General features: G+C 38.8%; 8 protein-coding genes, 1 long non-coding RNA gene and 5 gene segments (V, D, J or C); 6 read left to right on the forward strand and 8 right to left on the reverse strand.

Moving 5' to 3' along the window:
- The window catches only part of katnip (katanin interacting protein), a 27,473-nt gene extending 13,624 nt beyond the window's left edge, over positions 1-13,849 (forward strand). For all 4 annotated transcript variants that reach the window (XM_077219321.1, XM_077219322.1, XM_077219323.1 and 1 more), the window contains 13 exons: positions 1-173; positions 1,172-1,380; positions 2,065-2,146; positions 6,311-6,488; positions 6,590-6,755; positions 7,651-7,844; positions 7,923-7,987; positions 8,245-8,355; positions 9,958-10,097; positions 10,581-10,682; positions 11,024-11,184; positions 13,020-13,105; positions 13,274-13,849. The exon at positions 1-173 is cut by the window's left edge and continues 541 nt beyond it. In XM_077219321.1, the coding sequence (XP_077075436.1) occupies positions 1-173; positions 1,172-1,380; positions 2,065-2,146; positions 6,311-6,488; positions 6,590-6,755; positions 7,651-7,844; positions 7,923-7,987; positions 8,245-8,355; positions 9,958-10,097; positions 10,581-10,682; positions 11,024-11,184; positions 13,020-13,105; positions 13,274-13,332 (1,726 nt within the window). In that variant the 3' untranslated portion in view covers positions 13,333-13,849. The remainder of the gene's footprint in view (positions 174-1,171; positions 1,381-2,064; positions 2,147-6,310; positions 6,489-6,589; positions 6,756-7,650; positions 7,845-7,922; positions 7,988-8,244; positions 8,356-9,957; positions 10,098-10,580; positions 10,683-11,023; positions 11,185-13,019; positions 13,106-13,273) is intronic.
- Positions 13,850-19,894: 6,045 nt separating this feature from the next.
- cox6b1 (cytochrome c oxidase subunit 6B1) lies at positions 19,895-22,592 on the reverse strand. Its single transcript, XM_077219325.1, has 4 exons — positions 22,452-22,592; positions 21,559-21,678; positions 20,241-20,341; positions 19,895-20,145 (listed from the first exon to the last, which is right to left on the reverse strand). Exons 2-4 carry the CDS (start codon positions 21,662-21,664, stop codon positions 20,092-20,094), a joined length of 261 nt encoding a protein of 86 aa, XP_077075440.1. The 5' UTR covers positions 21,665-21,678; positions 22,452-22,592; the 3' UTR covers positions 19,895-20,091.
- Positions 22,593-24,308: 1,716 nt separating this feature from the next.
- On the reverse strand, positions 24,309-33,146 carry fam234a (family with sequence similarity 234 member A). Its single transcript, XM_077219327.1, has 12 exons — positions 33,041-33,146; positions 31,325-31,599; positions 30,262-30,369; positions 29,671-29,853; positions 28,696-28,841; positions 28,444-28,576; positions 28,233-28,359; positions 27,997-28,137; positions 27,833-27,914; positions 27,237-27,383; positions 27,068-27,155; positions 24,309-25,883 (listed from the first exon to the last, which is right to left on the reverse strand). The coding sequence occupies exons 2-12, from the start codon at positions 31,572-31,574 to the stop codon at positions 25,645-25,647; spliced, it is 1,644 nt and encodes a 547-aa protein (XP_077075442.1). The 5' UTR covers positions 31,575-31,599; positions 33,041-33,146; the 3' UTR covers positions 24,309-25,644.
- A 424-nt stretch (positions 33,147-33,570) lies between these two features.
- luc7l (LUC7-like (S. cerevisiae)) lies at positions 33,571-39,454 on the forward strand. Of its 3 annotated transcripts, XM_077219329.1 has the most exons (11): positions 33,579-33,782; positions 34,631-34,697; positions 36,065-36,159; positions 36,239-36,337; positions 36,431-36,541; positions 36,941-37,084; positions 37,239-37,415; positions 37,499-37,587; positions 37,917-37,946; positions 38,380-38,544; positions 38,735-39,454. In XM_077219329.1, exons 1-11 carry the CDS (start codon positions 33,780-33,782, stop codon positions 38,856-38,858), a joined length of 1,104 nt encoding a protein of 367 aa, XP_077075444.1. In that variant the 5' UTR covers positions 33,579-33,779; the 3' UTR covers positions 38,859-39,454. The 3 variants fall into 3 exon arrangements, with proteins under 3 accessions (XP_077075445.1, XP_077075444.1, XP_077075443.1); XM_077219330.1 differs by lacking the exon at positions 34,631-34,697 and having other exon boundaries at positions 33,571-33,782; XM_077219328.1 differs by lacking the exon at positions 33,579-33,782 and having other exon boundaries at positions 34,430-34,697.
- A 631-nt stretch (positions 39,455-40,085) lies between these two features.
- On the forward strand, positions 40,086-46,408 carry stub1 (STIP1 homology and U-Box containing protein 1). Its single transcript, XM_077219331.1, has 8 exons — positions 40,086-40,371; positions 40,826-41,052; positions 42,839-43,037; positions 43,751-43,916; positions 44,005-44,083; positions 44,166-44,222; positions 44,363-44,479; positions 45,388-46,408. Exons 2-8 carry the CDS (start codon positions 40,939-40,941, stop codon positions 45,511-45,513), a joined length of 858 nt encoding a protein of 285 aa, XP_077075446.1. The 5' UTR covers positions 40,086-40,371; positions 40,826-40,938; the 3' UTR covers positions 45,514-46,408.
- Positions 46,409-52,399: 5,991 nt separating this feature from the next.
- LOC143727956 (Ig kappa chain V region K29-213-like) lies at positions 52,400-53,025 on the reverse strand. The segment is given in 2 exon segments: positions 52,400-52,806; positions 52,889-53,025. Coding segments are annotated over 2 exon segments (381 nt in total).
- Positions 53,026-53,198: 173 nt separating this feature from the next.
- Positions 53,199-83,857, forward strand: LOC143727988 (uncharacterized). 2 transcript variants are annotated; one of them, XR_013199837.1, is made up of 3 exons: positions 53,199-53,213; positions 81,486-81,956; positions 83,439-83,857. It is a non-coding gene; the product is annotated as an uncharacterized LOC143727988 (long non-coding RNA). The 2 variants fall into 2 exon arrangements; XR_013199836.1 differs by lacking the exon at positions 53,199-53,213 and having other exon boundaries at positions 80,943-81,956.
- Positions 54,964-55,797, reverse strand: LOC143727923 (immunoglobulin kappa variable 1-39-like). The segment is given in 2 exon segments: positions 54,964-55,528; positions 55,641-55,797. Coding segments are annotated over 2 exon segments (384 nt in total).
- LOC143727972 (Ig kappa chain V region 3547-like) lies at positions 66,277-86,385 on the reverse strand. The segment is given in 4 exon segments: positions 66,277-66,614; positions 84,267-84,269; positions 86,111-86,215; positions 86,316-86,385. Coding segments are annotated over 4 exon segments (375 nt in total).
- LOC143727940 (Ig kappa chain V region BS-5-like) lies at positions 68,116-68,772 on the reverse strand. The segment is given in 2 exon segments: positions 68,116-68,535; positions 68,622-68,772. Coding segments are annotated over 2 exon segments (384 nt in total).
- LOC143727897 (Ig kappa chain V region 4135-like) lies at positions 78,404-81,275 on the reverse strand. The segment is given in 3 exon segments: positions 78,404-78,851; positions 78,938-80,980; positions 81,064-81,275. Coding segments are annotated over 2 exon segments (375 nt in total).
- A 16,082-nt stretch (positions 86,386-102,467) lies between the features above and the next one.
- On the reverse strand, positions 102,468-121,109 carry plekha4 (pleckstrin homology domain containing A4). Of its 6 annotated transcripts, none has more exons than XM_077219333.1 (19): positions 120,962-121,109; positions 113,387-113,459; positions 113,205-113,300; positions 112,093-112,165; positions 111,899-111,999; positions 111,707-111,825; positions 111,408-111,617; positions 110,479-110,707; positions 110,329-110,397; positions 109,774-109,842; positions 109,266-109,346; positions 109,037-109,174; positions 108,273-108,371; positions 107,972-108,080; positions 107,830-107,885; positions 105,949-106,350; positions 105,099-105,205; positions 104,646-104,737; positions 102,468-104,423 (listed from the first exon to the last, which is right to left on the reverse strand). In XM_077219333.1, the coding sequence occupies exons 1-19, from the start codon at positions 121,000-121,002 to the stop codon at positions 103,492-103,494; spliced, it is 3,096 nt and encodes a 1,031-aa protein (XP_077075448.1). In that variant the 5' UTR covers positions 121,003-121,109; the 3' UTR covers positions 102,468-103,491. The 6 variants fall into 6 exon arrangements, with proteins under 6 accessions (XP_077075448.1, XP_077075452.1, XP_077075449.1 ...); XM_077219337.1 differs by having other exon boundaries at positions 104,646-104,732; positions 120,962-121,075; XM_077219334.1 differs by lacking the exon at positions 120,962-121,109 and adding an exon at positions 116,747-116,865.
- Positions 113,404-132,500, forward strand: part of LOC143728070 (C-reactive protein-like) — a 19,372-nt gene continuing 275 nt past the window's right edge. The window contains exons 1-4 of one of the 2 annotated variants that reach the window (XM_077219339.1): positions 113,404-113,514; positions 129,683-129,777; positions 130,990-131,062; positions 131,132-132,500. The exon at positions 131,132-132,500 is cut by the window's right edge and continues 275 nt beyond it. In XM_077219339.1, coding sequence (XP_077075454.1) covers positions 131,002-131,062; positions 131,132-131,748 — 678 coding nt within the window. In that variant the 5' untranslated portion in view covers positions 113,404-113,514; positions 129,683-129,777; positions 130,990-131,001 and the 3' untranslated portion in view covers positions 131,749-132,500. Of the gene's footprint in view, positions 113,515-114,606; positions 114,684-129,682; positions 129,778-130,989; positions 131,063-131,131 lie in introns of those variants that run through there. The other variant, XM_077219340.1, reaches the window with a different exon arrangement.
- On the forward strand, positions 122,393-126,062 carry LOC143728097 (C-reactive protein-like). The gene is made up of 3 exons (XM_077219341.1): positions 122,393-122,515; positions 122,679-122,742; positions 122,832-126,062. Exons 2-3 carry the CDS (start codon positions 122,691-122,693, stop codon positions 123,446-123,448), a joined length of 669 nt encoding a protein of 222 aa, XP_077075456.1. The 5' UTR covers positions 122,393-122,515; positions 122,679-122,690; the 3' UTR covers positions 123,449-126,062.

The following is a 132,500-nucleotide window of genomic DNA, read 5'->3' on the forward strand; positions in this document are numbered from 1 at the left end:
TGTGATCTTCGTGGATCTGGGTGTTAGATGTTGCCTGGCAATGATCCGTGTTTGGAATTACAACAAGTCCAGGATACACTCGTTCAGAGGAGCGAGAGAAATGGAAATGAGTCTTGATGGACGTTGCATCTTCCAAGGGGAGATCGCCAAAGCTTCTGGAACACTCTCAGGAGGTATGGACAAAAAGATAATCGAAAGCAAAATGCTTGCTGATTAATTGCATTCCTGTAGCTCAAACAGTAGATTTGGCACTGGGAACACAAGGCCATGGGTTCGATTCCTAGGGAATCCATGTACTGGTAAAATTAATACCTTAAATGCATTGTAAATCGCTTTAGATAAGAGCATCTGCAAATTTATAAAAGTCAGGTGTTACAATAGATGTCAATGCAAAAATGCGACAATATGTATGGTGTATGGTTCACCCAATATTTAGATTTAGCATCAAATATGGTAAACTGAGGAGTTCAGACATTTGATTTTTTATGATTACTAAAGTCCCCCTGTGGTGAATATCAAGTTTTTAAAGTCGTTTATATGTCTATGTGGTGTTTTTAATATGCTTTAGGACAAATCTTCTGCAAATTCACCTGTCAACACAGTTGCTCAGTATTTTCCCCTTAAAACTGCAGTAAACCAAAGACACGGTTTGAATCTGCCCGTTTCCGTCACAAACATGGAACCGATCGATCCTGTCTACATGCGGGGCAGGGCTTTTCCTTTCATTACTTCCAGGGATGCTGATTTTTAGAAGGCTGTCTGACTCTGAGATGGTGAACGGGAACATGGTTTGTGTAATATTAACAACAAATTATTAGCTGTTTGATAACATGGTCAAGCCAAAGGCTAATTAAATAAATTACTGCTATATATCTGACATTGTAGAGAGCATAACATAAAACATAAAATGCATTACCATTCTGATACCTCGAACTGTAGACGAGCCTGTATAATTCACTCTTCCTCTTCTTCTGAATCAGTTTCTGGTATATCTGGTATAATTAAAGCAATATTTCCACTACCCAGAAGGATATATATAATTACATAAATTACATATAAATCATCGTGAAAGTATCGTATCGTGAGATCAGTATCATATTGTGACATGAGTTTATTGTTGCACCCCTAATAAACGTAAACATGAACTTCATCATGGTTTTGTTTTCTGCAGCCCTGGATCAGTTCGGAGATACTATCCTGTTCACCACTGATGATGACATCCTGGAGGCCATGGCCCGGTTTGATGACACGTTTAGGGGTGAGCTTGAGATGGATGGGCCGAGCGTGGAGGAAGAGGAGCTGCAGCGCCCGCGTACGGCTGACGGGGAAGGAGAGGAGAGACCCTTCACACAGGCCGGCTTCAGGATCGAAGAGACGGCGGTGATGATGCTTAAAAATCAGCTTTGATCACAGGAATAAATTACATTTCAAAATATATTCTTATAGAAAACACTTATTATGAATTGTAATAATGTTTAGTGTATTTTTGATCAAATAAATGCAGCCTCGGTGAGCAGAAGAGACTTCTTTCAAAACATTAAAAATCTTTCCAACCCAAACTTTTGAAAAATGGAGTTTGCAGAAACATATATTGAGAACAAACTGTAAAATGGCTTGTTTATAAAATATGATAATTGAATCACAACCACATGTGCTCATTAAATTATAACCACCCAAATTTACATATCTACACTTACTCGGAAACTCTTTACACTATAATTTTACTGTAAAAAAAAATCAGTAATAATTTTAGATCCTAAGAGGTTAGCGTGCAGTGTCGTATAATTTTTGTGAAAAATCCATCAAAATCACAATGAAGAATAACTGAGGTTATTTACAAATAGAAGTTTGAAAGGTACAGGAGCAAAAACTACCGTATCCTAAGTGTCATGGAAAGGAATGGCTTTGGACATGAAGATGCAATTGTTTGAGTTGCATGAAACCAAATACATGACATTATGAATGGAGGAAAGAAAATGTAGTTTGCAAATAAAATAAATACTATTATAAATGCAGGATAAATATGTAAATGGCACCTTTTAAATTTCAATTGTTTTGCTTCAGATGGATCTGGATGCATCTGGACCGTCAGCTGAACCGTGTGCTGATGCTGCAGAGGAGACAAGTGGACTTTACACTGGCAGCAGTGAGTATCAGTCAATCACAGTACAAAAGCACAAATCTCACACACAATGCCTGAGAAAAAATCTTCAAAAACTTTATTCAGAGGCCATAAAAATACAAAAGTGCTCATTGCAAAAGACAAAACATTTTTGATATCACATCATCATCAGTGTCTACACACACACACACACACACACATATATAAACACACACTAATTTAAAGAAAAAAATACAATATTCATATAAATATATACTTCAAAGTACACATAGAAACATTAAAAGTCCCCTCACACTTATAAAAGTACAACTGCTATATATATATATATATATATATATATATATATACCAAGTACAGAATGGTGACAGCTGGAGAGACAGCGGACAGCCCGGAGAGACGGCATCGGGGCAGTGAGGGGTAGCATCCCAAGCTGCACCTTCTGAGAAGAAGGAACCCACAAAAGCTACGAATCGACCTACAGGAGATATACCCCTAGGGATTCCCGAGAGGGGGGGCGGAAGAGAATCCCACAGGACGGATCAAAGGATGACGACACATGGCAATGAAAATACGACAACGATAATGGAATGCATATGTGGCAAGATATGCAAGAACCGACATGGCCTGCGGATCCACCAGGCCAAGATGAAGTGTTTGCAGAAGGGGTAAAGTCACAGCGCACAGGAACTACGCCTGGTGAGACGCAGGAGGAGCCAGGCCCGGAGTCACCCCACAGTGCCCGGAGCCTCCAGGTGATGCAATCACCTGATGCACACAGGACATCAGAACATCGTCGGCCCCAAGCTAGCAAGGAGAAGGAGTGGCGCCAGTTTGATCTAGATGCAGATACCATCTTGGAGGCAACTGCCAAAGGGAGAGCTGATCGACGCCTCAAAACGATGACTACAATCATTATCAGCTTAGCTGCAGAGAGATTTGGACTTGTGGAGAAGCGAGCAACGAAGCCCCCCTATACCATGAACAACAGAGCAAGTAAGATCAATCAGCTCAGGCAGGAGCTGAAGAACTTGAGGCAGCAGTTCAAGGCTGCAAGCGAAGAGGACAGGGGACCGCTTGCGGAGCTACGCAGCATAATCCGCAAAAAGCTGATGACCCTGAGGAGAGCTGAGTGGCATAGGAGGAGGAGGAAGGAGAGGTCCAGGAGGAGAGCTGCCTTTCTAGTGAACCCATTTGGATTTACGAAACAGCTGCTAGGACAGAAGCGCAGCGGCCAATTCACCTGCTCTAAAGCTGAGGTTGACCTCCACCTCAAGCAATCCTACAGTGATGAGTACAGAGAGCAAGACCTAGGCCCCTGCAGGTTCCTGATTAATCCACCTGCACCGGCTATGGACTTTGACAGGAAAGAGCCAGGCTGGAAGGAGATCCAGGAGGTGGTCAGAAGGGCAAGGGCAAACTCCGCTCCAGGGCCCAGTGGAGTACCGTATAAGGTTTATAAAAACTGTCCAAGACTACTCCACAGACTCTGGAAGATCCTGAAGGTGATTTGGAGGAGGGGAAAGGTAGTAGACCAGTGGAGACAGGCAGAGGGTGTTTGGATCCCGAAGGAGGAGAAGTCTCAGAAGATCGAGCAGTTCCGGACCATCTCACTGCTGAGCGTTGAAGGAAAGATTTTCTTCAGCCTCATTTCCAGGCGACTGACAGACTACCTCCTGAAGAATTCCTACATCGATACAGCAGTCCAGAAGGGAGGAATCCCAGAGGTACCTGGATGTCTGGAGCATACAGGGGTGGTCACTCAGCTTATCAGGGAAGCCAGGGAGAACAAGGGGGACCTGGCTGTGCTGTGGCTGGACCTCGCAAATGCCTATGGATCCATACCCCATAAACTGGTCGAAGAGGCACTGAACCGGCATCATATCCCGAAGAAGTTCAGAGACCTCATCCTGGACTACTATACCAACTTCCATGTGAGAGTCTCCTCCGGAACAACAACTTCAGACTGGCACAAGCTTGAGAAGGGAATCATCACTGGCTGTACAATCTCAGTCATCCTTTTTGCACTCGCCATGAACATGCTGGTGAAATCTGCGGAGATGCAGTGTAGGGGGCCCCTCTCGAAGTCTGGAGTTAGACAGCCACCCATCCGAGCCTTCATGGATGACCTGACAGTGACCACAACATCTGTCCCAGGCTGCGTGAAGAGCCTGGGGAAGGTGTTCAATTGTAGCCTGAGAGACGCAGCTTCCACAAAAGCGACCAACCAAGACCTGGAGACCTGGCTGGCCGCGGTGGACAAGTCTGGCCTTCCTGGCAAGTTCAAGGCCTGGATTTACCAGCACGGCATCCTCCCTAGGATCCTCTGGCCCCTCCTGGTATATGAAGTCCCCATTTCAACGGTGGAAGGCTTTGAGATGAGGATTAGCAGGTTTCTGCGCAGGTGGTTGGGACTGCCTCGAAGCCTGAGCAGCATCGCACTATATGGGCAGAACAACAAGCTGAAGCTTCCCATGAGCAGCCTGAGCGAGGAGTTCATGGTGATACGGTCCAGGGAGGTCCTACAGTATCGGGATTCCAGTGATCCAAAGGTTGCCCAGGCTGGGATTGAGGTCAGGACAGGGCGGAAGTGGAGGGCTGCCGTGGCAGTGGACGACGCAGAGTCAAGGCTACGGCAAAGGGTGTTGGTGGGTGCAGTGGCACATGGGAGAGCTGGCCTGGGAAGCAGAAGAACTCCTCGTTACGACAAGGCAGAAGGGAAAGAGAGGAGGTCCCTGATCCTGGAGGAAGTGCGTGCAGGAGTTGAGGAGAAGCGAGCTTGCCAGATGGCTGGGATGCGTCAACAGGGCGCCTGGACAAGATGGGAGCGAACAGTGGAGCGCAAAGTCACATGGACTGAGCTTTGGAAGGCTGAACCCCACAGGATAAAATTCCTGATCCAGGCGGTCTATGACGTGTTGCCAAGTCCATCCAACCTCTTCTCCTGGGGAAAAGTGGAGACACCAGCATGCCCCCTCTGCCAGAGGAGAGGAACGTTGGAACACATCCTGAGCTGCTGTCCAAAAGCCCTGGGTGAAGGGCGTTACCGCTGGCGGCATGACCAGGTCCTAAAAGCCGTAGCGGATTCTATCTGCAGTGGAATTAGCCACAGCAAGAGCCTTCGCCCAGTGAAGACCACAGCCTTTGTCAGAGCTGGGGAGAAGTCAACACCAGCTGCCCGGGGCACCTCCTCTGGCCTGTTGGCAACAGCGCGCGACTGGGAGCTGGCAGTTGATCTGGGTAAGCAGCTGAAGTTTCCTGAAGCAGTTGCCATAACAACATTAAGGCCTGACATTATACTCACCTCAGAGGCCTCCAAGCAGGTAATCCTCTTAGAGTTAACAGTGCCTTGGGAGGACCGTATGGAGGAGGCCAATGAAAGAAAAAGGGCAAAGTACTCCCAGCTTGTGGAGGGTTGCCGGAGCAATGGGTGGCGGGCAATATGCCAACCTGTCGAAGTGGGATGTCGAGGGTTTGTGGGCCATTCCCTCTGCAGGGCCTACAAAATGCTTGGCATCACAGGGGCGAGTCAGCGAAGGGCCATCAAGTTGGCCACTGATGCTGCAGAAGTAGCATCAAGGTGGCTGTGGATCAGGAGAGGAGAGGCATGGCGTGTAGGGTAGTAGCGCTACCTGGACATAAGCTGGGACTTGATCACCCCGGCTGGGTCGCCTAGGGGAGGGGGTCTGATTGTTGAAAGACCCGAAACCCCCCGTGATCCCAGGTTACATCACCGATGATATGTCCAGGTGCACCAGACGGTGTATCAAAAACCTATATATATATATATATATATATATATATAATATATGGTAATTAGAAAACACAAGATCAGAAACATGATTACAAGTAGCATTATTAGAAGAATTAACATTCAAAAGCTCTCAAATTATAAAAAGTTGCTCAAAATATCACATAATAAACCACAAAAATCCGTAGATGACTAAAGATATGTAGGTTCTTACAGAATTATTCCTGTAGCTTAACTGACCACGGTTTTCATAATTTTTCCAATAATGTTTGAAGTATATTTTTCATTATCCAGCTGGTGATATTAACTGTGCCGTGTTTATTTTCTGCATTTATTTCATTTATTTTTCGTAAAGCTGCTTTGGAATTGTGTGTATTGTGAAAACGCTGTACAAATAAATGTGAATTGAGTAGAATTCTTTAACTCTGATGTGTTTGTAGTTCTGCAGATTAATCTGATGTCGTCGTGGGGTGATCCGCACTATGTGGGATTGACAGGTTTAGAGGTCGTTGGTAAGGGCGGAAAGAGTATCTCTCTTGATGTCTCTAAGGTAACAGCATCACCATGTGACCTCAATGACCTCCCAGAGTACAGCAATGACCTTCGAACTCTGGACAAGTCAGTGAATCCAGACTTTCTCTTTCAGAGACGTTCTGTGTATTATAATTCAAATGGAAAGTGTTTGTGGGTGGTTAAATCCTGTTTTCTTCCTCTCTCAGGTTGTTTGATGGGATGAATATCACGTCAGATGATAAACACATGTGGCTGATTCCCTTCACATCTGGCTCTGATCACACACTCACCGTGAAGTTCGATCAGCCGCAGACGATCACCGGATTCAGAATATGGAACTACAACAAATCTCCTGAAGACTCTTACAGAGGGGTGAGAATAAAATCTGCCCGTTTTTATACAACAAAGTTTTGGTACATTGTGCTGAAATTGATTTTTCAATTCAAGATTGTTTCAACAGCTGTGTTATCTAGTGTTTGTAAAGTATCCCTATTATGCTATTTTAAAGGTTCCTAATTTTGTTTTGGATTCTCCTACAATAGGTTTACATGCATCAAAGGTTAAAAAACCACAAATCTTCGCATAATATACATTGCATAATCAGCTCGTTTCTCCTTTTCTCACAGTATCTGAAACGGTTCTAACAACGATTCAGTTTCTCTAAACTCCTCCTTTCCGAGAGCCTACTTTGCTCTGATTGGTCAGATGGCCCAGTCTGTTGTGATTGGTCTACCGCTTACAGGGTGCATTAGCATATCTGAAGTTCAGTTCTCCCTTAGCACTTCATACAAAGTAAGACGAACCGTAACGATGGTGTCTGTTTTACTGCATCAATTTGAGTCTAAATCTTTGGAAGTGCACCTAAGTGGATTTGCTTTGGCGGCAGAAAACAGCGTGTTCTCGGCATGTCGACAACACGAATCAAACTCTTCCAGTCTCAGATACTACTACAGTGTTTGAGGGCGGGGTAAAGGAGACTTTCACAGGCAGCCAATTAAGACCATTGGCTAGCATTATGCAAATTAGTTACAAATCTATGTTGGTTCGAGCAGGAAGTAAGACTAGAATCACTGACGACTCGTTTCAGGCAGCTCAGAAATGTTTTCTCTTTTGAGACACAATAATCCATTTATTCTGCATTGTGAACTTTGAAACTTTTTAGAACTTCACTGATAGCTAAATTACACTACATAAAAAGTTAATATCTGGAAAAGCATAATAGGGGCACTTTAAGCACACACATCATGTGCTCATGTGTGTCCTGCAGGTGAAGCTTGTCCACGTGTTCTTGGACGGAGCGTGTATTTCTCCTCTCGAGGGGTTTCTCATTCGCAAAGGTCCGGGGAATTGCCACTTCGACTTCGCACAGGAGGTTCTGTTCATAGACTACCTTCAGTCCAACACGAGCACTGCCGCCCTCACTGCCACCAGCAAAAACACTGATGACACGCATGCTCACTGGTACAGCTTCGGATATAATCACACACGTCTTTACTTAAAAAATGTTAGATAATAAGACAAGACAATGTGTGCTTTCAGGGGTGGGACCCGGAGAGATGAGTTGGCCAGTATGGATTATGAGGCTCCATTGAGGCCGTGTGGATGTATCCTCACTTTTGCTCACTTTATGGTTCATTAAAAATATCAGTTCCTCACATTACATTTGTCCTGATGGCACATTCTTTAAAAAGAAGTGTTACAAGCAAAGTTAACACTAGTAACAGTATTAGTCATAAATTATTATACATAAAATATTATTTGTCATTACAAAAGGTATTTTCCATTTTTCCATTGATCCATGCATTTGGATAGTTTGTGTGTGTGTATGTGATGAGTTTTTCCTTGACTGAATGTGTGTCAGTTATCTTCCAGTTGCAGTTGTTGACAACGTGGGGCGACCCGTACTACATCGGCCTTAATGGACTGGAGTTCTATGACCAGAACAACCAGAAGATACCGCTCAGTGACAACAGTATCCTTATTAGCATGTACACGCGCACACACACACACACACACACACACACACACACACACACACACACACACACACACACACACACACACACACACACACACACACACACACACACACACACACACACAATGACACAGAGGACATTATATATGTGTAATGGTTTTTATACTGGACAATCTGTATATTCTATCCCCCTACACTAAATCTACCAATCACAGAAATTTACATTTACATTTATGCATTTGGTAGACGCTTTTATCCAAAGTGACTTACATTGCATTTCAAGGTACACATTTACATTCTTATCAATTCTTGCTTTCCCTGGGAATCGAACCCATAACATTGGCGTTGCAAGCACCAACGCTCTACTGTTTGAGCTACAGGAAAGAAATGTTTCTGCATTTTTACATTTTTAATAAAAAATTGTTTAGTCTGTTCTTTTATGCCATTTTAATTATGTGGACTCAGGAAATGTCCTCGTAAACCACATTTTTGTTGTAATACCAGTCTAATATCCATGTCATTATATAAATTTGTGTCCTCATAAATCATATAAACTTGCACACACACCCACTTTTCTTTTGTAGAGCTTCTTTACTGTTGAGTTGAATGAGTTTGTTTCATAACTGATGAACTTTGCAACATTGTCACTATTATTTAGGGTGACCATACGTCCTCTTTTTAACAGACATGTCCTCTTTTTGGACCTAAAAAAATGCATGCGACCAAAATTCAGCTTTTGCTTTCTACAGTCGCCGTTTTTGCATTGCTTAAGGTCCCACCTTCTCGCACGTCAACATTGGTCAGTCGTTCATGTGCGTAATGCAAACATTGGTCAAACTGCATCTCAGTCATTACCCTTAGCATCACGAGAGCACAAGAGAGACACAGAGCAGCGCTTGCTTATCAACAGTGGCACATGGCTCCTGAACAGCGTAAAAGGAAGATGCCCAAATGCAAATTCACAAATGATTTACAGAGACAATTCCCGTGTTTTAGTTTCGGTCGGGATCCGTGTAAAGCAGAATGCATGACCTGTAAAGCTAGAGAACATCAGGATTTAAATTATTTTTTTACTGAAATAGTGTAGTAGATGTTTTATTTTACTTTAACCTATGGCCATGAAAAGAAACAGCGTCATGTGTCATTGTTAAACAGTGTCAGTGTCTAACCCCAACTTTGTTCTTTTAAAAAAATATATATTATTATATTGTTGCGGGCCAAAACGTTGAATGGAAAGGATGTATTACTTTATGTATTAAAGTACCATGACATAGTTGCAAGGTTGTGAATGCATTTGTCAATTATTTTTTGATGCATTCACCCCACAACCCCCCCCCCCCCCTCTTTTCTGAAAACTAAAATATGGTCACCCTATATTATTGAATTGAATTGAATCCACACTGAAAATGAGCTGTTATGACATTGAACTTGTTTCATAATTGATGAATTTTGCAACATTGACAGTTATTTTCATTTTAAGCTGCTTTGAAACAATGTATTGTGTAAAGCGTTATATGAACGAAACTTGACACTACTTAGGATTTAGACACTTAACAGCTTATGTTACGTAATTTTCTTGAACAGTTTGTCACGCAGACATTGCTGCGTTCCCTGACAGCGTGAATGTGTTAGATAACGTGTGTGGTGACGTCCGCACACCTGATAAACTGATAGATGGGATCAATAACACACATGATGGGCGACACATGTGGCTCACACCAGTGCTGCCTGGACTGGTGAGGACAAACTGTGTGAATCTGAGATCATACACTCTTAGAAAAAAAGGTTTCAATGGGATTCTATATAGAACTCAAGGGTTCTTGACTCAATATAAAGAACCCATTATGCCAAAAGGTTCTATATGAGCAAAAATGTCTTAAACGATTGCATAATACTTTAATGTTTAACAGGTTATTTCAATTTTTTCTAGTGATCAAGTATGTTGACCAGTTGTTCAATTCATAAAAATTAATCAAAATAAATAAATACATAAAACAAAATTAAATAATTATACATAAAATTATCCCATAATTTTAACCCCGAAAAGGTTGTAAAGGCTATATAGAACCTTTTCTTCTAAGAGTGTATCCTTACAAAACATCCCATAATCATCTGAAGGTTTCTGTGAATGCTGTGATTTATGTAAAATGTGCTCATGAAGTTGTCAAAAAGTGTGCCTTCTTGTTACGTGCTACTCTCTCATTTATGCGTCTCTTCAGGTGAACCGTGTTTATGTCATCTTTGACCAGCCAATGACTATTTCTATGATTAAATTATGGAACTATTCCAAAACACCTCAACGAGGAGTCAAGGAATTTGGGGTAAACACACACACACACACACATACACAACTCTAAAATTGTATGTATGTGGCACCTCAAGAAACATTTCTGATTATTATTAATGTTGAAAACAGTTGTGCTGCTTCATAATTTTGTGGAAACAGTGATCTTTTTTTTCAGGATTTTTTAGGAAGTTCTTAAATGTCTTATATCTGTTACTTTCAATCAATTTAATTGGTCCTTGCTGAATCAAAATATAAATGATCTGTGTGAGAACAGACTTTTACACAGAAATATGTGTGTATGCTTATTCATTCTGCTTCTGATATGCTTTGTCTGTTTTGACCTGAGCTCAGTGTTATGTGTGTTTGTTGTTTTAGCTCCTAGTCGATGACCTGTTGGTCTATAATGGGATTTTAGAGTGTGTGAAAAACGTTTCTCGGGGAATTCTGCCGACCCTGGATCCCATCGTTCCTTACCACACCATACTGTTCTCCGACAACACGCTAATCCCACACCGAGAGAAGAGCACAGTCACCAGGTACAAACACAACACTCAATACTTTTGTGATGCTTTTTTGTTTGTAACGATCTGAGGTCACGTTAAAGGGATAGTTCACCCAAAAATGAAAATTCTGTCAGTATTTACTCTCCCTCATGTTGTTCCAACCCCGTAAGACCTTTGTTCATCTTCGGAACACGAATTAAGATATTTTTGATGAAATCTGAGAGCTGGATCACTCCTCCATACTAGTCCATAGGCTTCTTCAGGGATTGAAACTTGTTCCCCGAAAAGTCATTAAAGACATCGTTAAAATAGTCCAAGTGACTACAGTGGCTCAATCTTAAGTTTATCAAACGACGAGAATACTTTTTGTGCGCAAAAACAAACAAAAATAACGACTTTATTTCAACTATTCATGTCCTTCTCTGTGGGCCTCGAGACAGTTCACTAGTGTAATAGCGTAAGCTTCTGTTGTTGTACGTCAGACGAATCACACACATGACCAGCGTCGGCCAATAGTGAGCCTACGTGTGACGTAGCTCTACGCTATTAGACTAAGCTAACTGACTCGAGGCCAACAGAGAAGGAAATGAATAGTTGAAATAAAGTCGTTATTTTTGTTTGTTTTTGCGCACAAAAAGTATTCTCGTCATTTGATAAACTTGAGATTGAGCCACTGTAGTCACTTGGACTATTTTAACGATGTCTTTAATGACTTTTCGGGGAACAAGTTTCAATCCCTTAGAAGCCTATGGAGGAGTGATCCAGCTCTCAGATTTCATAAAAAATATCTTAATTCGTGTTCCGAAGATGAACGAAGGTCTTACGGGCTTGGAACAACATGAGGGAGAGTAATTACTGACAGAATTTTCATTTTTGGGTGAACTATCCCTTTAATAAAGACAAGCTGTTCAGTTATTTTTAGTGAAATTAACACCTGGGGTGTTTGATTCATCAATGTTTAGATGCTTGTGTGTGTATGTGTGTGTGTGTGTAAACTGTATGAGACTCTGTGATCACTCTTATCTTCATTCATCTGGTCAACAGTTCACTTTCAGGCTGCATTTTTGTCCCATGATGCATTTTGTGTTCATGTAAACAAGTGGCTCGCTGCACCCGAAATCACATACTGTAATAATATCTGGTACATATTGTAGGATTTTGTGCTGTCCCAGGCGTGGAGATTTCTGTGGTCGTAACTCCTAAACGCTGGTCCTACATCATACAGCGAGAGAGGTTCAAAGACGGCCGTTGTCACAGTCTTGTGACCAAAGACAGCCTGCGATAATTTACTGACAGGGTCATAAATTCAGCATGATCATCTCACAGTGTGTTTGCTGCTACGACCTAAATCTACTGACTAGCCAATCAAAATGCAACATGAAATGGCGCTTAAACTTAAAACTACTTATACCTCAAGCTTCTGCCTACTCGTTTAATACTATGAACACTCAGCTCTCATACTGTTTTTCACCTACTATAGACCTTATTCACAGCAGCGCCATCTTTGATTTTTAATAGGAATGAAAGCAAGGCTTTGAGAGACAGACATGGATCTATTAAGTGGGCTGTACTGTTATTTAATGTGTTTTTGGATTGTTACGCTCATGAAACACTGAAAAAATATCTTTCCAAGAAATTTCAGGTGACAAAAAACTCCTGACAATATTAACCTGTGGAAAGTTGTAAGTAATCTAGGAGCTTTATACAGCGGATGCCATTGGAAACACGGCAAGTCTATCCCTCACAGCCTCACTCTCATACCTGTCATGGCGCTGCTCTAAATAAGCTCTATATAGTGCAGAAGTAGGCATATTAGGACACAGCGCCCATGTCACTCAAACTCATTGATGGAATGTCATTTATTATAGCAACCCTGTGGAGGACCAGGATGTGAAATTGACCAACGAGAATCAGATCATTCACCAGCACAAGAAGAAACAGACAGCGGACCCAGGTGCACAAACTCATCACCGCACGCATGTTTATTTAGCTTGCCGAGGACATGCATGCACTTCCGGTGTTTTAGATTAAGCAATGATTAACTCTTAAGCCTACCATAAAAAAAACATTCACTAAAATGTGTTTTAGTCTCAGCCTGAATCATGAATGTGTTTAATTTCAGCTCTGCGGCCCAAAACCTGCATGACGGACACACGGAAACACGGAAAGCAGCGATACTGAGAGCAAGACCACACGGCTCATGAAAGCAGGTTTCATTTCTCTTTTTCCCTCTGGGAATATTTGGAAAACTCAGTGACCTCAACACAGAAACACACACTCGAACTGTATGATAAAGCTGTATATTTGTTTTTGCTATGATGTTGTTGTATTATACCTGACAGTCATACATTTGAAGTCTTCTTAAAGTAAGTGTCCTTTCAACCATGTCTTGTGATTTTGGATTGAAGTTAATGCGTAATTTTCACCAGTTCATTTCTTTTCATGTGTCACACTTAGGATAAAATTAATTAATAGACTGTATATCCTACAGCCATATTTGAAATATTTCAACAGTCTAATTGTGTAGAAATTTCGTAATATATCAGCAACATGAAGAACTTACAATATTTCAGATTTACACAATTTTTAAGCCTTTCACAGTTCATTCAAAACACTTTTACAACTATTATGCAAATGCTGCCAGTTTACCTCAAATTAAAGCCACTGTAAATATGATTAAATATCACCTATAACTTTATTGTTCGTCCTGTTTTTGTTTTTGCTATGCAAATGTGAATCAAGACTTGAACTTGAGAGAAAAACTGGAAACGTCAGTATTATTTTTGTAATTCAGTTTGATGCAGAAATGATTTACAGCAGCATAAACTGAGATTGAGGTCTGTAATACTTTCAAAACTAAAGATTGTAATATGGATTAATCCTAATCCTTGAGCAAACTGGACCTTCAATGGTGATTTTTCCATTAGAAATCCAGTTTCCATCAGAAGCCTAATCCATGATGGGAAAATTCATGTTAAATCTAGACCAGTTGTTGCAAGATTTGATGATTTTAATAGGAGTGACATTGTTTTGTCACTCAGTTTGGACAAAACAAAAGGTTTATTGAATGTTACCTAGATGCTAATGACTTGCAGCATAAAGCCTGACCCACTTATTTTGTACAAGAACTGCCAACTTAAACGAGGGGAGACCGTCTGAACATCTAGTTTATTTTCTACTAAGTGCCTTAAAAAACCTCTCAAATCTTTAAAGATTTGATGCTACTAACCTGGTGAGCTTTGGCAAATCCAGCTATTTAGTTATTGCTCATATGTTCTCAGTGTAACATCCTGGCAATTTGCACGATCTTTTCCAGGTTGACAAATGCAGTGTGTTTTCTGTACAATCCTGCCATTGGGATTGTAACTGCTGATGCCCATTGGGTTCTCTTACGAGAGTATCTCTCGTACTGCGTAATATCTTACGCTATGGGGAAAACCTCTTTTCCATGAGATATTGAAGCCAAAAATTATCCTTAATTTTGAATTAATGTAAAACGCTGTGAAGCAGCATGCAGACATAGGCAGGACGGCTCGCGCGCCTATTGGCTGCCCTGCGGCAACAGCAGCAGCCTATCGAGAGAGGCGCTGCGTGACACCATATCCAATGGGGGCATTTCGCGCCCATTTCGTCACGTCCCGCCAGAAAGGGCGTGGTCTCACCCTATAATTATAGCTCGATAAGGCTGGTACACTGATTTTCATCTCTTCAGCGAAGCATCACGCATCGCTGGATCCGGAGTGAGAAGCAACGCCGTCTGAGGACAAGCACACAGCGGGACGAGCCATTGTGTCTGAAGTCGCTGGCATCGCCGCCTTTAGCCGCCGTACCTGCTATGCTTTCCGGCGTTATATCCTTTCATACTGTGTGTGTGTGTTCGCCGCTGCGACACACATTTTTTCACTGTCTCATTCTCTGCTAAAAGAGCTGCGTCTTTTTCAAGATGCAAAGATCCTGCGGCTCGTGCCGAGCCACACTCAGCGACGGGGACCGTCATGTCATCTGCGTTTCCTGCCTGGGTGAGGATCATGCGGCTCTCTCTCTCGTCGACGGCGGATGCCTTCACTGTGAGCTACTGCCGATGGTGACTCTGAGGACTCGCCTGGCATCATTCTCAGAGCCTGCACTTCAGCCCGCTGTAGCGCCGCGCCATAAAAGCGCCGTGCCCAGCGCGGACCCGAGCCTTCTCCTGCCCGCCAAAGATCGCCGGTTCGCCCGCCAGCTTCGCGGGCATCACTCGAGTCCCTCACCCACGGACAGCGGCCGCCGTCTGCCGCCACTTCCGCCATTGAGGTCGACGAAACAGCCCCGAGCCTTCTCCAGTCCGTGATAGCGCGCGGGTTCGCCCGCCAGTTTCACCAGCTTCACTCGAGTCGCTCGCTGACGGACAACGGCCGCCGCTTCCGCCATTAATGATGACGAGATATCTGCATCTGTAGAGAAGGCCAGCTGCTCAATCCTGGCGTCGGACAGTGAGGATTGGGCGAGCTCTGTGGACCTCCCCCCTTCTGCCTGCGAGTCGTCAGGGAAACGGGCCAGCATCAAAACCGCGGCTAGCTTTCTTTACGTTATAAGAAAGCTACCCCGCCCCCCGTGGGCATGCGTCACCGGCGAAATGAGGAAAGAGTGTGTTTTTAGTCCCGCCGAGGCCGGACCAATCGCCATTTCTCAGCTCCTCTTAGTTTGAGCGGCTGAAAATGTCAATATTGCAGCAATGAGCCTGTTGTATAACACGCACGCCTGCAAAAAAACGCCAACACACACAAACTGTGATGACGCTCTATTATCAGCTCGAGCTATTTCAAGTTTTTGTCGTTTTCCCCTGTGGCTCAGTGGCGAAACCCAAAGCCTTCGCACCGGAGACCCGTGTTCGATCCCAGGTCTCGCAGCAGATAAAGATTTAGTCTCGCCGCGGCCAGACTTGCACCGAAACTTTTCGCTCGTTCAGTTCCAAGAAAATGCGACTGTTCCAGTGTATTTTGCAGTAAACAAGCCGGTACCATGGCCCGCTTGCCTGCACAAAAATGCCGTTTCTACGGCGACCCAGAAAAATCATATAAGCAGTGTATTTTCTGGTATTGCGGCCACAGCCGATGGTGTTATGAGTGTAATAAAAATGCCCACAGCCCAGTGTTCATTTCTACACACAAACACAGCCCGCCACAGTGCAGGGCACGCACAAATGAGATTGACTCATATCATTGTGCATTAAATGTAGTGAATGTGCCCACAACCCAGTGCCCATAAACACTACACACTGCATGTGCCACGTTTTCTGTAAAACGAAACCAACACACATACAGTCAGCTAAAACCCACGGTGTTTAAGTCTCGCCGCGGCCAGACTCCACCGAAACTTCTCGCTCGTTCAGTTCCAAACAATGTGACTGTTCCAGTGTATTTCGCAGTAAACAAGGCGGCACCACAGACCGCTTGCCTGCACACAAATGCCATTTTTATGGCGACCCAGATAAATCCCAAAAGAGTGTATTTTCTGGTATTCCGGCCACGGCCGATGGTGTTATGAGTGTTGTAAGAATGCCCACGTCTCAGTGCTCATTCCCACACACAGACACAGCCCGCCACAGTTCAGGGCTAGCACAAATAAAATCGACTCATGTCAATTGTGCAAAAATGTAGTGAATGTCCCCACGACACAGTGCCCACAAACACTACACGATGCGTGTCCCTCATTTTCTGTAAAAACGAAACCGACACACATTCAGTCAGCACAAGCCGACGGTGTTCTCAGTGCAGTGAATGTGCCCGCCGTCCCGCGCCCACATTCCTTCACAGACACGCTCAACGCCACGGGGTTTGTCCCGCTCGCTCTCTCTTCACAACCTGTCATAGAGAATTCGAGCGCGACCAGGCTGCCCGCCGTGATCGGCGCGCCTCCCGCCTCGCACACTATAAACACAGTGTTTATGTCTCAGCACACCAAAGCTCTACAGCCGCCGCTATGCCGCGGCCAGAGCCCGGATTTCATTCTACCCCCAGCTATTCACGCAGATGCGTGGGCAAAGCTTCCCGGGGTATCAGAATGGGTGTTGAACACTATAAAAAGAGACTATTCGCTACAGTTCGCTCGACGTCCCTGCCGTTACATGGCGCGAGTCGAAACCGCGGTGAACAACGAAGTATCTCATCTACTTCGAGCCGAAATAGCGAAACTGCTGAGCAAAGGGGCCATAGAACCTTTATCTCAGGCTCAGAGCGAGGGGGGCTATACAGCAGATATTTTCTGGTACCGGAAAAAGAAGGGGGTCTCAGACCCATTCTAGATCTGCGACAGCTGAACAGAGTGCTTATGAAGCGCCAGTTCAGAATGCTGACAACCAGGAAATTCCTCGCGCAAGTGCGCCAGGGAGACTGGTTTATGTCAATAGATCTGAAAGACTCCTATTTACAAATACAAATAGCGTCACGTCACAGGCGATTCTTGAGATTCGCCTTCGAGGGCCAGGCATATCAATACACAGTCCTACCGTTCGGCCTATCCCTAGCACCCCGTACATTTACGAAGTGCATGGACGCGGCCCTCGCACCCCTGAGACTTCAGGGCATGCGAGTTTTGAACTACTTGGCTGATTCTAGCTCGATCACATTCAGAGCTCATAGAACACAGAACCACATTACTCGAGCATCTCGAGAATCTGGGTCTCACAGTCAATTGGGCGAAGAGTTCGCTGTTCCCCAGCCAGAAAATCTCTTTTCTGGGAACAGTACTGGACTCGCTGTCTATGACAGCACGTCTGTCGCCAGAGTGAGAACTGGACATTCAGCGCACCGCAAAGTCCTTTCGCCGCGGCTCTATAGTCCCGCTCAAAGGTTTCAGAAAATGCTGGGCCTCATGGCCTCAGTATCTTCAGTACTCCAGCTGGGCCTGCTTCGCATACGCCCACTGCAGTTATGGCTGAAAGTGCGAGTTCCACCCCGGGCATGGACCTCTGGTCTGTTTCGCCTCAGGGTCGACATGAAATGCGTTTCGGCTCTGGAACTTTGGAAAATAGCCGACTGGTATCAGGCAGGCATGAGTCTGGGGACTCCCTCGAGTGTGACGGTGGTGTCCACGGACGCCTCCACCTCGGGATGGGGAGCGCTGCTCGAGGGCAGACTGTTCTTCGGCCAGTGGTCAGAACGGGGAAAACTCCTACGCGAATGCTGGCAGTCGACAACGCGCTATGGCGCTTTTGTCCCCAGATAAAAGGCCACCACGTCTTAGTCCGGTCAGACAACATGTCAGTGGTGGCATACATAAATCACCAGGGTGGCGTCAGGTCCCGATACCTTACAGGCTGACGGAACGCCTCCTGGTCTGGGCTCAGCACAACCTGCTTTCACTGCAAGCAGCGCACGTACCTGGTCGCCTGAATCTGGGACCAGACCGTCTGTCCAGAAACAATGTCCCAGCAGGGGAATGGTCGCTGCACCTGCAGACGATCCAACTGCTGTGGGAGACATTCGGCAGAGCGCAGGTGGACCTGTTCGCGTCCCAAGAAAACGCTCACTGTCCGAACTTTTTCTCCAAGAGCAGGGATGCGCTGGCCCACGTAAGGCCCCGCTGCCCCCTCTATGCTTTTCCCCCCGTCTCGCTCCAGCCTCAAGTGCTGGAACGAATCAGGGAAAACGGATTGCCCAGTGCTACAAAACAGAAACTATCCAGATGGATAGTCGAGGCCATAACACTGGCTTACACTTCTAAGGGCCTGCAGTGTCCTTTGGGTGTCAGAGCGCACTCCACGAGAGGCGTGGCCTCGTCGTGGGTGTGGTATAGTGGGGTTACCGATATCTGTACGGCCGCGGAATGGGCCTCGCCGTCTACATTTATAAGGTTTTACAACCTAGAGGTTCCCGCCTTACAAGCCAAGCTTCTGTAGGTATAGAATTCAGTGCTATCTGCCCCGCTGTGCCGGCCCAGATGCTGAGTTTGCTTGTGCATCGCTCGCCGAGCGATAAAACAGCTCCATGGGTGTTGAATAACCCTGTCTGGGTGAAACACTGTTAACATAACTAGCTCCTTTAGGATGCTATTTCATGGGGAATGATGCTTGCAGCCTCTCTTCTCCGACTCTCTGTGAGTCTATGGTGATTATGCACTATATGAGCCCCGGGCTACTGCCCTTGGGACTTTGGTGTTGGATCCCAGTACGCACGGCGTTTTGCATTGTGTTCCCCATAGCGTAAGATATTACGCAGTACGAGAGATACTCTCGTAAGAGAACGTACTCGGTTACTAACGTAACCTCGGTTCTCTCTAGAGAGGGAACGAGTACTGCGTATCTTGCCGTGCATACACAGCTCTGGTTCGCTTTGGCGATGAAAACCAGTGTACCAGCCTTATCGACTATAATTATAGGGTGAGACCACGCCCTTTCTGGCGGGACGTGACGAAATGGGCGCGAAATGCCCCCATTGGATATGTGTCACACAGAGCCTCTCTCGATAGGCTGCTGCTGTTGCCGCAGGGCAGCCAATAGGCGCGCGAGCCGTCCTGCCCATGTCTGCATGCTGCTGCACAACGTTTTATATTAATTCAAAATTAAGGATAATTTTTGGCTTCAATATCTCGTGGAAAAGAGATTTTCCCCATAGCGTAAGATATTACGCAGTACTCGTTCCCTCTCTAGAGAGAACCGAGGTTACGTTAGTAACCGAGTACGTTTTTTGTGCAACATGCATTGGATGTCTAGCAAAAAATTGTTGTTGTTGACTGGGACTCCATGAAGCATGCAACAACAGAATCACGTTTAAATGCCTGAGAATTTAATGGAGAATGTGCAACACTTTTTTATAAGGAATGACATTAACAATCAACCTCATCCTCCAGCCGGACAGGTGCATTTTTGAATAATCTTTGATAAGGCCCTGTTCGGCTGGGGTGAGACGAGACCACAGACAGATGCGTTTCGGTTCCTCTGATCCAGTGTTTTGGAGATCTTCAGATCTTTCCTGGGAACGTGCCGTCGTCCCTCTGAGTGTCCCATTTCTCGATCTGAACGACACAATAAATATTGAGAGTAAATGGTCTTTATGCACAACTCTGTTGCTTACGCTTTGGACAGAAGTTGGGAATGAGGGGATATTTACCCAGGAAAGAGGGCAGAGAGACTTGTAAACCCTCTTGTACCAGTCACATGGGGCTGTGTCCACACCTTTGGCATCCAGAGCTTTTTGGCATCGATAAAAATCTATATAATAAAAAATAATAATAATTAGAAATTTTTGGGGTATGGTATTCCTTGAAGGTGAATCTAAAAAAAAAAGCATACGGGTTCCATTTCAAATGTGCTTGAAAATAATAGAAAAGTGGTTCCAGGCCTCATTATCTTTATGCAAAATTTTATTCTCCTTTTTTTTTCTCCCCTTTTATTTTGGGGTGGGAATGTACATACACTACTGTTAAAATGTTTGGGGTCGGTAAGATTTTTTTAAATGTTTTTGAAAGTCTCTTCTGCACACCAAGGCTATATTAATTTGAGACAAATTAGTTAACCAGAATATTGATAAATATTGGTACAATTTAAAATAACTGTTTTCTATGTGAATATACAGTATTTTAAAATGTAATTTATTCCTGTGATCAAAGCTACATTTTTATCATCATTACTTCAGTCTTCATGCAGTGTCACATGATTCTTCAGAAATCATTCTAATATGCTGTTTTGCTGCGCAAGAAACATTTCTGATTTATTATTCATGTTGAAAACAGTGCTGCTCAATTATTTTGTGGAAACTGTGTGTGTGTGTGTGTCTGTGTGTGTGTGTGTGTGTGTGTGTGTGTGTGTGTGTGTGTGTGTGTGTGTGTGTGTGTAGGCCTATATTTATAGGCTATGTTAGTGTGTAAAATTGTGTAAATGTTTGGTAAATATATTATAAGAATAATATAATGTGTGTGTGTGTGTGTGTGTGTGTGTGTATATATATATTTGGTTAACTTTTGAACAGTCTTGCTGAATCATTTTATTAAAATAAAGTTGACCCCAAACTTTTGACCTGTAGTGTATGTTTCGAACCGTTTTTTATTAATTAATCATAAAAGTTTTTAGAGCGCTAGTTTTTAGTTGAACTAAAGTCGCGTTTGTCTAAGCATGTAAAAGTGGATCCGAATCGAGCTTTTGAACCATTTTAAGTTAAGTTGCAAATTTGCAACCATCAAAATTTGCAACCATCTTAAGTTGCAAATTTTCTATATCATATAACAACAAGTTCTGTTTAAAAGTATTTTCAATAGGCAAAAACAATTACTGACGTAAGCTAAATGTAGACCAAAATCCCTTAAAGACTCAAGTCTCTGATGTAGGCTATATCACCTGAAAGTCATTCATTAATACTGTGCCGCCTCAGTACACACGTTTTGGCACATTATTAGAGACTCTGTATTTAATGTGTCCTGTATATGACTGACCCAGGTAATTCTGCCAGCAGTTTTTCGTCTGGTTCTGGTTCGGGAAACGGGAATCGAACGGTGCCGTGCGATACTTCTCCAGTTTCTGCTGAATGTCCTCGGCCATGATTCGCGCGGTCCCTAAAATGCAGATTCATATATGATACAAACGGCTGAAGATGCAACCTTAAGTTCTCGACAGGACAGTAAACTATATTAAATAAATGCACCTATCACATTAAAAAACAAGATTAATATATGCCAAGCCGTTTTGACTTTTAATCAGGAAATGAATTCTTGATATCAATGACGTCATCAGCCTACTGATTGATATCTATAAACTTCCAACTAGTAGCAAAAAACTATAATTCTTGATATCTGTTATTGTCTTTTCTCTAGTTAAATGTCGCCATAGGCTGCCATTTAAATTGAATTGTTGATATCAAGAAATAATTAATATCCTGCGAATAAATAAAAGTCAAAACGACTTGAGATAGCCTAAAAAAGACATATTTCAGAAAATTCCCATAAAGCTTCCCGGCACTGTGCTTCAATTCACCAAGAAAAAACATCGGTCACAAAAATAATGTAAGCTATTTATATTATATCTATATAACAATATATCTATAGTGTACAGGAAATGCGTTTAGTCAGCCTGCATATGACGAATATAGGCTACATCAATATATTTAATTAAGATTGCAATTGCGCATTAAGGTATTATGTTTCATTTATAATTCAATGTAAATGGATTATTCGTTTTGTATTTTAAATAGACCCGATATAGGCGATACCCGCGTAGTTTCGCTTTTACAATGAAAATCAATATTTTATCTCTCTTTGAATAATGTATTTCAATAGAAGGCGTTAAACGCATGTAATGCAAGCATATATTATCTTATAATGTGTTTTACCTGTCTGAGGCGGCTTGCTGTTGAAAGTGACTTTTGTTCAGTGTCACACAATCCTCATCCACTTGTGTGTGTGTGATGATAGTAAGTGCACTTGAGCGCTCGTGCAGTCCTGTACACACGATATGGCGGACTCAGGTCACATTGAAACGACTGAGATGTGATAGATGAACTGTACTTCTCGAGGAAAACACCAGGCGTCCGTATATGCTTAAATGCAGGCATTGTATAGATACATATTCAAATAAATTAATCATGTATTTATTATATGTGAATTCATGTAACTTTCAGAATAACATGTCATGATGTCATCATATCCGGAAAGTGCATGGTGTTGAGCGTTAATATTTAATCGGTGGATAATCACCTGGAGATATGTTATGTTTGCATGGTTATGGTTTGTATGTCAACATCTTCCCATTTTGTACAGTTACTTGGGGTTTTATTTTAGCATCTTGTTTGCCTAGACATACAGTATATGGTTGAAATATTCATTTTGTACACTGAAACTTATATCTGGGACTGCTGCACTGGGGTGCTATGTTCATTTTAAACAGGATAATGCTGAAAAGATTATGTGGAGCAAAAGGTAAAAATAACATTAAAGAAGTTTCTTGAATCTGTTAATAGATGCAGAATCACAGGGCCGTTTCTGGGAAGTCAGGGGCCCCTGGTTGACTGTATACTCTGGGCCTCTTACCTTTTAAAAATAAAAATGGAAAGATTTTTTGTGGGCAGCTGAACCTGTGGGGCTCTTCAGTCATTCCCATTTTTAACCTCATAGATAAAGCTACTCTGATAAATGGAAAGTATTTTGAATGTGATTGTGAAGTATTTTGGCATGCAGCTCAGGTGGTATCAAATGACCACACCTCAATGATTGCCACGTATAAATGGTGAGCAACTGCAAGTTATTGAAAGGTACAGAATGCGTTGTGACATGTCAACGTCAGTACAATGATAACATGGCAATGTTTTGTGTTTACAGGTGCGTCACTGTTTTTCCGTTCTCGCATTCACCAGGAGATGCATTTAATAGTCTGACGCTTAAGCTAATTAGATTGAATTAAACATCTCGATAAACCAATCAATGGCTCATAAACAAGTACAAGGAAAGCTTGAATAAATCAGTAATTAACTTCCTGCAAAAAAAAAACAAAAAAAACGTCTTGCATTATGCTACTGGTCCAGTAAACCGACATGCACGTGGCAGTGATTGAATGGGCGCGCGCACACACAATAGGCTTGTTCGACTTGAACCAGCGTTGCACAGACCGATCGGTTGATGACATCAAAGTACCGCGAGAGCGATTAGAGAGCAGACGGCTCCTTATGCTTTTGAATCGCTCTCGCGGTACTTTGATGTCATCAACCGATCGGTCTGTGCAGCGCCAGTTCAAGTCGAACAAGCCTATCAGTTGTCCACACTTCCCTTGCGTGGTAAAATTAAGTCATGTGACACGTTTTAAACACGCATGCTATGTAGACTTCAGCTTTACTAACATTTTTATTTATTTATTATAAACATTTATATATAGTAAACGTCTTTTATTGACATTTATTAAATAGTATTAATATAATTATCAATTGTATTCATTAATTTTTAATAGTATATAAAATGCATTGTTGATCGTATTAGATACCATAGCGTATTGAATAATATAGCCTTTTTGAATAACAAAAAAAAGGAAAAGGGAAAAAAAAATACTATGACGAAAGCTTGTCTTATGAATACTAAGTTGGTATGACCTAATACATATCCATGAGCCTAGCTTGGCCATTTTGAAATGAAGGCAATGAGTCTTAAATATCCATGAAATAAGAAATAATCTTGCATTAAGGATTCAAAAACAGAAGCACTGGATGCATTATATTTATTACACAGTGTAACAAGACAATCAAGTAGAATATTCTCAAATAAAGATAGAAAATAGCAGATGCAAAATTCTTGACCTGATCTACAGGTTTACAAAATCAGTGAACCTAAACTAATTAATAATAAATCTCACTCTAATAAATACAAAGCATCAAGTTCACTGATTAATTTTAAACATGTGCATCTACTACAACTATATATAATCCACAGTGTTATTTATTTTTGGCTTCTTTAGATTGAAAGGCATCTGGATTTGGTGCAGCTGATCGTCCAGTTCTTCTGTGAATGTAGATGAAGCACAGAAAACTGAAGACGATTTAAAGCTCTGGTTTTGCTGGATTCTGCTCATTGGTTCAAAGAAATGTCTACATCCCTACTTTAAACTAAACCCACATTTTGTAGATAAGATCCAAATTGGCAGATAGACAGATTCTCATAACTGCACCTGTAGTGATCAGATCCCTATTTGAGGCACTAAAAGTACAGCCAGCATTATGTGAAACATATCACAGTGAGTTAACAAGTATTGCAGAGGTGCATCTTTAACAACAGCAGCAGCATGAAACAGCAGAACACTTACAAACTCTCACAAACTCATGAAACCATTAATAGATCATTTAAACGAGACACAAAGTCAGTCCTAACAAACAGACAGACTGCAAACTAAAACACGCACATCTAAGTTAGGCCTTGTTTTAGTGTTGCTTTGTGTGTATGAATCAATGCTGACTTGTGTAAACTCCTTCTCTATAGTGTTAAGGCAAACATTACTCTAATACGGGACAAAATACTCAAAATACAATGTAAAAAGCACAATGAATCTCATGTCTAGGTCATACTTCATACCTGAATCAAAAGGAGGGAAATGAGAAAATTTGCTTAAGACAATAAAGACTTTTTTAGGACTTTTTTTTAAGTGTGGAATTATTTTTAGGACATTTCCAATTCTTCATGACCTGGACTTTTCTGTATGAGATTCACCTTTATCCCAGATACTCCCGAATATAAACGTACCTCTTGACAGTCATCTGCCTTATGCAGAAATCTGAAATGCTTTACAGTAGTTTATGATTGTCATGCAGCATGAGTCAAAAGTTTGTGTCCCTTCTAAATGAATACATTCACTTGTATAGAATCAGGGGAAAAGCCCTGATGATTTAGTTTAGTGTTTTGGGTTTAATTAACAGATATTCAAAATAAAACGGTCGAGACATAAACTCTGTTTTGGATTTCAAGAGTTGAAGTTCTACATGCAGCAACTGGCTTTTAGCCTGTATGACCTTTGAGTTGAAGATTAGTGTTTAAATATATCATTGTGTTTCAGTAAAGTGCATCACTGAAGCGCAGCATGTGGAAGGCCTCCTTCACGGACTTCTCCATGTCTTCAGAGATTGGTTCATCAGCTGCTACTCCCAGAACGCCGCTCTCCGACACGTCATCCTTTATCTTCCGTTTGGTCAGAATCACAGGCTCCGTCTCGCTTAATTCTGCATGCTGTCGTCCGTCCGGTCCAGTCAGAACCAGGTAACAGGCGTGGCGACCTTGCTCCAACAGCGTTGCTAAACAAACGCAGAGAGATGCTTGTTATTTTAACAAATCTGACTTACAACATATTGCAATTTAAAGGTGCTATTTCGGCTGTTTTGCAGACTTTAACCCAGCACATTTTCACCCATCAAAGAAAAGTCAGCAAATCCAAATGCGTAAAACTTTACATTAAAAGTACAGTAGCAAAAACCATGAACAAATATATCTGCAAGCTGTAATTAAAGGGCCAAGCACCACAGAGGCAGAATGAGGAGCTGAAAACCAACTGCAAATACGAGTAAAGACATTTGGACTTGATTTTAAGCAAAATGGTTGAAAGTCCATAAATACAATCACTTGTAATGTGACATAATTGTTTACTACTTTTGACCAACATGTGGAGCTGACACCAAATTGATCTGATGTGGTCAGTGTTGGGTGACAATTACACACATAAAGTTTGGTGTCAATATGTCAAAAATGATATACAATTCGTCTATCGACACAAAATCCACTTTTTGCCGACATGATCTGAAGATGATCTGACTCGTATTTGGTGAAAATCAGACAAACGGTGTTGGAGTTAGAAAAAGTAGTTCAAAAAGATCAAATGGCCGTCAGTTAGGGTTAGGGTTAGCATGTTCATGTTCATTTTGGCATGCTCTTCGTCAAATTCGTTCATGTGTTATTTTTAATTTATGAAGATGATCTGGTTCATTTTCCTTAGAATGGAAGCAACAGTGTAAGAAGAGTTCAAAAAAGTATTTTTTTTTGGGAAATTGAAAATGGCGGGAAATTTTTCATGATGGAAAATTATGAGGTAATAGGGTAAAATCAAAAATCGAATCATCTTAAGTCTAACAATTAGAGGAAACAAAGAATTTTGTCCAAAAGTTATTAACCCAAATGTAAGTGGAATTTTGAACAGTTGGTGGCGCTAGAGGGAATGAGGTAGAGACTCCAAAATTGCTGTGGTTAATGTTCAGACTATCCTCTATCTGTGTGCCAAATTTCATATCTTTTTACCATACTGTTCTATGGGCTACCAATATCATAGACTTCAATAGCAGAAGAAGACTAACAGATACGATAAGAGCCTGATGTTTGGCCTCTAATAAAGAGATGACCGAAACCTTGACTAACATTACAAGATATAAATGATCAAAAAGAAATATATGGTTAGATAAGCCTTGATGATGTTGTGAATAAGAAATACCCTTAAAAGAGACGATGTTCTGTGCAGAATTTCTTCTTTCAAGCAGCAGTTGTGAGTGTCGAGGATGCAGCAGGAATGATGACTGCATCTGAATATCAACAACAAACACAAACACATCAGTGTCTTATTTCTGCAGTTATGTGTTTGTGTGTGTGTGTTACGCTCTTACTGTCTGGTTGCTGTGACCCTGTCCCCAAAGCATGAACACTGAGAATGTGTTTTGCGTGAGGACAGACGCCGGACGAGGACTCGGGGTCCAGAACGACAGATTGAGCTTCCACAGGACGTCTCCCGAGTGTCCGCTGAGAACCAGCACCTAAAACATATATATAAAAATAATTCTCTGTAACACTTTAGTTTAGGGTCCAATTCTCACTATTAACTAGCTACTTATAAGCATGCATATTACAAGAATATTGGCTGTTTATTAGCACATATTAATGCCTTATTCTGCATGACCATATTCTACATCCCTTAACCGTACCCAATACCTAAACTTAACAACTCCCTTACTAAGTAGTAATTAGGAGTTTATTGAGACAAAAGTTGTAGTTAATAGTGAGAATTGGACCCTAATCGAAAGTTTGACCCAAGTCACTTATGTTCACCAAAGCTGCATTTATTTGATCAAAAATACAACAAAACTGTTACTGTCGCTTTTGAATCATTTAATTTAACGCATCATTGCTGAATAAAAGTAATAATTTCTTTTAAAAAATCTTACTGACCCCAAACATTTGAATGGTACTATATTTGTCCACTCACTCTTTTGGTGTCATTGCCAATGTCTTCCTCTAGCATTATGTCTGGAATTGCATCTTTGTCGAATTGCCCAAATGTGGGCACACTAGAAAAACACACACAGGAATGCATTAGTGTAATGTAATGCCCCTTCCAGTGTTTTGTGTAGTTTGGACTGGTTACCACACCTGAGCAGAGCGCTGGTGTTGGTGGTCCATGCGATCTTCAGTTTGTCCGTGAGCAACAGTGACACGCTGGAGTCCGTTTGGACCAGCAGTGATGGAGAACTACTGCCATGAACAACAGACACGCGCTTCAGGGAATCAGACCTGCAGACAGGAGATCAGAAGAAACCCATTAAACAATGATGAGTGGAAAAACAAAGAAAGAGAGTGAAGAAGTTTGAGCCCACAACGTTTATTACTGATAGAGTGAGATTAATCCAGTTTGACCATCTGATCTTTCCTCCCAGCTTTCCTCTTTCTTCAGCGCAGACTTCAGACCAGCCCGAGCTGCCAGATGCTGCACACACACCGCGTAGAGCCCTGAGCCTGTGCACAGAGAAAGAAATTGTTGAGTTCAAAGGAATATAAAGGAGAAACATTAAAGAAGAGATGCTAAAAGCAGCGACACACCATTAAGTAACAGAAGGTATGAAGCGCCACTGGCCGTTTTGAACGGTAGATGACCAAAAACCCCATTCACATCGACATCCACCCGTGAGCCGATCTGATCACCTGACTTCCCTGAGAAAAACACCAGCTCGGTCTACATGAGGGAAGAGATTACCATCATAATGAACATCATCACAAAATATTCAGAACAGGTGAGCATTAGAATGTTATTGTGTGTGTGTGTGTGTGTGTGTGTGTGTGTGTGTCTTGTACCGGTATGGGTGGGAATGATGATGCTTCAGGATTATATGAAAGCACAGCAAAGTCCTCTGCTCCGTCAGCATTCAGATCTATAACGCTGATCAGCGGGAGGTTTCCATCCATCACAGTAGAGCGCGACTGCTGCCACATTACCTCACCTGAGGGAACCAAAACATCAACATGTTTACATATGCACTTTTGCACAAAAAGTAATGTGGCACCATGGGACTGTCTAGTACTATCTAGTACTATCTGTCAATACTATCTTGTATTGGTGCTACTTGTTGTATGGTGACCTTGAGTGGTTTGAAAGGCACCTTAAATAAAATGCATTATTATTATTACTACTAAAAGATTACCATATTCATGCACTACTACTTTTCAAACGTTTGGGCTCAGAAAGATTTTTTTTTTTTTTTTCTAAAGAAATTAGGCTAATACTTTTATTCAGCAACGATACATTGAACTGATCAAAAGTGACAGTAAAGACATTTATAATGTTACAAAAGATTTCTATGACAAATAAGCATTCTATTCATCAAAAATCCAGGAAAAATGTGTCATGGTTTCCACAAAAATATGAAGCAGCACAACTGTTTTCAACAATAATCATAAATGTTTCTTGAGCAGCAAATCAGCATATAAGAATGATTTCTGAAGGATCATGTGACACTGAAGACTGGAGTAATGAAGCTGAAAATTCAGCCTTGAACACAGGAATAAATTACAATTTAAAATATATTCACGTTAGAAAACAGCTATTTTAAATTGTAATAATATTTCTCAATATTACTGTTTTTACTGTATTTTTAAACAAATAAATGCAGCCTTGGTGAGCAGAAGAGACTTCTTTCAAAACATAAAAAAATCTTACCAACCCCAAACTTTTGAACGGTAGTGTGTGCCATAATATTGGCACTGGTTATATCCATTCAAATACATGGAACCATAGATATGTCCAGATCTCTGTGTAATGAAATCCTGTACCGGACGTTTTGTCGATCGCCGTGAGATTGTCTGCGTGAGCAACCAGACATCCTGATCCTTTACTTCCGAGCCCCTTTACGCCACACTCCACCCAATCAAACTCAGCAGATAAAGGTCTTTTCCAAAGTGTCTTCCCATCAGTACCATCAACAGCCGTTAGAACCATACAGGGGATTGATAAATCTGGAAAAAAAAAAATTATTATTATTAGCATAATACACAATAAAGCAGAAACCTTGAGTCCATTGTTAAGATTTTCAGTGAATAATGACTTAAATTTGGGTCTGTTCCTCACAAAAAACTACAAAAGCTACTACTGAACTGCTTTTGGAGTGTTTTTAACATTTATTTTTGGTAACACTTTATTTTAGTGTCCTTTTTACCTATGTTACATGTACTTACCAAAGTAATAACAGTAAATGATGACTAATTACATGCAACTAACCCTCAACCAAATCCTAACCCAACTCTATAGTAAGTACATGTAGTTGCTTAATATTTTTTACTGAATAATTCTTATTTAACAGACTCGTCTGTATTCCACAGAAGAAACCCAACAGCAAGCGGGTTTGTGCATGTGTTTAAGCTTACTTCGACTCAAACATGTGTTGCGGCGCTCATCAGCATCCTTGTACATGAAGAACACATCCAAGACTTTGTCTCCATTGGCGTCCTCAACAGCCAGGAAATTATATGTGGCTGTAGGAGAGAAACACATTCAGTATCCAATCAGAAATGCATGAAACACTGCTGTGGTCAAATCGAGTTCTTCTCCATTTACGACGTCTTCCGAAAATCAAGTATTTTCTCTGCGCAAACATTTTGAACAGATAATTCATTTATCAGTTTGATCTCATCTAGACTACTGTAACTCTTTATACTATGGTGTAAGTCAATCCTCTGTAATGCGTTCACAGGCTGTTGACACAGACAGACGAAGGGTCGATCACATCACGCCCATTCTCCTCTCGCTAAACTGGCTACCTGTTAAATGTAGAATTATTTTTCAAATTCTAATTTTTGTTTTTAAATCTCTACATAAACAATCACCGTCTTATCTTTCAGATGCAATTTCCATCCATAAACCAAACAAGTCCTTGAGATCCTGTAATCTTGGTCTGCTTTCTATTCCTAGAACAAAGCTCCACAACAACAATGATCGAGCTTTCGCTGTATACGTAATAACGGTTACACTTTATTTTAAGGTGTCATTGCTACAGTGTAATAATATATTTAATTACGGAGTAATATTAAGTAACTACATGTACTTACTATAGGGTTTGGGTAGGATTAGGATTTGGTTGAGGGTTAGTTGCATGCAATTATGCATAATTTACTGTTATTACTATGGTAAGTACATGTAACATATGTAACAAGGACACTGTAAAATAAAGTGTTACCGTAATAACTTACCAACTTCGCTTAAAAATGCTTAATCTCCACCGAGCTTTAATTATTTTCTTAAAAAAACACCTTTTATCAATAGCTTTCAACCAGTATTCGGTTGTGTTGTGTTCTTTTGTATTGTATTTGTAATGTATTGTATCAGATTTTAGTTGTATTGTACAGCTCTTTGTGTCAACCTTGAGTTGCGTTGAAAGTGCTTTATAAATAAAGAAAAGAAAGTTAGTACTGTGATTTTGACGGTGTTCACCTGCGGCAGGGAGCGTGTGGTTCCAGGTGGGCAGGTATTGCGGTCGTACGGGACAGGGAAGGATGAATGAGAAGGCGAAGACCACGACCAGGCACACGAAGAGAGAGAGGAGGAACGCTGCTGTGCGGCAGCCTGTCAGATGGGACAATCCCAGCTTTCCCAAGCAGCTTTTCTCCTTAGACACGCTCCCTTCTGTCTCTCCACCCTTCAGAGGCTCCGCTTCAAAACCACGAGCTGATGCATCTGCCATCTCACACCAGCAGAACTCCTCACCACTGCGGGACAGAAGCAGGAACGGTAACACACAATCATCTGCTGATTACCCAAAAAACATCAGGTATTTCATAGTCTGAGAACAGTACGAGAGAGCGTGGAGTGATACAGCAGATTTACGTAGAAAATCGATCGCCTGGGTCAACAATTATATAATTTATAGTCATACAAAAATATTTGACCCAATATTGTATTCCAGAGTACTGTGAAATACATTTACATAAACCCATTTAATCCATCAAATGTGTATTTTGGCTTTCGTTCTAATCTTCAAATCAAGTTTAATGCTGCAGATGAATGTCTACACGTCTACTTATGCCCAAAATGTTATTTTAAATGATCTGTGAAATCTTAAAATGCAATTTTTGATTGTAAAACTACATCACAATCACATAATTTAGACTGGAAAAATGTGCATTTAATTGAAAATGTATTTATAATTTAATACAAAATTCAGTACATTAAGCTTATTTTTTATGTGACTGCTACAGTCATATTAATTTCATATTTCATACGGCACATTCAATCTTTCTATTCTTTAGCTATACCTAAAACACAAATGTTTTTAATTCACTGAAATTACACTTAATTACATAGGTTTAAAAAATGTGTTTTGCATTGGTTTCAAATCATATTCAGGCCATTAGTTTGAGTCAAAATACATAAAAGAACACAAATCATCAAAGTGATTCAAAGTATTTTAAAACATCAAGGAATCAAAGGAAGGCTAACTAATTCTTCTAGTTCACAGCTACCTCCTACCTGAATTCAAACCTGTAAGTTCACTGATCGGTCAGAACATCACAATCTACTGCATACAAGGGCCTATGTAAACTCATTTTAACTCTATTCAAACACAACAAATCCTGCTTCTCTTCCTATCCAGAGAGTTCTGTGTCAGACAAGCTGTTGTTAAACACAACCCCCTCAGTCATGCTGCCGGTGCAAATAGAAGAGCCAGACACACACACACACACACACACACACACACACACACACCCTTTCCGGAAAACATTTGACCATAGTAGCACCATACACAAACTATAATCTCTTACTGTAATACACAAACACACAATATAACAACGTCATCTTGTGTAATTTACAGATATAAAGGCTTTTATATGTAAATTATGATTTTTTAAGCATAAAACATCCTAAGCCTGTTGCATGACATGAAATGACAACCACACGTTAACATATACACAACAGCTTATATAAGAGACAACTAACTCGTTTCACCTTCATTAACTAAAATACAAGGTGTCTAGCAGAACAAACTGACATCAACTCATGTTTTGTAGAGGTTAGAAGATTTGATACGTTTGTCTTAAATGTAACTTAAAATTACATCAATAACATTTAATTAGCCCGCTTTACTTGTTGACGAAATAGAAAGCCAAGTATGAATTTTGAAAAACACACTTTTGTCTGATCAAAACAAACCTGGTGAATGACAGATATCGCTTCTCTTCTAGGTGAGCTTTGGTTTGACAACGACATATCCGCTACGGCAACTCGACTGGGACAAAAAAAAAGCGATTTTATTCCCATGTTTTTTTTTTCTTGTCTCTCATATTTGCTTGCAAGACAAAGAAACAAATTTCATATGAAATAACCTCCTTTTTATAAAAAGAATTAATATAATTATTAATATAACAGTATTATTAATTTTACACATTTTTCAGACATGTAATAACCTCTATTGTGTTACACGTTTTTTTAAAAATGTATTAATAAAATAAGTTTTAAATAAATTAATTTCAACGTTTAGTTGAAATGGGTCTTTGTAATTGCTGATTCAATATTGATGTTATTACTGTGTTACATGTGTTTTTGTGCATTTAAGTTGATTTAATTATTATTATTATTGTGTAAAACCATTCATAATAAATAATATTAGTAATAATAATATATAGTATAATATACATACACTTCCTCTTTAAGATTGCGTCGCGCGCTCTGATTGGCCGCTCACCCGTTTGAGTTCATTTGCTCGCTCGCCAGTGAAGAGAGCAGCGGAGGCGATAGACGCAGGAGCGAAGGCTTTCGCAGATGATTTAAACTTTAATTTTTAGGGTAAAATTACCATAACCCCTGAGAAGCGAGCGATTTAATCGTGTGAGGATGTCGGCCCAGGCTCAGATGAGAGCTTTGCTGGATCAGCTGATGGGAACGTCGAGGGATGGTGAGTGTTAGCTGAGTGCTAACGGCTCTGAGAGGATTTCTGAAGGCCGCGCGCCCAGATTAGCCCAAACCAGAATATAATAACCCAGTCAAATATTAAAATTAACATCTTAAGATAAACATCACAGAATTAAGTTTAGCTAAATGCAGTAGTATTTCCTCTTGAAACGCTTCAGTTTAATGTTTGTGTCCATAAAGGTGGTGTAATGACGTCAGTGGGACGATTCGGTATGCTAAGCTAATAGAACAGCAGCCCATCTAATGACAAATGACGCTATAATTCATGAACACGGGGTTTTAGCAAAAAACAAAAATTAGTTATAGTGACCTACATTGTTTAAAAAGTTGAGAGAATGTTTTTTTGTTTTAGAAAGAATGGTCTTTTTTGATATCATTATTATTATTGACATTTGTGACGGACCAATATGTCTTCAGGCTCAATTAATTAGCTGATATTTGGCCATTTTGACAGCCTTGTAAATATTTAGTGAATTGAATAATATTGTGCGAACTACATACATTAAATTACATATTTAAAAGAACTGTAGTGTCCCAAAAAATGAATGCAAGCAATAAATCTGAATGAGCATGGTCAAGAGGAAATATGGCTTTTTTTAGACTGTGTGATATTTTTTTGATCAGCTCAAGAGGATTTTAAGATGATTAAACAACAGAAAGGACTTGAGCAGCTAGAATTGATTGAATTGAGTTGTACTGGCTGTAAGAAATCTCACCCTCCGTGTGAATGAAGCGACTGTCTTTGTGAATGCTGAGATGAATTCATATGCTTCCCGTACATTTGTTTCATACAGACTGAACAATTGTGGCCCCTTTATTCTATTCATTAAGGTTCAGTGTATGTTTGCCAGCCTACATCTGCAAGGGAGTTGCAGAAAAGCCTCATGTTCATCGAGCCGTGAGTCACCAATGCTTTTTAAAGCTGTTATGAATATGAAAAAACAATACTGTTTGCTTTCCAGCAGTAACTGTTTTACACATCATCACGCTAGTTGGTAACGTAAGAGTGAGCAGAGAGGATACGAAGCTTCTGCCCAGGCGGGTTGTAGTACACTGATGCTGGGCCTGAGCGTCTTTCCTCAAATCTGACTTTAAAAAAGTAAATAAATAAAGGAAAGGACTCTGATTCCTCCCCCGACGTCTTCACTTTTATTCTTCTGTATCATTCCCAACTTCCTCATTACAGGTTTGGGCAAGAAAAGCTTTTCCCTTTAAACTTTTAGAGGCTGGGACCGCAGGAGGGGTTCTGAATGGGAGAGACCTCGCAGTGTGTATCAATTAACCTTTCACTTTAGTTTTCAATGTTTTTTTCAACTTGGTGAACTTGTTCAACATCTTGTATTGGTTGCTTTTAATATGCACATTAGATTATTCACCATATTTGTATGTACTCATGAGAGATAATGCACTTTAAGTACAAGATGACTCTGAAACATGACATTCCTCTCTGATCTGCTATCCCATACACCTTTGCACTCAATTGGCAGTTATAAAAGCATAGATGCTTCATGCCAATTAGGGAAGAGTGATATATTGAATATTCACAATATATGTAATGTTTAGTTTTTCTGGCTCCATAACATTTAGCAATATCTTGAATAGTAATGCAATGATTTTAATGCTTTTATTTTAACCATTAAACTTCCAAATGATAGTGACTTTGATTTAAGCTTCAATTGAATTATGCAAGTTTGTTTCCTTTCCATATTAATTATTTATTCATTAGTTTCTCAGACTTTGTGTGACATTTTTCATGTATTAAAATGCAATGGATTTCGTTTTATTAATAAATCTTCTTGTATGTCTATTGAATCAACCTTAACTAGATAACTGTAAACTCTTAGAAGGCAAAAAGTATCAAGATTTCATTTTTAAGCCGTCACCCAGCCCTGAACATCAGTCAATCTCTTGGTGACTGAACGGAATGAATAACTGATAATGACAGAGACTGCTAGCTGCTTGGGTTGCTCCATGATCAGAGCCAGTTAAAGAAACAGGCCTTGGGTCAGTGAAAGTTAAACCTCTATTCTACATGATTAAAGAGCCTTTACTTTGTCATGTAACAAAGATATCTGACACTGTCAAACACATGCTCTCCGCACTCAGATCTCATGATTTCACTGCAGGGACAGACAGACCCTTGGCCGAAAAGTTAGCAGTGTGTAGTGCCGCTGTGTGTGTGTGTGTGTGAGAGAGAGAGAAAGAGAGATACACGAGTGCGTGTGTGGTCTCATTCAATGTCAATTATGTGCTGTGTCCTTACAGGAGATGAGTCGAGACAGCGGGTTAAATTCACAGACGAGCGCGTCTGCAAATCGCACCTGCTCAACTGCTGCCCGCATGACATTCTCTCTGGAACGGTGAGGAAAAAACACATTCACACTAAACACTTTCTTAATGCAGCATACTGATACCATTGTTGTCTTCCTGTGTATGTAGCGCATGGACCTTGGCGAATGCTCTAAGATCCATGATCTGGCGCTGAGAGCAGACTATGAGATTGCATCTAAAGAGAGAGACCTGTTCTTTGAACTGGATGTAAGTGACTCGTTAAGTAGAGATCATCTGCTAGTGGTTTCAGTGAATTAGCAGTGAAGGCTTTAGTAAATTCTGTTGATGTGTGTTGTGTAGGCGGTGGATCACCTGGAGTCGTTTATTGCCGACTGTGACCGCAGGACTGAGTTGGCCAAGAAGCGTCTCGCTGAGACGCAGGAAGAGATCAGCGCTGAAGTGGCTGCAAAGGTATGAAGTGTTTATAGCACTGGGTCCAATACCATGCAGTGGTAAAATGTCTAAAGTGATAGTCTAATTGTGTCCAGGTTTTTGGTCATTTTTACATAAGAGCTACGAGTCAGGTTCTGGAAGTAAAAACTCAAATTTGCTGAAGTCGTGAACCTTTACAAATAATTTTTTTTAATAATCATGTTTAAAAGTGGAATTCCCGGTTAAACACTACATTACCCATGATGCTATATAATGCATGTTTTGCAATAAACTTATATAGTTGATATAGGCAACGTGTATAAATGAGTAGTTTTATATTTGTGACAATTTGATTAGGCTGTTTGCAATGCTTCATGGGATTGTAGTTCTTTCCCTCACTGAAGCCATTAGGTTCACAGTCTTGTATCTGTTTGCCAGGCAGAAAAGGTTCACGAGTTGAACGAGGAGATCGGGAAGCTGCTGGCGAAGGCTGAGCAGCTCGGGGCTGAGGGAAATGTAGACGAAGCCCAGAAAGTTCTACAGGAGGTTGAGAAAGTCCGGACTAAGAAGAAAGATGCAGAGGTTAGACAATGTTTTTATTATTTATATTTTGTAAACTTGTTTCCAAGCACAAGCTGTCACATTTCATTTATTCAGCACATTACCTTTATAATATTACTCTATTGTGAGTTTGTAATGCTTTCTGGATTTACGTTTTCTGTTTTGTTTTTGACAGGAAGAGTACAGGAACTCTATGCCCGCCTCCAGTTTCCAGCAGCAGAAGTTGCGTGTCTGTGAGGTTTGCTCCGCCTACCTGGGTCTTCATGACAACGACCGGCGTCTCGCTGACCACTTTGGTGGCAAACTGCACCTGGGCTTCATCCAGATCAGAGAGAAGCTGGAGCAGCTGAAGGTGACCGCTCGGCCTAAATCACGTGCCGGCGGGGGCCATTGGTTTAGAATAGTAAGTGACGTTGCATCATTTCTTCTCTGCAGAAAACCGTGCAGGAAAAACAGGAGAGGCGGAACCAAGAGCGACTGAAGAGGAGGGAAGAGCGTGAGAAAGAGGAGAGAATGAAAAAGCAGTGAGAATATTTTTATGCACCTTTTCATGTGCTTTTTTAAGATGCATTGTTTTTGTGAAATACACTGTAGAATCTAAAGGAATTTTAGTCTGGTTTTCTCATTTATTTTTATATGTTTTTGTATTATTTATTTAAGTGTGTCTTTGGGGTGTGTTTATATATTATTTTATTATCTTTTACCAGTTGAAATTGATTTAAAGTTTAAGTTTTTTTTTTTTTTTTTTTTAGATTCAACAAATGCATGATGTTTCCAAAGTCAATAAGCAGTTGAAATAATTGTGATCTGAATATTGATCAAAATAATCTGTTTTGTCTGTTTTTCTCTGTAGGACCAAGTCGCGCAGCCGAGAACGCAAGAAGTCAGTTGCTCATTCATTTTACTTTTGTTTTCTTGCCAGCTAAATTGTTTTTATAATTAGTACAAAAAGAAAACAAAGTCCTGGGAATTAATACATTTAAAAAAAAATCTATTTGAATTTTTATGCTGTATCGTGTAGTATATTTTTCTATGCTCTGGTCTAAAGTATCATTGGCTAATCATAAAGCACTTTTGGGTTTAAACGTTTATTTAACTGTCTGGCAGGCCATAGTTTTTTTTGGATGTTCTTTCAGATTAATTTGTAAACTAATTTAATTAATGATCCAAAATCAGTTAATCAAAAAAAATCAATATCTATTAAATGCAAATGTCTTAAAAAAATATCAGAGAATATTGAACATTTATTGTAAAATTGAACGCGTATCTAATCTTATGCATGAAGCAGTTGTTAATGTGTCTCGTTCTGCTTGTAGGTCTCGTTCTCGTGACCGCGATCGAGAGCGCAGGCGCCGGCGTTCCCGCTCCGCATCACGAGAGAAGCGCCGTTCCCGTTCTCGCTCCAAAGAGCGCGACAGACGCCGGCGACACCGTTCTCGATCCCGATCCCGCTCGCGGCACAGCCGAGAACACTCACACAAGTAACCATACTCAGTGTTTTTACTCTCTCGCTCGTGGAGCTTTGAAAAGTCAGTTTCCTTTTTTATTACAGTTTTTGTACAAATTTGGTTTTAATAACTCAAGTACTTTTTTTGTCATGGAGTCAAAAAACAAACAAGCAAACAAACATTCCACTGTCTTGTAGTAACAGTTGATTCGTGTGTGTGTTAGATCTTCACGGGACCGTGACCGCGAGAGGGACAGCAAGCACAGTTCATCTGAGCGCAGATCAGACGGGCTGAACGGCAGGACAGAATCTCGCCGTCATGATGACAGAGAGGCTGGAGAGATCTGAATCATCTCACGCTACCATAACAAACACAAACCTCTCATATACATATACCCACTTTTATTTATCATGTTTGCTTCGTCTGTAGTAAACTGCCCATGCCCAGTTTCATTAAAGTCTTTGTAGTCTTTACTATCTCAGTCCAGTAAGAATTGATCCACTGTCCAGTGTTGAAATGACATTTGTTTGTGTGGAATTTTTTTTATTTTTGTTTCTTCTCTCAGAAGTATGTACTGCTGGATTTTTTTTGATTTTTTTGCCCCTCCATAATGTTATTTTTTTTGGGATTGGGTTTTTATTTTGTACCGTTTGTCCTGAACGAATGTGTGCATGTTTTGCACGGAGCTCATTCTACTTTGAAAGCTGTTCTGAGGTCAGTTTAAACGCCCTTTCTTTAAATCTAGCTGCAGTATTTCCCCCTAGAGAGAGACTAAGCTCATTCACTCTTTGTTTCAGTTTCAGAGGTGTAGGAGTTTAATCTAAACAACTGAATCCTTCATGGCATATTGTTTCAGAATTACTATGTACATGATCTTTTATAATGCTGTTTTGATTTCATGTTGCCCTGATCAAAGTGCATTAAATGGTTTTATGAATTTAAATGGTGTTTGTCATTAATGAGGGCTCTTATCCATCTAATAAACTGAAAGTGGCCTTTAATGGTTAGGTCCATTTCTAACTAACAAGTTGAATGCTTGTGTTGGCTATTCTATTTATCTCGTGAATTCAATATGCAATAAAAATGTAGAAAATTAAATATTTTACGAGATATTTTCCGTACAGTAATAGCTTGGCATTTTGATTCAAAATAGGGCCTGAAACTCTTAAGAAAGCATTGTGTTTGTGTGAGCATGAAATTAGATGTTTTAGAAAAATGTTGCTACAATTATTGAATTCAACATTTTAGTTAAGATGATACTGTTATATGATCTGAGATTCCTGAAAACCGAAATTCCTATTTTTAAAGAGGACATTTTATGTTAGATTATAATTCATCAAACATCTAATATGTCTAACAAAAAAAACGGGTTTTCTTTTTTCAGTTTATGTGAGTGATGAATATGAGTACGCTAGTATTCTGAATTATTTTATTTATAGTCAGATTAAAATCATAGAAATTATTATTGACTGAGATTGATATATTACATTCATATTACCTTTATATTTTATATTAAAAATCCCTAATGTTGTTTTTAATTACATTTATTCATGTAACCGACAGGAGGCGTCCTTACGCAAGCAACAAGCTGTGGCTCGTCACCTCCGGTAACGTCACCGTGACGCCACAGTCAAAACAACCGAAACATGATGCTAGCGTCTCACACCCGCGAGTAAAATGTCGTGTTTTTAGCGATCGCCGATGAAAGCTTTGGAGAATTGTCATCTTAATGTCATGATCTTGTCGAACTATGAGTTTGGCAGCGTTTTTTTCGGTACACGGGACCAAAAAGTCATCATAAAAGCACAAGTGTAGCCACCGGTTTGCTAACGACAGGCGTCAGACCAGCAGTCAAACCCGGTACGCCAGAAATAATTCATATATTACATTTAAAATATCAAATTTAAAGTCAACTTGTGTTTATTCTCGCCAATTGGCTCTGTCAAACGGATTACAAGCTTGTGACGTGTGTGTAGACGTACAGATGTGTGTGTCAGCCACATGTCATTCTGTAGAGTTTCTCTTCTAATCACTATTAATGTACTTCTAATAATTAGTTTTACTAAATGTGTGATGATTCATTCTCGGTTTTGGTCAAATTACATGAGTTCTATGTTCACAGTTCTGCTGGAAGAGTCAGGAATCATCTGACAGCTGTCAGGGGCTGATCATAGTCCAAATGTGTGTGTTATGTAGTCTAGAAGCCTGCAGTTTGTGTTATTGCACAATTATTGTCATTGCAGTGTATGTAATGTGTGTTATTGTAGAGTTGTGTGTATTACTGTGTGTAACATGTGTTGATGTGTTCCTGCAGTGTGAGAGGTTTGCAGGTATCTGGATCCCCGGGACAGGCCGGTGCTCACCGAAGAGACGGGGAACAGGATCGGTAAGCAGGGGGGAGCGGCCACCGCTGAGCCCGTGGAGAAGATGGCCAGCAGCCCGGAGAAAAGCTCCTCCGCACAGGAGCTCAAGGAGCAGGGCAATCGCCTGTTCCTCAGCCGAAAATACCAGGAGGCCGTGACCTGCTACAGCAAAGCCATTGTGAGTGAGGCAGGACAGTTCTTAGTTAACACGGAAATTACATGCACGTTTGATAAATGTGCATATAAATGTAAAAAAATTGGGGTCAGTACGATTACTGGTCAAAGTTTTGGAATAATTATAAATTCTGCTCACCAAGGCTGCGTTTATTTGATCAGAAATACAGTATTGCGAAACACACTGCCCAGCCAAAAAAAAGAAGTCACTGTTTGGATTTAAATAGGCAAATGCTCGAGAGTCTATGATTGGATCAGTGTTGCAGTGATTATTATGTTTCTAACATGTTATATGTTTGGCAACAGTTCTTCTAACTCTAACTGATGGAGTGTGTAGCTTTTCATTTCTGAAACAATCATGTAGGAAGAACATCATGTTCATATTCCAGGATGACAATATCCAGATTCATCAGGCTCAGATTGTGAAAGAATGGTTGTGAAAAGCTTGAAGAATCATTTTCACACATGAATCCAGAGCTTAAACTCATTGAAAGTCTTTGGGATGTGCTGGAGGAGACTTTACAGAGTGCTGGACTCTTGCATTGACAATACACGATCTTGATGGAAATAACATCACATCATCAATTTCCATCAATGAAATTAATTTATTTCCTGATGAATCTGGATATTGTCATCCTGGAATATGAATATGATGTTCTTCCTACATGTTTAAGAAATGAAAAGCTACACACTCCATCAGTTAGAGTTAGAAGAACTGTTGCCAAACATATAACATGCTTGTATCTAAATGTAATTTATTCCTGTGATGCAAAGTTGAGTTTTCAGCATCATTACTCAGTAATGAGTGGCTCAGTGAGTAGCACTGTCACCTCACAGTCCCCGGTTCGAGTCCTTTCTGTGTGCATATTGCATGTTCTCCCAGCTTCAGCGTGTGTTTTCTCCGAGTGCTCCGGTTTCCCCCACACAGTCCAAATACATGCAGGTTAGGTGGATTGGACATGCCGAATTGGCCCGTAGGAGTGTGTGTGAGAGTGTGTCTCGGCACTCTTTGTTTCTCAGTGCTGGGTTGCATCCAGTGTAAAACCTGTGCCAAATCCAATGTGTGAGTGCGGATCATTTGATGAAGCGGACCCTGCAAATGAGCGGGACTAATGCTAGGAAAATATATTTCTCCAGTCTTCAGTGTCACATGATCCTTCTAAAGCATTCTAGAAACAGGTCTAGAAACATATCTGAATATTATCAATGTTGAATTCATATTTTTGTGGAAATCATGATACATTACCATTAAAAAGTAAGATAAAAAAGTATGCTTTTATTCAGCAAGAACACTTATTTCAAGTAAATTCTATTCATCTAATAATACAACGTTTTACATTTATCGTAATAACAATCATTATTAATAACTGAGAACAATAATAATTGAGCAGCAAATTGGCATATTAGAATGATTGCTGAAGGATCATGTCATGTGATGCTGAAAATTCAGTTTTGATCACAGGAATAAATGACATTTTACTATGTTCACACAGAAAACCGTTTTAAGAATATTTCACAATATTACTGTTTTTACTGTATTTTTTATCAAATAAATGCAGCCTCGGTGAGCAGAGGAGACTTTTTATTCATCAAAGAATCCTGAGGAGTTTTTTTTTAACATGGTTTCCATACAGTTTTGATGAATTTTAAATGCACATTTTATATTCAGTAATGCGTTTAACTCATCAAGTGGCGATTGTGTGGCTATTCGCAAAAAAATACACATGATCTCCGTAGGACTGATAAAGTTGTAGATTTGTACTGATCATGTTTCTGGTGTGTGTGTGTAGAACCGTAACCCCTCAGTGGCCGTGTACTACACTAACAGAGCGTTATGCTACGTGAAGCTACAGCAACACGACAAGGCGCTGGCCGACAGTAAACACGCCCTCGAGCTCGACAGCCAATCAGTGAAGGCGCACTTTTTCCTGGGCCAGTGTCAGCTGGAACTGGAGAACTATGAAGAGGCCATAGGCAATCTACAGAGAGGTACACACACACTCACAGCTTGAAGTAGGAATTTTTGATTTTGATTTAAAGGAGTCATATGATGCTTAAAGGGGTGGTTGAGGATTTTGGAAATCGGACCTCATTTCCAAGTTAGCCTGGGTGTTATTTATCAGTGGAGACAGTTTTCAAAAATGTTCATCCAGTCCTTCCAGTTGAATAGTTCGCCGGTGTTAGGCTAGCGCGAGTCAACGGCATCTGCTAGCCTGCCATTAAAAACAGTTTTACCCACTTCACAGTACACCAAAAGCAAATAAATTATAACGCCAGACTATCGATGTAAATGTCTTTGTAAGTCGATGTAAATGTAAATTAGTTTAGGTCTTAGTTCTTTCCATTTAGTTTTTATAAAAGGATATTGGCCACAGGGATATATAAGGTCTCATAGTCAAGTGGATGAGAGATAAGAAATTTGATTTCTGCAATACCCGTTTTAAAATTAAAACCTTTTTTTTTTTTGTATGTGATATTCAGTGTCATTTGATGCACTTTTTAAGGTCTTGTTTTATAATTTTGGTCTTGTCTCTAATAATGTAGCTCTATATCTAATATCAGCCAATGTATTTGTTATTGAGCTAATCATCTAAATAATTATCAGTGAATCCAAAAACCATCATAGAAATAATCCAGGCATCTAAACAGACATCAGTGCAGTGCAAACTCAAATGCAGTGTGATGAAACTGCTCGTTTTCAGCCTATAACCTGGCGAAGGAACAGCGGCTGAATTTTGGAGACGATATCCCAAGTGCTCTTCGCATTGCCAAGAAAAAACGCTGGAACAGCATAGAAGACAAGCGTATCAGCCAGGAGAACGAGCTGCATGCCTATCTCACCAAACTCATCCTGGCAGAGAAAGACAGGTGAGAGTCCTGCTTGCATCAGTCCGTACACACACTGATGATGAGTCTGTGTATCGTAACATCTGTCTGTCTTTATGTGTGTGTTCAGAGAGCTCGACGACAGCAGAGTGAAGCAAACCGAGGACATTCAGAACGGAGGCGAGATCAGCAAATCCAAATCCAAACACGTGAGACACACGCCTATAAATATACAAAGACCCCCATGTAGGATTGATGAAGTGATGTCATTTCCTGTGCTTCTCTCTGCAGGATAAATATCTGATGGACATGGATGAGCTTTTCTCTCAAGTAGATGAAAAGAGGAAGGTATGAAGAAATCATTTCAAACATCTCAAAATGAAACCACCACCTCAAGACATTTTGACAATCACTCGACACACACTGCATTAAACATGATTGTGTTTGATTGGCTGTTCATTCTATGTTGTGTTATATTACGTGTGCAGAAGCGAGAGATCCCAGATTACCTGTGTGGGAAGATCAGCTTTGAGCTCATGAGAGAACCCTGCATTACTCCCAGCGGCATCACTTACGATCGCAAGGACATCGAGGAACATCTACAGGTCTGCTCACGAAAACACTTTCACCCGTCAGCAGCTTGTGCAACAATACTGCCATCTTTGAGCTGCGCGCAGTTGCTGCCAGGGTTTCGTTGTTGTTGTTTTGTTCCTTTGTTTTTGAGCCATGTGACTCGCAGAAATATAGAATATGATCACAGATTGACAAATCAGATTACAACATGTTGTTTTAGTATTATTAATGTACTAGTACTGTATTTATTAGTATTCTAAAATTTGTTTTTATTTTTATACTTCAGTTTTAATTCTAGTTAAAGTTATAGTAATTTTGTGCAGTTTTTATTAGTTTTTAATTTTTCCATTATTTTCCGTTTTATTTTAGTTTCTACTCTTTTCTACAAATAATCTAAAATCGTTTTGTGTAATCTTAGACAATTCTCTGTGTTATTTTAATATTGTTTATATACTATTATATTATATTATTTATTAATATTTATATATTTTCACCTTTTATATTAATGCTAGTTTAGGTTCTTGTAATTTTTGTTGTTAATGGTATTTATTAGTTTTTGTTTCTTTAAAATGTTTCTGTTTAGTTTTTTTCACATTTAGTAATTTTAGTACATCAACTAAAACCTATTTTATTTCAGTTACAACATTTCTAGTTTTTGTTTTTTCATCTAGTAATTATATATATATAATTTGTGTTATATATATATATATATATATATATATATATATATATAATATAATGTTTTTAATAGCTTTAGCTTTTGTTAATGATAACAACAGACATTTTTCATTGTATAAGATGCTTTTTGCAGCCAGATGGTGTCGTTACAACATGTATTCAAATTGGTTGGGACAGATCACTCTTAAAATAGCCAATAGCCTTGAGCGATGCAAAACAAAACAAAAAGTTGATTTGATATTCTCTCTCTCTCTCTCTGTAGCGTGTCGGCCATTTTGACCCAGTCACCCGCAGCCCGCTGACCCAAGATCAGCTGATCCCCAATCTGGCCATGAAGGAGGTGATTGACGCTTTCATCCAGGAGAACGGCTGGGTGGAGGACTACTGAACACACACACACACACACACACACTCGAGCGGACTGCAGCAGAGTTTCCTCACGCTGAATTGAATCCTCTCCTGTATGTTCATGCACTTTAATCAGTGGAGCTTTGCTGTGGAGCATCTGACCCGCAGGAGTCACCTGACCCTCTTTCTGTCCTTCAAACTCTTTCTGCTATCCTTCCTTAACATGTTCAGACACTTCCTTTCAATCTGAAACTATGGCTGATGTTTGCTGCTCATGATGATGCTGTAATCTCATCATTGAATGTTAAAAAGCAACATTATTGATGACACATCACTAATAATCACTCATGAAAGAGGAAACTGTGCATGCGAGTGTTGCGCAGATTGGAGTGTGTGTGTGTTTTTAGAAGCTGTCCCTATGATTCATATGCAGAATGAATGCGATATATGCGAGGGTATAAAGTTCTAACATATGTAGAATGTTTCTAAGACGCTTCTCGAGCTTTGGGTTCTAGCAGGATGCCGGTCATAATGTTTTTGTAACGAGCGTTTAATCCACAACATATATTTAGACATTCATTCATCTGCCAATCAACGAAAACGAACTGAGAATATGTGGCGTGCAGGTGACATCATCATCGTTATGGTGTATTATTATACCTTAAATCTCACTATGTGTGTCTGTGCGTTAGAGCGAGAGGTAAGTGATTATTTCACACTATTGATTTTGTCTTTCCCTTTGGACCTTTGGGGAGTTTTCTGTTTCCTGGCACGAACACACACTTCCTGTTTAGTATCAGTATTTTCGCGGTTTGAGAGCCCTTGTTAATCCCTGGATGTCACAGTCCAGCTCGGCTCAAATATTCCCGAAGTGTAATGAGTTTAGGTTGGATGCATGTTCAATAAATGTTATTTTTGTTTCTTTTTGTAGCAAATGTGTTGACTCGAATCTTATTCTTTTCTACAGATTTAAAGGTACGACCCTAAATAAAAAGACCTTAGTCAGGTTAGAGGCCATTTTAATTTAACACAGAAGAAAATGAGGCTGTTAGTGAAAAAGTGAAAGTGACACGTGATGCCCAAGTATGGTAACCCATACTTGGAATTTGACCTCTGCATTTAACCCATCCAAGTAAGTGCACACACATTAGGAGCAGAGTAGTGAGTAGTGAACACACACACACACTGCAAACGTGGATACACACACCCGGAGCAGCGGGCAGCCCGGGGAGCGATTGGGGGTTAGGTGCCTTGCTAAAGGACACCTCAGTCATATTCCTGCCGGTACTGGAATCGAACCAGCAACCTTTGGGTCACCAGTCCAACTCTGTTACCATTAGGCCATGACTGCCCCTAAAAACGAGGGATAGACTTGGTCTATGTCTGAAGTCTCTTGAGTAGGTACTTATTCAAAATAAGTAATTACTAAACGACTGCTCAAAAAAAGTACATTCTATATAGTGTGTGTAGTATGAAAGTAATACTACATGTCCCATGGGTACTTTTTGCCTACTCTTTTATGAGTACTTCTTTTTTCATATGCTGTTTTTTGCCTACTATTTAGTAGATAGGGAAGTATGTGATTTTGGATGACACGCATTGTATAAAGGACTTATTTTAAGGGGTTTTTATCTACTGCCTTTTTTTTAAAAAGAAGTTTACTCATCTGAACAATCGGTATGTTAAACAACACTGCCATTCTTAAACTCACTATAGGCTACTTATAACCAGTGATGTAGTCTAGTTTTTTGTAGTGAGTATAGTGTGATATACCAGATATACCCCCCCGCCGCCACCACCACCAATTTTCTACTGTTTAGTCTTAATCGCCATCAAACTAATCCATTAAAGAAATACATTTAACCTTAAATGTTATATCAATATGGTCCCTGAAGCACAGGTTTTATCAGCTGACAATTAAAAGACTTAAAAATTATAAGCACAAATAAAAATTTACTTTTTAAAAACTTGTGTGATATTCCTTTAAAATTTTGTTTTAATAGATTTGATTATTATTTTTAAAAGTACATCATACTATGCAATTTCTTGCATAATTCCCTCGAGTTACTTTATTTATCTCTACAAACTTTTATTTTAGTGTGTTGTAAATTAAAGACATTTAAGCTTTTGTGTGTTTTAATAAACTATTATTATTATTATAATTATTATTATTAGGCCTACTTGAAGTATACTCTACTGTGCAATAGTAATATATTTCTGTTATATTTTCTTCAAGTTATCCAAAACTTTGATTTTGACAGGTTGTCATGAAGACTTTAAAGTTTGTGAGTGTGTATATGATACGAATGAATGACGATAGTTTTATCAAATGAAATGGTAAAATTCTTGTGAAGTTACTCTCATAAAAGCTCTGCAATGAAGTTCAAATGTGTGCATGTCCTCCTCATAGACGCTGAAAACACCACGAGTGTCACGCGCACACATTGAGCGCTCATTCAAAGAAACACGCAGAACATTAGGAGTTTATTTCAATAGCAGTCTTTTTGAGCTTTAATATTCATGGACACTAGTACATATCGAGATTTGATTCATTGTATCATTACTTCATTATTTATTCATTCAAAAATGGCCAAATTGCGTGACGTTCCGCCTTACAGTAGGCTTACATTTGTTGGTGGATTCCGCGATTCGATCCGTGTCGCTGCGCAAACACAGACGGGGTGAATTTATGAATGAAAGTTCTTTCACAAAACGATGTTGTTACGAATCCTAAAGCTTTTTAAAGTGGGTATACGGAGATCTTTGACATTTCCTAGTGGGCATACGGAAATCCTTGATATTTTCTAGTGGGTATACGGCGTATAGGCCTACCTGCGTATCACGTAGCCTAGACCAGGGGTTTTCAAACTTTTGTGTCTGTGGACCACTATTTGTAATCAAGAATTTTCACGGACCACCTCATAATACACATAATAAAATATATCTACACACAGTCCTTCCTGAATTAATCCGCACCTCTAAATAGGCTTACTAACATTAAAACTACAACTGGTCATTTCATCAGTACAACAGCTTGTTAAAAGAAAGTTTACTGCACACAACGGCTGCCACATATTTAATTTATTTATTTACTCAAGCGCCGGAGGCCATAATTCATTTCAGGGATGCAAACATGTTTGGTCAAAAAAGAGAGAGGTAATCGAAGCCCTCGCCCCGCGGCAAATATCCAGATACTTACATTGCCTCCAACCCCTGCCACCCCTATAGGCACATATAGTAAAATAAAATTCAAATAAAGTTTTAACAAAAAAGGTTTTATAAAAAGATAAACCTCACATATTTCAGCCCCTTAAATCATTTTTCACAAAAAAAGGTTTTATAAAAAGATAAACCTTACAAATTTCAGCCTTTAAATCATTTTTATAAAAAGAATGAGTCAAAAAAAGATAAATTACTTGACATTTACATCGATGCACATTAGCTTATCTTTTATTATTAGCTAATAGTAAAATTCGGTCCGATTTTCCCGTGCCGTCTGTCGTTGCTATGCGCGCTCTCCACAACTTAGTTGTGCTTAGTAGCTAATAGATTTCCACCACCGAAAAACGCTTGCTGTACCTCTGCTACAAGATTTATTTACGGAGAAGAGAAAAACACACGTAGTGTTTGGGTGCACGTGCATTCTTACATTCTTCATTGACTGAGCTTTCAATGTTTACGGAAAGGATGAAGCTGATTTGTTTGTTTTTGTCACATGAACTGCGGTGCGTTTGCGGCATTATGAATAGTTGAGGTGTTTTCATCTCGCTGCGCCTAAAAAAATGAGTGCGTCACTTCAATTATGAGCACACTTGCCGCGCGCCTACATGAAATAATGAACTTGAGAGCGCAAAAGACACGATATGTGAACGGCCCCTTAACGAGCTACCTCCAATCGAGCGACGTGTTGGAGACCCCAGTAAAAGATTCGCACCAAGAAGAAACACTAGCGTTTCACGCTTGCGCGCATACTGCTGTTTTGGCTTGAAGTGTTCTGATTTGCTTATTTCCTATTTACTTGTTTGGTGGAGGCAATCCAGAATTACTGTTGGTGAAATTATAATCCGACAAATATTTTATATAATGGCAAAATATTTGCCTCTGCCGCTTTCCTCTTCAGAGAACCTGTTGCTATCCACCGATCCATGTTGTGGCACTGAACTTGAACGTCACGGCCGAGCACCACTAGCCTATTTTAGTAATCACACAATAACCTGACAATTTAATTTAAATTTTATATCAATATAGGCCTACGTATTCTTTTTACTTTTTATTTTTTTTATGGGGATTACTGGTAAAATGAAGGTAAAAAATGTTATTTTATATTTTATTTTGCCTTTCCACGGACAACCTGCAGTACCCTCACGGACCACTAGTGGTCCGCGGACCACAGTTTGGGAACCACTGGCCTAGACTACACCACTGCTTATAACCATAGACAGTAAAAGAAATGGACACAGCGACCTCGTTGATTTCAACGGAGAGAGTTGAAGCCGAACATGGGCACTCACTTCCTGATAGCCAAGCGTTCTGCGCAGGCTCAAACTGAGCTTGATGACGTAGATGTCACGTGAGCAACCTGACTGACAGTTGTAAATCTTCTAGTAGCTGTGCCAAGACAAATCTGAATCACCCATAGACAGTCACCCAACGTTAATCGTGCACAGAGACGGTGAAGCGCGACCTGCAGCAACTTTGGGTAAGTATTCTGATTAATTATTTTGTCATTTTGCTTAATATTTATTTATTTAAAATTTAACGTCAGTACGCCTGCGAGACTGTGCGAGCTTCTCCTCCTGTCTATACGGTAATGTCTCTATTGTTCGACATGAAGTCGCGTGGTTATGACGCAATTTTTAGCCTATTTTTACAAGAATGGCTTCTACGGGGCCATAACGTAAGATACAAAGTAATGGAGCCTTTTATACATTGTCGTGTTTCTTTAGAAATAAATAATGGACAAATGAAGTCTTTGGACGCTTCAGATGTAAAGTTATTCGCTGTCAAAGTGACGCCAAAATGAACGGGAGTCAATGGGATGCTAACAGCAGGTGATAGCCAGCTACAATGGCGGCCCCGGAGGCAGCTTCAACTTCCTTGCTTATAACCCTCACAGCCTCATTTTCATTCCTGTCGAAAAATAAAAATGGCGCTACCCTGAGAAGTTCGTACGAGGTGGAAGTCGTGTTTACGACGGCAGGAGCGTTCAAGTCATTTTCGTCGGAGTAAGATAGCGGTGTAGCTACTTTCTCTTAATTAATTACACAAAATACAGCAATGTTCTACTCAAGTTCTAGATAATGAAGAACAAAGAAATGTGCATCAGGTGTGCTTTGTTTAAAAAAAAAATTAATTTATGAAGCTTCTGCAAACTTTGTTACATATTACATTGTTATATTATAATGCCATCGTATTCTGTGCTGTTTTAGCTTATTTCGCTGTAAATAGAAAAGCCTGACAATACAGCTAGATACCTTTCAGAATTTCAAGATGCTGTAAATGAATCTGTAGCCTATATTAAACAATTCCATTTGAAATAATGTCAAATTGTAATTAAAATTAGCTTATTTTATGTATCTCAACATTGAGACCACAGGTGTGGGACATTAACAAAAATTGTGTTTTAAGCTATAAATGCTTCATAATATTATATTTGATCACATTAATCAGTAATTATATTTTTTGTCAAGGTGTGTAATGGCACTGTATATATATTTATGAAACATCAAATGACATATTTTAACATAAATCTAAAATTTCACTGCTGGGATTTAAAAGTGTCCATAGTTGCAGTAACACCCAAATACGATTTATACGAGATGACTTGAACGCATAAGGTCTGAGCCTCTGTAGCTCCGCCACTTTTCAGCCTTCTGTTTTGAATCTCCACAGCATGAAGGAAAGATCTTACGGATTTATAAATGATCCGCTCTTTTAAAATCTTCCCGGTCAACTGACATGTTTTTATGATATCTGCTTCAAACATTACAATGCTCATGATAACTTTAATTAACTCTACAATAAGTAAATCCAATTCAGCTAAATACTTTTAGATAGCGATGCCATAGAAATGTAACGTTACAGAGCTACCGCAAAAACGGACATTCAAGGACTAAACTCTAAAGATGGCTGTGAGCTTGTAGTCTAGCCCATAACTAGAGGAGGTTCTGATGAGTCTTAAAGGAATATTTCACATAATAATGAAAACCTATCATAATTTACTCACTCTCATATGCATGTTCCAGATATGTACATATGATTTTCATTTCTTCTGCATAAAGTTGAAAAATGTCTATTCACATGCGCTGTGAATACGTGGTGCACATGAGACAAAATGACCAACAGGGGGCAGCAAGAGACAATCCATCAGGAACAGAAGGTGAAAGTTCATAAGTGTAAAACAGACATAAGCTCTGCTCGAAACATTTTGTTGGTTACAATTAGCTTTATGTGAGTAAAATATAGGCTAATTTTTTTAAATGGCAGATGACTGGAAAAGTATTGGAAATTCATTGATCAAACGATGTAGAGGGCTAACTGAATACTGTGAAGTATAGGCAATGCAAACCGTAATGCAACACTTTTGTTTTCATACAACCTCATTTGTAATCTTATTAAAATAAGCCATTGAAGACATAATGGATTTATTACTTCCAGATCATTTGATTAGATTGTTCACTTGAGCTTTTTCAATCTCTGTTTGTCTGATATGTGGTATATACTGTGAAAGTAATGAGAAGATAAAATCAAATCTTTGATCATATGCCAGTTACGGAAATCATAATGTGGCAAAGGTAAATGATTAGAAACAAAAATGAGTTCATCAGGTCCATTTGGTCTGGTTTCAGATGTGTTAGGTTTGCTGACTGGTGAAAGTTTATAAGAGAGAAAACATTTATTGAAGAATGTTTAGATGTGTGTATTTGAAAACGTGTGTGTTTGAGCAGCTGCAGTTTCAGTTCAGTCACTGTGACTCTGACTGACGGAGGTTTTTGTACGACTCTTTATCACTGTGTGAACACACCACCACTGTGATAACTCTGACAGTAATAATGTCCAGCATCTTCAGTCTGGACTCCACTGATGGTCAGAGTGAAATCACTGTTAGATCCACTGCCACTGAGTCTAGATGGAGTTCCTGACTGGAGGCGGTCTGCTGCATAAATCAGGAGTTTAGGAGCTTCTCCAGGTTTCTGTAAGTACCAGGATAGAGGCTGATAACTCCAACCCTGGTAAACTTCAGGACTGGTTTTACAGGATATAGTAACTGTGTCTCTGAGATGAACAGGTTTCACTGCAGGCGTCTGAGTGACTGTCACTCCACCAACTGATTCTACATCAAGAAGAAGAAATAAATATTCAGAATTTTATATTTGGATAATATTATAGTGCAGTTTAACTTCATATTTCCTCACCTGTGAAACAGAAGCTGGAGAACATCCAGATGAAGATGATGATGATGAAGCTCATGGTTGCTGTTGGTTTAGATTCTCAGTGTTCAAACTCAGAGTTATAAAACCTCCTGAAGCGTGAGCTGCGATGCAAATAATCTATATGTAAATCTGTTGAAGGATTCCACATGATGCTCATAAATCATAACAGTGTTTAGGATATTTTTCCATGTTACGAGTCATAAACATTTATTCATGTATTCATGTGTCTGAAGCTACAGGCTTTCTGATGATTCAAATGACAGAGTTGCTACAGTACTGTGTCACTGAACTTCATCAGAGGGCAAAGGTCATCAGAATATTAAAATTGCTTTAATCATTAACAATGCATTGAGATGAATGATAGAGTCAGTAATTTTGAAAGAACAGTTATGATGAGTAATATCTTTATTATTATCTTGATAAACTTCGAGGGAAAGATAAAGCTACTTGAAAAAGCTCAAAAACATGGTGGCAGTTTTATTTGTTTGATTTGATTTGATATCAATATACAGACTGTATAATGCTTTCTTGTCGCCTTCACCTGAAAACTATATCGCATAAAGTTTTATATTGTGAGCTTTAGTATTCGCCCATTGTATAATCAAGTGTAATTAAAATATATATCCCGAAGATATCAAAAGTAAAAATCAGAATGTCACATTACAGAATATTATGTTGATAGATTATAATTACTGAATTTATGTGTTCATCTTTAAATTTGTTGTTAATAATTGTGAAAATGACATAAAATAGCAACTGATGGTGTATAATTTGCACATAGTCTTGAGAAAGTGAGGACTTTTTAACGAGTAATTTTTTAAAATTTTATTATTATGCTTGTGAGCAGTATAGAGATTACATTAATGACATACAACTTTGTATACAATACACAATATTTAGAAATTTTGAAGGAATCTTAGGCTGATTTGGCTGTTGTCGGAATGATGCCCATTAATTCTCATATAGTCATCTGTCTTTTTTCTCCCAGTTTATTTAACATGTAGTTCTACCAGAAAGACTCGGGAGAATGAATACTGTAATAATTATACATTTATTGACAGCCGCGCAAGCAATAAAGTTCTTTGGCGTAGGCCCCGTCTATAGCTCACAATCCAAGGGTCCGGACTCTGCAGTTCCTGCCTGAAGACGTGGGAGGAACGGGAAGGGACTGTGCTGGTGCTGGTGGAGGGGAATGGAAGCGTCCGCATCTGCGAACTCAGACATTTTGTAAGTGCCGATCTTATATACCACAGTATTAGAACACGATTGGATAGATGAGAAGGTAATGAGTGACGTAACAATTGAACCTTCCCAGCAGAACTTATGCTAGAGCTTCATGAGTAGACATTTCTAATTGATGACAAGTGATGGTTATTGTTGGTTTCTAATAAAACCATAAATAAAATAGAAACAATGAATGTAATAGAAACACATTAGCATATTTTAAATCATATCTAAAATCACCTTTAACAAATTAAATAAATAGGATCAAAGAAACTAAATCAACTAGAATTTAATGTAGGCCTATTCAAAATATCAAACATATCAAACAATCAAAAGGAACTTATTGTCAACAACTCAACAATTCCTCACAGGACATGTCTGGGTCAAAGAGAGGCTTCTTATATCCAAACACAGAGATTGGCCACAGGAATAATCATTCAGATTTGGTCAGTTAATCAAGTCACACTGAAAGGTTGCAGAATTTCTACACAACAAGTTTATCTATGTATCATCTTTTTACTCTTTTAATTCATTTAACTCTATCATATATCTCTTTTATCACTGTTTAAATTTCCCTTGCTTTTATTTTGTGATTCTTTTAATTCCTTTCTTTAAAACACTTTGAATTGCAATAGTGTATGAGATGTGCAACAATAAATAAACTTGTCTTGCCTTAATGTTAAACTGAACTGTTGATCAACGGCTACAATTAATACAGCAAGCTAATATAAAACTCTTACTGTCTGCAGTATATAGTATGAATACAGTGCATAATAAACAAATGACATGTTAGGATACTGAGTATTATGAAAATTAAGATCTATTATAAATAAAAGCCGGCAAATATGGCAAAGTGAAATCACTCAGATCTCAAATGTGTCACTGATCTATAAGAGCACAAAATCTCTTTCTGACCTCTATAATTATTAAGAGTGTCAGATTAATTTATATGGTTTTATTTCAGATGCAAGTGTGACAATGTTATTTCAGATCCTCCTTTGAGCAGCTGCAGTTTCAGTTCAGTCACTGTGACTCTGACTGACGGAGGTTTTTGTACGACTCTTTATCAATGTGTGAACACATCATCACCACTGTCGGTTTCATGATAACTCTGACAGTAATAATGTCCAGCATCTTCAGTCTGGACTCCACTGATGGTCAGAGTGAAATCACTGTTAGATCCACTGCCACTGAATCTAGATGGAGTTCCTGACTCGAGGCTGTTGGTCCAATAAATCAGGAGTTTAGGAGCTTCTCCAGGTTTCTGTAAGTACCAGGACACACAGGGTGGGCTGCAGTCTGTTGCATCACGACTGAGTTTACAGCTCATCTCTACAGTTTCTCCTGGTTTGGCAGGATTTACAGGACTCTGAGTCACTGTGATCTGAGCTCTACATCCTAAAAAACAATTCATTTATCAGTCCATAAAGTTTGTTCATTTATTAGTCAGTTTAAAGCTGTGTTAAAATAATATTATTTAAAAGATTTATTCAGAATATAAACTGTTCACCTTGTATAAAGCAGTATAAAAGTGTCCAGATGAAGATGATGATGAAGGTCATGTTGATGAAGATTGTTGTGTGTGTCAGTGATGAAGTGTTAAACTCACAGCACTATAAACACTCTCACACACTGAAGATCTGATCAATATGCAAACACACTCCACATCATTTCCCTGAAGACAGCAAAAACACTGTTTTGCCTTTTAGTATCTTTGCTAATAAACTTCTATTTATCATTTTCAGAAACACTCATGATTTACTTCATGTTATTTTGGGTCGATCTTCTCGCTCTTAACACTGTTTTAATGATCAGTTTCATTCAGACTTTGAGAGAATTTAATTCCTGCTGCAGATTTATATCATCCATGATACTGTATAACAGGTCAAAGGTCATCCAATAGAGAATGACCATCTAAATCTGGCTGAAGATTTCATTATAAAGCAGGGCAATAGAATTGGTATAAATGTGATGAATGTATTTTGGGAGTGATTATGAAACATGACAATGATTTCAGGCTTCATGTAATACGTATTTATTTTTTAACCCTTTGATTCACAGCATGGGTCTAAAGTGACCCGACAGAGTTTTCATTTTCTATAGCTTTGCAAGAAATTAATTTCATTATTCAGTATTCCAGGTATTCCTCAATTAACTTGTTTTAGGTCATTACAAATCCTTATTTAAATTTTTCCTTTCTTACTTTTCAAATTAAAATCGTTTTTGTGTCACTACCCTTGTAATGCACAACATGGGTCTAAAATGACCCGTATTCATTCCCTATGTTACTTCAATCGTGGCTGAGTATTTCTTTGCTGAATCTTTGAAAGAAATGTATTTTATCATTTATTAATCCAGGTATAAATTAAATATCTTGTTTTTGATTTCCACAAATCATTATGTTTATTTTTCCTTTCTTACTTTATAAACCGACACAGTTTTTCTATTTCTACATCAATTTTACACACATGGGTCAAAAATGACCCATATAGGAACCTTTGATATTTGTAAATAGTAGGAACATATTTACTGCAGAAAACTATTCACCTGCCACACATTTCACAACTCAACACGCCTTGCTTTTGTATATTTCATGCATGCAAGTCTTATTTTATAATTTTTTTGTCACAGAAAATATTTTATATTTTGTGAAAGACAACTGGATATAATATTTGAACGTTTAGGCTAACGTTACCTTGACCTTGAAATCCATTACTAGTGTGAAAGAGAAACATGTCCAATACTATTATTGTAACGCAGGAGTTTCGTTCATCACCCATAGGGAGCCGTCTCCCGAGTATTAGCACTACACCTCCCATCATGCATTTATCTTACTCACTCACACACCTGTTGCCACTGAGTGCTCTCACACCTGTATTCCATCTGCTCGTGTATTTACCCAGCTCTCTACCCACATTTAGTGCGAAGTATTGTCTAGCCCTGGTTAACTTACTGAGCGTTTATCCTCGTGTTTCCCCTTACTGGTTTAGATCCCGGACTGTTGCTGATTTCAACGATCATTCTCTGGCTACCTGACCCTGAATGTGCTTCTGATCTCAGCCTGACCTGGACCCCTACGCCTGTCTATCTGAATACTCTTTGCCTTGCCCCTTTGCTATTGTCAAATCGAATAAAAGCTGCAAATGGATCTTACCGACTCTGAGCAATCTTTACAATTATCTAGTTTGCTGTTGACATATTCTATTCTATCTAATGTTAGCTAGGTCAAAAAAATAAAAGTTGAAATATAACGTTATTATATATTCAAGTATATATTGTCGCTGTTGGGCGGAAACCCTGTATCTCCATAATTCATCATTTTTATTTGTTGTCATAAATCAATGCTGTCGGTCACCCTTTACGTCTGTCAGGGGACTCTTCCCCAGAACAAGCCAGACATACCGCCTGTCATGATGAAGCCATCCAAATTGAGGGAGAACCATAGCTCAGAATTTGGATTCAATGGTAACATGACCATGGTAAGCTATGTGTCGAAGAAGGGAAAGGCAGTTGCCCTCCTGAGCACCATGCATGATGAAAAAAAGTGGTTGATTACAGTGTTAAGAAACCAGAAATTATCCAATACTACAATGTGCTGGATGTTGCCACCCTCAATAACTACACCGACTTTACTGCACAACACCCTGATTACATGCGTGGTGTAACACAAAACCTAGGAGATATTAAAATATGATTATGTGATAATTGAAAACAAGATATTTTGAATATTCATAAATCATAAATTCATAGATCATGGAAATAAATGCTGAAATACAGTGATTTCAAAAGATGAAAAAAAAAAAAATGCCAAGCCATGGATGAAATAACATGAATACGACCCATGATGTGCATTATAAGGGGTTTGGATGGCTTGTGCATCAAAGGGTTAAAGATGAACATTTTGTGGCTTTTTTTTTTTAACAATAATGGTTGATGTTGAGAAGATCTGCTGTTGAGTCTCATATCAGCGTGTGTGTGTGTGTGTGTGTGTGTGTGTGTGTGTGTGTGTGTTGTTCATTTCTCTTTCTCTGCTGGAGTGTGTGTTCATTTGAGTGTGACGGAGGTTTTTGTACGACGCTTACACTAGAATGAAACACTGTGGTTGACTTTCGGTGGAGGAACTGAACTGACGATCAGAACCTGTGAGTCTTTCTTAAATTATCTAATGAAACTTAATGATGTGTGTGTTTTTAAAGGAGGTTTAAGGTTAATTAAGAATATTTGGCAAAAATGTTCTTGGTTTATTATCAAAATGTATTACTGAAAAGCTTTACTTATATTTCCAATCTTATTTATAGACACATTTTATTCTATTTTACTGATTGTTTGCATGCATTTAATTTTTTTATTTTGTCTGCTACATTATGAATATGTCATATTTAGTGATATTCCATGTTTTTTTTACATTCCAAACCATTCACATTCATAATGTTTCACATCAGTAATTTCACACATGAGCTGACATTTCATTGTATTTCTTTATATATTTAATTTGACACAAAAGTTGGATAATATAGACAAAATAAATTTCATCAGCATCATCATCAGGCAAAAAATAAAATAAATTAGTTGATAAACGTGTTAAATTTAATTATTTAAACTAAGTTAACTTGTATTTCTGTTTACAAGGAAGTGTCCTGAATGGTGATTATTTTCAAAACTATATTGAAATGATCATTCCTAAATCTTATAAAATATCACAATAAAATGATTAAATTGCACTTGGATGAAGAAGTACTTGAAAATCAGTTAAACATTTTAATTAATGCAGAACGGACAATATGTCATATTTTTTAAAGTATATCATGATTGCTTCAGAGAACCGATTTATATTCATGAATGTATCTTAAACTTGATTTACGGTAAGGAAAAGACAGTTTTGATATTTTCACTTCCAAAACTATTACAGTTTTCACTATACAGTAAAGGATCAAACCGTTTACCAATTAATAATTTTTACCGTAGCATTTTACCGTAGCACTGTATAATAATTTGTTACAGTGTGCATTCAGTAAAAGTCAATATTGATTTAATGGAGAATATTTTCAAACTAAACTCAGGATAATGTCTATGAATGAAAGCAGTGAAGTGAAACTAAAGTAAAGATGAAATGATTGTACTTTTTAATGCATTTCAATCAGATAAAGAGAAATTTAGTAAATGAGCATTTTAAAAATCAATCATTTAAACTTTGCTGATGATTATGATTGAATCTTAACAGAAATCATAAAAAATCATAAAGAAAAAAAATCATAATTGAAAATGGGCTGAAAACTATGATTGATTGTGAGTATTAAAATAGAAGAATATTTTTAAAAATACAGTTTGTACAGAATTTTTATATAAATACAGTAAAAGTAAATATAATTTAAATTCGTTTTCTAAATCTTATGAATAAATCACAATTAATCAGTTTTCATGTGGACATTGTTTTTAAAAATGAGATTGAGATTAAAATGTTCCGTAACTTAATTCTGAGAAAAATCAAATGAAAATATTTTTCATTTAAATTTTATAATTCATATAAATAATTTTAAATGTCATTTTTCATTTTACATAAATAATTTAACATCTTATTATTGATAATATTTAGTTCATGTCATGTATTGACTGCTGATACTTTTTACTAAAACTATTCAATTTTTTCTTCATATATCTTTTTGTCTATAATTCTTGGTAAATGTAACTATTAAGGGCTTTTTAAACGCATGAAACACAAGTTTTATAATACAATAATATATTTTTTAATATATTAAATTTGCTAATGTTTATGTTTATGAGTGTCTGCAGCAGAATATTTTCAAAACACAATTAATATTGAAAATATCATTTCAATTTGTTTTCTAGATCAATAACGACATCACAATATAAACAATTTACTCTTTTCAAACTCATTCTGGGGATCATTAAAAATGTAACTTGTATATTTAAAGTGAAATGATGTTGATTCCTCCATGAATGTGTGTGTGTGTTTCAGCCGGGCCCTCCGTGTCTCCCTCCGTGTCTCTGCTGGTCTCTGGAGACTCCTCCGCTCTGCTCTGCCTGCTCAGCTCTTACTCTCCACAGGGGGCGACGGTGAGCTGGACGCTGGACGGGTCAGAGGTCACCGAGGGGGTTCAGACCAGCGCAGAGAGCGAGCGGGACGGTCTCTACAGTCGCAGCAGCGTCCTGAGCCTCAGCAAAGCACGCTGGGAAGGCGCAAAGCTCTTGGTCTGCAGAGGAACACATGCCGGAGCTCCTCACGAGGCCTCGTTCCTCAAGAGCTCCGAGTGCTGATGTGTCTCCAGTGAAGACCAGCGTATTTGAGCGTCACGTGATTTACAGCTCAATACTGAAGCAGTCTGTCAATGTGCTGCCATTGCTGTTCATTCAATAAAGCTTCATTTGAACGCAAGCTTACATGTGTGTTGGACTGCATCATTGATCAGTGTGTCGTTGCTTCAAAGTCCTGCACTAAAGTTTCAGCTGCTTTTGATTGATTGTAATAGTTGAGAACAGCTGCATTCAGCAGTAAATGTCAAATGAAGCTCTTGGGGTTTGAACATGGTCACTGGAGACGAACTGCTCTATTCTGAGACCATCACAATCACTAAACCTGACAATGCAAATGAGATTTTCACCTCAAACTCACAGTTTCACTCTTTTACTGGTTCAACGCTCTGAACTGGAACAGTTTCACTTCTGCTGATGAGAAATGAGTTATGAATAATAAATTCATTAGTGTGAGATGAAGTATAGTTAACTTGAAAAAGGTTTACAGGTAAAAACGTATTTGTTGCTGGTGAAACTATTTTACTGTGTAGTTTAATGTACAAAAACAAAAGAGCATATGGTGCAATTATCGTTTGTTTGATTTATATCAGTTTACACACTTTGTTTATTTGATTTAGAGCATATTAGAGTCAAACTCGTCTCTTACAGATCAGATCACAGTCTAATATCTGTGTGTGTGTGTGTGTGTGTGTGTGTGTGTGTGTGTGTGTGTGTGTGTGTGTGTGTGTGTGTGTGTGTGTGTGTGTGTGTGTGTGTGTGTGTGTGTGTGTGTGTGTGTGTGTGTGTGTGTGTGTGTGTGTGTGAAAGTGTTTGAGCAGCTGCAGTTTCAGTTCAGTCACTCTGACTGACGGAGGTTTTTGTACGACTCTTTATCACTGTGTGAACACATCTTTACTGTTGATCCAGTGTGCACTCATACAGTAATAATGTCCAGCATCTTCAGTCTGGACTCCACTGATGGTCAGAGTAAAATCTCTCCCAGATGATCTACTGCCAGTGAATCTAGATGGAGTTCCTGACTGCCGACTGATTGATCCAAAAATCAGGAGTTTAGGAGTTTCTCCAGGTTTCAGTAAATACCAGCTAAGAAAATGGTTTCCATTGTGACAGCAGTTTGGATCTCTGTTAAATATACAGTTTACAGTGACTGATTGTCCAGTTTCATAGAGGCGCTCTGAGGGAGTTTGAGTCACTGTCACCTGACCAACAGATTCTGACAAGAGAGAAATATTAGAAACCACAAACACTTTTTCAGCCATATATCTTCACAATACACATAATAAATAATGTATATAATCTTGCCTGACACAAACCTCGACATAATACTGCCAGCATCCAGATCAATATGGTGATGAAAGTCATTTTTGTTGGTTGAAGGTTCAGTTATAGTGAAAAAGAGTTGTTGATCATGTTTGGTGTTTGACAGAGTTATAAACACATGCAGAGCACTGAAGCGTGTGTCGCTCATGTAAAACACACTCTCTATGCAAACGCTTCAGTAGTAACAGATTTAACTTGGTTTAATGTTGTTTCATTGAGACTTCACAAAACAGTTCACGAGTCCACATGTTAATATGATCCTTTATTCATATAAAGCAACATCAGACGAACAAAAGCGTTTATTTTCTTAATTCTTAATAAGACCAACAACTTATTAATACTTATTATTACTATTAAACGTATTAATATTGAACTTACGTTCAATATTGAACGTGAGTGTAATATTGCTTTGATACAACAGTTTAATGAACAAGAATCTATTATTGAGTACTTTACACTGCTAACTGAAATATTCCCAAACGAAACCACAGTAGAACAAACCACAGAGCGACTGAGAAACACAATCGTGGCCTAATGGTTAAAGAGTCAGATTGGTTAAATGCAGAGGACAAATTCTGAGTTTGGGTTTCCAGACTTGTCCTTCACACGTCACTTTCACAATAGTTCCTGAATGAATCAGTGTTTTAAATCGGATGATAAAGTTAACGGCTGCATCCGAAATCACATCTTTCCTTCTAGTAGGCAAAAAACAGTGTGTGACAAAAGAAGGATGAAGAATTGACAGAACTCATAAAAGCAAAAATTTCTTGGATGACCTACTTTTGGAGAGATCCTGAAGTGTGATACGATGGACACTTTACTATCCCATGAGGCCACAGGAGAGGATTTATGAATAACAGTGAAGAGGTGCAACTGACGCTGTAGATCACATGATGATGACAACAGACTGTAGTACGTCTGGATTACATTCATACACACACTCATTTATACTGTATAGAACGGGCTTTTTTAGCGGTCGTGAAGTAATAACTTATTAAAAATAAGGTCTACTGGAGAGAGTATGTGATTTCAGCCGTTGATTCATTTGCTGCGTCCCGATTCAGAGACTTCATCCTTCGAAGGCCGATTGCGTCACCGCGGCGAGACGAAGTCTGTCTCAATACAAAGACTCCTTCAAATGCGTCCTTCATATTTACTTAAAGTACTTTTTCTAAACACTTAACACAGCAACACACCTATGTAGAGACCTGGATAAATGTTTGTGTTTCTAAATGTATCACTGTCGTTTTTTTTAAAAAGAGAACTTTATTATTTGTATGTGGGTCTGAAAACATACACTCAAACAAAGTGTAGATCGACTTTGTTTTTTTTTTTCATGTTTAAACATGAGACATGTTTATAAAAGTTTTTTTCAATATGTGTGTAAGGGAAGACAACTCATACAATGGCTGCATTTTATTGAGTATTCTGAGAGAGTTTCAGTTGGACAATGAAAACTGTGTACTTTGACCCCTAAATCTTTCGCGAGGTTTTTGTTTTTTCTGGGAAGTTCGACGCGAAGAAAGCTGACAGTGTTCGACGCTCACGCAGATTTTTCTTTGAGTGCTAGCTCGGTGACGAGAGTAGAGTGTGAACTGGAAAAATTCATGGATGAGTTTGCAGCTTGCAGCCCAGAAAATAAATGCGAGAGAGTTCGCTGAAAGACTGCATGCGCACTTCAGTTTCACGTGAGTAAAAGAGATAGAGGATATCTAGCACGAGGATCCCATGTGAGAGAATCTGTGGGTTTTTTTTATTATCACGTTGATTTGTTTATTATTTTAGATTGTGAAATCATCCGGAAGAATATTCTCGTGTTTATTTTCTCAAGTTCAGTGTTGCAGTTTGAGATATAAGAAGTTGAGTAATTCGTGTGAAATCCGGAAGAATAAACCCGTGTTTATTTTGGGTAAAAGTACCGCAGTGGTGTATGTAGTTGGGAGTTCATGTCAACTGTGTGTCTATTGTCTTTAACACCGAGAGATCGTCGAAATCGGGAGATCTGTGTGGATTTTTGCGGATGCATCTAACCACCACGAGGGAGGAGTTCATCGAGGCCTACTCAACGTCGTCGTGGGTTGCGTCACGGTTGCTGTTTGTCATCTCGTTGAAGAGTGATCATTCTGCAATTGGAATTCTTTTTCCCTGATTCGTGAGTAGCCTATTTTGGTTTTGCATCAAAGAGCTCCAACTAGCGCGCCATCTGTGTACTGAAAATCCCAGCTGGGTAAATTTATTACATTGACATTTTATTTTATTTTATTTTATTTTATTTTATGGTGATTATTGGTTGTGACTTTGTGAATTTAATTATTACTGAGAATAATAAATGCATGTTTATTGATCTGCCATAATTTTGTGTGATTTCTGTAGGGAAAGACCTGTTTATTATTCTTTTTTTTCTCCCTTTGAGAGATTTGTATTTTAAAATCTAAAGGTAAAGACAATAGTGTTTTTTTTATATTAATATTTCCAAATAGAAAACACAAATCTGACACTATCAGGTGAAGATCTGAGATCTGGGTTATAGGTATTGAAGAGAAGATGTGCCTTTGCCGGGGTAGTGGGTGACTTTAAGATCCCCTAGACAGACTCCTACCATAGGAACCTAGAAGCCATAGGATTCTACCCGGCGGGAGGGCTACACCTACATCACACAATTAGCCAACTTAATAAAACCACATTTTGTTCATTAAAGCAGCACTATGTAGTTTTTGCTCTCGGGGTCCCCCTACAGTTGGGAAACAGTATTGTCTTCTACTACGGTAGTAAAATCTGTCATGGTTACACTAGGGGATACACCGATACACATGCATTTGTTGACCAGCCGATACTGTCTTGAGTTTTTGCGAGTTCTCACTTCTTGGGAAGACTGTCCACGTTGCGTGTGAAATGTCTTCATCCCAGGTACATTGGCATATATTTCAGCATGTCATATGGGTTTTATTTTTTTCAAACACCAAAAGATTGTGTAGCTCACGTTTACAACCCAGCGTCATTATAGTAGCCTATTGGCTACATAATGGATATGCTAATTCAATTCAATGTTTGTGTGGTAGGTAATAGCCATGTTTCGTCAATATTATAATATCAAGCTACCATAGATGAATCTGCAAATTTGAAAAATCGATTTGCATTATAGCCTGAGGCAAGACACTTTCACCAGAAAAATAAATAAACAAACATGACTATCATGAAGATAAATGGAGGACCAGATAGATTCCGTAACATGGCCAGGCACACAACAAATTCGAAAAAATAGAGATAGTATTTAAGCAATATATTTACTAGTCCAACAGCATGAAGGCCAGATCAGCATCGGTCGGGAAACCCTCCTCATCCTTTAGCTCACGCCAGCGAGCGAACGCTGGACCAATATTGATCCTCGTCCGGCCTTTTATTTTGTCACTCTCCCTTTTTCTCTTTCTAGTCTCCTCCAACAAAACCTTTGCCTTCTTCATCTTAGTTGTTGCTTCGGCCATGACAACAACAGACAGACGGCAAACAAACGCTAGTTGGGCTCTCACATCAGAATTTGAGGAAGTGGGGGAAGTGACGTATGCCGTAAAGCAGTCGAATTTTGTAGTTCTTTTTGTGCTCGGGTTACTACCCGAACCCTGCAGTTACGTAGTGCCAGTAAAAGCGATGCAGACACTGTTAGGCTATGGCAGACGTGTCATTTGACCTAATGTAAGTCGATATACCATCTCAAGGGTGTTGGAAATATATTATGAAGGTTGAAAAACTACATAGTGCTGCTTTAAATACCAAGTCTACATTTAAAAATTGCAAAAGAAAACATTTTCTACATGTTTTTCTGCTTAATAGTTATTTTAAGTGTTTCTGGTATTACAGGAATATCATTACAGGACGATGAACATCTGCTCTATTCTGAGAGAAACACAATCACTCCTGATGATGAAATATGAGTTTAACTCGCTCAGTTTCATTGTTTGACTTCAGTGAATTGAGACTGTTGAGGCAGTTTGTTACATAAATCAGGAGTTCAGGAGCTTCTCCAGGTTTCTGTAAGTTCCTGCTGAAATAGTTTATCCTGTTCCAGTTGTTCACTATTGTAACAGGTTTGTTCATATTCATCAGTTTACACTGAGGTTTATCAGGTTATGTTATCATCAGCTGCCAGTTTGTACCTTCTCATAGTTTTGTGAATACATGTTCAATTAAAAATCAGTTAAAAGCACAAAATTAAAATTATGTTCTTGCTCTTTCTTATTTTCTGATTGGTGCAGAGGAGGGAGAAGCGTGTCTAAAATGAACGGTTGATCAAGGGCTACAATTAATACAGCAAGCTAATATAAAACTCTTACTGTCTGCAGTATATAGTATGAATACAGTGCATGAACAAATTACATTCTAGGATGGGATACTCAAATGAAATAACCATGGAGTATTATGAAAATTAAGATCTATTATTAATAAAAGGTGGCAAATATGGCAAAGTGAAATCACTCAGATCTCAAATGTGTCACTGATCTATAAGAGCACAAAATCCCTTTCTGACCTCTATAATTATTAAGAGTGTCAGATTAATTTATATGGTTTTATTTCAGATGCAAGTGTGACAATGTTATTTCAGATCCTCCTTTGAGCAGCTGCAGTTTCAGTTCAGTCACTGTGACTCTGACTGACGGAGGTTTTTGTACGACTCTTTATCACTGTGTGAACACATCTTTACTGTTGATGTAGTGATAACTCTGACAGTAATAATGTCCAGCATCTTCAGTCTGGACTCCACTGATGGTCAGAGTGAAATCACTGTTAGATCCACTGCCACTGAATCTAGATGGAGTTCCTGACTGGAGGCGGTTTGTTATATAAATCAGGAGTTTAGGAGCTTCTCCAGGTTTCTGTAAGTACCAGGCTAAATAATCTCCATTACTATTCCTGTACACATTACTGCTGGTTTTACATTTGATTGTCACAGTTTGTCCTGGTTGTTCTGCTGTTATTGAGGGACTCTGAGTGACGGTGATCTGTCCTCTACACTCTGAAACACACAACAAGAAATCACCAGAATAAATAAATGATCTTTGCTAAAACAAGTCAATGTAAAGTAGTAAATGCAGTGAAAGTGAGAGTCACCGTTGAGGAGCAGCAGCAGAGAGCAGACGATCAGTGTGTGTGTCGTCATCTTTACTGGGAATGAGTGAAACTGAAGGACAGAGATGTGGGATTCACAGTCGGACAGACGCTCTGATATTGAGCTTCAGTCGCAGGGGCGGGACACACATTCAAAGCGGTTTCCTCTCTAATGTGACACAGCCACTGATAGAAGAGCAGAAATGACACACATCACAATTAAACCTTCATTTTCCCTCATCAAACACTCAACTGATATTAGTTTGCATCATTGTTATTCACGTTCAGCAATGGCACAGAAATGGATGTTGGGAGTAAGTAAACATGTTAAAATGCAAGGAAAGAACATGAGGATGAGGAATCGAAGGATGAATTATTTGTATATTAGAATCTTCTTAATCACTCGATCGTCCCTTTAAAGCGTCATCAGCTGAGAAATTCATAATAAATAACAATAAAGCAAGATGTCGTGTTGAAATATGTGAGATGTATGATTGATTTAAAGTGGAAAGGAAAAACATAAAATGATTGTGACAGATGTGAAGGGGGAGAATTCATACGCATGTCAGTTTCTTCTTCCGCATAATACGCCTGTGCATCCTTTATTTGTCTGAATCATGTTAATTATGAAAATTGAGCTGCATATGAGTGACAGAGGCATTATGACGAACTCCGCATTGGCAGAGGTCAGAGGTCATCTCAGAGGTCACAGGTCAAGTTGAAGTTGTAACAGTGCTTGAAGGCTCTGAAAACACAATTTTACACCATAAATTAACGTTTAGTAATTCTCCAAGAACACTAGCATCACACCTCAGTTTTTAGATACATATTTCTGTGCCTTTATTGTTTCATGATTTGATTTTTTCACTATTAAAATGAAAGTCTATTATTAATATAAGGCAGTAACGGACAAACTGAAATCACTCCGATCTCAATCATGTCACTGATATATAAAAGCACAAAATCTCACAGCTGAGCAGATTCAATCAGTCCAGATTACAACACATTTTTATTCTCCCTATAAAGTTTCTCCCTACAGAAAGTATGAATATGAGAACAAACACAAAACCCTGCAGAACAAACTAAACAATTTATAGTGTAAAAAAAGGAAAAGACACACATAATAATAAAGATCAATAAAACCGAGTCTGATAGAGACTCTGACAGAGACATTGATGGAGTTTTTAGTTGTTTCTCTCGAGTAAGTCTTTGACTTCTGACCTGTATAATTATTAATTATTAGTGTCAGATTAATTTATATGTGTTTTATTTTAGATGCAAGTGTGACGATGTTATTTCAGATCCTCCTTTGAGCAGCTGCAGTTTCAGTTCAGTCACTGTGACTCTGACTGACGGAGGTTTTTGTACTACTCTTTATCACTGTGTGAACACATCTTTACTGTTGATGTAGTGATAACTCTGACAGTAATAATGTCCAGCATCTTCAGTCTGGACTCCACTGATGGTCAGAGTGAAATCACTGTTAGATCCACTGCCACTGAATCTAGATGGAGTTCCTGACTGGAGGGTGTTTGCGTAATAAATCAGGAGTTTAGGAGTTTCTCCAGGTTTCTGTAAGTACCAGGCTAAGATATCAACAGAACCACTCCTGTACACATCTGTGCTGGTTTTACATTTGATTGTCACAGTTTGTCCTGGTTGTTCTGCTGTTATTGAGGGACTCTGAGTGACGGTGATCTGTCCTCTACACTCTGAAACACACAACAAGAAAATACACTCAAAACTTTGACAATATACTTGAAGAAATGAATTAATATCAAACTTGTGCTCCACAAACCTTGAGCAAACGCTGTGAGAGTTCAGATGAAGATGATGATGAAGGTCATGTTGATGAAGATTGTTGTGTGTGTCAGTGATGAAGTGTTAAACTCACAGCACTATAAACACTCTCACACACTGAAGATCTGATCAATATGCAAATGGACACATACTTTATTTAAATGATGCTGTAAATGAAAGTTCAGGAGGAGCTCGTTCTTCTCATCCTGTCAAACACAACATCAAGTATATCATGTAATCATCATGATTCGCCAATAAGTGTGAACTTTAAAAACTTACAATAATCATAGGCATAGTTTTTATCATTCATAATGATGTGCTATCCTCACTTCATCACTATACCATTTTATAATATATAATTTTTGCTTTATACTTGAATTGAGTTTGCTTCTGATGAACTTTGCAACATTAAAGCTGTTATTTAACTAACTTGCATCAAGACTGAACTCATTTGAGCTGAATAATGAACTATTGCTTTACAGCTGAAATTGTATTAGTTTAATTATTGGCTTATTTTGCAACTTTACGTAAAGTCGACATGATATGGAAGTTCCTCTAGTCTCTTCCTCCTTCTGATGTATAATCAAAAAATATAGATATAGAAAGATGATTCACTTTTATGGACCCTTTTCACATTTCTGGGTTTCTCAGAAGCAGAAGTCAATAGCTGGGTAAAATAGCTGGGTCTACAGTGGTGAATAAGAATATTCATCAAATATTTTTTTGTGTTCCCATTTGCTCAGATAGCAAAAGAATAACTCACAACAGTGTTTTCACAACTTTCAAAAAAAAAAAAAGAGGAAAAAAAATAGAGATTGTTAATGGCAGTCAGAAGAGAGAAAGATGTCAACTTTATCATCACTCACACAGCCATTAGAAACACCCTCTCAGCAGCTCATTTTTTGTAATTTGATGCAAATAAATACTACGTATAGTGTTATAAATGTACATAAAAAAAATGGAAATATAAAAAACTTGGATGTCTTGGATGTCTTGCCCGAAATTACTAACCGGAGGAGTTGCGAATATGAACCCCGAGTGAACAGACTTTCCTTGAAAGGGACTTTGGTATAATCGAACGCTTCTGGAACAAGAAGAAATGTGGGCGGGGCTTGATTTTGTCCTTGGGGAATTGATTGGATGATCGTGGTTTACTATTGGTGGATCTCATGTGAGTGACAGGCCCTCGTCATCAGAGAAGAGATGCTGCAAGAGGAAGTGGTTGCTATTTTTACTTTAATTAAAGATTAAGAGGCACATTAATTTAAAAAAAAGTTGTGCATGGATAAATGATTTATAATAAATACTGCAATATTCCATAAAAAACAAGAATTGTACATTTTGATTTAATGATAATTAATAATTAATAATAATTAGTTACAATAGTGCTTTTCTGGGTTCTCAAAGCACTTTGCATAGAAAAGGAGGAGGAGGAGGGGGGGGGGGGGGTCTCCTCAACCACCACTAATGATGCGACAGCAGCCATAATGCACCAGAACGCCCACCACACACCAGCTAACTGGTGGAGAGACAGAGTGATGAAGCCAATCAGTATATAGGCATGATTAGGAGGCCATGATGGACAGAGGGGTTACAGCCCTACTCTTTTTCCAAAAGTAAATCTTGGGATTTTTTATGACCACAGAGAGTCAGAACCTCGATTTAACATCTCATCTGAAGGACGGTACTTTGTGACAGTAGTATCCCCGTCACTGTACTGGGGTGTTATAGTGAGCGCGGGCTCACTAACACCTAGTTTTCCCAGGACGTCTCCCATCAAGGCTCAATCCTTCTTCGCTTCAGTGGGTCAGTCTTGGGTTACAGAGTGATATGGCTGATGACTTTAACTACAAATGAATCTGTGAATTTTTGTGAAAGTTTGGCGCGCAAGCGAGAAGCACCTTTAATTTTTAAAAATGTGCATCACATTATTTGGGAAGTGTAATTTTTTAACATAACATATTTTAAAAAGTGTTTAAGGTAAAAAAAAGGTTCAAATGAAAAGGGTTATCATCAGGTCTCGCCCGCCCACACTGTAAAAAATTCACCCGTATATTTACAGTAAAGAACTGGCAGCTGTGGTTCCAGCCCTTTACCGTAATTTTACAGTTTCAACAATACTGTAATTTCACAGTAAAGTACTGGCAGCTGTGGTTCCAGCCCTTTACCGTAATTTTACAGTTTCAACAATGCTGTAATTTTACAGTAAAGTACTGGCAGCTGTGGTTCCAGCCCTTTACCGTAATTTTACAGTTTCAACAATGCTGTAATTTTACAGTAAAGTACTGGCAGCTGTGGTTCCAGCCCTTTACCGTAATTTTACGGTTTCAACAATGCTGTAATTTCACAGTAAAATACTGGCAGCTGTGGTTCCAGCACTTTACCGTAATTCTACAGTTTTTAATTTTACGGCTGTGCTGTAATTTTTAAAGTACTGGCAGCAATGTTTCCAGCTATAATTTTACAGTATAAAAAAGTTAGAATATAAATACTGTTTTCTATTTACTCTATTGTCTGATATCTATTAGCATCCCTATATGTAGCATAATGTATACAGACATTCCAAACAGACATTTTACTCAATGGAAAAAATAAAGACAAAATAGAGTACATTCTTTGACATTTATTTAAAACAGGTACATGTTTTAACAATACATTAACATTATTTAAGAAAATAAAAAAAATAAAACAATCACAGAAAATACATTTTAAATTCCAATGAGAGGATCCAAAAACAGAAACCTTACGTAGAGGTAAAAAAACCAACAAAAAAAACAGCCAACCTCAGCCACCATGCCAGAGAAGAAGTCTGGGACATAATCAAGTGAACCCAACGTAGGAAGAGGCGAAAAACAGCCAACGCGTCCCACATCATCTTTTGACATCTGGTCTGAGGGGAAATCCAAGTCTGAGAAGAAAGAAAATCAAGAAAATCTTAGTGGTAAAATAAAGCACATGGCAAAAACTAGTGATCACATACTCTGCAAACACTTTTAAAAGATACATAAAATTATCATGTTAATGTACTTAATTAATCTTAGAGAGCAAATGAGGGTGTATGTTTGATACAGCATGGAGGAAAAACAATCTTAACAAAGATTATGGGGTTAAGACAAGACCAGAAATTTTAGCTGCATGTGTGTAAAAGAAAGTGATTGTGTGTTTTCCAGTTAGCCGGAAAGGAGTAGATAATTAATTGATTTGAGTGTGTGTATGTATGTATATTATTAGTGTATATATGTATAGAGATCTGATAAGTTATATGTGCAAACAAATGTTTAAAGCACGTTTGAGAGTACAGTGGGAAAAAAGCTATGTTAACCCTCAACCTTTTGGAATTGGTTGGTTTTCTGCATTAATTGGTCATAAAATGTCATCTGATCTTCACCAGTCACAAGTATAGACAAACACAATGTCCTTAGAGGGATAGTTCACCCCAACAATTCTCATTTACTCACTCTCATGCTATAATACATTACAATCTTTGAGTCCATACAATGGCATTGATTGGCTGCCATTCTTTTGACACCTAAAAAACAACACAGCGATCAGGACATTAAAGGAACACGCCGACATTTTGTGACTTTAACTTATTCACCGTATCCCCCAGAGTTAGATGAGTCCACACACACCCTGTAACTCTGCCTGACGCACCCACCGCTAGCCTAGCTTAGCACAAAGACTGGAAGTAAATGGCTCCAGCTAGCATACTGCTCCCAATAAGTGACAAAATAATGCCAACATTTTCCTATTTATATGTTGTGATTTGTATAGTCACAGTGTGTACAAATAACAAGGTCATATGATACACAGCCATCTTTTAACAGTATACATAATGGGAACTATATTCTCAGAAAACGTAGCACTACTTGGGCAGAGTGATTAGTGCAATACTCTGAGCGAACTCTCTGCTCCTCACCACCGGGCTTCTCAGGCGCTGCAAGCAAATCACTCCGCCCCAAGTAGCAGTGCTTCGCCTTCTGAGAATATAGTTCCCAGTATGTATACGGTTAAAAGATGTCTGTGTCTCATATGACCTTGTTATTTGTACACACTGTGAATATACAAATCACAACATATAAATAGGAAAATGTTGGCGTTATTTTGTCACTTATTGGGAGCAGTATGCTAGCTGGAGCCATTTACTTCCAGTCTTTGTGCTAAGCTAGGCTAGCGGTGGGTGCGTCAGACAGCGTTACAGCACGCACAGAGATGAAAAGGGTATGGACTTATCTAACTCTGGGGGATACGGTGAATAAGCTAAAGTCCCAAAATGTCGGCGTGTTCCTTTAATGTCTCGATCGCTGTGTTTTTTTTTCCTCATGTAGTACTTCTGACAGGTGGTCAGAGCTCTCAGTCAGGCTACCAGGATTAACAGGATTAACAGAAACAACCAGATTTCCCTCAGAACAATCACGATGTTTTCTAGACAAGTGTGCAGTAAATGTGGAAACGTTGGAAAACACTCTGCCACATCCCTGAAATGGACATGGAACTATTTTTCCCTCCTTAATATGCATCTTTATATGCATGTAAAAGCTTTTCAATGACTCACACCTGACCCGACATAACTCAACATGACATGTTAGGTCAAATGAGGTGAAGGACCTAGCACTATACTCCTTTTGGCCCTCTCCATGTCTATAGCTGTGAGACTTAAAGGCTTCAAACTTTCGAAATGTTTTGTTGCAACCAGGCAGAGCACAACTAAAAGTTATATTAGAAACATGCCTGTGAATTCGCATGTGCCTTACAAATGCACAAATGGTACTGCATGCTTGTGCACAAAGTTTGCAAGTATACATGGTGTGAAACTCACCAAAGATTAGGGCTGTGTATGGTCTCAGTAAAACATTAACGTCATCAAGTGAATAATTCCTAGAAAAAAAAGAAGAAGAAAATAATTATTTCGAAATCTTTAACCAAGCAAAGAAATTCGACGTCAGAGCACGGAGAACATTGAATAGTGATGTCTCAGCTGCTGAGATTGAACTGTCTGTCTGCAAAAACGCGTTTCGCGCCTAAAAGTGCAGTCAATAATATCCACCTCGTCTTTCAAAAAACAACCTCTTTGACTTTTTAATACTATGTGCATGTCAATCTCACAAAAACGCAGGTACTATCACCACTAAATCGAATATATATAAATATCTAACGTTATTTTGCTTTTGGGAATTTTAACAGCTTTACATTATTTGCATGGGAACTAACGTTAAACAAATTGACCACTAAATTTTAATTACTATAATGGTTCTGGATATTTCGAGTAGTTTTATAATTATTCTCCATCTTATGTGCATGATATTATGCGAATAAAATTAATGCATCTGGTAATTGCTAAGAAATTCGACGTCAGAGCACGGAGAACATTGAATAGTGATGTCTCAGCTGCTGAGATTGAACTGTCTGTCTGCAAAGACGCGTTTCGCGCCCAAAAGTGCAGTCAAAAATAGCCACGTCTTTCAAAAAACAACCTCTTTGACTTTTTAATACTATGTACATATGAATCTCACAAAAACGCAGGTACTCGCACCACTAAATCGAATATATATATATATATATATATATATATATATATATATATATATATATATAAATATCTAACGTTATTTTCCTTGTGGGAATTTTAACAGCTTCACATTATTTGCATGGGAACTAAACAAATTGACCACTAAATTTAAATTACTATAATGGATCTGGATATTTCGAGTAGTTTTGAAATTATTCTCCATCTTATGTGCATGATATTATGCGAATAAAATTAATGCAGTAAGATTCGCATCGTGTAACGTTAGGCTACTGAATCAGAAATTAATTTTAAATCGAGGTAAGGGTTAATACAAAAGAAAGCCAAACTAATTTATAAATGGTAACTTAACTTTAACCAAGCAAAGAATTCGCAGTCATAATTGGAGCTCAGAGAACATTCATGAGCAGGCGAAAGGCCTCGACCGTTGAGAGCTCTGTCTGCAAAACGCGATTCGCGCTCAGTAACTTAGCACAGTCAAAAATACCTCGTGAAAAAGGCGATTTTACAGGTTGGGAGCAACATAATAGAATAACAGCAAATAAATAAACTTACCTTAAACAGTGTCCTTCTTTAAAACAGCCTAGAGGAGTGCTGCGAAACAATTCTGCTCTTTGACGAAAATAGACGGCGTTGAATATGCCCCGCCCCCACGTGCTATTTTTTACAGTCCAAGACTGTTTTTTCCAGGAAAAAAATGGGTTTACACGTAAATGCTGTAAATTAACCGCAGGTAATTAATTTATGGAACATAGACTGTAAATTTACAGGATTAAACTGTTTATTGAAATAACAGTATTTTACTGTCGGAAATTGGCTGTATTTTTACAGCAATTTTTAACAGTGCAGGTTTATGGGGGTCCTATCCACCCAGGGCCACGAGCAGGTTCTGGTAATGGAACAAGAAGTGAAAACCCTGTTGGAAAAAGGGGCCATAGAACATGTACCTCCTCCAGCAGAGACACCGGGTTTTACAGTCTGTGTTTCATCGTTCCACAGAAGGATGGGGGGTCGCGTCCCATTTCGGATCTGAGAGTTCTGGACGAGTCAGTCATTCAGCTAAATTTCAAAATGTTAACACTGAGACAAATCGTGGCACAGATCAGATCCGAGGACTGGTTCGTCACGATAGATCTCAGTGACGCATACTTCCACATTTCCATCCTTCCATATCACAGGAAGTCCTGAGGTTTGCTTTCGGGGGCAAAGCTTACCAATATCGAGTTCTTCTGTTCGGCCTAGCACTATCACCCCGCACTTTCACGATCAGTCGCATCAGTCGGCGGTTCGGCATCGAGATGTCGTTCTCGAACACAGGAAAGAGTTGGGGTTACGGCTAAACGCCAAAAAGAGTGTGTTTTCTCCAATACAGAGGAACACTTTTCTAGGCGTGGTTTGGGACTCAGTGTCGATGCAGGGATACCTCTCACCGGCACACATAGAGTCCATCCTGTCGGCTGTGAAAAGAATAAAGCTAGGCCAGTCACTCACTGTGAAACACTTTCAGAGACTGTGGGGTCTGATGGCAGCAGCGTCCAGCGTGATTCCTTTTGGCATGTTGTACATGAGACCCTGCAGTTCTGGCTCAGGACCGAAGGGTTTCTCGAGGGACAACTCCATGATCAGGGTCACGCGGCGATGCTTACGTGCCCTAGTGATGTGGAAGAAGCCTTGGTTCTTGTCCTAGGCTCCTGTGCTGGGAGCTCATTGTCGTCGCTTAACGCTTATCAATCACTGTTAACTTTTTGCGAAACAAACCGGTTTCCTCCGTGGTGCGTTGGAGCAGGAGGAGTATGGCGGCTTTGTAGTCTTGTATTTGGGGAATCCCTACAAGAGGGAAGAAGACTTTACTTACCTTTTGTCATTTGAAAGATTTTCCTTCACCTGAATAACTGTTCTGTGTATTGTTGTTTGTCTTGTAGTAAAGTGACGGCTTTTTGTATCTCAACATCTGGTCTCCATTCTAATTTAATATTTCTTCCCACACTCCGTGAAAACCTACATCTCCAGTAGATTAAGTATTGTGTTGGAGCAGGTGCTACACATTGGAGCACAATATGAACATGTAGAAACACACATTCACATTTATATGGAAACATATATGTGCAATATATGTACACAATAAAGGATAACACTTTGTAAATATTATATGTAATGCTATTTTTGTCTTCAGTTATAAATATTTTATATGTATTAATATATAGCCATACATGGCAAATTAATACAGTATATTGACAAATATAAGCACTAGTTTTTTCATATATGGAAATGTATTATGTAATATATTCCCATATATTTTTGTTCCATAAGGGGGAGTTGTGGGAAATGAAGTCCGGGAATAACAGAGTCTCTGGAGATATTGAGGGACGAGGCTTCGTCTGCCGGTACAGAAGGACAGATGTTACAGATGTTACAGATGTTACAGATGTTACAGATGTTGATCTGTGTGAAGTTCAGTTAGTGAAGCGTTCAGGAGGTTTTTCTTCTGCTGATCTATTAGTTTATTTCACTGTGATTCACTTTCAGCAGCGCCACCAAACTGATGATGTTATACTTTATAGAATATATACAGACAAACCAAAATGTATTCAGACACCTTCAACATTTCTCACATTATCACAGTTTATTCGCTAGTTTAGAAAATGGTAATAAAATATGGCAAATATTAAACTGTCAGAACAAATCCATCTTGATAATGTCAGATAACTTTGAGCGAAACATGGTCAGGTCAAAGTGTCTGAATAATTTTTTTGTCCCAAATTTTTATCAAATTTACTGGTAGTCACTGTATGAAGAATTTATTTGGTTATAATATGTCTCAGTTTACTTTATTTTGCTATCCTCACTTACATAAATTAACTATAGTGTCCTGCACACACACAAAAATTATATCTGGTGTCTGAATATTTTTTTGGTTTGACTGTAGAAAAGATGCACTCTCAGTTTGTTCAGTGTTTTTAAGTGTGTGAAATTAGACATATTGAATGTTTGTCAGTTAACACTGTAAAGATGGTCTTAATAGTATTTTCTCTTAATGATCAGCTCTGTCTGATTCTTCAGGAGTAAAAAGGTTCATATCGTATAAAGTTATAATAGATGTGACACACAACGTTTGTTTTGTGATTTTATACAAAGTTTTACCCTCAATTTCTAATGTTGCCGTCTTAAATTGCAGTGAATTCCTGCAGTTCTTGTGTTTCCTCACATCTGATCTTTGATGCTTTAAACCAAAGTGAGTTTCAGTGAAGTTGCTCATGAAAATGACTTCAAATAACTTCAATATGACTTTCATCGCTTTGGTGAACACAGATCAACTTTTTGAAAGTTTAATGCTGATAAAGTGAATCAAGTACAAACATAGGAGAAACACTAGCTCTTCTATTTCTAATCTGCTGTTTCTTTTTGGCTCTTATTTGTTATTTTTAGTAGATTCTTGTTTGTAAAACTGATCAATGACCTGAAATAAAAAAAATAAAAAATTGTTCATTATATGTTCATTTCTAATTTTCTGTTTTTTGTTCAATAAAACTGGATTTTGTGACTTCTGAGAGTTGTTAAATTTACTCTTAAACAGTCTTTAAGTTTCTGTGATGCTTGATTGAGTTTTTCTGGAAGTTTGAAACTCAATGATATTTTCTTTTAAAATGATTTCATAATTAATAATTAACATAACATAATTAAGCATATATACCAGAATGTGAACTGTATTCTGTGTTTGTGAGCATTAATGTGTTTATGGAATAATGGTGTGATTTTCTCTGACTGTTTTCTTCTTCAGTGAGCAGTGTGTTGTTTGCCTTTCATACTAGACTGTCTGTGTGTGATTTTATTAAAATTCTGTCAAATTAAATGAAATTATAACTTTGTTTTCGTGTACTTTTTTGTGTGATTCACTGGATCAGGGCTTTAGCTCACATTTGATAAATAAACTTCAGTCAATGGAGCATGAAAACACCTGCAGAAACATGATGAAACAAGAACATGCGGACAAATTATGAACCTCACAAATATAGTATTTGATAAATATAATACGATTAAGAGTGTTATAAAGTATTTAGCATGTAAAAAACTGAAATGAAAGTTTTATATTTCATTTAATATCCATGAAAATCCTCACCATTGAGTGTGTGTGTGTGTGTGTGTGTGTGTGTGTGTGTGTGTGTGTGTGTGTGTGTGTGTGTGTGTGTGTGTGTGTGTGTGTGTGTGTGTGTGTGTGTGTGTGTGTGTGTGTGTGTGTGTGTGTGTGTGTGTGTGTGTGTGTGTGTGTGTGTGTGTGTGTGTGTGTGTGTGTGTGTGTGTGTGTGTGTTTGAGCAGCTGCAGTTTCAGTTCAGTCACTGTGACTCTGACTGACAGAGGTTTTTGTACGACTCTTTATCACTGTGTGAACCACTGAATGCTCGCAGGCCAGTATAAACTCAGACAGTAATAATGTCCAGCATCTTCAGTCTGGACTCCACTGATGGTCAGAGCGAAATCACTGTTAGATCCACTGCCACTGAATCTAGATGGAGTTCCTGACTGGAGGGTGTTTGCCAAATAAATCAGGAGTTTAGGAGCTTCTCCAGGTTTCTGTAAGTACCAGGATAAATAATTTCCACCGAACACATCTTTGCTGGTTTTACATTTGATTGTCACTGTTTCTCCTGGTTGTTCTGCTGTTATTGAGGGACTCTGAGTGACGGTGATCTGTCCTCTACACTCTGAAACACACAACAAGAATATACACTCGAAACTTTGACAATATACTTGAAGAAATGAATTAATATCAAACTTGTGCTCCACAAACCTTGAGCAAACGCTGTGAGAGTCCAGATGAAGATGATGATGAAGGTCATGTTGATGAAGATTGTTGTGTGTGTCAGTGATGAAGTGTTAAACTCACAGCACTATAAACACTCTCACACACTGAAGATCTGATCAATATGCAAACACACTCCACATCATTTCCCTGAAGACAGTCACTCATTAACAGACACAAAACACAATTACTGAAGTGAGAACAGAGTAGAAATTAATGTTTTTCAGAATATTGTATCCTCTACAATAGTCAAAATGTTAAAAATTATATAATTCAATTCAGTTCTGATTACATCAACAAGACCAACTTCAGTATATTAATCTGAATATCTGAATATGAGCAGATCCGGATCCAGACTCAAATCACTGAAGGTTTTCTATAGTAAAGTTCAGATTTAAACTCAAGCAACGGCTCGACCATACAGAGTACAGTGAGACATTTCAGATTATTTACAGGTCATCACTTTTACCAATAACTGGAATAGAATTGAACAATATATATTTTGCTATATATTTCTAGTCATCTTTTAGACTGCCTTTACATTGCTTTAATGTGTTATTATTATAACATGTCACCATGCAGAGTGAATCCAGCATTTATATGTAACGTCACTTCAGAAACTTTGAGTCGCTGGCCGTCGATTCTCTTAGCAGGATAAAAAACTATAGTTTTATTCAGTGGATTATATAGTTTTATTCAGTGGATTATATAGTTTTATTCAGTGGATTATATAGTTTTATTCAGTGGATTATATAGTTTTATTCAGTGGATTATATAGTAAAAAATAGGGTGATGTGCATTTGCTGTTTTTGGTTAGTATTACAGCTCATGTTGGGTTTTCTGGTCTTTAATTTTTCAATTAAATTAAAATATAATTGCTAATTCCTCCATACATGGATATTAATATAAATTATTATCAGCTCTGATGTTGAGGGAAGTGTTTATATGATGCTGTTAATATATGCATTATGAGGGATTCATTTAATAAATCCATCGACATTGTTATAAATCATAAATGCAGAAAATCAATTATTCTAATGAAGTGTACGTGGGAAACCACAGCATAATTAGACAAAGTTACCATTAGAAAAGTTGGTCAGTTTAGTTCTATGGTAATGGTCGTAGCCTCTGGTTAGATATAATCTTACGTTTATTAAGTGTGTTCAGATCTATGGGGACTAAATAACTGATTAAACTGATCAAGCAGGACATATTTTAGATGATGGTGATTCAGTTGAGAAAGACGAATATATGAAATCATAAATACAGAAAATCTAAAAAAAAATTTTTTTTGAAGGATTGAAGAATATCCACTGAACTGAAAATCAAAAGTGACTGAATTTCTACATGAAGGATGTAATAGTAAACAGGAGACAAATATGACTTCTGAAAAATCACAATCAAAAATGTTAAAAACTGATGAATCTCAAGAAAATTATGTTCAATAAGATCATATTGTGTGTGTGTGTGTGTGTGTGTGTGTGTGTGTGTGTGTGTGTGTGTGTGTGTATGTGTGTGTGTGTGTGTGTGTGTGTGTGTGTGTGTGTGTGTGTGTGTGTGTGTGTGTGTGTGTGTGTGTGTGTGTGTGTGTGTGTGTGTGTGTGTGTGTGTGTGTGTGTTTGAGCAGCTGCAGTTTCAGTTCAGTCACTGTGACTCTGACTGACGGAGGTTTTTGTACGACTCTTTATCACTGTGTGAACACATAATCACCCACACAATCACCATCAGAATCTGGTCTGCAATATAAACTCTGACAGTAATAATGTCCAGCATCTTCAGTCTGGACTCCACTGATGGTCAGAGTGAAATCAGTTCCTCCTTGTTCTCCATTCCCACTGAATCGACTGAGACTGTCATCATTAAGCTCATCTACCTGATAAATGATGAGTTTAGGAGCTTCTCCGTGTTTCTGCTGATACCAAGCTAAACCCCAGTCATATATCCCAGGATAAGTTTTACACTCTATAGTGGCGTTTTCTCCTGCAGAAACAGTCACAACTTCAGGCTGAGTCACAGTGATTCCTCTGGATGCTGTTGACAACAACATTATATGAGTTTCATCAAATGAAATGAACATTAAAGACTCAGAAATGACGAGCTTTGACTTCTGTTACCTGGAATAAAAGCTGTCAGAATCCAGATGAAGCCGCTGAAGAGATTCATGGTGTTTGATGGGTTTGTACCGTGGTAAACAGCCGTGTGTTATAAAGTGTGTGAGTCTGAAGGCTATAAACACTCGGAGAGCTGAAACACGTGCCGATGCAAAGTGACTCTCTGAGCAAAAACCAGCTGGAGGAAAACACACATGAACATGAACACATGCAGACGAAACTCATCCAGTTTATGGCCTTTAATGTGTTTTATTCTCATGATCTGATGGAGTGTGTTTTCACTTCTTTACAAGTTTAGAAATCATTTCTTCTTTATTCTGCATGAGTCTCTGGTTCAGAGTTCAGACTTTCTGATGAATCGAATGACAGAGTTTCATCACTAAAAGAAACGAGTATTTCACTGTGAACTCCATGAGAGGGCAAAGGTCATTCCAGAGGTCACAGGTCATCAAAACTTATTCAAATGCTTTGAGAAACACACGATCATTTAGAAACTCTCAATTTAGATGTGTAATGATCAGAGTCTTTCTGATTATATTATTTATTTATATTTTATAGTTTTCTTACATTAAGAGACATTTAGAGACGATGAGTCTGTTTTTGTGAAAGTCACTTCAGTTCAATAATCATGATGTTGAGAAGATCTGCTGTTGAGTCTCATATCAGTGTGTGTGTGTGTGTGTGTGTGTGTGTGTGTGTGTGTGTGTGTGTGTGTGTGTGTGTGTGTGTGTGTGTGTGTGTGTGTGTGTGTGTGTGTGTGTGTGTGTTGTTTGTCTCTTTCTCTGCTGGAGTGTGTGTTCATTTGAGTGTGACGGAGGTTTTTGTACGACGCTTTCACTAGAATGAAACACTGTGGTGGACTTTCGGTGGAGGAACTGAACTGACGATCAGAACCTGTGAGTCTTTCTTAAATTATCTAATAAAAACATATGTGTGTGTTTTTAAAAATGTTTAACGTTATTTAACAGCATTTGGCAACAATATTCTTAATTTATTACAAAAACATTATTGAAAAGCTTTACCATTTCAAATCATTTTTTTGTCAAAATTTTCTTCAGAAAACTTATTTATATTTATCCATATATCTTAAACCTGATACATTATAAAAATCGGTAACATTTACAGTAAGAAAAAGGCAGCTTTGTTTGTCAGACCTGTTATTTTTGCTGTAAAATTACATGAAATATCCAATTAAATCTATTACAGTTTTCACTGTATACAGCAAAGAAACAAAGAGTTTACCAATTAATCATTTTTACCGTAGAATTTTTAGTCTTTCATTTTTAAAATTATGATAATTTTTTACAGTGTACATTCAGTAATAGTCAATATTGATTAAATGGAGAATATTTTGAAACTAAACTCAGGATAATGTCTATGAATGAAAGCAATGCGGTGAAACTACAGTAAAGATGAAATGATTGTGCTTTTCACTGCATTACCATCAGACAAAGAGAAATTTGTTAATGAGCATTTTAAAAATCAATCATTTAAACTATTAAGTTTGCTGATGATTATGATTGTGTCTCAACGGAAGAAAAAAGTAATTGAAAATCAGCTAAAAATTACGATTGATTGTGAGTAACAAAATAGAAGAATATTTTTAAAAATACACTTAATGCTGAAAATATAAATTTTATATTATTAGTTTTCTAAATCTTATGAATAAATCAAAATGTATTAATCAAATTTCGTGTGGACAATATTTTTAAAAATTAGATTGAGATTAAAATGTTCTGTAACTTAATTCTGAGAAAATTCAAATGAGTATATTCTTTTAATTTATTTAATGATTTATTACAATTTTATAATTCATATAAATGTTTTTAAATATAATTTTTCGTCTTATTATTGCTAAAATTTAGTTCATTTCATGTATTGACTGCAGATACTTTAAAATCTATTCAATTATTTCTTCAAAGTTTTGTCTATAATTCTTGGTAAATGTAACTATTAAGGGCTCTTTTAAACGCATGAAACAAAAGTATAATGCAGACAAAATAAATCAAATTTTTATAATTTTCATCAGGCAAAAAGAAACTTAGTTGAAGAGCATTTTGAAAATTAATAATTTAAATGACTTAAATGTTCAAATTTGCTGATGTTTGTTTATGAGTGTCTGAATAGCAGAATTTTCTATTCTATTTCTATTTTCAAAATACAAAATAATATTGAAATTATCATTTAAATTTGTTTTCTAGATCGTATAACGACATCACAATATAATCATCAATTTACTTGGACAATGTTATTTTCAATAACTCTCTCTCTCTGTGTGTGTGTGTGTGTGTGTGTGTGTGTGTGTGTGTGTGTGTGTGTGTGTGTGTGTGTGTGTGTGTGTGTGTGTGTGTGTGTGTGTGTGTGTGTGTGTGTTTCAGCCGGGCCCTCCGTGTCTCCCTCCGTGTCTCTGCTGGTCTCTGGAGACTCCTCCGCTCTGCTCTGCCTGCTCAGCTCTTACTCTCCACAGGGGGCGACGGTGAGCTGGACGCTGGACGGGTCAGAGGTCACCGAGGGGATTCAGACCAGCGCAGAGAGCGAGCGGGACGGTCTCTACAGTCGCAGCAGCGTCCTGAGCCTCAGCAAAGCACGCTGGGAAGGCGCAAAGCACTTGGTCTGCAGAGGAACACATGCTGGAGCTCCTCACGAGGCCTCGTTCCTCAAGAGCTCCGAGTGCTGATGTTTCTCCAGTGAAGACCAGCGTATCTGAGCGTCACGTGATTTACAGCTCAATACTGAAGCAGTCTGTCAATGTGCTGCCATTGCTGTTCATTCAATAAAGCTTCATCTGAACGCCTTACATGTGTGTTGGACTGCATCATTGATCAGTGTGTCGTTGCTTCAAAGTCCTGCACTAAAGTTTCAGCTGCTTTTGATTGATTGTAATAGTTGAGAACAGCTGCATTCAGCAGTAAATGTCAAATGAAGCTCTTGGGGTTTGAACATGGTCACTGGAGACGAGCTGCTCTATTCTGAGACCATCACAATCACTAAACCTGACAATGCAAATGAGATTTTCACCTCAAACTCACAGTTTCAATCTTTTACTGGTTCAACGCTCTGAACTGGAACAGTTTCACTTCTGCTAAAATGAGTTTTGAATAATAAATTAATTAGTGTGAGATGACGTATAGCAGGGCTGGACTGGGACTAAAAATCGGCCCGGGCATTTTGGCCCAGACTGGCCCACTACATATAATCATAAACACAACCTATCTTTTCACAACCCTGAATATGTATACTAACTCCTATTGAAACCACTAATGCCATGTAGCCTAATGAGTGAGTAGGAATGAGTAAGAGTTAATAGATGAATAAACTACTAATTGTAAAATACAATCGAACTACCCCACAATGATGAATCCTAAAACAAGCTATAAGCTGCATTGGCATAGCAATACTAGTTATGACAAAGAATTTTTGGTAAATCTGTGGTGGGTGGACCTCTGTCCCTTTAGGGGGGTTCGGGGGAGCCCCCCGTAAGAAAAATTTGTGCTTTTTAATGTTAAATTCATCAATCTGGTGCACTTTGAGAGTTAAAAATTAGGAGCTCCAACCCATAATCGGTGTGCAAATTGAACAAAGAAAAACTCAAAGCTGTGATATAGTGTCTGTCTGCATTACACTACTGCATAATAATAGTTATAATATTAATTCCATGACAGTAATAGCCATATTGTAAAACAAATGCACTGAAAAATAAAAGGAACTTTCATAATTAGTTTTGTACTAATTTCCATGCTTGAAAGAGATACACACATGATCTTTTATTTTGGCGGAAAACATGGTTTACAAACGCGTCTCATTACAATTCTAGTAAAATGCGTAATCATCAACAATGCCGATGTGTAAATAATGCGTAACTGGGTGATGGGTTCCTACACTCATAGCCTACCTAAGTGTTCTGAAAGTTGCCTAGTTCTGCTTAACACAGTTCTCTACACTCACTCATTCTCTCCTGATCCTCATCAATATCCTCATCAGACACTTGAAGGGCCCGTTTCTTTTTATCACGCTATTTCTCTGCACATTCCTTGCGTTTCTTCTCCATCTCTGACTAATTTGACAGATACACACTGCACGCGCTCAGAGCCCAAAGGGGGAGGAGTTTAAAGATGTGATTGGACCAGCCCAATGCCAATCAAGAAAAGAACCAATGGGCCGCTGATCTACATGGGCCGGTCTGTTAAAAAAAAAAACTGACTTTTTTTGTCCAATGCATTACACCGGCACAAAGATCCCAGTGCCGCCAATTAAGCAAAACTAAACTAATGGGCCGCCGATGTAAGAGTATTATGGGCCGTTTAGACAAAAAAAAAAGTTTTTATATATATTTTTTAAAGAATGATCTGTATCGGCCCAAAAAGCACGTCGGCCCACCGGGGCAAATGCCCGGTATGCCCGATGGCCAGTCCAGCCCTGACGTATAGGCTTAATAGCTAACTTGAAAAAGGCTCAAAAACGTATTTGTTGCTGGTGAAACTATTTTACTGTGTAGTTTAATGTACAAAAACAAAAGAGCATATGGCGCAATTATCGTTTGTTTGATTTATATTAGTTTACACACTTTGTTTATTTGATTTAGAGCATATTAGAGTCAAACTTGTCTGTCACAGATCAGATCACAGTCTAATATCTGTGTGTGTGTGTGTGTGTGTGTGTGTGTGTGTGTGTGTGTGTGTGTGTGTGTGTGTGTGTGTGTGTGTGTGTGTGTGTGTGTGTGTGTGTGTGTGTGTGTGTGAAAGTGAGCAGCTGCAGTTTCTGTCAGTGTAACAGTTCAGTCACTCTGACTGACGGAGGTTTTTGTACGACTCTTTATCACTGTGTGAACACATGTTTACTGTTGATCCAGTGTGCACTCATACAGTAATAATGTCCAGCATCTTCAGTCTGGACTCCACTGATGGTCAGAGTAAAATCTCTCCCAGATGATCTACTGCCAGTGAATCTAGATGGAGTTCCTGAGTGCCGACTGATTGATCCAAAAATCAGGAGTTTAGGAGTTTCTCCAGTTTCAGTAAATACCAGCTAAGAAAATGGTTTCCATTGTGACAGCAGTTTGGATCTCTGTTAAATATACAGTTTACAGTGACTGATTGTCCAGTTTCATAGAGGCGCTCTGAGGGAGTTTGAGTCACTGTCACCTGACCAACAGATTCTGACAAGAGAGAAATATTAGAAATCACAAACACTTTTTCAGCCATATATCTTCACAATACACATAATAAATAATGTATATAATCTTGACTGACACAAACCTCGACATAATACTGCCAGCGTCCAGATCAATATGGTGATGAAAGTCATTTTTGTTGGTTGAAGTTTCAGTTATAGTGAAAAAGAGTTGTTGATCATGTTTGGTGTTTGACAGAGTTATAAACACATGCAGAGCACTGAAGCGTGTGTCGCTCATGTAAAACACACTCTCTATGCAAACGCTTCAGTAGTAACAGATTTAACTTGGTTTAATGTTCTGTTTCATTGAGACTTCACAAAACATTTCACGAGTTCAGATGTTAATATGATCCTTTATTCATATAAAGCAACATCAGACGAACAAGAGCGTTTATTTTCTTAATTCTTAATAAGACCAACGGCACGACGTGAGTGTAATATTGCTTTAATACAACAGTTTAATGAACAAGAATCTATTATTGACTACTTTACATTTTAGTCATTTATTTACTAACGGAAAATTACGGCTAACTGAAATATTCCCAAACGAAACCACAGTAGAACAAACCACAGAACGACTGAGAAACACAATCGTGGCCTAATGGTTAAAGAGTCAGATTGGTTAAATGCAGAGGACAAATTCTGAGTTTGGGTTTCCAGAGTTGGCCTTCACACGTCACTTTCACAATAGTTCCTGAATGAATCATTGTTTTAAATCGGATGATAAAGTTAACGGCTGCATCCGAAATCACATCTTTCCTTCTAGTAGGCAAAAAACAGTGTGTGACAAAAGAAGGATGAAGAATTGACAGAACTCATAAAAGCAAAAATTTCTTGGATGACCTACTTTTGGAGAGATCCTGAAGTGTGATACGATGGACACTTTACTATCCCATGAGGCCACAGGAGAGGATTTATGAATAACAGTGAAGAGGTGCAACTGACGCTGTAGATCACATGATGATGACAACAGACTGTAGTACGTCTGGATTACGTTCATACACACACTCATTTATACTATATAGAACGGGCTTTTTTAGCGGTTGTGAAGTAATTACTTATTCAAAATAAGATCTACTCAAAAGAGTATGTGATTTCAGCCGTTGATTCATTTGCTGCGTCCCGATTCAGAGATTTCATCCTTCGAAGGCCGATTGCGTCACCGCGGCGAGACGAAGTCTGTCTCAATACAAAGACTCCTTCAAATGCGTCTTCGTTTGCCGTGAAACAACACTCACATTTCCCATTTAACACTCAGTCCGACCTTCACGGCTTTCGAAGGATGCAGACTCTGAATTGGGACGCAGCCATTGACTCTCTCAAGTAGAGCTGTCCTCGACTAAGGACTTTTCTTGTTGACTACTAGACGTACATTTCATTAGTCAACTAATCAACAATGTATGAAATCTATCGGTCAGTCAAGTTTCTCTTATAACGGTACAAGACTATGGAACTCTCTGCCCACTGACTTAAAATTGCAGACAGACATGCCCAGCTTCGATAGAGGTCTAAAACAGTGGCTAAAGTCAAGTCAAAGCTGCACACATGCTAATGCTGTATAACATGTATAGTGATGTTTTGTATTGCTAATCTTTGTTACTACTGTATTTATTTTTACTTTACTTTTTGTGTTGTGATTGGTGACATGTGTTGTCTCCTATGGACAAGTGTTGCAAATTAGCAATTTTGCTATAACACTGAAAACAAGGTATCTGGTTCGTCCAATGCTGTTGTTATGTCCATATCAAATAAATAAATAAATAAAAATAAATAAAAAAATAAAATCACATGTGTATATTAATAAGCCATATAAATCATCCTAATGAGCCTTTAGTTTCCTATTTAATAAATAGCTTAAAAAACACGTAAAGCTTGCTACTGTCACGGTTTATAAATTCACTGTCTCTCTCTCGTCTCGCGTGCGGTTGTTTGTGTGTGTGTGTGTGTCTGTGGGCGTGGTCACTGATCACTGCTGATCAGCAGCGCCAGCTGGTTTCAATCCGTTTGTCCCTTTATAAGTTCAGTAACTGGTGTCTCATGTTGTCAGATCGTTGTGGTTTCCCCGGTGTGTTCCTGTGTTCGTGTTGGATCGTGTTCGTGTTAGATCGTGTTCGTGTTGGATCGTGTTCGTGTTGGATCGTGTTCGTGTTGGATCGTGGATTCCCTGTGTTTTTCGTTTCATCTGGATTCTTCACCTGCACTGGAATACCAAGCACTGCACTGGGTCTTCACGGGAGATCACCAGCACCAGTCGCTCACCGAGGTCCCTGTGTCACCATCCATCTAGCGCTGATCGCTTGACCTGCACCTGTTTGGAGAACTATTCCCTGTGTTTTTGTGTCTGATCTACGTGTGTTTGTACACGTTAATAAAGAGTCTTTGCTATTACATCCGTCTCTGTGATCCATTACAGAACGATCTGACCACCATCATGGATGTAGCAGAGACCACGACTTGGGACGAATTCGCCGCTCGAAGCATCTCGAGGATGGATTCTCAAGAGGAGACCATCGCCAATTCAGGTCGGGCGATTCAAGCGGTCGTGACACAGGTGTCCGAGCTCACCCAGCAATTTCAACAACTCAGATTTCCCACTGCGCCACCCACACCGCCTGTTCAACCCATTCCACCGGAGCCGCACCAGCAACGTGAACCTCGTCTTCCTACGCCTGAGGGCTATGCAGGTGAACCAGAGTACTGTAGAGCCTTTCTGACTCGGTGCTCAATGTATTTCTCGTTACAGCCACTGACGTTCAGCCAGGAACAGACGAAGGTGGCCTTCGTTCTCACCCTGTTGTCTGGGAGGGCGGCTCTTTGGGGAACGGCGGTGTGGGAAAACCAAGACCCATGCTGCACCTCGTTCCTGGCACTCTCCGAGGAGATGAGACGTGTGTTCGATCGGGCGGTAGCGGGTAGGGAGGCGGCCAGACTACTCGCTGATCTCCGCCAAGGTAACGGCTCGGTGTCGGAATATTCCATTCAGTTCCGCACCCTGGCTGCAGAGTGCCGTTGGAACGAGGAGGCGCAGTGGGACCGATTCCTGCATGGGTTGGCTGATCGTGTCCAGAGGGAGATATATATGCTGGACCTTCCCACTAACCTTAATGGACTGATCGAACTGGCATTAAGAGTTGACGCACGACTGGATCGCATGGGCCGCTTCCAGCAGAGGAACCCGTTTCGCGGCATGGAGACCCTGCGCGTCGACAATCTGGACACGGTCAGCCCAGCTTCCGATACTGAACCCATGCAGGTGGGCAGAGCTCGGCTTTCCCGGGAGGAGAGAGAACGGCGGAGATCCCAGGGACTTTGTCTGTACTGTGGGAAAGCGGGCCACTTCATCTTCGCCTGCCCTGTAAAAGATCAAGCCCGGTAGTAACATTGAGGCTACTATCGGGTGGGATCTCCGCTGGGAAGACCTCATCATCACCATTATCATCTACTCTCCTTCCGGTAAGACTAAGGTGGGCGACTCACATGCACGACACTGAGGCTTTGGTGGATTCGGGAGCGGAAGGTAATTTTTTGGACTCTGGACTGGCTCAACGTCTTCATCTTCTCATCTCCAGGCTCACACACACCATTTCCGTTAATGCTCTCAATGGACAACAACTTCCCCATATTTCTCACACTACTGAAGCCATCACACTCATAACATCTGTCAACCACACGGAGACAATCACATTTCTACTCATGGACTCTCCACTGGCACCCGTGGTGCTGGGTCACCCTTGGTTACGGCAACACAATCCCAGAGTCGATTGGGGTCACAATTCTGTTTCCATGTGGAGTAATGTGTGTCATGAGTCATGTCTTGTGTCAGCGTGTTCGTCTGTTCCTGTGTCTGTGTTTCAGGAGGAGGCGGTGAATTTATCTAACGTGCCCGAGGAGTACCAGGATCTGAAGGAAGTGTTCAGTAAGTCTCGGGCTGCTTCTCTTCCTCCTCATCGTCCTTATGACTGTGCCATAGATTTAGTGCCAGGTCAGTCTCCGCCTAAAGGCAAGTTATATTCACTTTCTGTTCCAGAGAGGGAGGCTATGGAGAAATATATTTCTTATTCTCTAGCTTCCAAATTCATTAGACCTTCCTCATCTCCAGCGGGGGCGGGGTTCTTTTTTGTGGGAAAGAAGGATGGATCTCTGCGACCGTGTATTGATTACCGGGGGTTGAACAACATCACGGTAAAGAATACTTATCCTTTGCCGTTGATGTCTTCAGCCTTTGAGCGGTTACAGGGACCATCCATTTTCACAAAATTGGATTTACGTAACGCTTATCATTTGGTTCGCATAAGGAAGGGCGATGAATGGAAGACCGCGTTCAATACCCCTAGGGGGCACTTTGAATATTTGGTCATGCCTTTCGGGCTGTCCAACTCCCCAGCGGTCTTCCAGGCGCTCGTCAATGACGTGCTGAAAGATATGGTTGACCAATTCATTTATGTCTACCTGGATGACATTTTGATTTTTTCATCTTCTCTCCAGGAACACGTTCAGCAGGTCAGACGAGTGCTTCAGAGGTTGCTAGAGAATGGGCTTTTTGTCAAGGCGGAGAAATGCGTTTTTCATGCACAGTCTGTTCCTTTCCTAGGGTACATCGTCTCATCTGAGGGAATGCGTATGGATCCTGACAAAGTTAAGGCTGTGATAGATTGGCCTAGTCCAGATTCCCGTAAGGCCCTACAGAGGTTTCTGGGGTTTGCCAATTTTTATCGGCGTTTTATTCGCAACTTCAGCCAGCTAGCCTCACCTCTGACTGCCTTGACCTCCTCCAGAACGACGTTCCGGTGGTCTGATGCAGCCGAAGCTGCATTTACCAAACTCAAGAGCCGCTTCAGTTCGGCTCCCATCCTCGTTGCCCCTGATTCATCACGTCAGTTCGTGGTGGAGGTCGACGCGTCAGAGGTGGGGGTAGGAGCAGTTCTCTCCCAACGCTCTCCTTCAGATGACAAGATGCATCCTTGCGCGTTTCTTTCTCATCGTTTATCACCTGCCGAACGTAATTATGACATTGGCAACAGAGAGTTGTTGGCAGTCAAGTTAACACTGGAGGAATGGCGTCACTGGTTAGAAGTGTCAGGGGTACCTTTTATCGTTTGGACCGATCATAAGAACCTAGAATATATCAGAACCGCTAAAAGACACAACTCTAGGCAGGCTCGGTGGGCACTTTTTTTCGGACGTTTTGACTTTTCTCTCTCGTACCGCCCGGGTTCTAAGAGCATCAAACCCGATTCCTTATCTCGTATTTTTGACCAATCCGAACGCCCGGCTACTCCCGAGTGTATTTTACCTGAGACATTAGTGGTCTCCACTCTCAGATGGGAGGTCGAATCGAAGGTCATGAAGGCCTTAGAAGGGGTAACGCCTCCGCCCGATTGCCCACCGAATCGGTTATTTGTGCCGGAGGAGTATCGGTCCGACGTCATCCGGTGGGGTCATTGCTCCAGTGTAGCTTGTCATCCTGGGGAAAATCGCACCAGTTTTTTGGTCAAACAACGATTCTGGTGGCCATTGATGGCTCGTGACATCCACAGTTTTGTTTTGGCTTGCTCGGACTGTGCCACTGGTAAGACTTCCAATCGACCCCCAGATGGGTTACTCCAACCGCTGTCGGTCCCTTCGAGACCCTGGTCCCACATCGCGCTAGATTTTATTACCGCCCTCCCAGGGCAAGACGGTCGTTTTGACTGTCGTGGACCGGTTCTCGAAAGTGGCCCATTTTATTCCCTTGCCTAAATTAGCCTCTGCCAAGGAGACAGCGGTAACTGTCGTAGATCACGTCTTTCGCTTACATGGCCTCCCGACGGACGTGGTCTCCGACAGGGGTCCCCAATTTGTGTCCAAATTTTGGCAAGAGTTTTGTAAATTACTGGGGGCGACTGTCAGTCTTTCTTCGGGTTTTCACCCCCAAAGCAATGGTCAGACCGAGAGAGCCAACCAAGATTTGGAGAGAGTGTTGCGATGTCTGGTTTCCAGGAATCCTTCATCCTGGATGCAGCAACTCTCTATTGTGGAGTACGCCCACAATTCATTGCCAGTGTCAGCCACGGGCCTCACTCCGTTTGAATGTAGTTTAGGTTACCAGCCACCAGTTTTTGCTAGTACAGGATCCGAGGTCGCGGTCCCCTCCGCTCACGCCTTCGTCCAGAGGTGTCTCCACACTTGGAGAAGAGCCCGTGAGACTCTTCTTCAAGTGGGGGCACGCACTAAGGCTAAAGCCGATCGCCACCGGTCGAAGCCTCCCGTATACGTCGTGGGTCAAAAGATGTGGCTTTCTACTAAGAACATTCCTCTCCGGTCCGTATCTAATAAACTTGCTCCCAAATTTATCGGCCCGTTCCCTGTCACCAAAATCATTAGTCCGGTGGCAGTCCGCCTCAAACTTCCTCCTGCGTACAGGAGAATTCATCCCGCCTTCCATGTGTCAAAAATCAAACCCGTGTTTCATTCACGAATTAATCCGCCAGTTCCGGTTCCCCCCCCGCCGCGTCTCGTAGATGGGGAACCAACGTATTCGGTTAATCGTATTCTGGACTCGAGAAGGAGGGGACGCGGATTTCAGTACCTGGTGGACTGGGAGGGTTACGGTCCGGAGGAGAGAAGTTGGGTTCCTGCTAGAGACATTCTGGATCACTCCCTTATCGATGATTACAATCGACAGGTAAGGCCATCGGGGAACGCCAGGAGGCGTTCCTAGGGGAGAGGGTACTGTCACGGTTTATAAATTCACTGTCTCTCTCTCGTCTCGCGTGCGGTTGTTTGTGTGTGTGTGTGTGTCTGTGGGCGTGGTCACTGATCACTGCTGATCAGCAGCGCCAGCTGGTTTCAATCCGTTTGTCCCTTTATAAGTTCAGTAACTGGTGTCTCATGTTGTCAGATCGTTGTGGTTTCCCCGGTGTGTTCCTGTGTTCGTGTTGGATCGTGTTCGTGTTGGATCGTGTTCGTGTTGGATCGTGTTCCTGTTGGATCGTGGATTCCCTGTGTTTTTCGTTTCATCTGGATTCTTCACCTGCACTGGAATACCAAGCACTGCAATGGGTCTTCACGGGAGATCACCAGCAACAGTCGCTCACCGAGGTCCCTGTGTCACCATCCATCTAGCGCTGATCGCTTGACCTGCACCTGTTTGGAGAACTATTCCCTGTGTTTTTGTGTCTGATCTACGTGTGTTTGTACACGTTAATAAAGAGTCTTTGCTATTACATCCGTCTCTGTGATCCATTACAGCTACAGCGCACCGGCAAACTACAAAGAACCACCGGTAACGATCTGTCCATCACAGACTTTGCAACAAGTTTCTTTTTCTGCAAGAAAAAGAACTGACTAAGCCTCTTTATTCAGTGGATTATATAGTTTTATTCAGTGGATTATATAGTTTTATTCAGTGGCTTATATAGTTTTATTCAGTGGATTATATAGTTTTATTCAGTGGAGTATATAGTTTTATTCAGTGGAGTATATAGTTTTATTCAGTGGATTATATAGTTTTATTCAGTGGATTATATAGTTTTATTCAGTGGATTATATAGTTTTATTCAGTGGATTATATAGTTTTATTCAGTGGATTATATAGTTTTATTCAGTGGATTATATAGTTTTATTCAGTGGCTTATATAGTTTTATTCAGTGGCTTATATAGTTTTATTCAGTGGCTTATATAGTTTTATTCAGTGGCTTATATAGTTTTATTCAGTGGATTATATAGTTTTATTCAGTGGATTATATAGTTTTATTCAGTGGATTATATAGTTTTATTCAGTGGATTATATAGTTTTATTCAGTGGATTATATAGTTTTATTCAGTGGATTATATAAACTGTAGCCCTGAAAGCGAGCCAAGATTCACTGTGAGACTTTGAGAATATTTTTTACTGTAGTTGGAGTGAAACGTCGCTGTAAATCCCCAAATTTTACACCAAATCCATGTGTGTTCCTGCAGTTTATGAACAGACATGAGGATCATCACACACACAAGTCTGTCAATCACTGAATAACTGAGTTTGATTGTGAGTCACACATGAAATAAACATGTCGACCTTTGTAAATGTTTATAAAATACATTTTAAAAAATATGGTGACATGCATATGCTGTTTTTGGTTAGTATACAGCTCCTGTTGGGTAATCTGGTTGTAGCGACAATGAGTCTTACATTAAATTAGCTCAAATTATATATAGGGAATTTAATAATTAATCATGAATGATTAATATATTGCATATTACAGTTAAATTATCGAAGCTGAAAATAGATCGATTGTATATATGAATGATGACCATAATGGGTTATGGTTCGTCATTAATATATCAATAGTCTTATTACAGATTGATTATATGAGATAACCTTAAATGGAATTAATTTAGTTATCGAACAATCTGTTTGTCCAGCAAACGGCCGTAAGATTAACTTATCAATTTTCAACAAAAATTATCTCTTTCTTATAATTCCAAAAAAGCTATTTTCTGGCCATGAAAAATCACCTTCTTGTTATTATAAAATTTAGGTTACTGAAATAGTAACGAATTGTAAAACTTTGTAGCTAAAGGGTCGAATACTTCATTGACTTTGTAAAAATGAGCACTTTAGACAATTAGCAATCAAGAATATAATGGTTTTAATAAAATGAAACTACGGATACAGAATTCTACATTTAAACCCGGGATACATGTATGTACAATAAACAGTAAAACTAACGAGACAAACGAATAACAACGGGAGTGAGAGAGAGAGAGAGAGAGAGAGATATTGAGTGAGAGAGAGAGAGTGAAATATATATATATATATATAGAGAGAGAGATAGAGGATGAGAAAGTGAAACTAACGGTCAGGATGGGAGAGATCACCGGGGTGATCGCAGCATGGCAAAAATCACAGACAATAACCCTTAGAGAGGCAACAAGAAATCACATCAATCAAATCAAATCAATAACCTATACTTGCGAATGCGTATGGTTCTCTTTGTGTTGCTGAGGAACGCAGAGTCGTATGCGTGTTTGTCCTTCGGCGCTATAGGCTTGTTCTCTCGTTTCTTCCGGAGCGAGCAGACTCGCGGGAAGTTTTAAAGGTTCACCGAACGTGAAGTTACCAAGGAAATAGTTCAGAGTTCATCTCCCTCGGGAGGGAGAGGCGAAAATGAAAATAAAACGTATTAAAGAAAGGGAAAGAAAAGAAACGCGGTGTAAAGCTCCCTAAGGAGCCATGGGACCGGAAACCTCTCACAGGGAAAGTGCTCTTTTGAGAAACTCCTGTGTCAGTTTCTTATAGAGAGGAGGGGTTCACGCCTGCTTCGCGTATGTGAACCAATCATCTTAGAGCATCTCGAGCGGGAAAAGTTCTTCTTTGTCTTGTCAGGATAATTGATGATGCTATAAAATTTTGTCATTTCTAGCCAGAAAGATTGTACACACAGAACAATACATTTTACTGTAATATCCTATGTATGACTGGTTTAGTCAAAACAAGACGGTCAAACAGGTACCAAGAATGGCCGGAAAGAGTAGAAGAAACATAAAGTTACATTCATATGCAGAATTACACACATTTAATGTTCACTCACACGACTATAAAGCCATAATACCGGCTACCATGACCTAGGAAAGATCAAATTCATGTTTATACATTTCTTAAGTGGTTATACTTATAGAAAATATAAGATTGCAGAGTCTATTAGTCTTTCTTTATCAGAATTCAAGTGGGAGCTGTGATTCCCTTGGAATTCCTTTTGGGGGTCATAAAGTCTTATGACCTAGCAAGAGGGAGAGTTACAGAAGATCATCCTGTTAGGTAATCTTTCTTTAGAAATACACTTAAGATTTGAAGTTACAGACCAGTCTCCAATTACATCTATAGAAAAAGACAAAACTAATTAGATATGCATGCATACAGGAACGTTAGATACAATTCTGTGTTATATACATTAAGGACATTCCTATCCTAAGTTGCACACAAAGGACGTTTGTGTGCGAGTATGTGTGGATATCCTTATTTTCAGCATCTGTCCATCCGTGGTGTGTACCACGTGAGGGTTTCGAGAACAACAGGGACCTGTTTCTTGATTGCGCAATGCGTCATAAATGGAGTTAATCAATGACCTGCTGGCAGACATTGGGGCACCATTTCACATGATTCAAGGTTTTGTGAATTAAACATATATGTGTTCATATTTGTTCAGTATTGAAAGGAAAACAGGATTCGGTCAGTCGCTACATGGTCTTTAATTTTCAAATTAAATAAAAATTAAATAAAATTGTAATTGCTTATTCCTCCATACATAGATATTAATATAAATTATTTTAATCAGCTCTGATGTTGAGGGATGTGTTTATATGATGCTGTTAATATAAGCATTATGAGGGATTAATTTAATAAATCCATCGACATCGTTATATGAAATCATAAATGCAGAAAATCAAAAATGTGGTGAAGGATTGAAGAATATCCACTGAAGTGAAAATCAAAAGTGACTGAATTTCTACATGAAGGATGTAATAGGAAACAGGAGACAAATATGACTTCTATAAAATCACAATCAAAAATGTTAAAAACTGATGAATCTCAAGAAAATTATGTTCAATAAGATCATATTGAGTCATTTCTTCACTGTGTGTCTGTGTGTGTCTCTCTCTCTGTGTGCGTGTGTGTGTGTGTGTGTGTGTGTGTGTGTGTGTGTGTGTGTGTGTGTGTGTGTGTGTGTGTGTGTGTGTGTGTGTGTGTGTGTGTTTGAGCAGCTGCAGTTTCAGTTCAGTCACTGTGACTCTGACTGACGGAGGTTTTTGTACGACTCTTTATCACTGTGTGAACACTGGACCACGGTTGCTGCTGAAGCAATAATAATGTCCAGCATCTTCAGTCTGGACTCCACTGATGATCAGAGTGAAATCTTTGCTAGATCCACTGCCACTGAATCTAGATGGAGTTCCTGACTGGAGTGTTTTTACACGATAAATCAGGAGTTTAGGAGCTTCTCCAGGTTTCTGTAAGTACCAGGACACACAGGGTGGGTTGCAGGCTGTATCATCACTACTGAATTTACAGCTCATCTCTACAGTTTCTCCTGGTTTAGCAGTTTTCACTGAAGGAGTCTGAGTCGCTGTGATCTGAGCTCTACACCCTGAAAAACAGTTCATTTATCAGTCCATAAAGTATATATTATTTGCCATATTTTTAAAGCTCTGTTAAAATTTTAATTGATTTATATCAAAAATAAACTTTGCACCTTGTAGTATAAAGCAGTATAAAAGTGTCCAGATGAAGATGATGATGAAGGTCATGTTGATGAAGATTGTTGTGTGTGTCAGTGATGAAGTGTTAAACTCACAGCACTATAAACACTCTCACACACTGAAGATCTGATCAATATGCAAACACACTCCACATCATTTCCCTGAAGACAGAAGAAACACTGTTTTGACTTTTAGTATCTTTGCTAATAAACTTCTATTTATAATTTTCAGAAACACACTAATGATTTACTTCATGTTATTTTGGGTCGATCTTCTGTGTGTGTGTGTGTGTGTGTGTGTGTGTGTGTGTGTGTGTGTGTGTGTGTGTGTGTGTGTGTGTGTGTGTGTGTGTGTGTGTGTGTGTGTGTGTGTGTGTGTGTGTGTGTGTGTGTGTGTGTGTGTGTGTTCATTTGAGTGTGACGGAGGTTTTTGTACGGCGCTTTCACTAGAATGAAACACTGACTTTCGGTGGAGGAACTAAACTGACGATCAGTAAGTCTATTCTATTCTCTAATAAAAATGTAATATGATATTTTAATTAATCCATTTTATTTTATTTTTATATTTCAGCAAATATTTGTCAACAAAATAATTCATTTATTATAAAAATGTGTTTTTGAAAAGCAATTTATCATTCATTTATTTCATCATCTACTTACATTTTGTTTTTAAATGTCATTTTACATTTATTTACATTCATTTTACATTAATTTATCTTATTATTGGTAACATTTGATTGTATTTTAATGTATGGATGGCAGTATTTTATGATATATTCAATTATTTCTTGACGTATGTAATTATTTCTATAAATAACAGTAAATTTAACAATTAAGGAAATTAGGTAATGAGCATTTTAAAAATCAACAATTTAAAAGGTTAAGTTTGCTGATGATTATGATTGTAAGTGTTTAAACAGAGGTGTAGGAGCCGCATTTGAGTTCTATTTTTGGTTTTATAATTTACTTATAATTGTCTTTTCTATTGCATTTGAGTGGTACTCCTTCTACAGCCAGAGAGGGCGCTATCCTAAAAGTTGGAGTGTGTAGCGCATGAGAGAATGAGAAGGCGTGCCAGCAGATACAGGCTGTGTCCGAAATCTCCATTCAAACCACTACTCCTTAACCCCTATGTAGGGGGTAGGGAGTAGACCACTATATAGTGAGCTCACCAGCATAATAGAAACACCACTTTCGGACACTACTCGATCGCCTCTCGGCGCTGTTGATTACGTCATTACTGTCGCACTATTTAAACGCGCCATCATCTGTCAGCTGGTGCCGAGCCAGCTCTGGGCTAAATAGATTTTTTTTTTAATATAAATACATTACATTACATTGAGCTTGTTTCTCCAAAATTGTAAAATTAAAAGTCATTTCTGGCCGTTTCTGTTATAATGCGTTACTCCACACAAGATTATAACTTATAAACATAAATAAAATTAATACACATATTTCATATTTTTTCGTAATTTCATAATATTCATTTTAATTTTCGCGCCACACCGTTTTCTCTTGCCTGTCGACATTAGGGGAAAAAAAACAGATCTACGTTATCAAATATCTTGCTCATTATACTCTTAATAAAACAGCTTTTCTGTTTTTTTTTCTGATCATATTTTATTCCCAGGCACATTTTGGCAATTCCAAACCATATTAATCTTAAAAACTACTATTAATGTTGTATTTAAAGAGTAACTAAACACTAAAACTACTTTTTTTAGTTACTTATCTGTAAGAATGGAGCTTCATAAATGCTGTTCATTGATTCGAGTACATTTTTTGACATTTGGGTATAAAGTGTTTTACTTTTCAAATATATGGTGTAAAAACGTCTGAGTGCTGCCCTCTTCAGGTTAAACGGAAAGCTCCTGCAGCTCTCTGACGTAGAATACTCTCTGACGTCACTCTGTCACGCCCTTGGTGCGAACTCACCACGCCCTTGGCAGCCCCTGGTATAAAAGCATCTGGTTCCGTCAAAACTACTGTAGCGGGTCAGGAGTTGGAATTACGAGTATTGAAAACGGATAGATATATATTAGCATATAGTTAGCATAGCATTTATATAGTTATTTAGATTATTTCGTTAAGCCTAGGTAGTTAATCTCGCCTATCGCTCCAGTGTGCAACCTGCATTTTACGTGGGATTGCTTCTCCAACGCAATGGAGGTGGAAATGGGCTTCTCCACACAGCTCGCGCTGCCAAACGTTGCTCTTCCTGCATGAACTCCACCACCGCAGCGGCGTCATTATGTGAGTGAGCATATATTTTTAATCACAATTTATGTTCCTTCTTATTAGGCTAAAGTTAATCCTCTGGTGTCGACAAACGCGCCGGCGCGATTTGCTGATTATTTTTTTCACATAGCAGTAAAATATAATGAACGTAATAGTAATAATAATCCTGTAAAAAATTACCTCAAAATGACTGAATATAAGAATAATCGGATGCCGATCGCGATGCGGGAGTGAAGACCGCAGTTTGAGCTGGTGTCCACAGACAATTCACCCTCCTCCACTTCAGGTGAAGGTGGGGGAGAAAAGTTCTCGACTTCAAATGACCGCTCTGTTGCAAACATAGAGGTTGCAAAGCTACTTCCGTCACTCCATTTTAGCTAGTTTGACAGCAGCTGTCACTGCGGGTCTCAGGTGCACACATTCCCACCCCAGCCCCCGCTCAGCCCCGCCCTCGGTTCGTCGCCTCTATCTCCGCTGGGGTCTGCCCACTTTTCCAGCATTTTTCAAATATTGCCAGTGGGTGGAGTCAGGCTTTGACCAGGGGTTTAGTTACCCTTTAATCATTTATTTATTTATTCCCAAAATGTGCCTGGGAATAAAATATGTTCAGAAAACGATACTCAGTTACTAACGTAACCTCGGTTCTCTCTAGAGAGGGAACGAGTATTGCGTAAGTTTAGCTTACGCTACGGGAAAGATTCATCTTCTCGAGATATTGAAGCCAAGAAATTATCCTTAATTTTGTATTCATTGTCAACGCAGTGCAGCAGCTAGCAGACCTAGAGCAGGCCATCTCGCGTGCTCATTGGCTGCGTTGACAATGAATACAAAATTAAGGATAATTTTTTGGCTTCAATATCTCGAGAAGATGAATCTTTCCCGTAGCGTAAGCTAAACTTACGCAATACGAGAGAACCTCTCGTAAGAGAACCAACGTGCCTAATAATTCTGCATACACTATACAAAACCAAATATGCATTTTGACAAACAACAAACAAATCTGTCAGTATTATTAACGGTGATGACAATGTAGTCAAATAATAAAAGGTATAATTTCACGTATATGAATACTCAAAATACTCCTTCGCAAGAATTTGATACAACTCACTCCCATCCAGCTGCCGAGGCAAAACGCTTCCCTGAGAAGAGGTGGTCCTTCTCTCTCCTCAGGCGAATAAATGTAGTCACATCATCGTCGGTCCCTGACGAGTTCAAAATAAATTGACGTCCATCCGCCATTTTTACGATCAGTGCAATGCATGATGGTATGTAGGGCTTGGGTTAGTGACCATCGGTTGTACACTACTTTTCAAAATGCATTCTGGGATACATTTACTGGACTATATAGGGTATAATAATCATCACTATACAATCGGACAGCACTACAAAATGGCGAGCTCACTATATAGCCCGCTATATAGTGAGTAGTGGGAGATTTCGGACACAGCCACAGTCTTTGACCTCGGCCTGGACCACGAGGCCTCGTTCCTCAAGAGCTCCGAGTGCTGATGTTTCTCCAGTGAAGACCAGCGTATCTGAGCATCACGTGATTTACAGCTCAATACTGAAGCAGTCTGTCAATGTGCTGCCATTGCTGTTCATTCAATAAAGCTTCATCTGAACGCCTTACATGTGTGTTGGACTGCATCATTGATCAGTGTGTCGTTGCTTCAAAGTCCTGCACTAAAGTTTCAGCTGCTTTTGATTGATTGTAATAGTTGAGAACAGCTGCATTCAGCAGTAAATGTCAAATGAAGCTCTTGGGGTTTGAACATGGTCACTGGAGACGAGCTGCTCTATTCTGAGACCATCACAATCACTAAACCTGACAATGCAAATGAGATTTTCACCTCAAACTCACAGTTTCACTCTTTTACTGGTTCAACGCTCTGAACTGGAACAGTTTCACTTCTGCTGATGAGAAATGAATAATAAATGCATTAGTTTATGTTGCTGGTGATACACAATGACTTTATCGTATAGTTTAATGAACAAAAACAACAACATATGGTGCAATTATCGTTTGTTTGATTTGATATTAATTCACACAATCTGTTTTCACTGATTCTGCGCATTGTTGAGTCAAACCCGTCTGTCACAGATCAGATCACAGTCTAAAAGAGATGATTTCAGTCATAAGTCAGTTTTGAGCACATGTGTAGTTCCTGTATTTGTCCTCTGTGTTTCAGTAGTGTGTGTGTAAGTGTTTGAGCAGCTGCAGAAGCGACAGGTGTGCCATTGAACGAAATATCTGACCAAATTGCAACAGGTTAAAAAGATTCGAGTCACTGAGATGAACCAAACTTCCCACATGCCTAAAATTGAGTTTGTCAATATCTATTTAGTACCAAAAGTGCACATCACTTGGAGATTTAGGGCGAGATTTCACGATTTAAATGGCTTCAGAAGACGGCGTGATACATTAATTCACGAGTCGTGTTGACTGTTATGATGATGATATTTGTATGATACTATGTTCAGTTTTGAAGCATGATAGCCGTCACTAATAATCACTCACGTTGCATGGAAAAGGTGCAGCGTGGACATTCTGCTAATTAAAGAACAAATTTCGTATTCCACAGAAGAAAGTAAATCATACTGGTTTGCAGCAACATGAGGGTGAGTAAATGCTGACAGAAACTGCTCACTCGGTTATGTTATGTTGAGATCCGTTTTGGAATTACATATCAACTTATTGGCTGTCTGGTTTGCTGTTGTTAATTAAATAAAACCAAAAATGAAATAAATAAAACATGTGGTAGGAAGCAGCAACATTGTTTTGTAGGTTCAAACATGAGATGGTTTAATTCGATAACAACCAAAATAACATCACTTAACACGTTTTTTATTAACATCAATAAACCTCAAACATGTTCATTAGGCATGATGACTATGACTTTTGCCACGCAGAACATGTTCCTGGTTCAACATCTTTTATTTGCTGCTGGACCAAAAATCCTGTCAGACAAACAGTCTCAACCTTTAACTAGAGGAAACTATGGAAACCTGCCACATAAGATAAAAAAATAAAATAATGGTTTGGTAAGTCATAATTATGCTAAATCGAAATTATGACATAAAAATTCAAAATTATGATGTCACATTTTAAGATTTTTTTGTTGCAGAAATGGGCTTTCAAAAAGAAGCCACACAAATGTTTCTTGTCATAACCCTAAAATCAAACTGTTTATTGCAAAGATCTAATACAAACAAGGATGTTGATCCAGAAACGTGTCCGACTTGGAAAAACCACAGAAAGCTACTGAATTAATAAGCCACAGATGTGTTGGGTTTGCTATATTAGACTATAATTGGTCTCACAACTCACAAAGTTGATAAATGATTAATACTCATGTAGAAATGTAATTAAAATTTGCAGGTCAGTTAAAATCCTCAAGAGTTTGTATGCATTCAGATGTATTATAATCAGGAGATTAATGTGCATGTACATATAAAAATAAAAAATTCATAGTTGCTAAATGACACATAAATGATCACAGTGTTTAATCTGCAGTATATATGACCCATTCTCAAATAAAACTACAGTTCATGGGTTTCACTTGCAATTTAGTTTTCTGCATCCCTAATCAGACAGGACGCTTTTCTTGGTGCATTGATACACACAGATCAGCATGATATGATTATATTTCATGAAGGATTGAAGCTGTTCTGAAGGTAAAGAGAATTTAATTTCCTATTTAATCCTTTTATCGTATCATTCACTATCTATCCACTTCTGACATTCCTACTCTTTTGTGTCTGACTGCCTCTGTCCCTCACACTCACTAAAAACACTCATATCTACAGGCTTGTGCTGACCACGGTTATCCGCGGCCTGCAGTCCTGCACAAGATGATTTATTACTGAGCTCTTCATGACAGAGCTGTAGACTTTCTGCTCTTTCCCTCTCTTGCATGTGACATCACTTCCTGTTCGACTTGTTCTTGTACTGTACTCCCCATTGACCTCAGTGTGAGACGGTCCAGACTCATTTACGGTGAGGTTTGATGGTCGTGATTCATCTCCACTGGTTTGATCCCTCTGATTCTCATCAGCATCTCCTGATCTGGGCGAGCTAAACTGGATTTCCTCATAAATGCACAGCTCTGGTTTGGATTGCTCAGAGTTGGACATCAATTGATTGTCAGATGTTGTGATTGGCTGAGCGTCTGGTGGTTGATCGGGCATTTCTTTAAGGTCAGTGCAGCTTTTTCCATTTGTTTGGCCAATATATGCCATTTCGAATGTTGTTGTGGGACTTTGGCTCCGCCCACAGTCTCCTCTAACTGGGTTGTCAGGCGTTTGATTGGTTCCCTGGTTTGGTTGTTGATTTTCCACTAAAGAAAGGGATGCTTGAGGTTTTGCGTCGTGAACGTAGACCTGGACTAAGTCGCACCGTCGGTTATTTGACAGAAAGCACTCAGATTTCACATTAGCGGAGACTGACAACTTTTGTCGGTCAGAACTTCTGTTCTTTTTATGAGGTTTGTGTGTTTGATTGTTTCCCTGATGTCCCTTAAACACCGTAAGAGTTGAAATATGATTGATGGAGTGGCTTTCTATGACGATGATATCATTGCAAGATGATTTTTGTGCTGTTTTGTCCTTTATTTCATTGTGCACATTTCCGTCATCACATTGTGGCGTTATTGGGTTGGCCGACTCTCTGTTGTGGCTTTTAAATTTGCGTCTATCACTGCTGTAGCCGTTGCTCAAGTGTACAACAGCAGAATCTGGAAAAGAAGAGAAACATGACTAGATCATTATTTTACACATCCATATACATTAAAATGAAATTATTTTATTATTTACAAAGGCTATGCATGTGTATTATTTAGAGTTTTGTGGTTTAATTAACACTAATTGTTCTTAAATTATATCAAAATATTTTATACCATACAATGCATACAGTATGTGCATGACTGTATGTAGAGTGAGTGCAAAACAAATGTAACCTGGTGTGTATTTCTGGACATCTGTCTCTTTTTCACTGGCTGTAATAAGTTTCAAGGGATGAATGTCGTCTATGAAGTGCTCTCTGGCTGCACTAAAAGAATAAGAGACAGAGCGATGGAGAAGAATACTTTTAAGACGAATATAGTGTCAAAAAGAATGACTGAATGTTTAAGAGTGAAAGACAGCGGTGGAATAGAAAAGCTGTTCGGCTAATTTAAAACAAAACTCAGACTGAATTAAACATGGTGTAAAGACATGGAAAACCTAATACATGCACAATATACAGTGCTCAGAGAAATGAAAGATTAAGTGCAATTTTGAAACCATGCATAGTGGAAGCAAAGCATGTATTTGTATCCATGAAATATATCTTTAATAACTGTCAATATTATTATTTTTTTGTCACTGACAGAATTGTTCATGTGTGTAGAAGATGGTGTAAATATCCATACCTCATACTTCTGTCTCTTTTATCCGCTCGTCTAAGTTTAGTGTGGCGTTTCATGGCAGCGTCGCAGTCAGACTCAGAGTTTGTAAGGCACAAGGCTTCAGGCTCGAGCTGTAACATGCATTCATGCACACGTGCATATAATCATCCGTATGTATTATGATTGCACTCAGTCATTAGTTTCCCAGCAGGCTGTGGGTTATTTCTACCATCTGACCATATTAATGTCAATGGCTCTTTCAACATGGTGATCAATCCAGCCACAGTTTAATGACTTTTGGATGTTGTATGGTATGGTGCAGAATTACAATGTAAAATAGGTTTTCTATTGTAACATATTTTAAAATGTAATTTATTCCTGTGATCAAAGCTGAATTTTCATCATCATTACTTCAGTCTTCAGTGTCACATGATCCTTCAGAAATCATTTTAATATGATGATTTGCTGCTCAAGAAACATTTTTAATTATTATCAGTGTTGAAAACAGTTGTGCTGCTTATTTTTGGAAATTATAATATGTTATTTAGGATTATCTGATGAATATAAAGTTCAAAAGAACAGCTTTTACTTGAAATGTAAACTTTTTGTAACATTATAAAAGTCTTTACTGTGATCAGTTTCATGTGCATATGCTAAATAAAAGTATTAAATTCTAAACTTTGGAACAGTAGTGTATAATATTATGAAGAAAAACATTATGATTAAAATTACTTTCAAAAATATACCTTAAAAATAAGATTATGAATGTCTGAACCATTAATTAGATATTTTTCTTAAAATCATAATGGGAGGTTTCTCTGCGCAACAGGAAAATTGTTGGAAAAGTGAACAGTATTTAAATATTAAATGTCACCTCCTGCTGATGGTGTGTCCAGACCTTTCTATCAGCCAGTGCCTTCTCTCTGGGATTTTGAGGCGGTTTCTTCTGCAACATCTCTTGCGGTCCGTCGGCCCAGTGTAAGTGTCTGTTCCTGTCGGCCGTCTCATGCATCGTTCTGCTGGGTTTCCTCTGGCTGTTCCTCAGTCCTGACTGCAGGGGGATTTGCTTAGGATAGGGGTCGTCCACAAAAATGCGCTCAGCGATTAGCGAGGTCGGAAGGGTAGAGGTCACGACGCGGGTCAGACGCAGCGGTTCGTGTGGGACGTCGTGTTCAACACTCGGCCTGCTGTCATTGGCAGGGCTCTCTTGGGTCCAACTCTTATAACTCTGGTGAATCTTCATGTAGTCCTTCTGCTCTGCTTCAGTCACACACTCCTTTTACATCAGAGAAAGAGAAAAATATCATGTTTAAACTGACACAGCAGAATGTTTAGCTAACTAGCCTACACATCTTTTAAATCAAACTTTTTAATGCCAAGGACCCCTAAATATGACCCCTTTGTGAGGGACCCTTTATATATATAATATATATATAATGTATATATATGTATGTATATAAAATGTGTATATATATTAATAAAATGTATATGTGTGTAAATGTATGTGTATATATATGTGTATGTATATATGTGTGTGATTATAATGGTATCGAAGTTTATAATGTGTGAAAAAATAAGTGTGATTTGTAGAGATTTTTCTCTACAAAAATAATACTTATAATATTTGTAAAATATAATTTATAATTATAATATATAATTTATATTATAATTAATAATTATAATATAATTTGATTTGTAGAGATTTTTCTCTACAAAAATAATACTTATAATATTTGTAAAATATAATTTATAATTATAATATATAATTTATATTATAATTAATAATTATAATATAATTTGATTTGTAGAGATTTTTCCAAAATTAGATTATTTTATATCATCATTGTATGAAATGAAATGAGTAAATTATAATTTAGAAACTCTTTGCGATCCATTAAGTTTACAGTAGTTTTTTCTACCCTTGGAAGGTCTTGTTTTTTAAGATTCATTACAAGCTATTAACACATTGGCAATAAAAAAAAAACGATTCTTATAAACAGCCCCTTTAATATTTATTACAATTTTCTAAAGTTGACATTAACTTTAAAATCCCTGTAACATTTTATTTATTTTGCTCAGATTTGTCATGGACCCAAGCTCCCCCTTGTGGCCTTATAGGGGTTCTTTGACACCAGTATTAAAACTTCTGACTTAAATGTTCTTCTCCTGCTGTTAGTAAAAGTTAATCGTTTTCTGCTGTATTTTTAAAAATATGACTATAAAAAATGGCTACTGTAAAATGGCTATTTTTTTTAATGATACTTCTACATCTATTTTTTTTTTATTTACGTGTTCATTCATATAATTTCCAGTCACCCTTTTTATTCAGAAACTCTGTTTCTATGAATTTCTTCTTGAAGAGATTGATGCCGATGATACACTCTCTCATGTGTTAGCCACTGTTTTTTTTTAATCATGATCCAGTTATTCTGTTGTGGTTGGTGATACCCAGCCCAAATAGTCAATTGGCTAAAGTTAAAGTAGCTGATAAGTTTTAGGTTAAAAATTTGCAATCTATCATAATTGTGCATTTAAGCAAGACGCTTAATCACACATTGATGTAAATCTGCTGGTAAACGGAAGTTTGCTGTTTCAATTCTAAGATTTACAATCACTAAACTACTGAAAGTAACATTTTTACTGAAAATTGGTTATTTAAGGTAACTGTTGGCTCTGTCCCAAATGGCTCACTTCATGTGCACTTGCGGTCCGATGTGATAAAGTTGTGTTTAACCTCCTGAAAATGGAGTATTACCATGTTGAGGCCTCCTAACTCGCCCTCAAAGTAGGGAACAGGTTTTGGCTGAGGAACTGAAGGATAGAAAGAGAAAACGATTTACATATACGTAGGCTACTTAAATAAATGAACATTGACACAGACCGATACATTTACTCACCCCCCTGTGTCTGGAGACCCAGTAAGGCCATAAAGCGGTTCTTGTTCACCCTCAAACCACACAAGATATCCTCCATCATCCAGAGCTGCCTCTGCGCCTGAATCTGCTCCTGGGGTTATTTGGATTTAAACTTTTTTTTTAATCATTCAGAAATCTGTAAGTAGTCATTTAGCAATCTAAAGTCACTTACAAGATCTTTAAACATTATTCTAAACTGTTACAGTATAGGTGTTTCTGTATACTGATGGTGAACGTTAATGGGAGCAGAGCATCAGGTGATCTGCCTCAAACATGGCATTACCTGCGGTGTCCCGAAGTGGAGGATGTGTTGGAGATGAGAATGGAAAACCGACAGCTCGCTTTCCATCCGTTCATAATCACTCCACAAAATGTCCAGCTCCTGATGAAGAGAGGTGATTATTAATGCATTAATAGGATGTACTACTGTGACAAACACAGCACGAAAACAGATGAATTGGTTGATATTTTTTATACTGGCATTTCATTTGCTCACACAAAGGCTGCACAATGTGCGGAAAAATCAAATTGCGATTTTTCAGATAAAAATTGCAATTGTGATTTAAAAAGTGACTTTAAAAATATCTAGGTTTGCTTGCTTGTTTTTAGGGCTGCATAATTATTATATATCAATATGGCTATAAAGTAATAATAAATAAAAACTTTATTACCTTTGTAACGTCACCGTAAAATATATAATTTTATATATTATATATAATACATTACAATTGTAAAATTACAATACTAATACTTAATGGCTGTCTTAATTTCTTGATTTTAAAACGTTAAACCATTGACCTTCTATTTTGACTGAAAACCCTTAAAGCTCCTCTTTTGTTGAAAAGTGCTTCTGATTACAAGTATATGAAGATGGCTGGTCTTTTTGCATTCACAAATGCACATTAAATCTACTGAAACTCAGAGCAAATGCAGATGGAGTTTGTTTACTATAAACCGAGACGCTGTAAGATCACAGTGCCGCCCTTCACTCTGAAACATGCAGCGCATACATTTATTTAATTAAATCACAGGCGAGTAATACTGTACCGATGACAAATCACATATTCTGGCTCTGAGTGTAACCAGCTCTTCCTGAAGCAAAGCCTTCTGGGATACCTCCTGCTCTCCAGGTAGTCCATCTTCCCTCACCAACCATTTAATTTCTAGAGCATACTCAATGCTTTTCTAAAGAAAGGGACAGAGTAGGCAGGAATATTGGTGTTGTGTTTTTATGCATGCATTATTTGAGTGTGTGTTATCTGTTTGTGTGATAGACCTTATCTGCCTGTAACTGAGCCAGCTGCATAGAGACGGACTGCAGCAGTTTATCACATCCACACAGACGAGTGAGAACCACCTGAAGGACAGGAGGAGGACGACAATGCCGACAGAAGCTCAGCGGGTCAGATCCACAGTTAAGGGGTTTGTAAGAATGTTCCTGAGTGTATTTCTTAAGAAGTTCTCGAATATTTTCTTAATATTTGAAACTCTTAGGGACGTTTGATGTTGCAAACATAACAGTGATCAGAACAGTAGCTACATAAAATAAAAAGTAATACAACGTATAATGTAAACAATGGCCTGTCATGATTATGCTTGCTGTAACATTGTGTTGAATTCAGTAACAACTACTTAAATTTTAGATTTTTTCAATTACATTATTACGTCATTTTATAATTATGCCTATAGTTTTCCTCCAAAGAAAATATTAAAATATCAAAATCTCTCTCTCACACACACACAAACACACACACACAGACACACACACACTACAGTGCACTCACATCTGTATCGTTTTCCAAATCTCTAATTGGCTGAATTTCTCTCTCCATTAGGATGTCTGGTTTACCTGCCTGGAACCAAATAAAATTAAATCTGATTAGTCATAATTACATAATCAATATGCCATATTATTTTTTCTCTCCAGTGACAGCCATTCAAAAGTAGATTACATACATTACATAGACTACATACATTTTTATATTGAAGATGCTTAACATCTACCAGCTTGAAATAGATGTGTGATCTGAAAAGCAATTGACTTAAACAGCATAAACCCTAAAAAAAACATACTGAGGAAAATGTTTATTACAAAATTCAGATTTATTTTAATTTTAAATTGCTCAATTAAATTAATAGAATATTTTAGAGCATGTAATATGTCACAAAGGGTTGTCAGAGACCATGTGATAATATTAAGAAGTGTTCTTTTGAACTGTTTCATTGAAATGTAATGTATTGAATTGTTTAAAAGAACCGATCTGTACAGTATGTGCTGTATTGCATGGAAAATTCACTTTGAAAGGTTCATAACATCACAGATCACAGGTTTGTCTTACCTTGCACATTGCCATGTGTTCAGCCGTGTGGTAGTTGGAAGAGTAGCACACAGAACATGGAAACTCAGGCTGAAACCCAGACAGACAGTTAAAGAAAGTGTGTATTTTAAATATATGACCGTATTGGCACATTATGTTCTCTATTTTCACCTGATCGGGCACATGTCCTCTCTCTGTGTAGATGTATGGTGACAGCGGGGCGCTTGAGCAGTTATCATAGGGCCAAACGTCCGCTCTGCCCATGGTGCCGTGACATGGCGACCCGTACTGATCTCTGGGAAATGGAGGCTGCTTGAAGGATACTTTCGGATGGTGGAAGGAAAGATGTTCCTCATCTGCATTTACAAAACTTGGAGAGTGCTCATTCGCTTCAGCCATGCTGATAGAGAGAAAAAGAGAGCTGATCTTAACTATTTAAGTGGCATTTCTGCATGGATTGTTCTGAAAATCTGTCACAATGTATTGCTTGGATTGCAAAGAGACTGTTATTGAAGGATGGGACGGACCAAATGGAAGATATTAAAGCATGTTCACTCATCCCACGTCTTTACAGATTTAGATTAGTGGTTCTCAACTGGTTTTGCTTAATGGCCTAGATTTTAAATTGGATATCAAGTGGTGTCCCAACACAATATCAACCAAAAAAAAAATAATTAAAATGAATTACCATGAAGTGCATAGACCCAATAATATTCAATAAGCCTGGTTGCATTTTATGAATTGTATTTTGCATTGTTTTTCCCTGCTGTTCAAGGCCCATCAGACCGGACTCATACTTTTAGGTTGCACTTCCAGTTGAGAAACACTGATCTATGTACATGATTTCTTATGAATACATTAGCAAAAACAGCCTGTTTAATTCAGAATTAGGTTGAACAAGTCATTTATTAAAAAAAATTACGACTGTTACGCCACAAGAAGCCTTAATGGACCTTAAGTAACTTAAAAAATGCTTGAAAAGTGTAAGTTATGGTCCCTTTATAGCAAGTTAAAGACAATTTACTGAAGGAGAAAAAGTCATCAAGACCCTTTAAAGGTCATTCATACAGTTTAATTGTGAAGCATTTCAGATAATTTACTTTGGTCTGCTCTCATGTCTTCCTCTCAGTTCTGGCGTCTTCATTTTAATTCCCGTCGTCTCGTGATCCAGTAGAGTCGGTTCTGTCTGCACCCTGGTCAGTTTTGTTGCGGTCTGGGCGTTTCTTTCTGGAAACGAGGTCATGTGCTGGAGCTCCATTGTTTCCGCATTATCTCCCATCTGAGTGAAGTCCTGAAAACTGGCACAGCGTCTAAAGAAGAAAAACAGTAGGGTGTATTATAAGGGTGTAATATAGAATCCATAAAAATGGACAAAATTGAAAAGAAGTTTGAGGTTCACCTGTTGATCATGTCATCAGCCTCCATGCTTGCTGATTGGCTGAGAGCCCTGACCCAGCCCAACATGTCCTCCTGGGTCTCAGCGCTCATGATGTACGGCCGCATCCCCTGATGAACCACCTAAATGCACGTTTACAGTGAGAATAAAAGGTATGTACTGTATTGTTAGGTTTAAGGGGACGTTCACGCTCACCTTGAATGCATACTTGCGGTTCTTGCACTCTCTAGGTGAGCAGTACAAGATCCTGTAGCTGGGAAGAGGAATACTGCCCAGAACAGACTCCTCACGGCTGTCTGGAGGAAGTCATTTCAGGGAATAAGTCTTTTTTTAAATGGAAAATGAATGCACTTAGATCATTTATATATAAAACAATAACATTGTTTTACCTTTATAATAATACAGGCAGAAATTAGAGAGGACAAACCATCTTCTTTTCCATAATTTCAGTCCATTGCTATCCTATAGAAAGAGATATTTATGATCACACACACATCTCTGATAAATATAACCTTGATGTATTTAAAATGCAGTTACACTTTTAAGGTGACCAAGGTTTAAATTTCTGAATCTGTATTTTATATATTTTTGTGGGGCTTAAAGTAAAAAATGTGTAGGAGGTAAAACATAAAATGGGAAATGACATCACAAAGACCCCTGCAGACTCTCAAGGTAAAAAATCTCTAAAAATATCAGATGATTTGATCTTTTTATGCTTTAAAAATAAATTATGTTTGTTATTTTAGTATTATTTTTTCTATATAGCTTTAGTCTTAGTTAAGGTAATTTTAACTTATTTCTTGTTTATTTGAGTTTCAAGTTTTTCAACTGATATTTAATTGTATTTTATTTCTGCTTCATTTTAAATTCCCCAAATCTATCACCAAACGTTTTAGTTTACAATAACAACACTGGCTACAATATTTTTTAACTTGAAAAATGTTAAATAAATGAAACCAATGTTACATTTACACTCAAATGTATTCAAGGTGCAAGAAAGATATATCAGGGTCATTATATCAAAGATTTTGTTGGAAAAAAATGTAGTAGGCTAAATTTTTTCATCCTGTACGAAATCAATGTGAATACAAATACTACATTTATGACATAAGAACTTGGTATTTAAAGAATTTAAAAAAAATTGTGTTCAAAATGTACAATATTTATACAATGAACAAGTGCATCATGAATCCATTTTCCAAACCGGGTTTTTATCTTATCCCGAATCACTACGGTACACCTATAATAAGTGTTTATTTACGGACCACTGAGGAGTAGTCCAGTACATGTGTGACTCGTCATAGACATAAACAGAGAGAAGTAGGTCCCGCTACAATGTTCTTCCAAGACACACGTATGCAGTTTTGTTTATTAACAGACTAGAGCGCTAAAAGTCACGGACAGCAGCTTTAAAGTAAAACCTAAAACATGTTTTAAGACATTTGTAAAGTACTTCTCCAAGATCTTACACCAATGCTCAGTATTGTGCACTAAACGTTACCCTCTTGTACAGCCATCCTCTGATCACCACAGGGCAGTTGGGGTCTCTTTTTGCCGCTTGACATCTCTTTCCAAACGTCTGCACTTTGTCGTGACACTGCACATATATAATCAAACAAGCTGTTACTGTGTCATTGGGTTTGAAACATTCTACCTGTGTTTGTGTAAAAATATGTAATTCACCTTGTCTCTGATTGGCAGAAAGGACACTGTGGCGCTGCTGGAGGCCTGACTGACTCTGTCCTGATCATCCATCCTAGAGACAATAGAGATGTACCTAATGAATCGTCATTAAACGTCAAGCTGTTCAGGTTAGCCAACTTTGCTGTTAAACCACAGTTTTGGATTTAAATGTCACATAGGCCTGGTTTCACAGACGGGGCTTAGATTAAGCCCGTTCAATGACATTAAAATGCCCCTATTGTGGTTTTTCGAATATTACCTCTCATGCAGTGTGTAATGTAGCTGTTTGTGAATGTAAACGTTCTGCAAAGTTGTAAAGTCGAAAGTGCACGATAAATAAAGTTATTGTCTCCCAAAAGAGAGAATCTGCTTAAAGGGGAACTTGGCAACTATTTCAACTTAATAAGACTGTTTAGAAATCATTTGGATGGTTAAATAACCTGTTCCGTTGAAAATGGGGACTTTCCCCGCTCCCCCTGGCGTTCCCAGGCAGAAAACCAACCTTGCAACATGGGGACTAACGTCCCGGTAAGTTGGAAATAAGAAGTCTCGTGAGAAGCGAGAACGAGCGAGAAACACAAACCGTTTTAAGGCAATTCGACATAAACACACACGCCCCCATCAATACCAGTTAGCCACACCAGTTAGCTATAAGAACGAAAAAGTTGGCCGGTTCCGATAATAACAAATGCACATGAGCAGCGGTAGAAAGGGGGAGGAGGGGCCGCAAGTGAGTTTTTTTAGGATAGTGTTGAGAAATATACACCCCACAGCTGTAGGGGGAGCTCGCTGAGAAAACATGCGACAACAAAAGTGAAAATCAGCGAAGAAATGACTAGAGTTGCCAAGTTCCCCTTTAAACTATAGATGTCTTTCGAATCCCACTGCATTACAGTTCTACGATAATACATTTGCATAATGCCGTCAAGGTTCTATGTTGTCCGCCCACAAACAACTTGACCCATTCTTCATTTGTGGGATTTGACTGTCGACTGCATCTCAAATCTCACAGGATTCGCAAAACGTTTGCGCTTAAAAAATTTGTACTCGGTTTATTTGCATCAACTTATTCCTCAGAATCATAACCTGTAAGTTTGAATAATTATTGATGTATAAATTTACAGTGTGGACAATCACTGAGGACTGAGGGAGCCTCCGGAGCTTAAGTTCAGTTATGATAATGAGAGTTTAGCTTCCACCAATCACAACAGACTGGGCCATCTGACCAATCAGAGCAGAAAGGGTTTTCTGACCTTGGATGCATGTAAACCTGTTGAAGGAGACCTCCAAAACACAAGTAGGAACATTTAAAATAGCATAATAGGGGCACTTTTAGCTTTTATAAACTTGTCATAGAAAAAAAAAGCATTACTGGTGTGCATCTTGAAACAAGACAATGGCACTGACCTATTTTAAGATATTGCATACTTCATAAAAACAGTATGTGACGAAAGAAGTGTGTCTAAATTCACATTACTCATTAAAGAGTAGCCAAAAAGTACCCAGATGACCTACTACTGGCAAGATTCTGGAGCATACAATGGACACTTTACTGTCCCATGAGGCCACAGGAGTGGATTTGTGAATGGCAGTAAAGCGATGCAACTGACGCTGCTAGGGCACATGATAATGACAAAATGGCGGATGTAGTATGTCTGTATTACATTCATACTACACACATTCATACTATATAGAACATAATTTTTATAGTGGTTGCAAAGTAAGTGTATTCAAAATAAGTACCTACTCGAGTATGCAGTTTCGGACGCAGCCATATTTTACCTGATGTTTGACCACTGCCTGTTTTACTGACCAGTTTGTGCTTATTGTTTGGAATCGTTCATTAAACTCTGAACGATGAGATTCTAACCTGACCTCATCTCCTGAAGAGACATAATGCTTTATATGATGAACAGAGAGGATTCTATTCATATATAAACATTGATCTATTATAAAACAGAAAATTAATTGTAATTATTCTTCTGAAAGTACTTTAAGACTTAGAAATAAAAGAAATCTGCTTATAGATTTGTGAAATATGAAGTAAGAAATATTTGTAAACACCTTTAATTATGAAAAAAAATTGTTATGAATTATAATGAAATATATGTATTTTAATACGTATATGTATTTCCCAAACAGTATATTAAACTATATTTAAAAATAAAATAATAAAAAATAGTCATTGGCAATAAAAAATTAGAAAAAATTGGTTTAAGTCATTTATTGAGCAAATGTGGCTCAAGTTAAGTCACGACTGGTGTGTAGTGTGGTGTGAAACATGATTTATTGTTCAGAGATGCAGCTTCTGTTATTCATTTGCCTTGTCCATCACACTCTAATTGTTGCCGAGGCATGACTGGCCACATTGAGCCACAGTTGCTCAATACGTTTTGTGAAACACAACTTCTCACAGTCTTACACTCATTTATTCTCTTGCTGTTATTGTGTACATATACCTCATCCATACTGACCTCTTTCCTCTCTAGTAACTCTGAAAACTGCTGCTGCCATCACTGTGTACTGATTGTTGGGAAAGTCCAATCCATTTTTTCTTCATTCACGTCATTCCTTTATGCCCACTGACATTCTTTACTCATTTATCAGAATAACAGAACTATTGTACTGATGCAAACTAGATTTTTACATTTGAAGAAAATTTGAGTGGTGCTTTCCTCTGCAATACTCAATGCTAGGGTCTTCTGGGTGTGGGTTGTGGGTTGCTATGCTGTTGCTGGGTTGTTTTGTGTGATTGTGAGTGTTCCTGATTTCCTATGGTATGCAGTTGCTATGTGGTTACTAGAATGTTCTCTGTGATTATTAGTGTTGCTATGCAGTTGCAGAGGTGTTCTGGGAGGTTTTCGAGTGATTTTCAATGTGGTTGCTGGGATATTTTGAGTGGTTGTTAGTGTGTTGCTAAGTAGTTGCTAGGGGTGTTTTGAGTGGTTGTTAGTGTGTTGCTATCCAGTTGATGGGGTGTTTTTTGAGAGGTTGTGAATTTGTTGCTATGGTAATTCAAAAGACTCTACCTCTAAGTATCTGATTAATCTTGCTTGCAAGTGAAAATCGTAAGCCACACAAAGCTTTCCTCAAGACACACGATTTGAGTAATTATTCATGTATGAAGCACAGACGCTGCAGGACAACGCACACTGTGCAGTGCTTAGGGTTAGTGATTTCAACAAGCCCCTAACCATAAGTATAAGAAATAGTAATGGTGTTGTTTGACTTGGCAAACACCACTTATAGAAAAGTACATTCTCATTCAAAGAACAAAGTAATCAATAGTAAGTCACAACATGTGGTGTTAGTTCAGAAGCTCACTACATGCAAGTTTCAACTACCAGATGTAGTACTAACCCAGCTCATGGATTTCAGCTAGTAAAGCGCTCCAGATATGATCGATATCCTTACAAACTTTATCGAACTGCTCAAGAAGTCTTGCAGGAGTCTGTCTTCATGCTATTCTGGGTGCTGGTGACCCTTAACTTAGAGTGACACATAACAGCTGTTTTGCCCTGACTGACCACTGGACGGGTTCACAGAGTCCGTGAAAGAGAGAGAGAGTAGAATTAGAAGAATGAATGATCACAGTTGTTGCTGCTCAGTGCAGCTGATCTGCAGGAACTCTGGTAGCAACAGTCAATATAACAGTTGCTGGGGTGTTCTGTGTGGTTGTGAGTGTGTTGCTGTACTGAGTGGTTGTGAGTGTGTTGCTGTACTGAGTGGTTGTGAGTGTGTTGCTGTACTGAATGGTTGTGAGTGTGTTGCTGTAAGCGGTTGCTGTACTGAGTGGTTGTGAGTGTGTTGCTGTACTGAGTTGTTGTGAGTGAGTGGTTGTGAGTGTGTTGCTGTACTGAGTGGTTGAGAGTGTGTTGCTGTACTGAGTGGTTGTGAGTGAGTGGTTGTGAGTGTGTTGCTGTACTGAGTGGTTGAGAGTGTGTTGCTGTACTGAGTGGTTGAGAGTGTGTTGCTGTACTGAGTGGTTGTGAGTGTGTTGCTGTACTGAGTTGTTGTGAGTGTGCTGCTGTACTGAGTGGTTGTGAGTGAGTGGTTGTGAGTGTGTTGCTGTACTGAGTGGTTGAGAGTGTGTTGCTGTACTGAGTGGTTGTGAGTGAGTGGTTGTGAGTGTGTTGCTGTACTGAGTGGTTGAGAGTGTGCTGCTGTACTGAGTGGTTGTGAGTGAGTGGTTGTGAGTGTGTTGCTGTACTGAGTGGTTGTGAATGTGTTGCTGTACTGAGTGGTTGTGAGTGTGTTGCTGTACTGAGTGGTTGTGAGTGAGTGGTTGTGAGTGTGTTGCTGTACTGAGTGGTTGTGAATGTGTTGCTGTACTGAGTGGTTGTGAATGTGTTGCTGTACTGAGTGGTTGTGAGTGTGTTGCTGTACTGAGTGGTTGTGAATGTGTTGCTGTACTGAGTGGTTGTGAGTGTGTTGCTGTACTGAGTGGTTGTGAGTGTGTTGCTGTACTGAGTGGTTGTGAATGTGTTGCTGTACTGAGTGGTTGTGAATGTGTTGCTGTACTGAGTGGTTGTGAGTGTGTTGCTGTACTGAGTGGTTGTGAATGTGTTGCTGTACTGAGTGGTTGTGAGTGTGTTGCTGTACTGAGTGGTTGTGAGTGTGTTGCTGTAAGCGGTTGCTGTAGTGAGTGGTTGTGAATGTGTTGCTGTACTGAGTGGTTGTGAGTGTGTTGCTGTACTGAGTGGTTGTGAGTGTGTTGCTGTACTGAGTGGTTGTGAATGTGTTGCTGTACTGAGTGGTTGTGAGTGTGTTGCTGTACTGAGTGGTTGTGAGTGTGATGCTGTAAGCGGTTGCTGTACTGAGTGGTTGTGAGTGTGTTGCTGTACTGAGTGGTTGTGAGTGTGTTGATGTAAGCGGTTGCTGTACTGAGTGGTTGTGAGTGTGTTGCTGTACTGAGTGGTTGTTAATGTGTTGCTGTAAGCGGTTGCTGTACTGAGTGGTTGTGAGTGTGTTGCTGTACTGAGTGGTTGTGAGTGTGTTGCTGTAAGCGGTTGCTGTACTGAGTGGTTGTGAGTGTGTTGCTGTAAGCGGTTGCTGTACTGAGTGGTTGTGAGTGTGTTGCTGTAAGCGGTTGCTGGGGTGTTCTGTGTGGTTGTGAGTGTGTTGCAATGCCGTTGCTATGCAGTTTCTGTGGTGTTGAGTGTTTGTGAGTAGAACTGCACGATTAATCGTTAAAAAAGCCCACGAAATCTCATTCCTAAATGACGATTCCCCTGTGTCTATTAAACATTCAGATCTGCATTTGCGCTCCTACTGATCCCGAGAAAGCAGTTATCATGTTGTAGGCCTATAGGTACGAAACAGCTTCAGCATCACAGTATCGTTAATTCTGTTTTCCAAAAATTCATATCACAGAAGTACTGGGATAAAAGTTTATAGCTCTGATAAAAACCCTGATGTCTATGGTAGCGATTAAAATAGAACGAATCACGTTTTGAATGTAAATTGGCGCTTCAAATAACAATTATTTATATTACATCTTTACGCCACAGAGGGCGACAACTTGTGTCAGTTAATGTATTTGTCTTTGATTCATTCATTTTTAGAGATTCGTTCAAAAACCCTGATTCATCCAGTAATTAAACAAGTGAAGTATTTATGAGTGAGTCATTGAATCATTCATTTGAACTAAGTTTTTTAAATAATTCAGATTAATTAAACATTTCAAATAGACTGCTGCAATTAATGTTTTTCAGAACCTCTAGTAAATGACGTTATTTTGTTTGGTTGTTTGTTCAGAATCGTGATCTCTGTTTGAAACAAAAAAATGTGAGTCAATTTATCCAGATTAATGCAGCTCTAGTTGTCAGTGTTGCTGTTGCTATGGAGTTTCTGTGGCGTTTTAAGTGGTGTGAGTGTGTTGCTTTGTAGTTACTAGCAACACATAGGCCTATACTTTAACTATTAACAAGGTTTTACTGTAGCATGTTTTTTATTTGTACAGCACAGTCAAGTAATAATGCAAGAATGTGGACGTGGACACTGAGTATTCAAGGTGTAGGAGTGCATGTGAGTGTCTAAGAAATGGTTGCATCATGTCTGTTGTGCAGCACACATACAAATAGAGTCTGTGCAAAACAAAGCCTGAACTGTTCGAGGCCTCATGAACGAAACAACAGTCGCTTATTGAGCAATGCTCACTGCTGGTCTGGACAGGATGATCACAACATTTTAGCTTGTGTGAACTGTAAAGATAAGAGTTCTTTAGAAAGTTTTGTGGTAAGGATTATTGCACAGTATATAATTTCATAACCAGGGGTTGACGAAACATTATTGAAAAAAAAAAAAAAAGGCAGTTAGGATGAATTTTATTCTTTTATTATTTTCTAACTTAAAAATAAAGATAAGAATATTTAGTATTAAAACATTCATTACAATTTTTATCTTTTTCTTTACATTATTCTAAAGAACGATTTACATTCCCGAAAGAGAATGTTCTTAAATTTCATCTATATAACCTCTTAAAGTTAGGGTGCCAATAAATTCATTAAACATCATCAAAACAAGTTGGGGGTTACTTGTTTTGATGATGTTTAATGAATTTATTGGCATGAATGGCACAAAAACAACCAGAGTTTCATATAATGTTTGTGGAAAGGGTGCGATGCCACTGTCATTGTGCCGTGTCTGGATAAAACGTTATTGTAGGTGGTAAAGTTGAAAAGTTCTCTCATAAAACGGCTGAGGTTTGCTGCAGAAATCAGTTTTCACAATTCTTGGTTTGCTATCAAATAATTTTTCAGATCCAGACTGTCGTTACTGTCATTTTGTAAGTAAAGAAATCTGATATTTGTGTTGAGACGGTGTCTCGCTACTGATATAAGCATCAGCTCGGCTGCAAGAGACCAACAACAGTAGCAGTCCTTATAGAAACAGACAGACGACAGCAAAATGAAAATTGTAAGGCTCATCAGACAAAATATGCATCAAAGTCATTACTGTACACTTGCATGTGTCTGAAACCACTCACTCATACTGAATTCCACATTTGAGTGAATTCAGACAGCCAGAGACACTACTTTTTGTGTGTCATGTTCCAGTCATGTTGTGAATATGATTAAGAAACATTTTTTTATTATTATCAATTTTGAGAACTCAATGTTGTTCTTCTTCATATTTTTGTGGAAACGGTGTAGCATTAATTTTCAGGATTCTTTGATCAATAAAAAGTTAAAAAAACAGCATTTATTTGAAAAATACATCTTTTGTAACATATTAAAATTACCTTAAGTGACCTTAAAACATTTATAGTGTCCCTGCTGAATAAAAATTACGCTGACCTAAAACCTTAAGTTAACCAATAAAACCTTCTGTTTTTTTTTATTGATTATTAATATCATTTATTACATTTTTTGGGTGTTCAGATTTTAAAAAACTATCACAATAAAGCCATAAAGATTGCTGTACTATGATAAATAATATTTTCATTAACAGTGTTTAGTAAATTGATTAAATAACAAGAAGAACACAAGCACAACAAAACAACTACAAACTACACAAAGAAACCCAATATCAAATGTAGTAGATGAAATAAAAGAATAAAGTGATTTCTTGTACCTGGTCTGTTTTCGGTACCCGACAGCAACTTCCAGCGTCATGGTGTTTCCAGCATCTCTCCCTCTGAGAGACAAGCGCTCGGCACACACTGCGGAGGCTCAATCCCTCTTTCATCCCTTTAACACTGAATCCTCTGTTTCATTTCTCCACTTCACTCTCAGCTCGCGCACTCATTTTCTCTTCTGATGTCTGTAAAGTGACATTTAGCTTCATTTCTGCTGGTATAGGACAGAAAAATCACAAATCAAATCGATCTTATTGCTGTCCAGGAAAAGAATCGGAAATATGAGATTTACATCGTAGAAAAAGATATTGGGAGACAATTTTTTTTTTGCTGGGAGACATTTGTCTCCCCTAGTTTCAGAAGAGATCTCAAATGTCTCAAACTAAATGATTTTGATATCTCTATATGCTATGAAAGGTATTTGTCATAACACATAAAACATGATTGTATTGATCTGGTTAGTAAAATGAGTCATTATAGGGAAATGCTAGCATTACAATTAAATAAAACAACAACCCCAAGGCTAAGATTTTAGGTTAAAATGTATGTGAATATACTATGGAAGTGTGTATTTCTGAAATGCTATTTTGTCTGTTTTTCATCATTTCACGAGTTCACATCTACATATAATTACTATGGTAAAGGTTATGCGTACTTGGCGTGCTGTCCGGGTGGAGGTCTCCGAGCTCGGAATTTCTGCCCGAACCCAGAGTACTCCCCCCGATGGTAAGAGTAGATGGAACTAGAGATGGATCTAAAAGTGAGGAGATGGGGTGGAGGTGGGATGCTGATAAACCGTCAAGAAACACAGGTGGGTTCTGCGGTTATTTATCTTGTCCTGAGTTGATTATTGATTGATCTCCACTTGTGCTGATTGGGTTAATTATCTGCACCTGCTCCTCCCGAACCTTGTTAATAAAACATCATTTAAATGACCTTCAAGCATTTCTGCAATTCTGTGGTGTTATTCTATAGTGCAAATACAAGTGTACATGCTTCATATAGTTGTCACGGTTTGTTGCAGGCAAACAGACGAAAAATAGAGTTCCAACACAAAGTTTTAATAATAATAATCCAACAAAGAGGCAGAGCAACACACACTTATCCCAACGGTGACCAGACACAGAATGAAAGGAAGGTACAACTTAAGTAGTGAATACACACAAGATAAACAATCTAACACAGCTGGACAGACAGGGACCATGGCAACAAATGAGTTTAAAAATAAGAACAAAGGAAGACAGAAACTAATGAATGCAAACTAAAATTCCATGATAACTAAACAAACTGAACAATAGTCTCTCAATGAATCCATAACAGTATTCTGCAAACGGAAAACTACATTCAAAAACTGCATGCATCACTCCAGGACACGTCAACTTCCCTTTTACAGGTTAAACTGGGTTAAAAAAAAGACTGGGAGGCTCATACATGAATCTGGGCTCAACCAACCCAATCTGCATATAAATACTCGAGACACTTCTAGTCACAACCATCTGTGAGACGAACATCTGACCTGATCTTCTCTCTGATAACACCTGTTGATCATCGTAAGTATTTGTAGCTCGAACCTTTTGTGTCTTTGTCTCTTTTATGTGATTGAACACTTAGTAGTGATAAACTGTTGTAATTTAATGTTAAAAAACAATGAAACCGTAAAGAATTTGTCTGCTAAAAGGAGTAACAGATTTTCTTTTTAACTTTTTCCTCCAGACCTTAAGCAAGATGTTGCTTTTATTTTTCTGTCTGCTTTCTCTGACAGCAGCGGCTGCTGAAGGTACCGCATTTTACATGATTAAGCTTCACGGATTGGCATGAGCAGGATTTTGTGTCTAGTAAAAGTTTATTTTGTGTTTTGTCTTGCAGTGGGTCTTGGTGGTAAAGCGCTTCTGTTTCCAACCAAGACGGATACCAGCTTTGTTAAACTCACTCCTGAAAAGCCACTGAGTCTCTCAGCGTTTACTCTCTGCATGCGTGTGGCGATGGAGCTCCAGGTCGGGCGGGAGATCATTCTCTTCGCCTACCGAACACCTGGATATGATGAGCTCAACGTGTGGAGAGAGAAAGATGGCCGATTGTCCTTCTATCTCAGAGGCAATGGAGCGCTTTTCAACCTCCCTCCTCTCTCCACGTTCCAGACTCACCTGTGCATCACCTGGGACTCTGCGCCCGGTCTTGCTGCTTTTTGGGTGGATGGACGGCGCAGTGTGTTCCAGCTCTATAGGAAAGGTCACTCAGTTCGTCCTGGCGGCACCGTTCTGCTCGGCCAGGACTTTGATTCAGATGTGGGTGGCTTTGAAACGGAGCAGAGCTTTGTAGGTGAAATTACAGATGTGCACATGTGGGATTATGTTCTCTCTAGCAGTCAGATTAAGGCGTTGCATTCAAACCAGGAATGGTATGTGCCGAAGGGAAACATGATTGACTGGAACACCATCAAATATGAGACCAGAGGAAATGTGCTAGTGGTTAAAAATGACTGATTCTGATCTGATTCCTCCACACAGTTGTCAATCTTTATGATCTGTTTTAATGAGTTTCAAAGCTTGTAAGGGTTAACAAATAATTGTTCTCAGCATTACAACTGCAGTGTCTGTGCATAATTTGAAAGAAAGAGCTAAATGTTGAAAAATGGGGTTTAGTGGTCTATATATTAAATTTGCATTTTACAGTACCAGTCAAAAGTTTGGACACTATTTTTAATGTTTTTGAAAGAAGTCTCTTATGGTCATCGAGGCTGCATTTATTTGATCAAAAATACAGAAAAAAAAACTAATATTGTGAAATATTAATACAATTTAAAATAATGGTATTATCTTAATTTACTTTAAAATATAATTTATTCCTGTGGTCAAAGCTGAATTTTCAGCATCATTACTCCGGTCTTCAGTGTCACATGATCCTTCTGAAATCATTCTAACAGGAGAAAATTTATAAAAAGAGATTTATATATATATAATTCAGACTTATTTTTTCATAATAAAGACTTAGTTTCTCAGTATAATGACTATGAACCGTATGTGGCGATGGGAAACGTGTTTGACTGGAACACCATCAAATATGAGACCAGAGGAAATGTGCTAGTCATCCAAGATAACAGAGTAGTAACAGCATATTCACAACAGTGAGGATTTCTGTAAGACTGCAAAGGAAGCTCAGCTTCCCCTATAATGACAAAAAATTAATGGTCAAACATGTACTATTGTGTTAACATTTCATTTTATTGACTAAAAATACGTTAGAACCACTGATCTATATAGAATGATCAGTGGTTAGAACACGTTGTTCAGAATCAGCCACATATAGCAGGTCGGCTGAATCGATTTCCTTCTCATACATTCCCGGAGCGTCACAGTGGATTTCCCTGTCGAAGCGCATAGACAGTAAAAGAAATGGACACAGCGACCCCCTTGATTTCAACGGAGAAACGGGAAGCCCATTAGAAGCACTCACTTCCTGATGGCTGAGCGACTGCACAGGCTCAAACTGAGCTTGACGACGTAGATGTGACGTGAGCAACCTGTCTGACAGTTGTAAATCTTCTAGTAGCTGTGCCACATACCGAATTATTTCCAATTCCTCAAAAACGTTGTTGAAATATTTTGTCCCGTTGCTTTTATAACTCTCTATCTATGGGCTTCTCCCTTGACTTTATGCCTCCATGTCCCCCCGATTTCCTCATAGACAGTAAAAGATTGCCTACGAGCTTCTCCTCCTGTCTATACGGTAATTTCTCTACTGTGCGACAGAGAGTCGCGTGGTTATGACGCAATAGTTAGCCTATTTTACAAAAACAGCTTCTACGGGGGCATAACGTAAGATACAAAGTAATGGAGCCTTTTAAACATTGTTGTGTTTCTTTAGAAATAAATAATGGACAAATGAAGTCTTTGGACGCCTCAGATGTAAAGTTATTCGCTGTCGCTGTCAAAGTGATGCCAAAATGAATGGGAGTCAATGGAATCCTAACAGCAGGTGATGGTCTGCTACAATGGCGGCTCCCGTGAGGCTTCAGTTTCTGGCTGATGGATTACACCCTTGTGTTGAAGCCAAGCATCCGTTGACTTCAATGGGGCTGCTTTGAACAGTTTTTTTCAGTGCTTTGAAACTAGACGGTTATTGGATAAATGCTGCGATTATGTCCTGCCCACGGACGCTCAGCTTCTCTGGGGTGAATGGAGGAGTGGGCGGGGCTGGACTCCGGCTTTTACTCCGAATTTACATAACGCAGAAGATGTCACGTAAAACATGCAAAATGATGGATGGATGAACACATGGAAAGTAGAACTGTGCAATAATTCAAATCGCGACATGGTCTGTGAATATTTAAGCGCAAAAATACTGCTATGTAAATATATAACCTGCTTGTTCTGCGTTTCTGTGTGAATCGGTGTGAATGAGCTGCTCCACTTTTTCTACTACATACTCAAGTACGCGTGGCGTTTTCAGCGTCTCACAAAGAATTTGAGTACATGATGAATACATTAACATTTCCAGAGCTGCTCTGAGACAACGCCTAATGAGCATGTTCATCATTTTATTTGAGAAAAAACATTGTCAAATAGGCTTACACTTTGAAACAGGTCTTCACTACAACCCGTCAAAATAAAAGTTTGGTTGAACTAGGAGAAATTATGACAGAAATATATTACTATTGTAGGCATACAATAGAATGTACTTCTCAAAACAATAATAATAACCACAACAATAATAATAATACTATTTATTTAAACATTAATTAAGGCATATATTTTTTGTCCATGGTTTAATTTAGTAAATCTGTTTTTTGCAGCTCTTCCCCAAAAAATAAAAGGACACAAGTTTAAAATTTCATTTGATTGCCAGTTTTTGATAATATATTTGGAGTAAATCCTAAAAAGAAACATAAATTTTATGAATAAAATACATTTCATAGGACTATATTATTCTTAAATTTTTTTATAAATTATTAATGTAAAAAATGAGTTGTTAATCTAATTCATTATCAATTATTGAATTTAATTGATTAGACATGTTCTATTGAAATTTTAATAAACAAAACAAACAAATGGTTTCAAGTTTGTTATAATAAAAGGATTTGTTCAACCCCAAAAAAAACTGTTTTCTTTAATTTAACTGTCATTTTAACTGATGATAATAATAACCATAATTTAATAATACCATTTATTTATTTATTGATTAATACTGTAAACCGTGATATTTTCTGAGACGTTATCATACTGTAAAAATCTTATACCATTACAACCCTACACGGGGGAGCCCCGCACCCCACCCTGTTCACCCACCCCCCACTGTTAAAAAAGTAACTCAGTAACTTTTACTTGAGTAAATTTTAAATGAGCTACTTTTTACTTTTACTTGAGTAGATTTTTAGACCGGTAATTTTACTTGTACTTGAGTAGAATATTTTGTTACTCTTTCCACCTCTGTTAATAACCTCTTAAAGTTAGGAAAACCCCAAACTTGTCTTGATGATGTTTAATGAATTTATTGGCATGAATGGCACAAAAACAAAGTCAACCAGAGTTTATTTGTTGTTTAATATAGTTAATGTTTGTGGAAAGGGTGCGATACCACTGTCATTAGCCGCGTTTCCACTGTCGGGCCAGGGCTAACAGCGAGCCGAGCCGAGCCAGTGGCCTCGGGCCTTAAGCACCGGCCTTGCGTTTCCACTGCCGGGCCAGTAGCCCCGCAGCGCTGCCCTAAACCCCGCCCCTAACACGCCTTTCTGGATCAAATGTCATACAACCCAACCCATTTCAGCGGGTATTATGAATTACTTAATTTTTTAAGTTAGGAAGATAGCATGTATATTAACTCACCGGCCGTGGCTGCAATAGTGTCCCGACCTGTCTCGCGAGTCGCCACTAACAGAGGGACGGTGACCCAGTACACCGTCCATCAATCCCAACCATGGAAAGTTCCTTCTCTGAGCTCTGCTTTGTCCATTGTGCGTTTTAATCGCCTTGTACAATACTGCGCCTGCAACTTTTTTATTTTTTCCCGAACTTGAAGCGTTGTTCGCTGAATGCTTAGCTTAGAAAGTTCAGCATCTATGTATTTTATAACGTCCTCGTTTCTTCATACGCCGTCAAATTGACGTTGTACCCTTTCTTCTGCCCAAATGCTCAGAAGAGCTTTGCTATCTTCGACAGCCAGGCGAATCTCCATTTCGAGCAGCGATTATTTTGCGTGATATAAAAAAGTGAAATGTGCATCTTGCCGCAGACCATAACTTTCCCTAACACCGATAAACTCCGCCTTTTACCTTGCCCACGCCTACATCCCGAGCTGGCCCGCTTTAGCCCAAGGTATTCGACGGGCCAGAAATCCTGGCCGTTGACCCAGAGTAAGCCCCGATCAAGCCCCGGAAGTGACTGTGGAAACGCGACTAGCCCTGGCACGCACTAGCACAGCTCGGCCCTGGCCCGGCAGTGGAAACGCGGCTAATGTGCCATGTCTGGATAAAACGTTATTGTAGGTGGTAAAGTTGAAAAGATTTTTCATAAAACGGCTGAGGTTTGCTGCAATCCTGTGGTGTTATTCTATGGTGTAATTACAAGTGTACATGCTTCATATAGTTGTCACGGGTTGTTGCAGGAAATCAGATGAAGAATAGAGTTCCAACACAAAGTTTTAATAATAATAATCCAACAAAGAGGCAGAGCAACACACACTTATCCCAACGGTGACCAGACACAGAACGAAAGGAAGGTACAACTTAAGTAGTGAATACACACAAGATAATCAGTCTAACACAGCTGGACAGACAGGGACCATGGCAACAAATGAGTTTAAAAATAAGACAGAAACTAATGAATGCAAACTAAAAGTCCATGATAACTAAACAAACTGAACATAACTGTGACAATAGTCTCTCATTAAATTAATCCATAACAGTATTCTGAAAATGGAAAACTACATTCAAAAACTGCATGCATCACTCCAGGACACGTCAACTTCCCTTTTACTGGTTAAACTGGTGTTAGAAATTAATATCACAGACATGTGACTGACAGGTGTGTTTTGTTGCCCTGGTGTGTCCTATTACATTGATTATTCAAACCAAAAATAGCACCGAATGTCTGCGCTCAGTTTCAGATTTGGGTTTTGCCTGTGCAGACTGCATTTATAGTTAGACGTGTAACCAACATAGAGAGTTGTCTATGGGAGAAAAACAAGCAATTGTTAAGCTGAGAGAAAATCAATCAGAGCCATTGCACAAACATTGGCCATAGCCAGCACAACCATTTGGAACGTCCTGAGGAAGAAAGAAACCACTGGTGTACTAAGTAACAGACCTCCAATGGGTAGACCAAGGAGAACATCGGCAGTTGACAACAGAAACGTTGTGAGAGCTGTAAAGAAAGGCCCTAAAACAGCTGTTAGTGACATCAGCAACAACCTCCAGTGGGCAGGAATGAATGTATCACAATCTACTGTTCGCAGAAGACTACATGAACAAAAGTGGAGAGGCTACATCAGAAGATGCAAACCTCTCAATAGCAAGAACAATATGAAGGCCAGGCTGGAATTTGCCAAAAAGTACAAAGACAAGCCTCAAACATTCTGGGGCAAAGTTTTATGGACTGATGAGATAAAGATTAACCTTTACCAAAGTGATGGAAAAGCTAAAGTTCGGGAGAAATAAAGGATCTGCCCCAAACATACAAGCTCATCTGTGAAACACGGTGGAGGTAATATCATGGCTTCCTCTGGGATGGCTCATTAATCTTCATTGATGATGTCACACATGATGGCAGCAGCAAAATGAACTCAAAGTGTACAGAAACATTTTGTCTGCCAATTTACAGAAAGATGCAACCAAACTGATTGGGAGACCCTTCATCATGCAACAAGTTAATGACCCTAAATACAGTGCCAAAACAACAAAGGAGTTCATCAGGGGCAAGAAGTGGAAGGTTTTATCTCCAGACTTAAACCCTAAAGAGCCATGGTTCTCAAACCTGTCCTGGAGTACCACCAGCACTGCACATTTTGTATGTCTCCCTCGTCTATCACACCTGATTCAACTCATGAGCTCATTAATAGAGACTGCAAAACCTGTAATGGGTGTGTCAGATATAGAGAGAGATACAAAGTGTGCATGGCTGGTGGCACTCTGGGACAGGTTTGAGAACCACTGCTATATCAAAAGTTTGGTGATGTCAATGGGTCACAGGCTTGATGCAGTTATTGCAAGCAAATGATTTGCAAGTAAATATTAAGTCTTATCCACTTTAATCTATTGATCTGTTCCTATACTTTTGGTCACATCGGCAATGGGTGGATTCCAACAAAAGGTTATATCTTCTGAGTTGTATATCAGGGGCCGTATTCACAAAGAATTTTAAGGCTAAAGGTAGCTCCTAACTGGCGAATTTAGGAGCAACTCCTAAATTCACAGAATATTCTGATATTTGATCACAATTTCATGAAATCAGGACATTGACAACTCTTGTGTTGAAAAAGACTGAAGTAAAAAAAAAAAAAAAAAATTCATGCATTTTGCTTTCTCAAATCGCATTAAAGGGAGTATTGTTGTATTGTGGAAAAGGTTTTGTATTGTCTTTAGATAATGTTATAAATGATTTTCTGTCTGTTTGGGAATTGAGTGCATGTTTATGTGATTGATAGAGAGAAAGTACAGAGGAAGAGACATTTGAAAACATCTTTGTGTCTGTTTGGGTCTCATGATTGTGTGACTCTTCACACAGCATCTTTTGTTGGTTTGTGTGAGGTGATGTCATCACAGTGCAAGGAGGGAAGCGCTCAGCGGTGATTCTTCACTCCAACACACTTCTGCTACACAGTAAGTATTCTGGACGCTTTACATTTGTTTGGCATTATTTCATTTATTTATCATTGAAAAACTGAAAGACAATTCAAACTTGATGCTTTTTATGATTGTGATCTGAAATGTTGGTTATATAAAACACTGTACTTAAAGCCTATGCAATGCATTATAAAAGTTGTTTAATGCATTAATTATGCCTCGTATTGCACCTTATAATGCACTGTATGATCTCATGAATAATTGTAACCAGTTATTATACATTATAATACTTATCTGTTCATTGAACAAACCTTTAGAAAGTATAATGCATTAAAAACATAAACAACCAATTTCAAATGTTACAAGAAATCTGCAAATATTCTAATGCATTTTAACATTTAACAGTTATATATGAAAAGATATAATGCATTATAATGTACATTATGAATACCTTTATAATGCATTATACATCAATGCTTTAAGTGTTACTGAAATGTTAAAATACAGTTGATAATAATAATGCATCTCATTGACATGATAAAGAAATGTAATTTTTTACCACATTTATATAAAAAAAAGTATACTGATTTATTTTTTGCATTGTGACAATTTCAGGACAATTAAACATTTGCTTTGATGCTAATATAATCCCTCAAAAACTTTTTTCATTTAAACAAGTATAAATTATATATGATAAATAATAAACATTTCACCTTAAAATAAGGAGACTTTTTTGGGAGTAATGTGTTTGTCACAATGTCGCAATGCAAAAAAAAGTATGGACTTTTTATTTAATTTTGGGTAACACTTTACAATATAAGGTTTCATAATAGTTAACTACATTAGTTAACAACATGGACTAAGAATGAACAACGCTTCTACAGCATTTATTAATCTTAGTTAATGTTAATTTCAACATTTATTTATACATTATTAAAATCAAAAGTTAAATTTGTTAACACATTAGTTAATCCACTCTGAACCGTTGTATTTGTATTAACTAATGTTAACAAAGATTAATACTGCACAAATTGCTTATTGTATTGCTAATTGTTAGTTAATACATTAATTCATGTTAAGAAATGGAACCTTATGTAAAGTGTTACCTAATTCGGGATGAAATATGTAATTTCTTGACGCTTTACTATAGATAATTTACAAGAATATAGAATTAAAGCACTAATAGGCTTATGTCAAACTCTATAAGACAATAATTTGAATATTTGTGCTTCTTTCATGATTGCTGAGACCTGCAGCACGATGTTGGTGCCAGTGGTGTTATTCTCCTGTCTGCTCTCTCTGACACAAGCTGCCACTGAAGGTATGTTAGAATAAACATGTGCCTGTTTTGTGTGTGTGTTTGTTTCAGTAGTGTTTTTTTGTCTCGCAGTGGGTCTCGGTGGTAAAGTGCTTCTGTTCCCGTACGAGACAGATTTCAGCTTTGTTGAACTCACTCCTAAAAAGCCTCTTGGCCTGTCCGCGTTTACTCTCTGCATGCGTGTGGCGACGGAGCTCCAGGGCGAGCGGCAGGTCATTCTCTTCGCCTACCGAACACCCGACTACGACGAGCTCAACGTGTGGAGAGAGAAAGATGGCCGTGTGTCCTTCTATCTCAGAGGCGACGGAGCGTTTTTCCACCTGCCTCCTCTCTCCACCTTCAGGACGCACCTGTGCCTCACCTGGTCCTCTCACACCGGGCTCACGGCCTTCTGGGTGGATGGACGGCGCAGTGCGTTCCAGCTGTATAAACCGGGTCACAGCATCCGTGCGCAGGGAACTGCTATACTGGGCCAGGACGCAGATAAACACCTGGGGGACTTCGAGACGGTGCAGAGTTTCGCCGGCGAACTCACGGACCTGAACATGTGGGACTACGTCCTCACCGGAAACCAGATTAAAGCGCTGTATTTTAACCAGGCGCAGCGCGTGCCGAAGGCTACCGTGTTCGAGTGGAGCACCATTGAATATGAGATTAAGGGAAACGTGCTAGTCGTGCCAGATGATTGATTATAGATGTTTTCTACATGCTGATATTACAAAATAGTTTGTGGATCTAAGAATGTTTTTGTTTATTTAATTTGATCATTTAGTTTGGAATGATGATGAGTGAATCGATGGCTGATAATGATATTTAAATGTGAAATAACTCATAACTCAGAAATACGTAAGCCTATTAAGTCGAGAAGATCATTAGGCGTAGCCTACAGTAGGGGAGACCGGGTGTATTGTAACACTTTTTGTTTCAGCATCTGTAACTCACTGAATTTTTTAGCTAGACTGCTCAAACCTTACAAAGTATCACATTTGTTCACTACAAAAGGCACCAATTCAAACGTCTGTAAGAATATCACAACACTTATGAGTTGATGTCAAATACATGCTGTGCCAGGCTACGCAAAAACAGCACCAATACCATGCAATATGCTTCAAAAACAGGTTTATTGAAACAATTTAAAAGAACAATACAAAACAGTGTCACTGGTTTGACTGACCACAGCTCAAATCCAGTTTGACTCATGAGTTTATGCATGTGATTGTAAATAAGACTATAGAACAAACTTCCTAACCGTATTTATGTGCACCTGTTAAGAACATAGGTCTAACAAAAACACAGTGTTGTGTGTGTGTGTGTGTGTGTGTGTGTGTGTGTGTGTGTGTGTGTGTGTGTGTGTGTGTGTGTGTGTGTGTGTGTGTGTGTGTGTGTGTGTGTGTGAGAATATTCTGCATATATAACCATTCATATGGGATCTGGGAGAAGC

This window comes from Siphateles boraxobius, unplaced genomic scaffold (genome assembly GCF_051911475.1).
Source record: "Siphateles boraxobius isolate OS27281-9 unplaced genomic scaffold, OSU_SipBor_1 12, whole genome shotgun sequence".
NCBI lineage: Eukaryota > Metazoa > Chordata > Actinopteri > Cypriniformes > Leuciscidae > Siphateles > Siphateles boraxobius.

Excerpts from the sequence above, each read along its gene's own strand:
- stub1 (XM_077219331.1), top strand. The coding sequence starts at position 40,939 with ATGGCCAGCAGCCCGGAGAAAAGCTCCTCCGCACAGGAGCTCAAGGAG. Across the intron at positions 44,084-44,165 it reads GCAAATCCAAATCCAAACAC|GATAAATATCTGATGGACAT; the intron begins GTGAGACACACG and ends TTCTCTCTGCAG. Across the intron at positions 44,480-45,387 it reads ACATCGAGGAACATCTACAG|CGTGTCGGCCATTTTGACCC; the intron begins GTCTGCTCACGA and ends CTCTCTCTGTAG.
- plekha4 (XM_077219333.1), bottom strand. The coding sequence starts at position 121,002 with ATGACGCTGGAAGTTGCTGTCGGGTACCGAAAACAGACCAG. Across the intron at positions 108,081-108,272 it reads TCCACTTCGGGACACCGCAG|GAGCAGATTCAGGCGCAGAG; the intron begins GTAATGCCATGT and ends AAATAACCCCAG. Across the intron at positions 104,424-104,645 it reads TGTCCAGAAATACACACCAG|ATTCTGCTGTTGTACACTTG; the intron begins GTTACATTTGTT and ends CTTCTTTTCCAG.
- luc7l (XM_077219328.1), top strand. The coding sequence starts at position 34,556 with ATGAATTCATATGCTTCCCGTACATTTGTTTCATACAGACTGAACAAT. Across the intron at positions 36,542-36,940 it reads GCGCTGAAGTGGCTGCAAAG|GCAGAAAAGGTTCACGAGTT; the intron begins GTATGAAGTGTT and ends TCTGTTTGCCAG. Across the intron at positions 38,545-38,734 it reads AGCCGAGAACACTCACACAA|ATCTTCACGGGACCGTGACC; the intron begins GTAACCATACTC and ends TGTGTGTGTTAG.
- fam234a (XM_077219327.1), bottom strand. The coding sequence starts at position 31,574 with ATGGCAGATGCATCAGCTCGTGGTTTTGAAGCGGAGCCTCTGAAGGGT. Across the intron at positions 28,842-29,670 it reads GGCGATCGACAAAACGTCCG|GTGAGGTAATGTGGCAGCAG; the intron begins GTACAGGATTTC and ends TGGTTCCCTCAG. Across the intron at positions 27,915-27,996 it reads AACACCAGCGCTCTGCTCAG|TGTGCCCACATTTGGGCAAT; the intron begins GTGTGGTAACCA and ends GTGTTTTTCTAG.
- LOC143728097 (XM_077219341.1), top strand. The coding sequence starts at position 122,691 with ATGTTGCTTTTATTTTTCTGTCTGCTTTCTCTGACAGCAGCGGCTGCT. Across the intron at positions 122,743-122,831 it reads GACAGCAGCGGCTGCTGAAG|TGGGTCTTGGTGGTAAAGCG; the intron begins GTACCGCATTTT and ends TTTGTCTTGCAG.
- cox6b1 (XM_077219325.1), bottom strand. The coding sequence starts at position 21,664 with ATGGCCGAGGACATTCAGCAGAAACTGGAGAAGTATCGCACGGCACCG. Across the intron at positions 20,342-21,558 it reads CTGCTGGCAGAATTACCTGG|ATTTTTATCGATGCCAAAAA; the intron begins GTCAGTCATATA and ends TTTATTATATAG. Across the intron at positions 20,146-20,240 it reads CTCTCTGCCCTCTTTCCTGG|ATCGAGAAATGGGACACTCA; the intron begins GTAAATATCCCC and ends TGTGTCGTTCAG.